Source organism: Thunnus thynnus, chromosome 20 (genome assembly GCF_963924715.1).
Source record: "Thunnus thynnus chromosome 20, fThuThy2.1, whole genome shotgun sequence".
In the NCBI taxonomy this organism is placed as follows: Eukaryota; Metazoa; Chordata; class Actinopteri; order Scombriformes; family Scombridae; genus Thunnus; species Thunnus thynnus.
The window spans coordinates 1548262-1690891 of NC_089536.1; the positions used below are offsets into that span (position 1 = coordinate 1548262).

The following is a 142630-nucleotide window of genomic DNA, read 5'->3' on the forward strand; positions in this document are numbered from 1 at the left end:
ACTGACTGGTGGGGAGTAATCCCTGTAGTTTGTTTACACTTGAAGAGTCATTAAGGTCACATATGGGATGTTAAAGATAAAATATACTAATTCAACATAAAATAGTTTATTTTATTAAAGACGAACTGAACACTAAATTGTTTTTTTTGCCCTGTACACATAATCACTTAGCTTCTTGTTGGCATATGATGTTAATACATGTGATATTTCCAACAATACACGTATTAAGTTTAAAAACAGCTTTTTCTTGCCCAAGATTAATTTATTTGTTTCTGCTTGGATTAGAAAATGCTGGTCCTCCCTAATTGTAATGTTAGAGGTAAGACTCAAAGAAGAACAAGAGAAAGTTGAAAAAAACAGATATAGGACCAGAATATAGTACAAAACACAAAACAATGGTCCAGTTTGCTTTTCTAGCACATGCCATGTTTCTGTTTGATGGGAGCTGTTGTACTCATGATGTCATGTGATCTAATGTGATGACTGAATGTTTCTCATCAGATCCAACAGTTTTTATCATCAGACTGGTCGTCCTGCCGGTGACTCTGCTGTTGTTCATCATTGCCATCTATTTCATCCTGAAGGTACTGAACACATGTTTGTTGTTTAGAGGACTGGTTGAAATGAAGCACTCAGCCTGTTTATATTGAACTGAAGAGAGGACTGATGCAGTAACTTAGATCTGTGTTGTCATGTCTCTCCAGGCCAGCAGGGGGCAGAAGTCAGGCCCACAGGAGAACACTGAGCTGAATTCTTATAACCTCGGTGTTTCCAAAGCTGAAGGAGAGCCGGCTGTAGAGGAAGGAGCTCAGAGAGCAGAGTAGGACCTCCAAGGAGTCACACAAACATCCATCTGCTCAGTGGAGGATTTTATATTTTTTACACAGACGTTCCCTTTAAAGTAGCACTTAAATCACTGCAGAAAAGGTTTCATCTCTCCTTTCAGTCTCATGTGTTAAACCAACCAGCTTTTTGCAGTCCATATCTCAAGGAGTGACGTCATATTGGACAATTCTGCACCTCATGATTTATGAGTTACCAGTGCTTCAGTTGGTCTGGAATGATCAACAGCTTATATTCATGTTTGCAAGCTTTAGATATAGATATAGACATATAACATGTATAACAGACATTGCTAATTCATTTAATTGACTTTATGACTCTTCCCTACATGTGCTACTTTTACACTTGTTTTACAACTGTTAATCAGAAGTTAGTCTCACTTTAAAATACTGAACAAACAGTTTTGCAAATGTTTTACGAGGAAGGAAACGCATTCAACTCATTTGTTAGAATTACAGGATAAACACAATGAGTTTAACGCAGATTGTAAACTTAACTTTTGTTTGTCTACAAAAAGCTCCGATCAGTCGACTCAGGAAAAACAAACCTCACACACATCTGCAAAACTGTCACAAAATACTCGAATATCTGCATATAGTTTTATTTTGTCATTATTAATCTCTCATGTCAACAGCTTTCTTTTTACTTAAAGATTTCCATGAATCCAGTTTTATGGTCTGAGTCAAGAAATCATTTTTATAAAATACATCCAGTTTTTCTTCACTGCCTTTTATATACTTGAGTGTTTGAGCACAAAATTGTTATTCAGCATTTTTATGTTCTTTGAGTTAACAAAATTCAATAAATCAAACATTTATTGAGTCAGATCAAATGTTTCATCCTTGAGCACCACTTTCTGATCAGTCACTGTTTATAAAGGATTTATAAGCATTAATTAATGGTTAATAAGTCACTTACTGATCATTTATATATAAGTTATAAGCAATTTTTAAGAATAACTTCTGGGTTGCAACTTGTAGGCTGACGTGAAAAGTCTCAACATGACGTGAACGCTCAAGCTTTCATCCAGAGTTCACGTCAATGTTTTTCAGACAAACTTGTGGACCAAAAACAGGACGAAATAAAATCTAAAAATAATAAAATAAAACCAAAAAAAGAGAAAAAAAAACAAACTTCAAATTCCACATCTTTATTATAACATCTTGAAATCACATACTAAAAAAAGAAAAAACACAACAAAAATATATATAACGTAAAAAATGAGGTCTCGACACATTTCACATATAATATACAAACTGATTCATCTTCATTGACCTGACAACAATCAATCAATCAATCAATCAATTTTTATTTATATAGCGTCATATCACAACAAAAGTCATCTCAAGGCACTTTTCACATAGAACAGGTGAAGACCATGCTCTTTAATTTACCCAACAATACCCCCATGAGCAGCACTTAGCGACAGCGGTAAGGAAAAACTCCACTTTAACGGGTAGAAACCTCAAGCAGACCCCGGCTCTTGGTGGGCGGCCATCTGCTTTGACCGGTTGGGTTTAGAGAGAGAAAGAGAGAGGGAAAGGGGGAGGGGGGACAGAAGAGCAACAATCACAACAACAACAATAAGTATAAGTATCAACAGACAGGGAAGGATGCCATCAGGACTGTGAAGGACCGCGAAGGCTCAGCCCAGAACCCGGGGTTCCTATGAGATGAGAAAGCACAAAAAACTCCGGGGAAGAAGTAAAGTTATTGACATGCATTGATGTTACATGAATGCATACAGATGTAGAGGAGGAGGAGGAGAGAGGAGCTCAGTGCATCATGGGAAGTCCCCCAGCAGTCTAGGCCTATAGCAGCATAACTAAGGGCTGATCCAAGGCGAGCCTGGTCGGCCCTAACTATAAGCTTTATCAAAAAGGAAAGTTTTAAGCCTACTCTTAAACATAGAGAGGGTGTCTGCACCCCGGACTGAATCTGGTAGATGGTTCCATAGAAGAGTAGCCTGATAGCTGAAGGCTCTGCCTCCCATTCTACTTTTAAAGACTGTAGGAACCACCAGTAAGCCTGCATACTGGGAGCGCAGTGTTCTAGTGGGATAATACGGTATTATGAGCTCTTCAAGATATGATGGTGCCTGACCATTAAGAGCTTTGTAAGTTAGGAGAAGGATTTTAAATTCTATTCTAGATTTTACAGGAAACCAATGTAGCGAAGCTAAAATGGGAGAAATGTGATCTCTTTTTCTAGTTTTAGTCAGAACACGTGCAGCTGCATTCTGGACCAGCTGGAGAGTCTTTAGAGACTTGTTAGAGCAGCCTGATAATAAGGAATTGCAATAATCCAGCCTAGAAGTAACAAATGCGTGAACTAGTTTTTCTGCATCTTTTAGGGACAGGATGTGCCTGATTTTTGCGATATTACTTAAGTGAAAAAAGGCAGTCCTTGAGATTTGATTTATGTGGGAGTTAAAGGACATATCCTGATCAAAGATAACTCCCAGATTCCTTACGGTGGTGCTGGAGGCCAGGGTAATGCCATCCAGAGTAGCTATATCATTAGATAATGTGTTTCTAAGGTGTTTAGGGCCAAGCACAATAACTTCAGTTTTATGTGAATTTAGTAGTAGAAAATTGCAGGTCATCCAGGTCTTTATGTCGTTAAGGCATGCTTGGAGTTTGGGTTCATCTGGATTCATTGATAAATATAATTGGGTGTCATCTGCATAACAATGAAAAATTATGGAGTGTTTCCTAATAATATTACCTAAAGGAAGCATATATAAGGTGAATAGTATTGGTCCAAGTACAGAACCTTGTGGAACTCCATGTCTAACTTTTGCCTTCACGGAGGATTCATCATTAACATGTACAAACTGAAATCGGTCTGATAAATAGGACTTAAACCAGCTTAATGCAGTTCCTTTAATGCCAATTAAATGTTCCAGTCTCTGCAAAAGGATTTGATGGTCGATTGTGTCGAATGCGGCACTAAGGTCTAACAGGACAAGTATAGAGACAAATCCTTTGTCCGATGCAGTTAGGAGGTCATTAGTGACTTTCACCAGTGCTGTCTCTGTGCTATGATGCGCTCTAAATCCTGACTGAAAATCCTCAAATAAACTATTGTTATGTAGAAAGTCACATAACTGATTAGAGACTGCTTTCTCAAGGATCTTAGATAGAAATGGAAGGTTAGATGTAGGTCTATGATTGGCTAAAACACCTGAATCAAGAGTAGGCTTCTTAAGAAGAGGTTTAATTACAGCTACTTTAAAGGACTGAGGTACATAGCCTGTTACTAAAGACAGATTGATCATATCTAGTAAAGAAGTGCTCAGTAAGGGTAAGGCTTCCTTAAGCAGCCTAGTTGGGATGGGATCTAAGAGACAGGTTGATGGTTTAGCTGAACAAATCATTGAAGTTAGTTCAGGAAAGTATACTGGAGAAAAACAGTCCAAATATATGTCAGGATTTACTGCTGTTTCTAAGGTGCCTGTGTTTGGGGTTAGAACGGTGCCTGTTGAGGGCAGGAGGTGGTTAATTTTGTCTCTAATAGTTAGAATTTTATCATTAAAGAAGCTCATAAAGTCGTTACTACTGAGAGCTATAGGAATACATGGATCAATAGAGTTATGACTCTTTGTCAGCCTGGCCAAAGTGCTGAAAAGGAACCTAGGGCAGTTTTTATTCTCTTCTATTAATGCTGAGTCATAGGCGGCTCTGGCATTACAGAGGGCCTTCCTATATGTTTTAAGACTATCTTGCCAGACTAAGCGAGATTCTTCTACTTTGGTGGAACGCCAAATCCTTTCCAATTTTCGCGATGTTTGCTTTAATTTGCGGGTTTGGGAGTTATACAAGAATAAATAAAACTGGAAAAACATCAGTGCAAAGTATTTTCATTTCATTTGAGCAGTAATCTTTGACTTTATGTTTCAAACACTCTGCCTGATGTGTGTAATCAGAACAATTCAAACATTTGTTGTCAAAGGTCCATTATCACCACAGATCACTGAGGTTGTGATCAGAGGTGATTCTGAAAACCCTCCCTGTTGGTGTGTTTAAGGACACTCTGACATCTGCATTGCACTGATGGTCTCTGCTGTTACACAGAATCAAATCCACAAAAACATTAAAAAACGTGTTGCTGTGGACCAGATAATGTGACTTTGATCATTTCTTGCATTAAAAAAGCTCTAATATTAAATGTTACAGTGTTTCTGAGCACAACAGACAGATGTGAAAACATTCTGCTCAAAACTGTTTTACTACACTGCAATAATGCAACTAATAAAAGAAAAATGGGATAAAACATTCAAAAAGACCTTTAACACAGCAAATAGAAAACACTGATATAAAATATTAACTATTGACAAAAAAAACATACATCACAAAGCTTTCAGCGTGTCCTTTTTCCACAGGAAAATGACAACACTTAGACATCAAGAAGTCTATGGTTCCTCAGGCACAGTTAGTAGCAGTTAGCAGGGAGTGACTGCGTGTCTCTGCTGTCTCCACACTGTTTGTGCAGTAAATAATCAACTCTGCGGCGTCCCGTGCACTCTGAAGCGATACATGCAGGTGTACTCTTGGTGGCCCCAGTTGGACAACACCTGCACCTCAATGATCTGAAAGGTTCGGTTATTCTCTTCCTGTCGAAGAAAAAAAAACAATAAGCTGAAATCACAGTAAAGGTGTGGTGTCATTGGCGAATCTGCACACTTAGTGTTAATTTAAAAATAGTGAATAGTGAATATAAAGGCTATTGGATAGTCTAAAGGTTTTAGATTCCAGATTTTTTTATTGAGAAAAAAATTAAGAAGAAATTAATTAATTAATTAATTAAGAAATTAATATTGCCAATAATACTTTGCCTCACACGGGGCACCATTTTGCTGGGCCTTCCGACAAGTTTGGCTACTCAGTAATAATTAATCATTATCAAAGAAAGCCTGGTAGCACCCTGTGGCTCTATATCACAGGCTCTATTTCTTACTCAGGCTGGAATGCATAACAGTAACAGCCAGATACAAACTATCTATGTGTCACAGGACCAGTGGCATGCTGTGTTTTAATTAAAAAGGGGAGCACTTGAGTAAACAGCCAATTCTGACAGCTTGACTAGGTGTCATTGAATATGTGTTATTTGAATGCTGAACCGAAATCCTTATAATTCCTAAAGAGTAGGTATAACTTGAGTGGCTGGCAGCAATGGTAAATTCTTAATATAATACTATGGGAACACTGTAAACAAACAATCATTATCACAGATAATGATTAATTATTAAAATCAATAGCAGAGGAACAGACATGTCCTCATTTCAACACCATCATAAACAAGATGATCTTTTTATGAAATATAACATTAACTGCCAGGTAAAAAGAGCAGAGATGTGACTTCACACAACAAAAGTCATTATATTTAGTGTGTCATCTATTAATTTTATTGATCATGAGGATCTGGTGGTTTTCCACCTTAGTTAAAGAATCCAGATGAATTTTTTACGTTATGGTCAATACTTCATATGTTTAATCAGGTCAGTATCTGAACAGAAACTGGTCTCAAAATCTTTACATTTACCTAAAAACATTTTGAATTTCTGCAGTTATATCCCTGATCGTGTGCAGAAGGCTGTCAAACAGCTCGTAAATCATTTTAATAATCAGACAGGTTCCTTTCTTTGACGTCAGCAGTTTGATCAGAGTCTTCTTTTAACAGGAAATGTGTTGATGTAAAGGTACATGAATCAGGGTGAAAATAATTGTATATTGATCACTTTTATATTTTAAACCCTTTTTTTGTGAAACCTAGTGTGTTTTATCCTTGACAGCAACATGGCTGCAGGGTGCATCTCTCAGTCAGTCCACCTGTAGTTTTGAGTGACATATCTCAACAACTATTAAACAAATTGCCACCAAATGTGGTTCAAACATTCATGTTTTTCCTCAAGATAAATCATAATAAGTTTGTTTCATCTAGTGCCATCATCTGGTCAAAACTCTAATTTGTCCAACACTTTTTTGAAATTTGTGAAAACTGGTATAAAACAAGAACAATGAGCTTGTTAACAATATGGATGGTAGAAAATCTGATTTTTGGGGGGAAAATAACCAGAAGCACATTTTTTAAAGCCTCTGATTGGTTGGTTTCAAATCTTAAGTACCTCATTATATCATTAAATATTCATCCCCACAAGAACACACATGATCATTAAAAAACAGAAATACAGAAATCTCATGTGAATGAACCAAAACTGTTCCATCTGTGTTCATGTAGGAAGCGTTACTCAGAGTAAGACGCTGGAGGTTCTTGTTAAAGTAGCATATACTGTCATACTCTGCAGTGATGACTCACAGTGACTCAGAGTTTAAGTTACATCTCTTTCTGAGTTTCCCTCATCTCAGGGTGAAGAAACTCAGAGTTTGCACTAAACCTGATTTCTGGAAAACACCCCAGAAAAGACACCCAGCTTGGTGTCTGAGGGCCTGATCGCTGTTTAACCCTCCTTCAGATAGAAAGTTGCTCCTCAGACCCAAATGAACAGACACCTCCTGTAGGTTTGGGGCTGTTCTAGAGGGGATCTGACCTGCAACAGGCCAGAAACCTCCTACAGGCCTGGAGGCCTGAAGCAGGAGAGAACAAGGACAGGGGAGGAGGAGAGAAAGGGGAGTATGGACAGACAAACAAACAAACTATAAAATAAATAATAAATAAAAGATTTTTTAAATCTGTCTCGACCCATACTGGTTTCACCCTGTCGCATCTTCATCCCTTCGACCCCTCCCCCCCCGACACACACACACACACGCATCTAGTATTAAGCCAACATTTTGTTTGTATTTATTAATTTTTCTTCTTGTTGTTTTGTTTGTACTGTCCTGTGTCATATGTGTTTTTGTGTTAATCACTTATGTTGCACTCAATAAAAAGAACAGTAAATAAAATTTAAAAAAACAGAAAACACACAAACAACTCTGCAGCAGTCACTGCTGTATGTCGCAATAACTACTGTGATGTTGCCACGGTAACAGTAGCATAATCAACAGCAGTATAATCTCAGCTGCTCATCAGTGAGTTTATCCTCAGACTCGCTGATTGGTCTATCTCACTGTCAATCAATATATTAATAGCTCTGATCCTTACAAGCCAAATGAGCTGTCATGATCGGTTGCGTGTTGTCATGGTGATCCAAACCACGTAAGCATCAAGTTTTAGTTGGTTGGTCCATCTTTTCTAAATGGAAGCCCCCCCCATCCCCAGTGCAAATAACAGGCTGGAGTGTGTATGAATGAGAAGTGCGTTGGATAAACGTCCTTCATTTACTTTAGCTGTCAGTCACATGATGAAGCCGCTCAGAGCCATTTCAGCCAGCAGCTTCCTGTCAGAAAGCACATGAAGCTGATGAAGAGATAAAGGATTCAGGGGAAACACCACATCTGATTAATATAAAAGGACACGATGAGTCCAACAGACGAGCAGAGAGAGACGACACAGAGACAGAGACGGACGTCTACCTGGACATGGATCACCTGCTGATGCTGTTGCTGCTGCTGTGGAGCTCAGGTAAGACTCTGCTGTAATGTAAAAATACTGAGTTCAAGTCAAACAGCAGCTTTGAAAACTGCAGTAAAAGTCAACATGGTCAGTAAAATGTAGTGAAGTGTGTTCAGTAAAAGTTCTGATACTTGCTGTAATGAGTTTTATCTCTTTAACTTCTAATAACAAACCAATAATTCATGTGTTCATCATCTAATAATGAAAATTCAAAGCATATAAATGTAAAATCCTGCTGACGTCTTCAGGCTGTGTTTGTGGGTCACGTGACCGTCACCTTGCAGGGACTGTGGGTATATTAAGAGGAACAGGGAGGGACTTTGAAGGCAGTTTGATTGACAGGCCAGCTCCTCATTTGTGAGGAGGTTCTTTTTTGGACTTTTCTCATTTAATAAGTGACTTTTTATTATTCTACCTCTGTGTTCATTATCAGATGGGTGACTGTGGATTGTTGGAGCTGTTTATTTAGGATGTTTGGATTTTACATTATTTGATGTGTTTTAATCATTTGATGTGTTATTTTGTTGCTGTAATCTGACATAAAAGAGCTTCCATATAACAGTGTAGGCCAGTAAACATTTACATGAAAGCATCAGGAGCTACAGGAGAGTTATATGTGTACTTATACATACATACTGATGCACATATACAAAATACACATCACACAGTTTCTCCTGGAAGACATTCACAGTGTTGCACTCTGATGGTGACATGAAACCTGACAGACGTAGTTGACAAGTGAAGTTCAAGCCACTTTCACACCTGCACACACCTGACCAGTCACTGCCTTAAGTGGGTGAGAATGTCTGTTACAGACAACTCTTTATGAGCCACTCTGTTGTCATTTTTTCACCTTTATTTATTCAGGAGGGTTTCACTGAGAGCAATGCTGTCTGTTTCAGGAACACACTGATCACATTCACACAGTTGCACATTCACACCTGGAAGCTGTCCAGTCCAGCAGAATTTATGTCCCCACAACATGAGGAACACAAGTACACACACACACACACACACACACACACACACACACACACACACATTGTCGCAGGTCACTTTTAGGGACATTACATAGACATTAATTTCCTGGAGACATACCCTAACCCTAACCTTTTTTAAGACTTTTTTTGTTCCTTTTAATCCTGTAAGGTCCACTGTTGCAATATTACAACAATCACTTTTAGCTGTCCTAAAACCCTTTAATTTCTGCATCAGAGGCCTACAACAACATCTGAGAGGTGAAAAAAAAGTTTGCTCATTTTTTTTCTAAATTTAGGCTTTACATGGTTAATAATAAAAACTATTAACATGACATTTAAAAACATGTTTTAATCCTCTAAAATGTTCCTTCAAATCAGCTGCAAACTTCCTCAATGACAGAAAACAGTTTGTTTTAATGGGAACAAAATGAAGTTGAGAGGTTTTTCTGTGACAGGAAAGTGTTTAAGGACAAACTGATTAGCATCTGATGTGAGATTACAGAGTATACTTCTGTTACCATGGCAATGCAAGAGCATTTCTTATCACATATAGGACTGACTGTTGCAAAACACTTTTTAAATTTTTTTCTTATCAAATATACGTGTTTGAGCCGCTTCCTGTAACGCTGTCAAACTTTTTCTCACACTTAACCCCTAAAAGTTTCCACTCGTCATTGCTTAAAGATTGTTAAAACAATCAAAATCCTTTAAACAGAGTCTTCATTTTAAGATTTAATGTTTTTTAAGATGTTATGGGAACTTAAGTTTTTTTCCCTAAAAAGGAGGCGAGTCCCCACAATGTGACTGTGAAGATTTATGTCCCCACAACATCAGGAATATAAGCACACACACACACACACGCATACACACACACACACACACACAGAGTCCTTAAGTAGCACAGTGGTTATGTGATAATTACCCATAAATAATTTATGGGTATTGAAGTCATTTGGAGCTGCTGTGTTGCATTAACTGTATATGAACTGGTCTGTTACACTAAAACATAATTCTAGCTTATTTTCATAGTTTTGTCCATAATTTCTATCAGCATTAACAACATCACTCAACAATTTAAAGGCCCAATTAAATGAAAAATGCATTTTTCCAGTTTCAATCCGGTGTCCCTGTGCCAATTATTCATTTATCTTGTTATATGCCAAATATATGTCCAACAGGACTAGGTCAAAACCTAGTACACATATGGCTGGACCGTGTATGGTCAGTGTGTGAAATTGTGGCTAATGTGTTACAGTGATGGTTGGTGGTACTGGCTATAATGCAACATTACATCTTTCACTATGGTTTCAAATGTTTGTATCTGTGCAATGTGTCACAGACATGAAGTGTCACCACTGCGCGTCAGCCTGTGCGTACACACTGGGGCAGGGAGCCTCTCTGGTGGGGAACTCCAGCCCTTGAACCAGTTGAAAAACGGAGATTCTTTTCTCGACTCCTGTTTGCTTTCTGTGATATTAGTTCAAACCGGGGCTCCTGCCTGTTGTTTCACCTGCTTCCAGACGGAGATTTGGTGTTGTTGTTTTCCTTATTTGTTGCCAGTTTCCCTCCTGACAGTTAGTTTGGAGGTTTGCTTGTTGGAGTGTGTTTGGCTGGTTTGGGGAACTTGTTGTTGTCTGGAGGAATTTTCTTCACTTGGAGCAGTGACAGTGGGGGTTTAACTGGCAGAATGATCAGTATAATCAATAAAAAAACCCTTCCTGTGTGAGGAGTGTATGTGGCTGACACAGAGGTAGCACCAACCAGACCCCACCATGCCTGTCAGAGAAAAAGCTGCTTTCACCTCACATAATTCATTCATTTCTCCCTCATCCTTCTGCTGATCTAACAACAGGTGACACTTTCTGAAACTGCATATCAGGCTAAACTCAAAGCCCCGCCCACTGTTTAGCAGTCCAATCAAATGCAAAGGATTTGATGTAAACCCCTCTTGTAACTGTATACCAGTCAAATTTATATAATAACTTTCATGGGGCCTTTAATATCTGAGATCTGTGAACATGGTGACATCACTAAAAAGACGTCTGATAGGTCAAAAACATGAGCAGTCAGATGATCAGACAGGAAATAAACCAACATGTTAGACAAACACAAGTTTTAATGAACCGTAGTTTTCCTTTAACTCTGTATGAAGCGTCTGTTGAGCTTGTGTTCATGTGTTCATCTCATCTGCTGCTCTTCAAAGAAGCAGAAAGTAGAAGCAATGAGGTCAAGAAAAAAGGTCTTAAAGTTTCAGGCTGACCAGGCAAAGAGAGATGTTTGTTGTTCCATCATTTTTTTTTTTTGTTGTTGTCTTTTTACGAGGATTATTTCACCCAAAAATAATACCTCATACTGCAGTCTACCTTTACACAATCTGCAGGAATGTGAAGGAAACATGTAATATCTATAAAAATGTCATGTTTCATCCAGCTCTCTTTATTCATAGAAAATAAACTTTATTGTATTTATAATTCATATTCATATTATATCATAATAATAAATAAATTAATACAGGTATAATAAATGTACATTTTAATACATTTACACATAGCGCAACAAAAATAAAATCACATGAATTCCACTTGATTTAATAGCTCAGGTGGAAGTTACTGCTACTCTGCTAAACTAAGCTAAGCTAAGCTACCTTTAGCAGTAGTTTGACTGTTTTATTTGTCTCCATCATGTTTGGATTTAGCTGGAATAACAAAGTCGTTTACCAAGATCTTGGTTCAAAGTTTACATATTATGTTACAGTTAACAGCTCATGGGGAAAAAGTAACTTCATTTAGCTTTAGCTAAGACTAGCCATGGCTATATCAGCAGCTAGCTTAACTTGACAATGCTCTACAGTGTATATTGTGTAGTCCTGTGTAGTTCAGTCTAGTTGAAAGAGATTCTGGTTGGTTTTCCTCCTTAGTTCATTTCATTTGGGCAGATCTGAACACAGCAAACGTCCTCAGACCAAAATAACTTCACAGAGATCCTTTAGAGGAAGTGGTCTTAGTGTGTTTGTGGTGGAAACATGATGTGGCCTCCATCTGACCAATTACACGGCTTCAAGTTTGAGCTAAATGGCTCCCGTAGCCAGGACCGCTTTGCATGCTGGGATGTTGATGAGTGAAATCAACAAGGTCCAACCTGCACTTACAACCAAGTACATTGTCTTCTTGGTATTTGGGCAGATCGGAGCTTCTTCAGGACCTTCTTCCTGTGTTTATGTTCTCGCTCCCGCCCCAGACACATCTGACCAATGAGAAGAGAGAACATTCTCACCTGGCTTTTAATGATGATTTTTGGTTCACTTAGATTTCTTTCTGTGTGTAAAGAAACAGAAATAAGTTTATCATGCCATCCATTGATTCAGACCATAACAAACACCTTTTCTTAAGATGTCTAGCTTGCTGTCTGTCTCTTCTAGAGCCTCCAGATGTCCAGAAACAGCTCTGTGTTTGTTCAGTTCACAGCTCTGCTCCAATCTAAATGTGAAATTTCTGATTTTCTCTCCAGGACTCCAGGCTGAAGATAAACACCAATCAACAGGTAAAAAGAGAGAAAGAGAGAATAGGCGCCTCCTTTGGAGGTGTTCAGGCTCATCCAACTGGTAGGAGACCTCAGTGCAGAACACGCTGGAGGGATTATATGTATCTCATCTGGTCTGGGAACACCTCTGGATCCCCCAGGAGGACCAGCACCTAGATAAGCAGCTGAGAATGGATGAAGTTTGGTTCATGTCCAAATAGTCTCAAAACTAATGACACAACTGTACTTTTTGTTTGGTGTTAATTGTCAAATGTTAGTGTTCTGACATACTGAACTAAGATGGTTAACATGGTAAACACTATAACTGCTAAATGTCAGCATGTTAGCATTTAGCTCAAAACACCACTGTGTACAGTCTCACAGTGCTGTTAGCATGACTGTAGACTTTCAGGATGTGTCCGAAATCCCTCCCTGGTTCACTCATTCACTACTCACTAATACACACAGTTTATTCAATAGTGAGCAGAAATTACAGATTTTGGAAATTCACTAATTGTCATTTTTACATCATCACTGTCTGCTGTGGAGTCGCACACCGCTAATTTTGGTGTCTGTAAAATGCAATGCATTGCATTGTGGGATTGTTTGCAGGAAGTAGTGATCACAACATGAACATTACTTTTTTGATCCATTGTGGAACATTTTAGGCTCTACATATTGGATAAATTTGCACTTTGTAGTAAATAGTGAGTGATTTCAGACACAGCCTTAGTCTTGCTTCAACATTTGGTCTCTTGTGTCTCATATCCCACAATCCTCTGTTTTCCTCCAGGTTCTCAGTGTGAAAGCACAGCCAAGGCTGACATCGTGCTGTTGGTCGATGATTCTGGGAGCATCAGCTCTAACGATTATAAAAACATTAAGTCCTTTCTAACTCAAACAGTCAGCAACTTCGACATTGGCCCTGACAAAGTCCAGATCGGTAATATTTTTACTACAACAACTATTCACACTACTGATCCTGGTACTATTACTACTACTGCTTGTGTATAAAGTACTCAAAATACTAAAATCTTTACAGCACATTGTGAAACACACACAGGTCCCGTATTATAAATTAGCAAAAGAGCAGCAAAATGGGACATGATAACAAGAGTAGTCAAGGTTATGGCTGATGTGAGGATAAAAGGACCATACCAGTGGTTTTACATGTTTAAGCTAAATAACTGCTGTCTGCATACAGCCTCCATTACTGCCAGTTATTTCCCAAAACATGCAGACATATTTTAGCTTTTGTATTCATTTGCAGAATTCTCAAAATGTTCAAAATGAAATGTTCAGGTGATACACCTACCTTAAAATTCAGTGCTTCATCTACTGAAACACACATTTATAACTCATAGTAATTATGATTCGGCTTGTAAAACAATCTTTTATCCAGACACTGATTTCCATGGTGGAGATATACTGTACATTCCTTCTGTGTAGGTCCGTGTTGGATCAGTTAGCAGGACAGATGTTCTGACTGAACAGACTCTGTGAAGCACACTGCATTTCTGAACAAAACATTCTAGCTAGGAGGGATGCACAACTTTGTCATGTTGGTTCATCCACAGCATCAACTTTCTACAGTCGTTCTGTAGAAAGAGGAATTGTCTTCTTGTTGGAGCTCAAGGCATTTTCTTGTCTCTTCTTCTCTAACTCATTTTAGTTTATTAACTAGTATGTAAACTAACAAAAGCCCTCACCTTCTCCTTCCTACTCTGCTTTTATATGTCACCAGACTAGATGTCAGCGTTAAAAATGGAGGAATTACCACGTTAAACTGTATTAAAAACTCACTTGACTTCTGTGTGACAACATTTAGCTCGCTTTAAACAGTGCAGGTGGTGACTGACTGACACGTTTTTACTGTAGGTTTATGCGCTCACTGCTGAACGTTCAGTACCATCAACCTTCATACTAGACTCGACTCAACCTGATTGGACTCAGCTGTTGCTGATACTGATATCAGCTCTCATACATAATCGCTGCCCTCAACACTTCCTGTACATGCTGAACTGCTGCCCGTATGCCAAAGAATACCGAAGAGACACTCGGGGGCTTCAGGCTTCACCAGATTGGTTCATGAGTCATATCGTGGAAATTGTCTGAAAAACAAAACACACATATGAAATAATACACAAAATACTGCTGGGTTGAAGATTAAAAAATATTGTACAATAAGAAGACAGAACACACAAAGATTTACATCAGTTCATCTCAGCGAGCAAAAAGCAAACCCCATTCTATTATAGTTGGAGAAGGAACAAAGAAATTATCTTTGATTGGTCAAATCATACAAACTTTAGTTATGTATGTATGTTAACTAAGAGCCACATCACCTAAAGACGCAAATCAGGGAAGATATGTGGCCTTTGACCCCTTAATATGTCCTGTTTACTCCAAGACACAGAGTTTTACCTTCTTGGGGGTGAAACAGGATAGAGAAGGTCTACTGTCTAACCCTTGAGTCTACTGTCTGACTCAGGGGTTATTAACCTGTTAGCCTGTTAGTCCTACTGGAATGGTCCTTTAAGTCCTTTGGTCCCTCTATGCATATGCAAATTAGCACAGGAATGAGTGTGCATGAGACATGTGATGTGATAATAACAATAATAATACTAATAAACCAATGCATCTGATCAAGAACACTCAGTGCAAATTATCATGCTCATACTCATTATTATCATTGTTATTCTCATTATCATTTCAAAACAAAAGCTGAGTCAGTGTGTCAGTTTTACACATTTCTGTGTTTTTTGCAGGTCTGGTTCAGTACAGTAGCAACCCAAAGACGAAGTGGCAGCTGAACACCCACCAGACCAAACAATCCCTGCTGAAGGCCATAGCCAAGCTGCACCAGAGAGGAGGAGGAACCAACACAGGTGATTTAACAGCACACTGTCTGATCCACACCAGCTTTACACTGTGAGCGACTCAGGCAGAGGCTCTGATTACATCTATTAGATATATTTACTTTCTGTATTTAGGTCTGTCAGCAGTGGAAAGAGAAGCTGTTAGTGATCCATGTTTTGTACAAAATTTTAACTTTAAGTATTTATAGTATAGAATATATTGTATGTATGGAGCAATTTGTGAATTAAATTCACTCTCTTGATCAAGAAAACTGTATCTGCTAACAAATAACATTTTCAGAACAGAGACTTCAGATAAAGTTAATAAAAAGTATTTTGACTCATACTGATTCCAGAAACAGTAGAGTTACAGTAGAAATTAGATGATTTGATGCGATGATGGTAATTTGTATTATTGTCACTATGATAATATTAATAATAATTCTAATACTATTATGATCATTATATATATCTATATATATATATATATTTTTTAATTATTACATTACTATACAGTATCATGCTATGATATTATAAATAAAACATTGCTGAATGTGTTATAGTGATAGTGATTATAATAATTATATTGACACAATCACAACATTCAAAATCATAATGATTTGAGCGTCTCACAATAGAATTTGAAGCTCTGTGATTGGATGTTTCCAAGTGAAATGCATTTTGGGAGTCATAGTTAACTTTCTCTCTCAGTTTTTATGTCTACAGGCTTCTAGATTTGACTTTTTTATCAAAGAAACAGATATTTTTAACAAGGTTGTGGAAGTGCTCCAACTGTCAGTCACCTAACAGTCTTTGCAACAGTCAGCTTTTCAACTCTGCACCTTTTAAATCCTCTTTATTACTGTCATACAGGAAAAGCTCTGAAACACATCCTCCATAACAACTTTAAACCCAATGTCGGAATGCGTGCAGACTCCCACAAAATTGCTATCGTCATTACTGATGGAAAGTCCAGCGACGACGTATTCCTCGCCTCGCAGCACCTGAAAGATGCCGGCATTGAGATCTACGCTATTGGTATAGTGGCCGTTTTACTATGTTCCAAGTTTCAGGCCACTTAATCTGTAAAGTATCTGAGTTTTGACTTGTGTTCCACTGAATTAAATCCACTTTTCTTGTGGAAACCAAATGTACTCACAAGTCCACAGGATGCAGGGAAAATACTGAATGAAAATTTATTTGACGTTACATTGAGCCAGGTCCATTACTGACTGATGTTGTATTCCAAACTTTAACACACATTATTACCAGCTATCACATGTATACATGGTATACATGTTATGTATGGTCAAAAACTGGAACATGCGCTTTAAAAACTACCTTACATTTAGCATTTTCCTCCGTCAAAAATAATAAAAACATATTTTCCTGCATTCCAGCACCCAAGACGGTGGTTTGATTTGAACTTATTTGCTGATTCCTCTACAGCACCAGTCAAAGGTTTGGTCACACTTTCTCATTCAAGCAAGTAGGAAGGTGTGTCCAAACGTTTGACTGGTGCTGTACATCTTATCACATGTTTTTATTTTTTTTGGGGGGGAGGGGGGGGATGGAATGTGCTTTAAAAACGACCTTAAATTTTGCATTTTCCACTGTCTAAAATAATAAAATTATGTGTTCCTGCAGTCCAGCACCCAAGAACAGAATAATAGCAGTTTTATACATAAGCTTAGCAAAGTCCACCCATAATAGTCTTCAAAATGTACTTAAACTGTATATAAGCTTTACATCAACAGTAGCATGAATGTAAATACTGTTGGCATGTAATTACAACAGAAATTATTTACAAAATACCAATATGTGCCTCAGTGGTTCTTACAACTGGTGATTGACTTTGTTGGTTTGAATAGCAAGGAAGCAGCACAGCCTCAGAAAGGTTTGTAAAGTGAAGATAAACTTTGAAATAATCTGCAACTATGAAACTACATTACTTTACCACAAAAGTAAAAGTGACATTAATATGAATTTAACATGATATTTCATGTTTGTCACAATGGAAATGTTAGCTAGAAAGACCTTTAAAATATATAATGACTACATTCGTTGTTAATATCAGTTAAGTTATTAAATCAAATTAAGCATGTTTCAAGACATTGAAAGTTACTTTTAATAGTGAGCTACAACAAACTAAAACCAGCGGCAACCCACAAAGTCAAGCTAAAAACACAAAGTATGCTTTGGCAGATGGTCAGCGATGTTGTAAAATATGATTTCTAGTTAATTGGATTTAAAATGCACAACCATCAGCATGCCCTGACAGTTCAGTTTAAAGAGCAGAAAGCAACATGAAACTACTTTTTTTAAAATTCTACCAACCAAATATTTTTCTTTGTTTTGGGTTTCATTTTTTAAGGCCCAGTTTTAACAGTATTTCTTTCTTACAGGTGTAATGAATGCAGAGAAGAATGAGCTAAAGGCCATCGCCTCTTATCCTGTTGAAAACCACGTGTACATGCTCAGTGACTTCTCATCCCTCCTGAACATCATTGACGACTTCACCAGCAACCTCTGTAACAGTATCAATGGCAGCTTAGGTAGGCAAAGAGTCCATCATAATCAAACAGCGATATGTGTTAGCACCACACTGATCTGCTGGTATCAGAATCAATCTTAAGACATCAAGTTTTAAAAGTTGTTAGGCATCACCTAAATATGGATTGTTGTTGTGTGACCACTGAGCCTAGTTTACATTATTAATTTTTAATTGACATTGTGGGTGCTGTTGTGTGTAGCTTTGTATTTTGTATGATGTGTTCTGTTTTTTTTGTTTGTTTGTTTGATTGTTTTTGTTTGTTTGTTTGCTTTGTACTGTTTGTTGTTGTGCTGTTGTATGTTTTGAATGTGGGGGACCACGGATGCAAATTAGCTTCATGCTAACTCCGGTGCAGTGCATCATTTATGTTTAAAACTGCACACTGTCCCAATCAATAAATCAAATCAAATCAAATCAAATCAAATGAAGCAGATATATCTCTGTGACCTTCCTACACCTCTCTGATCAGCTGAGTAACCACTCCTGTATGCTCAATGCAACCTGGGACCTTCAGGACTCCACTTTCTGAACTGAGGTGTTGAAGTAGGAGTTCTTCTGAGTTGTTGAGCAACAATACTTAAAGTTATCAGTATTGTTATAAGTTCACTGCTGAGGTCTGAGATCGCCTTGAGCTGTTAAATGTTGCTTGTGTTCTTCACCTTTGGAACACAAACACACAACACTCTCCACTGCTAGATTACCTTCCCCCTTCTCCAGATCACCTTGAGGATCTTCCACAGGCATTGCAGGAACCTCAGGCACGTCTTGTAGAGCTTGTAAGGCACTCCTCTAGGGCCTGGGGCTGAGCTTGTTCTAGCAGCCCCAGTGACATCCTGGATCTCCCTCAAGATTTGCTCCATAGTTTTAAACTAGATGGTGGATGTCTACCTTTACTTGACAATGCACTTTAACAGTGTTTTCAGACAGCTGTGTAATTCAATCTGGCTGAAAGAGATTCTGGTTGGTTTTCCTCCGTGGTTCAATCTGTTTGAGCAGACCTGAACACAGCAAAAGTCCTCAGACCAAAATAACTGCACAGAGACCCTTTAGAGGAAGTGGTCTTAGTGTGTTTGTGGTGGAAACGTGATGTGGCCTCCATCTGCCAACTACAAGGCTTCAAGTTTGAGCTAAATGGCTCCCGTAGCCAGGAGCGCTTTGCATGCTGGGATGTTGATGAGTGAAATCAACAAGGTCCGACCTGAACTAACAACCAAGTACATTGTCTTCTTGGTATTTGGGCAGATCGGAGCTTCTTCAGGTTCTCGCTCCCGCCCCAGACACATCTGACCAATGAGAAGAGAGAACATTCTCACCTGGCTTTTAATGATGATTTTTGGTTCGCTTAGATTTCTTTCTGTGTGTAAAGAAACAGAAATAAGTTTATCATGACATCCATTGATTCAGACCAGAACAAACACCTTTTCTTAAGATGTCTAGCTTGCTGTCTGTCTCTTCTAGAGCCTCCAGATGTCTAGAAACAGCTCTGTGTTTGTTCAGTTTACAGCTCTGCTCCGATCTAAATGTGAAATTTCTGATTTTCTCTCCAGGACTCCAGGCTGAAGATAAACACCAATCAACAGGTAAAAAGAGAGAAAGAGAGAATAGGCGCCTCCTTTGGAGGTGTTCAAGCACGTTCAAGTGGTAGGAGACCTCAGTGCAGAACACGCTGGAGGGATTATATGTATCTCATCTGGTCTGGGAACACCTCTGGATCCCCCAGGAGGACCAGCACCTAGATAAGCATCTGAGAATGGATGAAGTTTGGTTCATGTCCAAATAGTCTCAAAACTAATGACACAACTGTACTTTTTGTTTGATGTTAATTGTCAAATGTCAGTGTGCTGACATACTGAACTAAGATGGTTAACATGGTAAACATAATACCTGCTAAACGTCAGCATGTTAGCATTTAGCTCAAAACACCACTGTGTACAGTCTCACAGTGCTGTTAGCATGACTGTAGACTTTCAGGATGTGTCCGAAATCCCTCCCTGGTTCACTCATTCACTACTCACTAATACACACTGTCTGCTGTGGAGTCGCACACCGCTAATTTTGCTGTCTGTAAAATGCAATGCATGGCATTGTGGGATTGTTTGCAGGAAGTAGTGTTCACAACATGAACATTACTTTTTTGATCCATTGTGGAACATTTTAGGCTCTACATATTGGATAAATTTGCACTTTGAAGTAAATAGGGAGTGATTTCAGACACAGCCTTAGTCTTGCTTCAACATTTGGTCTCTTGTGTCTTATATCCCACAATCCTCTGTTTTCCTCCAGGTTCTCATTGTGAAAGCACAGCCAAGGCTGACATCGTGCTGTTGGTCGATGATTCTGGGAGCATCAGCCTTGGTGACTATGAAGGCATTAGGTCCTTTCTAATTCAAACAGTCAACAACTTCGACATCGGCCCTGACAAAGTCCAGATTGGTAATATTTTTACCACTACAACTATTCACACTACTGATCCTGGTACTATTACTACTACTGCTTGTGTATAAAGTACTTAAAATACTAAAATCTTTACAGCACATTGTGAAACACACACAGGTCCCGTATTATAAATTAGCAAAAGAGCAGCAAAATGGGACATGATAACAAGAGTAGTCAAGATTATGGCTGATGTGAGGATAAAAGGACCATACCAGTGGTTTTACATGTTTAAGCTAAATAACTGCTGTCTGCATACAGCCTCCATTACTGCCAGTTATTTCCCAAAACATGCAGACATATTTTAGCTTTTGTATTAATTTGCAGAATTCTCAAAATGTTCAAAATGAAATGTTCACGTGATACACCTACCTTAAAATTCAGTGCTTCATCTACTGAAACACACATTTATAACTCATGTTAATTATGATTCAGATTGTAAAACAATCTTTTATCCAGACACTGATTTCCATGGTGGAGATATACTGTACATTCCTTCTGTGTAGGTCCTAGTTGGATCAGTTAGCAGGACAGATGTTCTGACTGAACAGACTCTGTGAAGCACACCGCATTTCTGAAGCTAGGAGGGATGCACAACTTTGTCATGTTGGTTCATCCACAGCATCAACTTTCTACAGTCGTTCTGTAGAAAGAGGAAATTGTCTTCTTGTTGTTATCATTGTTATTCTCATTATCATTTAAAAACAAAAGCTGGATCAATGTGTCAGTTTTACACATTTCTGTGTTTTTTGCAGGTCTGGCTCAGTACAGTGACAACCCAAAGACTGAGTGGCAGCTGAACACCCACCAGACCAAACAACCCCTGCTGAAGGCCATAGCCAAGCTGGAACACAGAGGAGGAGGAACCAACACAGGTGATTTAACAGCACACTGTCTGATCCACACCAGCTTTACAATGTGAGCGACTCAGGCAGAGGCTCTGATTACATCTATTAGATATATTTACTTTCTGTATTTAGGTCTGTCAGCAGTGGAAAGAGAAGCTGTTAGTGATCCATGTTTTGTACAAAATTTTAACTTTAAGTATTTATAGTATAGAATATATTGTATGTATGGAGCAATTTGTGAATGAAATTCACTCTCTTGATCAAGAAAATTGTATCTGCTAACAAATAACATTTTCAGAACAGAGACTTCAGATAAAGTTAATAAAAAGTATTTTGACTCATACTGATTCCAGAAACAGTAGAGTTACAATTTGAATTAGATGATTTGATGCAATGATGGTAATTTGTATTATTGTTACTATGATAATATTAATAATAATTCTAAAACTATTATGATCATTATATATATCTATATATATATATTTTTTTTTTAATTATTACATTACTATACAGTATCATGCTATGATATTATAAATAAAACATTGCTGAATGTGTTATAGTGATAGTGATTATAATAATTATATTAACACAATCACAACATTAAAAATCATAATGATTTGAGCATCTCACAGTAGAATTTGAAGCTCTGTGATTGGATGTTTCCAACTGAAATGCATTTTGGGAGTCATAGTTAACTTTCTCTCTCAGTTTTTATGTCTACAGGCTTCTAGATTTGACTTTTTATCAAAGAAACAGATATTTTTAACAAGGTTGTGGAAGTGCTCCAACTATCAGTCACCTAACAGTCATTGCAACAGTCAGCTTTTCAACTCTGCACCTTTTAAATCCTCTTTATTACTGTCATACAGGAAAAGCTCTGAACCACATCCTCCATAACAACTTTAAACACAATGTGGGAATGCGTGCAGACTCCCACAAAAGTGCTATCCTGATTACTGATGGAGAGTCTCAGGACAACGTATCCCTCGCCTCGCAGCACCTGAGAGACACCGGCATTGAGATCTACGCTGTTGGTATAGTGGCCGTTTTACTATGTTTCAAGTTTCAGGCCACTTAATCTGTAAAGTATCTGAGTTTTGACTTGCGTTCCACTGAATTAAATCCACTTTTCTTGTGGAAACCAAATGTACTCACAAGTCCACAGGATGCAGGGAAAATGCTGAATGAAATGACATTGCATTGAGCCTGGTTCATTAATGACTTGATGTTGTATCCCAAACTTTAACACACGTTATTACCTGCTATCACATGTATACACGTTATATATGTTAAACACGATCAAAATCTTGGTTTGATCTGAACTTACTTGCAGATTCCTCTACAGCACCAGTCAAAGGTTTGGTCACACTTTCTCATTCAAGTGAGTGGGAAGGTGTGTCCAAACATTTGACTGGTATTTTATATCTTAGCACATTATTGGGGGGATATTTGGAACATACACTTTAAAAACTGCCTTATATTTTGCATTTTCCACTGTCTTAAATAATAAAATATATGTGTTCATGCGTTCCAGCACCCAAGAACAGAATCATTTTTTAAGGTACAGTTTTAACAGTATTTCATTCTTTCAGGTGTAAACAATGCAAAAGAGGCTCAGCTGAGGGTCATCGCCTCAGATCCTATTAAAAACCACGTGTACACGCTCAGTGACTTCTCATCCCTCCTGGACATCGTCAACAACCTCACCATCAACCTCTGTAACAGTACCAACAGCAGCTTAGGTAAACAAAGAGTCCATCAAGAGTCCAATTTCCAACAGCACCCTGTCCACAAATTACATCACTTGCTGGCCTGTTTTGTTTGATTCAGTACTCCAAAAATTCAGATATTGCAGCAGCATGAGCAGTTCAACAAAGAGTCCTCTTTGGCTTTCAAAAAATCATTGTCTTCTTGCAGCTGGTGCACTTTGGATTCAAGCTGGGTTACTGTGCTGCTGTGAGATGACACTGTTTCCTCAGTGATGTCAAAGTGAGGGGCAGAGGCTTCAACTTTTTTCTTTGACAGCATTCAAGACCAGGCCGTAGTGTTTCCCTCATTTCTTCAGCCAGTGCTATACAGGATTTTTCCTGCTCAACTCATAGGCAGGATACTGTCAGCATTTCCCCTGTGGTCAACACAGGATGTCCCCCTCTTTGGATGGGTTTACGGCTTGATCTTCAAATTGTTAATCTTGCCCTTGCAGTGTTCTAAAGATGAAAAACGTATGTTATTCATAGCTAAATGTGCACTTTGTGTATAGTAGTTAAGGAGCTACTCCCCTTGTGTCAGCTCAGCTCAAAGCCATAGCGGAAATCCATGTAACCACCAGTTTGTGTCGTATAAAGCCATAGGCTTTGATGAGATCCAGCCATATAGCAGACAGGTCTCTGTGACCTTCGTACACCTCTGTGATCAGCTGAGTAACCACTCCTGCTCAATGCACCCTGGGACCTTCAGGACTTCCCTTTCTGAACTGAGGTGTTGAAGTAGGAGTTTTTCTGAGTTTTGCCATCAGGTGTCGAGCAACAATACTGAAAGTTATCAGTATCATTATAAGTGCACTGCTGAAGTCTGAGATCATCTTGAGCTGTTAAATGTTGTTTGTGTTTTCCACCTTTGGAACTCAAAGACTCTCCGCTGTTAGACTACCTTCCCCCTTCTCCGGATCACCTTGAGGATCCTTCACAATCATTGCAGGAGACTGGGGCATGTCTAGTAGAGCTTGTAAGGCACTCCTCTAGGGCCTGGGGCCGAGCTTGTTTTTGCAGCCCCAGTGACATCCTGGATCTCCCTCAAGATTTGCTCCATAGTTTTAAACTAGATGCTGATTTCTAGTGGAGATATCGAAGCCCTGCCTTCTCCCAGGTGTTGTTCCCTCTCTCCTTCGCTGCAGGTGTTTTTGAGGTACCAATCAGTTCATCTCTTTGAAGCATGCCAGGTGACCGTTTCACTCCTGTGCAAGTAGTTTCTTGGTGGAATTGAAGGGGTCTGCCACAAACGCCCCTGCCAACATTAAAAAGAAAGTTTTAGTCAGAGAAAAGGTATGAGTATCAGATGGGTCAATCAAGCTTGTTAGGAGATAAAGATGTCACATTTCATCAGGTATTGTTAAATACAGGTGTGCTGCTTCTTCCTGAAAGCAATAATCTGACAAAGGAAAACAAAAAATGGGCACGAGGTCAAGCATTGGGGTCTACCAGGGTGTCTTTCCTCATACTACTGCAAGATGTTGCCAGACTAAAAAATATTCTAATCCCACAAATAGCATCTTGCAATTTTTTCTGTACATTTGTGTACTTGTGTCAGGGTATGAAGGTGCTCTCTCTCTATCAATAACTTTTTTGAAGTTGAAATAATCTTTATCAGCATGAATATTGCAGTGAATACTGATGAATTTAATGATCTTTCTCTCTCCAGACTCTGTCAGGCTGGTGAATGGGACTACTATGTGTTCAGGCAGACTGGAGGTTAAGTTTAACCACTTTAACCAGTCGTGGTCTTCACTGTGTGAAGCTGACTTTGACCAGCAGGATGCAGAGGTGGTCTGTAGGGAGCTCGGCTGTGGGGCTCCTTCAGTCCTCCAGGGGGCGCTCTATGGAGAAGTGGAGGCTCCAATGTGGACCAAAGAGTTCCAGTGTGGAGGCAATGAGTCTGCTCTCCTGGACTGTGGAAGATCAGACTCAAATAGAAGCACCTGCTCACCTGGCAAAGCTGTTGGACTCACCTGCTCAGGTAGAAGAGGAGCTGCAGCTTTGATTTGGCTTTATTTCTGTTCTAATGAAACTCACTTTATTCTTTTACTGATGACTCTCTTGTTTCTGTTCAGAGCCTGTCAGGTTGGTGGGAGGAGCCAGTCGCTGTGCAGGTACACTGGAGGTGAAACGAACAAAGTGGAGACCAGTGCAGGACTCTGATTGGACCCTGAAGGAAGCAGCTGCAGCGTGTGGAGATATGGACTGTGGCTCTGCTGTTTCAACAGGAAGGAGAAATAATTCCTTAGAGGAATCTGTATGGTGGATCAGATCTGACTGTGTTCAGTCTGGATATGCCCTGAGGGAATGTGCATCATCAAGTTCCTCTTCCTCCATCGTGGAGCTCATCTGCTCAGGTAAGTCCATCAGTGACATCATCTATGACAGTAATATTTTCCGTCCTCTGTCACAGTGATAGTCAGTGGTTTCCATTGGACTGAACTGTAAACTTATCCAGGATGACTGCATCCTAAAGGGTAGAGAAGTTAGCTTGTTCCTGGAGGCTCATTGCTTCAAACCCCCATAAAATGCTGGTTCAGCCAATCATCTCTCTGTGTTTACAGACCTGCTGGTTCAGCCAATCATCTCTATGTCTTCTACCATGGACGGGGTCTCCGAGGCCCAGCAGCAGGGGTTTCAGGTGCATCGGGGCTCCGACTTCACCATCAGCTGCTCCATCCCACTTCAGTACCCAGGAGGCTCCTTCCACCTCACCTTCACCTCCTCCAACACAACATACAACTACACCCTGCCAGCTGTCAATCACTCTGCTGACTTCCTGTTTCCTGCTGCAGACCCCGCCCACCAAGGGAACTACAGCTGTGTTTATGAAGTCTTTGTTTTTTCACATAACTTCTCCTCTGAGAGCCGTCTGCTGTCTCTCACTGTCACAGGTAAGCTGAAGCAGAGTGTGAAGCTCAGTGGAACTGAGACGTCACACTGACTTTGTTTCCATGTTTGTAAAACATGATAAAAAGTCATCAGGCAGCAGGACCGACCCAGCGACCTACAGAGAGCTGAGGCAGAATCTGATGAAGGAACTGTAAACTGTTTCCTTCCCGGCTTCTTTAATGTTATTGAACCATAACAACTGTGTTGTAGTGAAAAGTAAAAGACAGCAAACGAGTCAGTGAAGCCACAATAATGGTACGAAACAGAGTAGATACAGAAGAGTTAAGTCAAAGGAAACTTCACTTGTTTGAGATTCTTTGAGACATCTCGCCTCTCATCCAAAAGTTTTCTTTGGGTCTGAGTGACTGGTGGGGAGTAATCCCTGTAGTTTGTTTACACTTGAAGAGTCATTAAAGTCACATATGGGATGTTAAAGATAAAATATACTAACTCAACATAAAATAGTTTATTTTTCACCCTGTACACATAATCACAGAGCTTCTCGTTGGCATATGATGTTAATACAGGTGATATTTCCAACAATACACGTATTAAGTTTAAAAACAGCTTTTTCTTGCCCAAGATTAATTTATTTGTTTCTGCTTGGATTAGAAAATGCTGGTCCTCCTTAATTGTAATGTTAGAGGTAAGACTCAAAGAAGAACAAGAAAAAGTTGAAAAAAACAGATATAGGACCAGAATATAGTACAAAACACAAAACAACGGTCCAGTTTGCTTTTCTAGCACATGCCATGTTTCTGTTTGATGGGAGCTGTTGTACTCATGATGTCATTTGATCTAATGTGATGACTGAATGTGTCTCGTCAGATCCAACAGTTTTTATCATCAGACTGGTCGTCCTGCCGGTGACTCTGCTGTTGTTCATCATTGCCATCTATTTCATCCTGAAGGTACTGAACACATGTTTGTTGTTTAGAGGACTGGTTGAAATGAAGCACTCAGCCTGTTTATATTGAACTGAAGAGAGGACTGATGCAGTAACTTAGATCTGTGTTGTCATGTCTCTCCAGGCCAGCAGGGGGCAGAAGTCAGGCCCACAAGAGAACACTGAGCTGGATTCTTATAACCTCGGTGTTTCCAGAGCTGAAGAGGAAGGAGCTCAGGGAGCAGAGTAGGACCTCCAAGGAGTCAAACAAACATCCATCTGCTCAGTGGAGGATTTTATATTTTTTACACAGACATTCCCTTTAAAGTAGCACTTAAATCACTGCAGAAAAGGTTTCATCTGTCCTTTCAGTCTCATGTGATAAACCAACCAGCTTTTTGCAGTCTGTATCTCAAGGAGTGACGTCATATTGGACAATTTTGCACCTCATGATTTATGAGTTACCAGTGCTTCAGTTGGTCTGGAATGACCAACAGCTTATATTCATGTTTGCAAGCTTTAGATATAGATATAGACATATAACATGTATAACAGACATTGCTGATTCATTTAGTTGACTTTATGATTCTTCTCTACATGTGCTACTTTTACACTTGTTTTACAACTGTTAATCAGAAGTTAGTCTCACTTTAAAATACTGAACAAACAGTTTTGCAAATGTTTTACAAGGAAGGAAACACATTCAACTCATTTGTTAGAATTACAGGATAAACACAATGAGTTCAACGCAGATTGTAAACTTAACTTTTGTTTATCTACAAAAAACTCCGATCAGTCGACTCAGGAAAAACAAACCTCACACACATCTGCAAAACTGTCACAAAATACTTGATTATCTGTATATACTTTTATTTTGTCATTATTAACCTCTCATGTAAACAATTATAACTTTTTTACTTTAATGTTTTATGGTCAAGAAATAATTTTTATAAAATACATCCAGTTTTTCTTCACTGCCTTTTATATACTTGAGTGTTTGAGGATAAAAATTGTGTTATTCAGCTGACGTGTAATTTTCTCATTTTTATATTTGTTCTTTGAGTTAACAAAATTCAATAAATCAAACATTTATTGAGTCAAATCAAATGTTTCATCTTTGAGCAGCACTTTCTGATCAGTCACTGTTTATAAAGGATTTATAAACATTAATTAATGGTTAATAAGTCACTTACTGATCATTTAGAGATAAGTTATAAGCCATTATTATGGATAACTTCTGGGTTGCAAGTAGGAAGCTGACGTGAAAATTCTTTCTGACTCCTAATTAAGTCTCAACATGACATGAACGCTCAAGCTTTCATCCAGAGTTTAAGTCAATGTTTTTCAGACAAACTTGTCAACCAAAAACAGGACGAAATAAAATCTAACAATAATAAAATAAAACCAAAAAAAGAGAAAAAAAACAAACTTCAATTTTCACATCTTTATTATGACATCTCAAAATCACATACAAAAAAAGAAAAAACACAACAAAAATATATATTACGTAAAAAATGAGGTCTCGACACATTTCACATATATGATACAAACTGATTCATCTTCATTGACCTGACAACAAGAATAAATAAAACTGGAAAAACATCAGTGCAAAGTATTTTCATTTCATTTGAGCAGTAATCTTTGACTTTATGTTTCAAACACTCTGCCTGATGTGTGTAATCAGAACAGTTCAAACATTTGTTGTCAAAGGTTCATTATCACCACAGAGCACTGAGGTTGTGATCAGAGGTGATTCTGAAAACCCTCCCTGTTGGTGCGTTTAAGGACACTCTGACATCTGCATTGCACTGATGGTCTCTGCTGTTACACAGAATCAAATCCACAAAAACATTAAAAAACGTGTTGCTGTGGACCAGATAATGTGACTTTGATCATTTCTTGCATTAAAAAAGCTCTAATATTAAATGTTACAGTGTTTCTGAGCACAGCAGACAGATGTGAAAACATTCTGCTCAAAACTGTTTTACTGCACTGCAATAATGCAACTAATAAAAGAAAAATGGGATAAAACATTCAAAAAGACCTTTAACACAGCAAATAGAAAACACTGATATAAAATATTAACTATTGACAAAAAAAATCATACATCACAAAGCTTTCAGCGTGTCCTTTTTCCACAGGAAAATGACAACACTTAGACATCAAGAAGTCTATGGTTCCTCAGGCACAGTTAGTAGCAGTTAGCAGGGAGTGACTGCGTGTCTCTGCTGTCTCCACACTGTTTGTGCAGTAAATAATCAACTCTGCGGCGTCCCGTGCACTCTGAAGCGATACATGCAGGTGTACTCTTGGTGGCCCCAGTTGGACAACACCTGCACCTCAATGATCTGAAAGGTTTGGTCATTCTCCTCCTGTCGAAGAAGAAAAAACAATAAGCTGAAATCACAGTAAAGGTGTGGTGTCATTGGCAAATCTGCACACTTAGTGTTAATTTAAAAATAGTGAATAGTGAATATAAAGGCTATTGGATAGTCTAAAGGTTTTAGATTCCAGATTTTTTTATTGGGAAAAAAATAATTTTTGCACAACATTCTTGCACAATTATGAATAACTGCCAACAATACTTTGCCTCACACGGGGCACCATTTTGTTGGACCTTGCTACAAGTTTGGCTATCAGCAATAATAAATCATTATCAAAGAAAGCCTGGTAGCACCCTGTGGCTCTATCTAACAGGCTCTATTTCTTACTCAGGCTGGAATGCATAACAGTAACAGCCAGGTACAAACTATCTATGTGTCACAGGACCAGTGGCATGCTGTGTTTCAATTAAAAAGGGGAGCACTTGAATAAACAGCCAATTCTGACAGCTTGACTAGGTGTCATTGAATATGTGTTATTTGAATGCTGAACCGAAATTCTCATAATTCCTAAAGAGTAGGTATAACTTGAGTGGCTGGTAGCAATGGTAAACTCTTAATATAACACTATGGGAACACTGTAAACAAACAATCATTATCATAGATAATGATTAATTATTAAAATCAATAGCAGAGGAACAGACACGTCCTCATCTCAACACCATCATAAACAAGATGATCTTTTTATGAAATATAACATTAACTGCCAGGTAAAAAGAGCAGAGATGTGACTTCACACAACAAAAGTCATTATATTTAGTGTGTCATCTATTAACTTTATTGATCATGAGATGAGATGAATCAGGATCTGGTGGTTTTCCACCTTAGTTAAAGAATCCAGATTTATTTTTTACATCATGGTCAATACTTCATATGTTTTATCAGGTCAGTATCTCTGCATCCTGAACACAAACTGGACTCAAAATCTTTACATTTACCTATTGGGTCTTTAACATTATTTTTCCCACTGGAGGTTCTTTTAAAAGTAGCATATACTGTCATACTCTGCAGTGATGACTCACAGTGACAGAGTAGGTCTGTAGAGCTTCTCCATCCTCGTCGTAGGTGTACGTGCCCAGCAGCTTCCCCCTCTCCTGACTCTCATCATCCAGACCCTAAAAAAACCCAAACAGAAAACAGGTCAAGTTTTAACAGAAACTTAACATCCAAACTGCATCTCCTGGCAGCATCTCTCTTACGTAGACGTTGAAGTCTCGGGGGGCGCTGTGCAGCGTCCCGCTGGGTGCCAGGCTTTTGGGGATGTGTTCCAGGGAGAAGGCGGTGGGGAGGATCTTCATGGAGAGGCGGATCACCAGGAAGCCTGTGGAGCCTCTGAAAGCCCAGCAGTTTCCTGGATGGACGTCTGGCTGCAGGGAGAGACAAGTGGAGAGTCTGCTGGGCTTCTCTCCTTCTTATATCACTCTTAAATGGTTTAATAACTTTAATGCCTTAAGTTTTCTATAAAGATAAATATTCTGAAACACTATACTGATATTTGTCCAAACTGAGGATGAAATCTACGATTTATTATGAAAACTATGACAAAACATATTCATTTACTTTACACACAACAAAAATGAGAGAAAATAAAAATAAATGACAACTGACAAAATGCCTTACAATTTGTCAATAAATTAAAACTTAATGTTAATGTGAAAAAAAAGCTGGATGATGAATTAATTACTGTTTTAATAAAGTTTAATTAAACACCCTGCAAAGTTTAATTTAGTGAAAACTACAAAAATAACATTAAATTGAATAGAAAACATTAAAAAAAAATTTAAAAAAAAAACACTGACAGAACTCATCTCCAACCAGAGCTCCACTCACTGTCCCTCAGTTTGATGGAAGAAATCGTGTGTGATGGTGAGTTTGATGTCTGACAGCAGGTGTGTTACCTGGATTACAGCTCGAGGAGACTGAGAGAAATACCAGAGAGGAACACCGAACAGACTGAGCAGAGCGGCCTTCGTCTCGTACGTCTCCGAGCAGCGAGTGCTCAGGACGCTGCCCCCTGCAGGTCGACAACAGACAAACACCTGTCAGGTATGAGTCATGGATGCAGGGGGGGATATAATTTCTACTCATTCAGACGTTTTTTTATTTATTCAGAAATAATTCCACTGATTCAAGCTGAGACACATACAGAGTAGGGAAGTCAAAGTATTGAGGAGGAGGAAAAAAAAGAGCCATCATCTGATTCAAAAACACACAAAGCGCAATGGGAGCGCTTGTTTCTGACCTCCAGACTCCAGAGCGTAGTCCGCCATGCCAGTTCGGTCCTGAGAAAACAGTCGCAGAGCGTTCTTCACAATCATATGGACTTCCTGAAGAGACAAGTTTAAGTATTATTCACATCCTGAAGTATCCCAGCTGTAAAATAAACATCAGATTACCAGACCAGTTTCCTCACCTCTTGTGTGACGGCAGCCCCAGCAGCCCCAGCGGCGTGCAGGACGGCCTCACTGACCATCTCCTCGCTGCGATGCTGCTGCTGCAGCTGCAGGCTGATGTTCTGCAGGATGCTGAGCTCCAGGGAGGCCAGCGCCGCCTGCAGGTCGGCCCCGCTGACGTACTGCTGCGACAGCCACTGGAGGAGCGACTCCGGGAGGGCGGCGGTGTCACCAGAGGCCCCGCCCCCCACCGTCAGCTGGTTCCCGTAGATCAGAGCCCGAACCTCCTTGCGGACCCGAGAGGAAACTTGCGCTGAAATCTGACACAGAGGAGGAAGGGAGAGGTTGAGATGAAGCTTAAATTACTGGACAATCTGAATCATAATATTTAATATTTCCAGAAAAATCATCAGAAGAAAATGTGAATGAGTCTTTGTTTCCACCAACTGCTGTGATGTTAATGTTCATTCATCAAGATAAACAGCTGATGGCACCAATTATCATCATCATCATCTTATTATCATCATCATCATCACATTTGATCTATACAGTTCTTTTATAAAAGACACATTACATAAACAACAACAGAGCAGCAGGAAATTTAAAAGTAGAAAATAAATGCAGTATAAGAATAAAAAAATATAATTTAAAAAGTATTGGATTAAAATTGAGTATAAAAGCTGCTTCAAAAATGTCTTTTTAATCACCGACTTTTACACCTCAAAGATTAGAGAAAAAGTCCAAAAACTGAAAACAGATTTGTGTATCAGAACTTTGTTTTTTCTTCTTTCCTCTCCCATTAATCATCTCACCACCCCTCAGATTTATCTGCTGACCCTTTGGAGGGGCCCCGACCCCTAGGTTGGAATATCTGGTGATATTGCGTTGCGTTTCCGCTCAGGTGTCTTTATGTGCAAACTGGAAACACACTTCCTGAGATAAAAGCAAACATCCCTGATTCAACACCTTCAGAAGTAATTTGTACACATTTTCATTTCTTCCTCTAACAGGAGTACTCATCTTAATGAGGGATGCAACTAACAATTTTCATTATTGATTAAATCGGATGACTTTTTTCTTGATGAATTGATTTGTTGTTTGGTCCATAAAATGTCAGAAAATGGTGAAAAAATGTTGATCATTGTAACTCAAAGCCCAAGATGACCCCTTAAATATCTTATTTTAGTCAAAGATATTCAGTTTACTGTCACAGAGGACTGAAGAAACCAGAAAATATGAACCCTGTTAAAAAGGGGGTTTTCAGGGAGTTTTTCATTAATCGAATTGAGGGTCTGAGGACAGAGATGTTGTGTTGCTGTACAGACTGTAAAGCTCTCTAAGGCTAATTTATCATTTGTGATATTGGGTTAGACAAATAAAATCTAGAACCTTTTTTTCTCCTTTAAAAAGAATGACTAAATTATAAAAGCGGTCGTCAATTAATCAATTAATCGTGGCAGCTCTACTAAGAAGACGTCACAAATCCTGAACTCCCTGTTTTCTGTTTGGAGAAAGTGAAATGACTTCACAGATTTTACTCTGAATAGATGCCCTAAAAAAATAATAAAAACAAAAAAAAAGAAAGAAGTAGACGTAAAGAAGTTATAAAAAAACAAAAAAAAACAAAATTACATTAAAAATCTTCAGTGGCAAACCAGCTGTGTGAAATGCAATGAGCTTGTCACCAAATCACTTTGTTTATAGTATTAATTTTTGATAAGCGTTTGTATATTAAACAGGATTTGAAGATATTCTGCACTATTTGAGCAGCTGCACTCAGCTCTGCTCAACATGTTTTCCTAAAGCTGTGAAGTTCAGGGATCAATAAACGGGATTTTAAATCATAAGCCTGTCATAAGAGTCTCTTCTCTCACCGTCTGCTGGATTCTGTCGAGTCCTCGGCAGCCGTCCCGACACCCAGACAGACCCTCAACGTCCCGCCTCACGTCCTCCAGAGCCGCCTCCAAACGGGCAACCTCTGCCAGCAAGGCATCATGGGACTGACGGTCCACACCAACACTGGAGGAAGTTACAAGACAATCACTGACCTCATTTGTTCCATTTCCTGTTTTCTCTCTTAACTTGCTGTAATACATACAAATAAAACTTATTGCTAGAAATGTAGTTATTCTCAAAATGTTTGTGAATACGGCCGTTCAGCAGCATGACCATACAGAATATCCCCATGATGCAATGAGGACAGTAGGTAGATAATAATATAATAACAGTATAATGTGTTTTCTGCTTTAAAAAAGGGAAACAAACTGTTCTGGTACAAGAATCCAAAGTGAAATTTTGTTTTTGAGCAAGATGTTTGACATGAGATTTGTAGGGTAATCTGCTGTCTAACCTAAGCTTCATTGTGTCAATTAGTTCTTCATTTAGAGCACCAGGTGTGAAACATCTTGTGAAATGCACACATTTAGTCTTTTTTTGAGTTAAGAACAAGTTTTAAATCAAACAGAGGTCTGGAGGAGGCCTGGTTGGTCTACAGTAGGCCTGATGGCATAAAGGATGATATCATCTGCATAAAGACAGACATTACAGTGCTCAGTTGTAAATTAAATGTTATTTACGTACAGAGTAAATAACAGGGGAGCTTTGAGGAGGTCATGTGACCTGACTGCAGCACATCCAACACAGATCAGGTTAAAAAGACTTTGGAGGAAAGTTTCTGACGATGCAGTTTATTAACTTATTTACATTCTTCACTAAATCTGCAGATTTTTACTTGTTAGCCTTGAAGCTGATTTATCAACATTCATTTAAACTTTTAACCAAAATATACAATATCTAATATATATTTGATCAGTCATATGAATTAGAATAACCAGTTTGTTCCACAATAATAAATCCAATTCATGTGAAACTCGTCTGTGCAGTGCAACAGTTAAACTAACGAGTCTGTACTTCGCACATACTGAACAGGTTTTCGGTGTGTTGTTAGATGTTAGATTCCCACCTAAAATTTGAGAATCGTGTTAAAATGGTGAGCAAATTAGAGGCTGTTTATCAGTTTATGCTGCAAATAGTTTCATGAACTCAATCTTTTCACATTTATGTTACTGTGTTACGTCTTGGTCAAAACAATCAAGCCTCTTATGATGATTTAAAGTTCTAGACAGGAAGCTGATCAATGAAATGAATCTTAATCTCTTCTATAAAAGCCTGAATAAGCAGCTCCTCAGGTTCCTCTCTGGGTTTCTGGCTCAGTAACACAAGGTGCATCTACTGGAAAATGTAAGGAGCCCTTTAGTAAATTCTCACTGTAGACAGGCGGCTTTTTCCGTTCAGAAGATCAACATGTGGAACAATTTATAAATGGATCCTGACTGGGATCATTTTAAACTCATAATGAAACAGTGTGTAAAGAGGGATCATGTCATGCTCGTCGTTTTATCTTTGTTTTGTGCTTAGCTTTAATGTATGTATATGTGTTATTGAGTCTTGTGCAGTTTCATATGTATTTCATGGTTGAATGATGTATTTTAAACGCCCATATAGGGTCAGGCATTGCAAATTAGTTTAGGCTATAAATGCTGTTGTATGTGGCATTAGCTCATGCTATACATGTACCTTTACAAACAAATAAATAAATTAATAAGCACATGATATGACAGCTTCTGTTCTGATATCACATTGGTAAAAACACATAATCTCAAACACATTGTGAGCAGTCACATGACCATTATAACATGAGCAGCTGAACCAGCTGCTGTGTGAGAGAAACGATCTAAAAAACAACAGCACATGATGCCGTAAACAGGTTGAAGTCTCCATCACATCTGTAGTTCAGTTCACTTAGCATGAACCAAAGAGGAGCAAAAGAAGATTGCAATGTTGCCTTTTAGTTATTGTCGGGTTCATGATGATTAACCAGGAAACTGACTGTAGAGTGAAGAGAGAGGAGGATGAGGAGGAGATGCTGAAGGTTACCTGACAGCGGCTGGAAGTGTTGAAGGTGAAGGTGAGACTGTTGTAGCAGCTTCTTGTCTCTGGTGCACCTGCTGTACAACAACGACAACTGTGCTGAAATCTACAGAACAAACACTGGAGCTTCTGAAACCGTAGAGACAAAACTATCTAGTGGGAAGTCTAACAGCTGTAGCGGCCAGATTCAGACTACACGATATTTACGTCTGATAGATAGAGTCACATTCTTGCTGTGACTTGGCTGAGAGACGTAACAGACTACGTGTTGGCGTCCGACCAATCATAGCTCGCCGTCTTTCACAACCTGCGTGATGTCATCAGAACCGACTTCCAGAAAAACAATGTAAACAAACAACGGCGTCTGGCGGTGTGTATTATACTGGCTGCACCGACGACATCATTCCTCTTTTGCTTCGGCACGTTTACAGATCTGCGCTCCTATTGGTCAGCGCCACACCGAGCTTGTTGTGGAAGATGTCGTGCGAGTTGAGAGAAGGTAAAAAAAAAAAAAATCCTGACACGCTCGTCTTTTCGTCGGGACGTTGAGAGATTGTCGTCTACTATGATAAAAGCATCACTTGTCGAGCCCAGTGCCGTTTTCGGTTCTGTCGCCCTACGTCTGCCGGGTCAGGCTGATATCTTGGAGTCTGAACTTGGCGTTACAGAGCTTTTTTCTGATCGGATGTGTTTACCTCTGTCTTGGCAGCAAGTGTCTGCAGCTGCAGCTCCAGCTGATCCAGACGAGACGTTTGGCTCTGCTGCTGCACCAAATCCTGCTGTCGGATCTACAGACAAACAGAGACTTTACTGACCATCAGTGAACTCCAAACTGATTGTTGTGTTCTGCTCCAGCTCTCCCCCCTCCTGTGTATCCACATCCTGCCCAGTTTCTGACCTGTTCCCTCTGTCGTCTCTCCTCGTCCAGGCGTCTCCTCAGCTGGGACAGCTGCTGGTCCAGGAGGCCGCTCAGCCACGGCTCCGTGCCCTCGCCGACGCCGCTCTGAACAGAGACGAGCTGCTGCTGCTGGAGGTCTGTGTACATCCGCAGCACCTCCCTGTGTCTCTGCTCCGCCCGCTGCCCTCCAGCCTCCACACGCACCCACAGCGCCGTCAGACTCTGCTCCAGAAGGACGAGCCGCACAGAGTCATCATCCGCCGCCGACTCTTCCTGTGAAGCAACAAAACTTAATTTACAAAAAAAAAAAACACACCGGAGCTGGGTCGATCATGTTTTCAGACCCTGAATATCGAGCTGACCTCTCGACCCCTGAGATCCTCTGGAAGGTCATTCCTCTGTCTAAACTAAAGACTCGAGGTGACGGGGCCTTTCTGTTCGAACCCCTCAGGTGTGGAACGTCTTCTTTTCAGTCAACTTTAAAAACTCAGTATTTTAGACTTCGTTTTTATTTACTTTACTGGTTTTATTATCTTTTGTTGTATTTGATCAAATACAATATTAGGAAGGAAACGCCTGCTTCCAGGTAGAGTGTGGGGAATTTTATGTTTGAGTTCTTTGTTTTGTGCATTTAAATGTCAAGTTTGAGTGTTTTTTTTTTGTTGTTTTTATTGCAATGAATGTATTTGTGTTGTGCTTTGGAACTGAATTAATGGGAGACATATAGTATATTGATATATTATAAGTATATAAGTTGTATGATTTGAATCCCCCATAAATGTTACGTTATGAAATGTTGGTACCTCCTCTCCTGTGGGTGTTTCAGCCGGTGGAGTTCGACTGTACAGCGGCCCCACGTGGGTCTGCACCTCCCTCGACTCCTCCACAGCGCCCCCTGCTGATTGGCTCTGTGAGGACATGATGCTGTAGATGGAGGACAGCGCGGGGACGTCAGACACCGCCGTCCTCCAGTCTGTGATGTTGACAGCTGGTAGGACAGACTGTAGACCAGCTGGACCAAACCAACACAGGCCTACAGGAAGGGGGGACATCAGTGTTTTAAATCTGAAACCACAAATTGTCGTCCGATACTGACTTTCCAACATGATATCACATTTAGTCATAGTCTTTTTTTTGGGGGGGGGGGACTGGGGATGTCAGTTTTGGTTCAATTTGCCTTCCATAGACCGGCACCCATTCAACAGTAATTTAGATAGTTAGCTGGGAGTTAGGCAGCGTCACGCACTGCCAAGATGGCGACGGCCGGAGCGGCTCACTTTGAGCTTCAAAACCGCTCTTCAGAAACATCTAAGACCAAATTTCCACCAAAATACAACCGTCTTTGCGCTGCCTCATTTAAATGACACTTGCCCCAGTGTGCACCTCTCCTCCCACTGTTACCAATCAGCGTCCTGTGAAGATTCTCATGTGATCTCGCGAATCCAGCTGCCTCACGAGGTAAAACAGTGATTGACAGATGGTTCATCCAATCACCTGCCAAGTATTTTTTGAATCTGTCCGCCCTTTTCCAAACCAAGGACAACTTTTCACATGGTTCTGTGTAACAAACCATCTGGCCTGTCAGGTTACTCCCACTGTGCACCTTGTGCTAAATTGTCAGGCGGACAAAGAGAATTGAACATTTCATCTGTCTGGTGAACAGTCTGCTGATGGAGACGTTTAAGTTAGAAATAAAGTCATGAAATGTAAACTTAAATAAAGGAATTAAACATTCTGGCCTGACGGGTGATTTCAATCAAAACTCCCGTGAAACAGACCTTATAGACTTTTTGCAGTTAACATTAAAGTAAGTTTAGACACGAAACAACGTGTGCAGGAACTCACTGAACAGGAGCAGCAGAGGAAGGAGAACCAGGAAGAGTCTGAGAGGAAACCTGCAGGAAAAAAAAGCAACAACATGTCCGACTTTAACAGCAACTACTTCATCCAGAGTTTGGAATAACTGAGTGGAAACATGGCTGCAACTTTTTTCTTCTCCAAATTTAAACATTTTCCAGGTTTGTTTGTGTGTCTTGGATTCCCTCGATTAAGCAGGAACAAATAAAAACAAAACAAACTTGCCGAGTCAGGAGGAAGCTGGTGGTCATGTGACGCCATCGTCTGCTGAGCCGCCTGAACACTTCCCCCGCCGTCTTACCTACACACACACACACACACACACACACACACACACACACACACACACACACACACACACACACAAGCAAAGGATCAGCAGCCTGTTAAAGGATCAGATGGTTCATTGAAGCCTTTCAGCAGCAGAGCAGGAGGCTGCAGGACAACAAGCGAAGAGAAGGAAAGATTATTCGTTAGTTCAAGAGAAACGTTACAGAGTTGGACTACAGCTAAGCGGAGCAGCGCGGACGAATCCGACAGACAGAGAATAAAACCACAAAATGCACAATGTCACAATAATTATCATGATATTAACGACCACTAACCCTAACCACAAGGTGTTGGCGTCTCTGCAGTGAGAATAATGCTCCTGTGTTTGTATCGGGACGTTTTAATCACATGATTTAGGAACGTCAAGACGTCTCTGCGTTTTAGAAAGTGGGTTTACGGTAAAGTTTTCCACCTAACATGCTGCTAAATGATGATCACGTTTACAACATTATCTCGGTCTGTCTCAACATGATCTTCGCAGGAGGAACCCCTCATGTTTTTGTCTTTAAGACATCAGTTTACTTTCAAAGGTTGTGTTTTATTTATTCAGAACAAAGCGAAGCCAGGAAACACACAGCGAGAGCAGAAAACGTTTAAATCTGGGCTGCAGTGGCGGAAAAAGTGAAAGTTTTATTTTGTTAAGTATATGAAATGTCTCAATGTGTATGTAGTTTCTTTATGTTTCGTAGTTATAGTCTGTGCTCATTCTGAATATGTTCTGGGCTCTTTTGAAATGGGGTCCGTTTGAACGGAGGACTGAATCATTTCAAACACGAGACCTGAGAATCAGATCAATCAGAGTCCTTTATGTTTACAGCAGCAGAAGATTTGCGACGTTGATTTGAATATGAAAGTGGAGAACATGACTCCTGATCCTCTAGACAGAAGACGTCTCACTCTGTTGGGAGTTCTCTGAACTCCAACAGACTGACTCTGATTGTATGGTGGCGTTACAGAGCGGAGCTTCTTCCCTCAACAAATGATCTTTGGTCGAGTCGCAGACGGACGAGTTTCATTTCGTCACCGAGTTCCTCACAGGATGATGGTTGATTAGTGAAAGCTGATGGGGAGCTGCTGTCCAACATGTTTGTCCTTTTAAACTAAGCTGAAAGTGACGCGTGAAGCTGCTGGATGAATGTTTTCTACTCTGATGCTGCTCTGTAGAACACAGCAGAGGGAGGAAAAGATCCACATTTTATAGGATTTATTGTAGCCGATAGATAAACATGATAGCAGTCCTCAGGATCGGCTCTGGAAATCTTTTGACACACTTTATCATTCAAGCGAATGTCCAAACTTTTGATCGGTACTGTATATGAAATGCTGTGATATAAAGAGACTCTAATCAATAATACTGAATCACTGCCCGGCTCTTGTGCATCTTGTGCTAATTTACATGTTTCAGTGCCGAACGCGAAGAGACAAAGACAAAGACAAGAAGAACAGCAGGTGACGACATCAATACCCCAAATCCAACATGGAGCTCCGACAGACAAACATGCTGCATCTCAGAAGAAGAAGAAGAATCAATCAATCAATCAATCAACAAACACAGTGACACGACGTTAACCTGCAGAGCGTCCGGCGCTCCGAGAAGCAGGAAGTATTTTCCTGGTCAGAGGCCAGACGGCCGAAGCTGCACTGTGAGTCAGCTGGAGGAGACACGACACTGAGGAAGCAAAGACACGTCAGACTGATCTTAAAAGATTCAATTAATACGACTGAAAATAGTTAAACATGAAATTCAATGATAACTGAAGTGTGTTGCTAGTGTGGTAGCTCCGTCTGGTCTGTGGAGGCGGTGACGGGCTTTCTGCCGTGTTTTACGACCAACTTATCAAACTGGTCAAAGAACGATGGGAAACCAGTAGGACAGTAAAAGGTTGATTTATGGCAGGTCGCTCGACACTTTTGATAAGTGTTGTTCAACAGAAAAAGTGTCGCTGGACTCTTTCCTTTCAGGTCACCTGGAAGAATTTTGTTAAGTGATTGGAAACAGTGATTGTGTGAGTGGGTAGCGTTACTAACTAATGGATTAAAGGACTGACTTAAAAAAATGGACTAAAGTGAGTGTTAAAACAACAGTCAGGTGTCCGTATGAACAGTGAGAGAAGTCATATTAGCTTCAGATAAACTTTGAAATGACTGTGTGACAAACCGTCTCCCATCACTTCCATTGTAAGGTCATTATGAACATGGTCAGTATGAACAGGAGGAATGATTACAGCAAGAAAAACAGCTTTAATGTTCACTTGGGCTCCTGACTGTTGGTTTAAAACACACTGGAAAATTGTGAACTCGTCCTTTAATTAATGAGAAATGACTTATTTAAGTCTCTTTCCTCCATCCAGAGACGATAAAACTGCTTCCGAGTCAAACTTCGTATATTTAAAATTGCTGCTAAATCTGCAAAATGTGAACTTTGTTGTTTAACCTGTAAAAACAGTGGCGCTCCACGTCAGCCCCAACAAACAGGAAGCCACTGATGATGATGACCACGAAGACGAAGATGAGGAGACGTTATCCGTCTCTGAGCCTCGTCGTTTCTCTTTACAGTCGTCACCTGTTGGTTTCAGCAGTGCAGGAGTTTGTTTAACTGACGGACACATTAAAAATGAATCCATGAAGACATGAGGAAACACTCTGCAGCGAGTCAACAATGTGTTTGTTTATTTATTTATCATGTGATTGTTTTCATGCCGTTTCCTTCATCTTGAGTTTTCTGAGCGTAACTTTGATGTTTCTCACCTCGGAGTCTTAAAAGTCGTGAGTTTATAAAACATCAGGGTGAACGTGGAGTCAGTTTATACGCAGCAAACATCTGGAACAAACATCTGTCTGCTGCCTTTTATTAAATAACATTTTTAGATGATTACACATGTTCCTGTTTTTCATCTCTTTAATGTGAAGCAGTTTGAGCTGCATTTTGTATGAAAGGTACAAATTATTATTATTATTATTATTATTATTATTATTATATCTCAAACAACAGCTATAATATTTATTCTCCTGTTTAAGCTGTTTTAACATATTCTTCATACGTCTGATGTGTCTTTTATATCTTGTCTCGGTGCCTTTTTGCTCTTTGAGATGCAAAATCTTCACTTTTCCTCTGTGAGTTCCAGCTGTGCAGACTTCAGAAGGACTCTGCTGTTATTCTGTCTCTTAGCTCACTGATTGGTTCCTACTCAAGACGATATATATACAGCTGCTGATTGTAGTTTTTAAACTATTTTCATCATGTTTTTAATAGTTCCTGGACAACGACGGAGGTCTGTGGCTTGTTAGCGGATCGGTTCATTGTTGTTTTATTTTAAAAAACTGCATCATCAAGCAAGTTAATAACTCACACAGAGATCCGTCGGGATGACGCTCCCTCTGCTTCCACTCCTTCGGGTTCATGTCTCCGCAGTGACCGAAACCAGCTGCAACAGAGAGGAGACACAGTGAGGACAAACGCTTCACCACGTCCACGTCCGCGTCCTCTGAGCCGAGGACCAACACAGGGAGAGAGCGAGGGAGAGAGAGAGAGAGAGAGAGAGAGAGAGAGAGAGGGACGGAGGGAGATTTGCATTTTGCCAAGGAAACAGCCAAAGCACATTTGTTTAGGAAGGAAAGGCAGCAGGTGAGGAGTGTGGAGTCATAAATAAATCAACAAAAACAAGATGAAACCTTGTGAAAAGTGACTTAAACTCAGGGTGGAGTTCTTAATTAAGAGTCGATCACATCACATGCGTCACCATCAGATCTACATCTGGAGAGTTTAGTAATTAGATTACTGCAGAGGAAGAAAAGTTCAGGAGATCCTGATGTTTGGAGAAAGACAACTGGAAGAACAAATAAATGATAAATGAGGAAGCTACAGTGATGTGATCATCTGGCTTCAGTGGTAACACACACGTTTTCTTCAGCAGGACTAATAGTGATGAGCTTTGACACCAGTGTCTGTTAGGAGGAAAAGTGAACGGGTTCATTCCTCCACCTGCTATAAAAACACACACAGACTCTTCTACCTGCGTGTCTGTTTTCAGTCTGTGTGTTGACCTCTGTGACCTTCGAGGCGAGCCCCCGACACACCCGCCGGGTGTGTGTCAGCACGGAGGCGCAGTGGGCCGCGGCTCTCCTGACACACATCAGAGAGGAGTCCAACCACAGCTGCAGCACATCTGGAAGAACCGAACCACATCAGTCAAACTGTGAATCAGCATCAAACCCCAGAGACACCTCAGAGTGAGACTTCAGGTCCAGTTTGACTCGCTGAAGAAGAGGAAGGTGATTTAAATACTTGTGAGCAGAGCCACAGAGAGCTTAAAGAGGACACTTATTCTGCACATTTCCAGCTTTATATTTATATTCTGGGGCTCTACTGGAATAAAAACTCCTTATTGATCTTCTACTGGTCCTTTATGCAGCCCCTCAGTTCAGCCTCTGTCTGAAACAGGCCGTTTTAGCTCCTGTCTCTCTAAGGCCCGCCTCCTGATGACCCCACTCTGTTCTGATTGGTCAGCTTTCAGGAAGCTTCCTGCGGCTCCGGAGGCTACGTAAACAAACTATAGTAGCAGGATTTCACTTCTTCTTCTCCTTCTTTACTCCAAATATCAACAAATCCTCAAAATATGAGAGTGAACAACACATGGAAACACCTTAGCAACCACCTTAGCAACCAGGGATAAAGAACAGACGGCTGTTTATGAGGATGCGTGACGAGTTGACGTCAGCTCAGGGCAGGTTGAAGCCCTGACTTTTGACTTGCAGGCAGCATTTCTACACACGTTCACCTGAATTTTTTTTGACCTTTGACCGTGTTTAAAATCCGACATCAGAACAGAAAACCAGAAACGGCAGAATACGTCCCCTTTAAAAAAGGAAGAACCAGAACCTGCATGTGAGACGAGACACAGCTGGGCAGGAAATTCACTTCACGCTGTTTGATATTAAATTTAAGCTACAGTCGTTACTTTGAGACCTGTTTCAATCCAAACGTCATAAAAAAGATGTTTTAATGGAAACACCTTTCCTCTAGACATTCAGACGTTCAGAGCAGAGTTACGCTAGAAATATTATTATACTTTTTCCAAACAGCCACAGTTGAAGGCAGAGTGAAACGACCTTCATCATGGGGGGGGGAGGGGGGTCATCCAGGTCGCAGTAGAGCCGGATTTACCTCTAAATTTGCAGTTGTAGGTTCGTTTATTACTTTAATTAAACAAACACGCTTCTTTTTACACGTCCTTTCATTTTATTCTAATTTCCTGGAAATGTTCTGAATAAATTGCAGGTATACAAGTTAATTTTTAGCAATTTGGTACAAATTATATGACAAAAAAAGAATAAAGAGTTAATTTGGTTTAGTTGGTAAGTTTCCAGTGTTTATATCAGCATATCAGGTTGTTTCTAATAAACTCTATAAAGAACATATTTCCTGAATGCTACCACATTACATAGTTACACAGCAGCTACTGCAAGGAAATGATTGAAAAAACAACTAATTCACTAATATATGGTTTCTATAGTTCACACTGAAAACTAAGTAGTTTTTGTCAAATGTATTAAGAACTGTTTAAAACTGCGTATGAGCCCAAATATAATGAACGGACACTAAACTAAACCAACTTCTGTTTTTTCTCATTAGTAGCAACAAACAAACGTCCCAAAAATTAACCATTAAAAATCTCCAAACCAGGTTAAAACAGTCCAGGACGTCAGTATAGGATAAAGGGACGTGTACAGTAAACCTCTGACGCCTGAGCTGAAGTTTTATTATCGACTTCCTGCCGAGCGGCGGTCGGTCGGGGCTGACGGAGGTGAGAGAGCAGCTCTGCTACCTGTCACATCCTGAGGTTTCTGCAGCAGCAGCTGATGATAAAGCAGAGTTAACAGCCAAACTAAACAAGCCGCCGACCGCCTGCTGACATTCACACCTGCGTCCCGCACGGACACCAGAACACCTGCTGGGAAAAAACAACAACAACAACAACAACAACAACAACAGGTACGTTACAGACAAACACTCGTCTCCTCCGCTGTTTGAACCTGTGAACCAACAGACAGATCCTGACTTTACAATAATCAGCTTCTGTCTGCAGTCCGACAGTGAAGTTCTCCTTTATCTGTCAAATAACAGACTGTAGCACATGTTTAAATGGGGTTTTATGATCATTCTGTCTGCTGAGGCGTCACAGAAGACTGTGAGAGAGTCAACATATGATTTACAATATCTGGGTACAAGCAACAATTTAGCTGCATGTTTTAAATTCATTTTACCAACAACAAAATTCAAGACGATTATTTCTCTCTACTGCTCCACATTTCAGACTCTTCCTGGTCTTTTTCTGCTCCCAAAGTGACTTTTTGTTTGTTTCTGTCAGTGTCTGAGCTCTGACTGTCTGCTACAGGACTCAACACACACACACACACAGTTAGCATCAGCAGCTAGCAGTAAGAACCTGAGAGCAGAAAGTCTGAGACTGACACAAAACGTTAATAAACTTGTCAAAGAAAAGTTTCATATGAAGCGTTTCTGACAAACAGACTCTGATAAGGTCACGAGATGTGCTGATGCAACATTAAACCTGCTGATCTGATGCTTGTTTGTGCTCTTTAATGAGCTTCTAACACGCTTTAAGATCACATCCTGTCATCAGCTGGAACCACAGAACGTTTCACAAACATCAAAATAAAAACACATCCTGGACGCTGATCCTCCCGTCTGTCTCACCTGTCCGGCTCTTGCGGATCCGGTCTCGGCCGTAGACTGTGGAGGTGTCCGGGTCTCGGGGCTCCGGGCGTCCCGGACCCATCGAGGAGGAGGAGGAGGTGGAGGTGTATTTGGAGGAGGAGGAGGTGAACGCGGGCTCCTTCCTGTCTGACTCGCAGTCTCTGCAGTAAACTCTGCTGTGCGTCTGGACCGGCTGTTTGGGACAGCGGCCGTCGCAGCCAATCAGAGTGCTGTTCGCCAGGACGGAGCTCGGCTCGGCGATGACGGTGCTTTCTGTAACGGAGACATGAGAGCGGCGCTGAAACCGTCACTCCACCGACAGGAAATAAGAAGAGAGAGAATTTATACTTGAACATTTCAAAATGATTCTTTAAGTGTTTTTTTTTTATCCTGTGATTTAATGTTTTTTTAAAGGTGCACTACGCAGGATTTGTCGGTTGCTGTTTGTAAACAAAGTCGGCCCCTCCTCCCCGGCTCAACGAGTGAGAGAGAGAGAGAGAGCAGCGGTGGTCGAGTGAGATAGAGAGTGAATGAAGAGAGCGAGCTGCACTGGCGAGAACAAAGTGGATCAGAGGAATAAAACATTATTTTCTGGAGGGAAGATGCTTCATCCCGTCCGCTGTGGCCTCTCTGCTCTGCTCTGCTGTGTGTGTGTGTGTGTGTGTGTGTGTGTGTGTGTGTGTGTGAGACAGTATTATGTGCTGTTATATTTATGTTGATGGTTTGAGTCTGTGTGCTCGTGTTTGTCAGTTTTCCTGGTGAATCATGTGAAGGTCGTTTTATCACTGTGGTGAGAGATGATTTTTAACGGAACGAGTATGAACTGACCTTTGGGATCAACATCCTGGTCCAGACCTGTAACACCAGAGGAGGAAGATCATCATGAAAACTCAACCACATTCTAACCAGAAGAAGAAGAAACATTTCTGTCCTGAAAGCTTGAACAGATTTATAAACGACAGCATCGTCTGATCTCCGACTGGAGAGGTAACAGAGCGGCGTCGTACCCCAGAAGGTGTTGACCAGCGTGGTCTCCTGGATGGAGGACTCGTCCAGCAGGGAGGAGAGCAGCGAGGCGTCCGAGGCCACGCTGTGGAGGCTGCTGTTGAGGAGCGACGGACCGGCGGCTTTACGAGGAGTCTGGCCGAGGAGAGACTCGGAGCAGGAGACCGAGAGCTGCTGAGAACGACGAGACTTCAACGACCTGGAGGAGAGAGAGGAGGAGGAGGAGGAGGAAGAGATGATGATGGAGGGGGGAGGAGGAGGAGGAGATGGAGGGAGGAGGAGGAGGAGGAGATGATGGAGGGAGGAGGAGGAGGAGGAGATGATGATGATGATGGAGGGAGGAGGAGGAGATGATGGAGGGAGGAGGAGGAGGAGGAGGAGATGATGGAGGGAGGAGGAGGAGATGATGGAGGGAGGAGGAGGGAGGAGGAGGAGGAGATGATGGAGGGAGGAGGAGGGAGGAGGAGGAGGAGATGATGGAGGGAGGAGGAGGAGGAGGAGATGATGGAGGGAGGAGGAGGAAGAGGAGATGATGACGGAGGGAGGAGGAGGAGGAGATGATGATGGAGGGAGGAGGAGATGATGATGGAGGGAGGAGGAGGAGGAGATAATGATGGAGGGATGAGGAGGAGGAGATGATGATGGAGGGAGGAGGATGAGGAGATGATGATGATGGGAGGAGGAGGAGGAGATAATGATGGAGGGAGGAGGAGGAGGAGATGATGAAGGGAGGAGGAGAAGTAGGAAAAGATGGAGAAGAAGGGAAACAAGGAGATGAGGGGGTTGACAAGGAGGTGAAGAAGGAGAAGATGGAGGAGAAGAAGACAGACCAGGAGTAAGAAGAAGAAGGAGAAGCAGGAGTTGAGATCAGTTCTCCAGAGTGAACCAGGTGATCAGCTGACTCACCTGCTGCTCCTCCAGCTGCTTCCTCCCACACTGAAGGAGGCGCTGCAGTGCGGCAGACTGCGATCCAGCAGCCCGTCATCCAACCGCAGGCTGCGTCTGGACATGATCCCCGTCTGCTGCTCCTTCTCCCCGTCCGACACCGACGACCAGTAACTGGAGCTGGAGGAGGAAGAGGAGGAGGAATCATTACATAGAACTGTTTATTCTGTTCTGCTGTGAGGAAATATCAAACATCAGCTCAACAAAAATATCATTGATTAAGATCCAGAGACCAGAGCATGAAACGATAAAACATCGTTTATCTTTGATCTCAGGACACGAAGATGTTGATGTTACACTTCAGTAAGACGCGATTTAAAAAAACTCATTCTGAACATTTCCAGTCAGCTCTAGATTTATATTCTGGGGCTCTACTGGAATAAAAACTCCTTATTTATCTTCTACTGGTCCTTTATGCAGCCCCTCAGTTCAGCCTCTGTCTGAAACAGGCCGTTTTAGCTCCTGTCTCTTTAAGGCCCCGCCTCCTGATGAGCCCACTCTGTTCTGATTGGTCAGCTTTCAGGAAGCTTCCTCCGGCTCTGGAGGCTACGTAAACAAACTATAGTAGCAGGATTTCACTTCTTCTTCTCCTTCTTTACTCCAAATGTCAACTGTTCTGAAAGTTGTGAAAAAGAACCAACAAGCGTATCGATAAAGAACCGATAAGGAGTATTGATTAAATCCTAACGATTCCATCCCGTTAAAACTGGAACACAATTAGTTTGTAGATTATAAACTTTATTTTAATGATATTTTATATATTTTCAACATATAACGGCTTCTACAGGATCTTCAGGAGGGTTTTCGTGACAAAATTTCATTATCGATTAATCTGCCAGTTATTTTATTGACTAATCAATAAATCATTTTGACCAAAAGATGTCAGAAAACACAGTAAAACGCCTGTTGTACTATCGTCAAGCTTTTGTTCAAAACCCCAAAACATTGAGTTTAATATCATGTTTGACACAGAAAAGCTTCAAATTCTCACATTTAAGAAGCTGCAACGACTGAATATTTGACATTTAGGTTTAATAAATTACTAACACGATTATCAGAATAGTTGCTGATTAACTTCCTGTCATCCCACTAATCAATTAATCGACTAATGGTTGCAGCTCTGGTTATCAGAGAGCAGCAGGATCAAAACACACAGAACTGAAAGTGAACTGGAACTTGAACTCTCTGCTGCTTTCATCAACGTATTTCTGATTATTTGCTGCTCTGATCAGAAGAAAAATGAATCTGTATTGATGATGATTTGGTGCTGATATATTGATCAGTCAGAGGCTCAGAAACAGCAGCAGATACTCTGCAGCTCAGTCTGATTACAGCTAAACAAAATCCCTGCAACCTTATCAGACAGTGACAACCTGACCTACATACTCACACACACACACACACACACACACACACACACACAAAGAAGAAGAAGAAGAAGAAGAAGTGTAAAGGTGAGGATACACACAGGTCCGTCCAGCCCCAGCTCTGCAGATCCACGTCCTCGTCACAGACGCTCATTCTAGGTAACAGAGCCGCCGTCGCCACGGACACACATCACACACACACACACACACACACACAGACACACACACGAGGACACACAGAGTCGTGTGGCAGCAGCGTGGTTCAAGTTCACCTTAAACCTGCTTAGACTGCTGTGAGCAGCACTTCCTGTTGGAGCTGTAGGTCAATGAGCTGCTTATGCTCCTCCCACTAACACACATACACTAAACACACACACACACACACACACACTAACACACACACACACTAAACACACTAACACACACACACACTAAACACACTAACACACACACACACTAACACACACACACACTAACACACACACACACAAACATACTAACACACACACACACTAAACACACACACACTAAACACACACACACACTAAACACACACACAAACTAAACACACAAACACACACACACACACACACACACACACAAACATACTAACACACACACACACACTAAACACACACACACTAAACACACACACACACTAAACACACACACACACTAAACACACACACACACACAAACTAAACACACAAACACACACACACACACACACAAACATACTAACACACACACACACACACACACACACAAACATACTAACACACACACACAAACATACTAACACACACACAAAACACACACACACACAAACATACTAACACACGCACACACACACAAACATACTAACACACACACACACACACACAAACATACTAACACACACACACACAAACATACTAACACACACAAACACAAACATACTAACACACACAAACACACACACACAAACATACTAACACACACACAAATACACACACAAACATACTAACACACACACACACACACACATTAAACACACACACACACAAATACAACAATATAAAAATACTCCATTACAAATAAAAGTCCTGCATGAAAAATCCTCATACAGTAAAAGTACATAAGTATTATGAGCTTGATGTAGTTAAAGTATTGCAGTAAAAGTACATAAGTATTATGAGCTTGATGTAGTTAAAGTATTGCAGTAAAAGTACATAAGTATTATGAGCTTGATGTAGTTAAAGTATTGCAGTAAAAGTAGTGGTTTGGTCCCTCTGACTGATATATTATTATATATGACATCATTAGATTATTAATAGTGAAGCATCAGTGTTAGAGCAGCATGTTACTGTTGTAGCTGCTGGAGGTGGAGCTAGTTTACACTACTTTATATACAGTTAGCTAGTTTAGTCCAGTGGTTCCCAACCTAGGGGTCGGGCCCCTCCAAAGGGTCACCAGATAAATCTGAGGGGTGGTGAGATGATTAATGGGAGAGGAAAGAAGAAAAAACAAAGTTCTGATACACAAATCTGTTTTCAGTTTTTGGACTTTTTCTCTAATCTTTGATTTTTGCTGAAATATTGGATCATTTGAACATTTATTGAAATGAAAGCATGTGAGAAGTTTAGAGGGAAAAATCACTATTTGGTGGAGCTGTTAACAACTCATAGACATGTGAAATGTGACCCCGACTACACACTGCTTTTTGTAAGACGTCAAAAGACAAAAAGGTTGGAAACCACTGGTTTCATCTTTAACAATGTGTTGTATTTTAAAAGCTTGTTATATTATCCATTGTGTCAAATCTTCATCTGAAAAGTAACTAAAGCTGTCAAATAAATGTAGTGGAGTAGAAAGTACAATATTTCCCTCTGAAATGTAGAAAGTAGCATCACATGGAAATACTCCAGTAAAGTACAAATACCTCAAACCTGTACTTGAGTAAATGTACTCAGTTACTCTCCATCACTGTCTGCAGGTTCAACTAAACACAGAAATCAGACTTCAGTCTGTCACAGAAAACACAAACTTACCAGCAGCTGCAGGTGAGCAGGTTTTACGGATCACTGTGCTGCTGTGGAGGTGAAACTGAACCTCACTCTCCCTCTCAGTCTGAGCAGCCTCAGTAAGCCTCTCTGGATTACCCAGCAGCCTCCACTGTGAGCCAATTATGAGCTTCTGCAGAGCTGCCAGTCAGCGCTGCAGTGCTCCGTGTTCACCTGCTGATGGCGCCATCAGCTCATATTTACTGACTGATGAGGAGGCAAAAAAACCATCAACTGTGTCTCAATTCCATATGACGGCTGCAACTTACTACTATTATCATTATCAATGAATCGTTTAGTCCATGAAATAAGAAAAAAAGTGTAAAAAGGGACATTTACTATTTCTTAGAGGCCTGCTCACAGGAGGAAACATTAATATAAGTTGTGGGTGTCTGCCAAACGGCCCCAGAAATATCTTGTAAAACACAATATAATGCTGAGTCAGTGGTCCTTTAACACAGAATCATAGATGAAGAGAGACGGAGGAAACAAACTGACAGCTGTTGCCATTATCATTGTTATATTATTGTAATATTTTACATATTGTAAACCCAACTATTTACTCCTTTGCGTTTGTGTTGTCTTTCAGTATATTATTGTCTAAAATACATAAATTGCGTTATTATTCGTTTTAAATACATGAAATCAAAACATTATTTTGACCTGCACGGAAAACAAACTCACCCACGTGTCATTTTAATTACACAGTTAAAGGGCCTGTCAGCTTCCAGCCAATCAGCATGGAGCTCTGGGAGATGACGTCTCGAATGACCAATGAAATGTCGCGATGGGCGGGGTCCCGCGAAAAACGAACGGTCGATTTGTTAACGTTAGCTTTAGCTCTCAAACCGCAAACAAGATAAAAAAATATATATCTCAAAAACACAGATTTTAACTACTTACCAACAGCGGAGCTACAACCAGCAGGTGAGTCGTCCACAGCGGAGTTTACAGGTGAAACAACCGCCGGTTAGCTGCTGTTAGCTACACACGTTAGTTCTTAATGCTGAGGAACGGTAACGTTAGTTTCCAGTCTGCTTTTCCAATTTAAAAACACCGGAACGATAAAAACATAAACGTGTTAGTCACAACTGTTCTCAACAAGTACAAACATCTTCTAAATGTCGCCTGACAAACTTAACAACAGTCAGAAAGTAAAGATGCAGCTGCCGGTCGCTCCGGGATTAAATAGATCTGTTCGGGGTTTTATAGCGGCGGAGGGATTTATCGCCCCCCGGTGGCGGGAGGACACACGGCGCCAAAGATACTAAACTCCGTTAAAGATAGTTCACTACGTTTCGGCTGCTTGTACCGACTCAGGAGAAACGTTGGTTATTTCTCCAGAAATTAAACCTTTTTTCCACGTTTTGCAGAATAATGGTTGTTGAGACAGTTTTCATGTCAGTCTGAGACTATATGATGTGATTTACAGACACGCATCTTCTTCACATTTAAACCTCTGGACTCTGTCTATCACTCTGCCTTTATTTATTAGATTTATTTATTAGAATAGATTTATTATTGGTGATGTTTATGCCACACATTATTATGTTTTATATGAGAGGGTTGGGTGGTCACTGGTATCTTTTTATCTATATTTTTATGAGAATTCACCCATAAAAATAGATTTTAAGCCAATGTAAGAATATTTCCTGTCTGACTTCTTTTTACACTGTTTTGTTGCTTTTGTCGTCACTGTTGGGACACAGTTTCTAGACTGAGTTTTTCCTGCTTAAAAAAATAATAAGAAATGAATAAATTTAAAAAAAAGTTTTGTTTAGATGTGTAAAAACAGTGAAAACCACATTATTACACAGTAATACAGAATATGTCACCAATAAAGATCTTGCCAAAACGTTCTAGTGTGAGAACAAATCCAAAATAAATGACAAGAAAATGAACCGTTAGATTTTAACAATTTGGATTTATGGATGTGAAATTAGTAATTAGTCTGTTGTAGCTCATGGTTTCATATCATTGGCTTTAATCGTCATGTGATCAAAGGATAAAATGATGTCATGTAAACGCTCCTTCTGACTGTCTTATGTATTATTGTTTTACTCCTCTCTCAGAGGGAAAATCAGACTGAGAGCCCCCAAAACCAGAACCAAAACCAGGACCAGGACCAGGACCAGGACCACCTGCCACCTCCACGGCGTCTTTCCTCACCAACAAGGACAGTAAAAGACCGTAAACATACCAACTCCGCTTCACCTCCATGTCTCATTCAAACTCATGATGTGTTTACTGTGTCTGTGCGGCGCTGTGTTTGTAGATTTTATTTTTTGTTAACTGTACATATATATCCTGTTAATACAGACACACAGTTTACATTCAGATGTAGATTTATATCTACACTGATCTTCATACTTCTATTTATATTCTGCTTTTTTTGCACACACACAGTTTTTTATGATGTAAATAATAAAAAGGCTGATACTCAGAACACTGTCGGACAATATTTTACTGTATTCATTTTGTCTTATTCTTTGTATAAAACGCCTCTAGTGAGTAAAAGTGAGCGTTAGACGCAGACGGATAAAGGAGGGAGTGAAACATCTCGCTTCAACAGAGATGAAACCAGATGTGACCCGGATGATGAACACGTCACTTCCGCTATCAACAACGTGCACGGGCGCACATGTACCGTGCGGAGCTACAGAAAACAGGTTTGAATTTCTTGTGTTTTTATTCTATGACTTAATTTTTTAACAGTACAATATTCACGTAGATGATAATTTAACAATATATTCGCATGTTGTTGGTTGTGGGAATTTTATTTTCGTGTCATTTTGCTGCGTTAGCGGAAGTAGCTAACTCTCATTATCGATAAATTAGATTAACTAGCTGTCTTATAGTTAAAATGTACATGTTTGACCTGTTAAACACAGTATAATTAGAAGCTTTCTGTGTCGGATGACAATCTAAACACAGTAAAAGCAGATCAGACTGTAATCTGGTCTGGAACTGACGTATCTAGTGGAAAAAACTGCATTTTTCATGTTTCCCTGCTTGTCAGAAAGGAAACGATCTGCACAGAAGTTGTGTTCAGACTGTCTGTAATTAGGAAGGTTCAACCTTTTAACTCGGCAGTAACATAATTCATCAGCAAGTTAATTAACGCGCTTTTTTCCTTCATCTTAAAGGAAATCACACAGTTTGTTGTTAAAGAGCAGATTCAGGGATTTGGCGGCTTCAGACAAACTGTCCTGTTTACTGTCACTGTTTCTCTAACTGGGAATGCTGGTATGTTAGTGGTGAAAGAAAACTATTAACACCGCACTACTGTAAAAGTCCCGCATTCAAACTTTTACTAATAGTGGAGAGTGACAGAGAGGTTTACTAACGTGCTTCAGTTTACTAAACGTCTGCTAGTAATACTTATATAAAGTCACAAACCTGCCGGGAAACACTTTGACACGACACGAGCGTATAAATCAGTGACATCTGTGTTTGTGTCTGCGTCAGAATAAGGAACGATCACCATGACGTCGTTGGCTCACCAGCTGAAGAGGCTCGCGCTGCCTCAGAGCGACGCCAACCTGCTGACGCGCAGAGAGGTCGCCTCGCTGCTCTTCGACCCCAAAGATGCTGCTTCCATGGACAGGAGCACCTTCTACGCCCTCGGTGAGTCTTTGTGCTCCGCTTTTACCTTCTTCTTTTTTTTACAGCCTGTTTTTCTGCCTGGTGATGAAGCTCAGTCCTCTTCCTCCTCTTCCTCCTCTTCCTCCTCCTACCAGGCTGCACGGGGCTGGAGGAGCTGCTGGGTATCGAACCGGTGTTCTCGGAGTTTCAGGACACTCTGTTCAGCCGGGCGTCGCTGACTCTGGAGCGCAGCGTCCAGTCGAAGGAGGTCAACGAGAAGCTGGACGCCGGCATCTCTCTGTTCCTCACCCGCCTCTGCCCGTACTTCCTCCTCAAACCGGCTCACAAGTGCATCGAGTGGCTGGTTCACCGGTACGCCGCCGCCACCGCCGCTGACTGACTCTAACATGATGTCACCAGTCTGTCGCCAACATATCTCCACAACTCAGTCCAGCACATATTTGTCTTATAAAATACAACAACTATATTTTATACAAAGACTCAGAATGAAACAATAAGACGTTTCCTTACGTCGATTTTGAATCTGTTCTGGATTAAAGTGAAATCTGTTCAGCTCATCACAGACATCTTTAAATGTCCAAAAATATTCAGAAGAATCAGAAAATATGAACATTTGAGAAGCTGAAACCAGATTCTTTGTTATTTTTGTGATCAATCAATCATCAAATTAATCATCTGTCGATCAATTAATCAATTAATAAAGTAATTCTTTTAGTTTGTCTTGTTCTGGGACTAAAACATGCAAATGAAGTCTGATCCTTTAACATTAATACTTATTTCGTGTGTGTGTGTGTGTGTGTGTGTGTGTGTGTGCGTGCGTGCGTGCGTGTGTGCGTGCGTGTATGTGTGTGTGTGTGTGTGTGTGTCAGCTTCCACATCCAGCTCTATAACGCTGACAGTCTGCTGGCGTGCGCGCTGCCGTATCACGACACCAACGTGTTCGTCAGAGTCCTGCAGCTCCTCAAGATCAAAGACGCCACAAACCGCTGGAGCTGGTTGCACTGCCTGCAGGTCGGCCGACACATACTGATTATATATATAAATATATATATATACTACAGTATATACTATCAAATACTGCTATATATATACTGATATATAGTATATAACAGTATATATATCAGTATATATATATATAGCAGTATTTGGTAGTATATACTGTAGTATATATATATATATACATATATATATATACTACAGTATATACTACCAAATACTGCTATATATATATATACTGATATATACTGTTATATAGTATATAACAGTATATAGTAGTATATATATCAGTATATATTATATATTGTGATATACTACTGTATTCAGCCACCTACAGAAACACAAACTGAAGATGATGATGATGATGATGATGATATGATGATGATGATGATATGAGGAGTTTCCTGTGTGAACGTTGTGTTGGTGTTTGTGCAGAAACCCGGCGTGCCGCTGGCCAGAGGAACTCTGATCACTCACTGCTACACAGACCTGAGCTTCATGGACTTCATCTGCACCATGGTCACCAGGTCCATCCAGGTAACCTCCCCCGTATCACACCTGCACACCAAATCCTCCAGGATTCACTGGGACCCGTGTTCCAGTTCATGAAACCAGTGAACTCATGAGTCCGGGAGGCGGGACAAACATTTAATGAGGGTTTAAACCAACCTCAAAAACAACCACGAATGTAGACCTGGTTCTGATCCAGAGCTGGATTCTGAAGGGAATCTCTCATTTAAAAAGTCGGCTGCATCCTTTTAAACTGAAATGTTCTCTAATAGTTTTCTTCTTCTTGTTGTTTTCAGGCGTACTCGGGACACTCCGGCACTTCCTCTCAGCTCAGAGTGATCTTCTCCTTCTACGCCTCCACCATCGTTCCCGCTCTGGACGCCGTGGACAAAGTGTCCGACACCATCATATCCAAACTGCTGCCGTACGTCCAGAAGGTAACGACATCCGTCTGCCTCGACACGTAGAGAGTTTGGATTATCTTTTAATCGGAAACTACGGGAATGATGCTACATATGCTAACATGCTAACATGCCTCGCTAATAACGTATTTGAAGAGTCGGAGATAAACTAACGTATCAGAGTGAACTTGAACGCATCTTCTGTCGTCCCTTCAGGGTCTGAAGTCGTCGCTGTCAGACTACAAGGCCGCCACCTACATGATCGTGTGCCAGCTGGCGGTGAAGGTGGTGATGGAGGCGAGTCTGGTCGACACCCTCGCCGTCCACATCAGCAAGTCTCTGCTCAAAGAGCCCGTGCTGGCTAAAGAGGGCGTGGGCTGCCTCATCGTGCTGCTGCAGAACCAGAAGGAGGGCGCCGCCGGGTCCAGGTACGACAGCGCACAGTGTTTTTGTAGACACCCCCCCCCCCCCCCCCCTCCCCTCCCTGCAGGTGTGACCTCCACCTCTCACCTGCGTTTCTGTCCTCAGATTCTGCAGCCGTCTGTGCTCGATGCCGCCGCTGGTTCCCACGCTGCAGGTCATGGCGGCGACTCACGACGTCAGTCCTCTGCTGAGATACCTGCTGCCTCACCTGATCCACGCCGCACTCAGCAGCAGCAGCTCCGGTCAGAACTGCTGCCACGTTATATTGGTTTTTTAAAAAAGTCTGTTGTTGAACGTTTGGAAAGTAGAAGTTTGTGGTTTTGTGCTCCAGGTGAGACGGACGAGCTCGCCGTGTTGGAGTCCGTCCTGCAGTCGGTTCCTCTGACGAAGGGTCTCGACCAGACCGCAGCTCGGTAAACACACGTCATCCTTCATCCTTCTGTGTAGGAACTTAAACACAAAAAAAACCTCTAAGAAGGTTTTTGAAAATTTTAAATTTAATGTCCAAAACTGTTAAAAGCTGCAGACGGATCATCAGCTGTAAGTTTTTCTGTTTGTGTTTGTTTGGAGACGTTTTACATCTTTAAACTACAAGTAACAGTCAGTAACATCAGACCTGCAGTAAACTACTGTTAAACAGTGATGGACAGATTTAGTTACTTTTCAGATGAAGATTTGACACAATGGATAATATAACAAGCTTTTAAAATACAACACATTGTTAAAGATGAAACCAGTGGTTTCCAACCTTTTTGTCTTTTGACGTCTTACAAAAAGCAGTGTGTAGTCGGGGTCACATTTCACATGTCTATGAGTTGTTAACAGCTCCACCAAATAGTGATTTTTCCCTCTAAACTTCTCACATGCTTTCATTTCAATAAATGTTCAAATGATCCAATATTTCAGCAAAAATCAAAGATTAGAGAAAAAGTCCAAAAACTGAAAACAGATTTGTGTATCAGAACTTTGTTTTTCTTCTTTCCTCTCCCATTAATCATCTCACCACCCCTCAGATTTATCTGCTGACCCTTTGGAGGGGCCCGACCCCTAGGTTGGGAACCACTGGACTAAACTAGCTAACTGTATATAAAGTAGTGTAAACTAGCTCCACCTCCAGCAGCTACAACAGTAACATGCTGCTCTAACACTGATGCTTCACTATTAATAATCTAATGATGTCATATATAATAATATATCAGTCAGAGGGACCAAACCACTACTTTTACTGCAATACTTTAACTACATCAAGCTCATAATACTTATGTACTTTTACTGCATTACTTTAACTACATCAAGCTCATAATACTTATGTACTTTTACTGCAATACTTTAACTACATCAAGCTCATAATACTTATGTACTTTTACTGCAATACTTTAACTACATCCAGCTGATAAAAACATGATATAATATAAAGAATTCTTCATTCAGTCTCTTCTGGACGACATGATGCTTAAAAAGTCTTAAATTTAATTTGATGAACCTTCAGAATCTGATTTAAAGGTTTAAAAGAATGAAATTACTTCATTTACAGCTGAAAAATGATTAAATACCTTTAATAGAAGCTGCTGTTTGTCCAACCTGAGATAAAACTGTGACGACACTTTTCCTCAGTTTTACCTCCATTCAGATCCGGTTTGACTGAATGAGTTCTCCAGTCTTTAGTGTGTGTGTGTGTGTGTGTGTGTGTGTGTGTATATATAAAGTGTTGTTGTGTGTCTCCTGCAGGTTGCTGCTGGACGAGTATCTGAGTCAGACTGAACTCTCTGCTGAAAACATCTCGGCTCTCGACCAGCGTCTGCTGCCTCTGGTTCGACTGTTCGAGTCCAAGTGAGTCTGACTGCAGATGATTTAACCTGCAGAGCAGCTGCTGATCCGACCGTCTCCGTGTTCTTCCTGCTGTTTAATGCATCTATTCAACCACATGTTCTCTCTGCCACAGTTTAGATATGAGGCCTTTTTAACATTGATTATTTTCACATCAAGTCCATTTTTATTTGTAGAGCTCAATATCACAAATCCACCGGGCGCCGCGGTGCGTTTCAGAAGCAGCTCTCCGCTCCGCTGCACTAAAGAAAGGCGCCTCGTCTATTTTTTACGGAAGCTGCGTCAAGCAGCACAGAGCAGATCGAGCTGGGCAGGAAGTCAGACACAGAAACAGCATTGAGCATCCGGTCAATTTTCAAAATAAAACACCCCGTGCAGCCTCCTGGTCGTATATCAACAATAAACACAATTAAAACAGACGAATAAAGAAACCATTTAACTACGTAGCCTAATTAACCACAGAAGAAGCACAAAGATTAACAAGCAAGTTAACAAAATTGGGCAGTTTAGTTGCCCTGCTACTGCAGTAATTACGGTAGCATTAAGGGACTTTATCAGCTTTGACTAGGCTGCTGTAATTACTGTAGTAGGAGTGCAACTGGAATCCCGAGATCAGACCCTCCATTAGAATGAGGAAGAACCACCTAGAATCCCTTTTAATGGAGAAAAACCAGTTTGTTTTTGTTCATCGTGTTTAAATACGGAGATAACAGCGAACGTTCAAAGTGGCTGCGGACGTTTCTGAAGCCGTTCTGTGTCCGTCCTCCGTCAGGTACTGCGGAGCTCTGGACGGCGTCCTCTCAGGTCACGTGACCGACGTCAGCGGCGCCGAGCAGAAACATCTCTTCCACCGGTTCCTGTCTCTGTCCATGAGCAGCGGAAAACACCAGGTACACGCCTCCAGTCCTCCAGTAAACCTGATGATGAACATGTGATCAGTCTGGTTTCTGTGTGTCTGACGGTCTTTTGGGGTTTTTTTGTAGATTTTGGGCGACTCGGACACGTCGCTGCTCCTCAGTCTGAAACACCCGCAGCCTTCAGTCCGAGTCTCCGCTGTGGAGCATCTGATGGGCATCATCACCTCCGGACAGGTACGACCGGATGTTTAACTTCCTGTTGGCATCTCGTAGTTTCAGCAGCAACAATAGAAAACCTCGTTAAACGTCTAATTAACAACCTTCATGGATTAAAGCTTCATAATACAAATAGTGATGATTAAACTTATTAGCAGTTGTTAAAGTCCTGTCAAGGTTTACAGGTCTGTGGAGAACTTAGCATGACGGCTGAGCAGCGACGCCGTTGGGAGTTGTAGTTTTTTCTCTTGTGTGACTTTGTTAAATTGATAAAGGTTTTAGCTGCTGCGGTGGAGCCGAGCGCTCTGAGAATACGGGAAAGTAAACTCCGGGGGCGCTTCATGTTTCCACAAAGAAACGCTGAGTGAGAGATTTAAGTCGAGTTACAGGAGCTAAACAGGAAGTGACATCATGACTTCAGCGCTACGTGTTAAACAAACCGCTCGTTTCCTCTCGGCAGCATCAGAGTCTGGACGAAGGCTTCCTGAAAGACGCCATCACGGACCGCTTGAGGGACCACGTGCCGGCTGTCGTATCCGCTGCTCTCAAAGTCCTGGAGGTCAGTGAGGTCATACAGGGTTAACAGTTATTGATTAAGTTATTGATTAACTCATTTGTGTCTCTGGTTGTTGTTGTTGTTGTTTTTAGATGCTGTTCGATGTTTTGGACGCTGAAGACATCGTGTCATGTTTACTGTCACTGCTGCACAGAACTGATCTGTCCGTGGCTGAACACTGGTCAGTGAAGTACACACACACACACACACACACAGCCACACACACACACACACACACACACACACAATATTTCCCTTCATTAGAAGTGAGACTCTGTATCCATGGTAACCGAGGTCGCTGTTGTTTCCGTCAGGCTGCTGGTGCTGACGGAGGTGGTGCGTTTACTGTCTGACCCCCGGCTGGGAAAGGGGGACGCCGAGCTGGTGCAGAGGGCGGGCTGGAGGCTGCTGCCCTTCCTGGTGATCACTGCCGGGCGGCCGGACTCCGCCCAGCTCCGCCTCACTTCCTGCATCGCTCGAAGCGCCATCGTCAGCCAACACCCGCTCACCCTGAACTGGGCTGAAGGTAACAGATGGAAGCGATTCACTGCCTCGAGTTTAAAAACCTTTTTAATGACTGAAAGTCTGCAGGAGAATGTTTTATTATGATTAATGTCAAGTTCACAGTTTTATTATGTTGATCTGCAAAATATTGTGATATAAGAGTCAATAATACTGATTATAATCTGAAGATATGTCTGAAATCAGTTACATTTAATTAACTCTATAAAATAAACATCAAATCCTTCTACTTGTCTACAGTTCAGCTCCTGAACAGCAGGACGTTTAAATTAATAGTTTGACGTTTTGGAAAATACACTAATTCACTGTTTTTAACGAGAGTTAGATGTTGAGATTGCATCTACGTTAAATATGAAGCTACTGCTAGCAGCTGGTTAGCTTAGCTTAGCTTAGCATAAAGACTGGAAACAAAGGGAAACAGCTAGCCTAGCTAGCTAGCTTCACCTGCCAGCTATAAATGTCAAATAGTCACTTTGTGCTTTTATCTAGGGCAATGATAATAATAATAATGATAATGATAATAATGATGATGATGATGATGATAATAATATTATTAATGATAATGATAATAATAACACAGCAACTCAGTAATATAAAAAAATAGAAAATAAAAACAAGCATAAAAAGAAAATAATAAAAATAAATAAATAATAATAATAGATAAATAAAAAACAAACTTTTATATAACAATTTGTTTTAAAAATGACAAACTGAATTAAAACCAATCAGCATCAAGATATAATAAAGGTCAGACGAGACGTCCAATAAAAGAAGATTAAAACACTAACAGATCAAATATATTGAGACTGGAAACATAAACATTTACCAACATCAGTAAAGACATTTAGAGGTGATTGAAAAGATGTTCCAGACTATTTCATGGAGCGGTGACTTCCTGGTGTCTCCTCGTCATCGTGAGGTTGCCAGGCAACCAGCAGACTTTTAATCTAGCTCTTGGGAGGACAGCGACGCTTTCTGATGCTTTGTTAGTGTTTGAAGCTGGAAATGTTTCCTCCTCACAGAGCTGGAGGAAGTGATGAAGAGCAGCTCTGAACCCGACTTCGTAGGTTTGGCCAACCAGCGTCTCGTCTCCACGCTGACCAAGAACCTGGCGAACATGGAGCACTTCTCCAAACGGGACGCGGTGCGTTTTCATTTGATTGTAATATAGAATATGTTCTTTCTCTGTCTGTCAGTCAATAAATGTTCATGTACTTTAACAGTTTCACGTCAAGGACGTGCAAGAGTCCATTATTATAAGGACTTAGTTTACGTCAAAGACAGATGAAGAGTTGTGCGTGTGTGCGTGTGAAATAACTTCCTGTGTGTTGGCTCTCAGCTGGAGAAGTTGGCTCAGTCGGTGGAGCAGCAGCGTGGCTCCGGCCTCAGAGAGAGGACGTCCCTCCTGGTTCTGACCCGGACTCTGCTGCTCAGCCTGGGCGAGCTGAGCGAGACCCAGCACCTGCTCACCGCTCAGAGGGTCTACACGCTGCTGGAGGCCCCCCTGCTGGAGCTCGCCAAGGACGACGACGCACAGGTGAGACGAGTGAACCGTTATCATCTGAAGACACGCCGACATCTCCATCTTTCAACAAAACATAACTCGTGTGTGTGTGTGTGTGTGTGTGTGTGTGTGTGTGTGTGTGTGTGTTAACAGGAAGCTGAGCGTCCCGACGCCGTCCCCGCCTCTTTCTCTGAAGCTCTGACTCTGTACCTGAGCAGGTGTGGGCAGCAGCCGGGCGAGAGGCTGGACCGAGAGTACAGCTTCACTCTGATCTCTCTGCTCAGAGACTTCATCTCCTCCCTCAGGTGTCCTGACGCCTCCTTCAAAGGTAACGACAGTCTCAGTGATGGGAAGTAACTAAAAGTACGTTTACTCAGCTACTGCTGCAGTAAAGGATCTGAATACTTCCTCCAGGTAACATGTCGCGTTTCTTTCCTCCAGGTGAGGTTTGGTGGAACCCGGAGAGGTTGGACACAAACACCTGCTGCTACCTCGGACTCATCTGTCGCCTCTTCAGTCTCGTCATCAGCGGCGCCGGCGACGGGCCGACAGCCGGCAGCTTCAGAGAGTTAATGAAACTACTCGTCCAGGTACGGAAGAGAACGCTGCGTTAGAGTCTTTATGATATACAGTCAGTCAGTGTTTCATCAGATGAGACGGACAACTGGTCGAGAATAAAGACGATTGAAGGAAGATGCAACTTTTTTATTTGTGTAAAATTTTAAATCCAGTTTTTATATTTTAACATTTAAAATGATTCAAATGGAAATTTCAGCTTGTTTCTAATGAAATGAAATGGATGGTCAGTTATATAGAAGAGGCCTGTGGGAATTTAAACTTGAATTTAAAATTTAATTAAATTTGAATTTAAAATTTAATTAAATTTAAATTTACATTAAAATGTAATTTTCATCAGAAAGAAGCAGTTTGTTATTTCATTGTCAGGTTCATTCTGACCACTTAAATAATGTTGAGAAGTTTTACACTCAATTTTATTATTATTATTATTATTGTTATTATTATTATTATTATTATTATAGTTATTATGGCAGGAAAATCATTCATCGATAGATTAATGACTTTACAGGCACACAAATTGAAAACTGACTTATTTTAATATTGGCAGCTGTAGGCTTCCGTACATCTGTGCATGTTACAGTTCCTCTCCAAGCTGGTGACTCTTCAACAGGAAAATGAAACTCTGACGTTTAACCGAGCTGCCAGATGTTCTGTTTAAATATAGAAAAAGAAATAAAAATAAACTAAAATAGAAAATATAACCTTTAATAAACAAAAGAAATGCAACTGTATGTTTTTATAGCACATTTGATGCACCTGCAGCACCGTTCCAGTCTGTAGACGCCCACAAAATAAACATGTCAGCAAGAAGATGTGACTGAAAACATCTCTGCAGAACTTTTAATATTCTAACAAACAGAAATCATTTCTCAGTGAGGCAGCAGGCGGCGTGTTCGTTTACTTTAATACATTTAATAAAAAGAAAACATCACTGTATGTCTTCCAGGTTCACCTGCGGGAGCCGGCGATGCTCTTCAGGTTCCTGTGCATGCTGTGGGGATACGGCAGTAACCATGGAGACCAGCTGGACGTGAAGGTGGGCGCCGTCCTGCAGACTCAGGCTCTCTACATGGGCAGAGCTCTGCTGAGCGCTCAGCCGGCCGCCACGCTGGCCCAGCTGACGGCTGCCGACTCGCCAGGTAAGAAAAAACAAATCAACAGACAACAACAAACATCAACAAACAACAACAAACAACAACAAACATCAACAAACAACAACAAACATCAACAAACATCAACAGACATCAGAGCGTAATTAACATATCAGTTAATTATGAGGAAATCAAGTAACTCTGTGTGTGTGTGTGTGTGTGTGTGTGTGTGTGTGTGTGTCTCTCTGTGTGTGCGTGTGTGTGTGTGTGTGTGTGTCTCTCTGTGTGTGCGTGTGTGTGTGTTTATGTGTGTGTGTGTGTGTGTGTGTGTGTCTCTCTGTGTGTGCGTGTGTGTGTGTGTTTATGTGTGTGTGTGTGTGTGTTTATGTGTGTGTGTGTGTGTGTTTATGTGTGCGTGTGTGTGTGTGTGTGTTTATGTGTGTGTGTGTGTGTGTGTGTGTCTCTCTGTGTGTGCGTGTGTGTGTGTGTTTATGTGTGTGTGTGTGTGTGTGTGTGTTTATGTGTGTGTGTGTGTCTCTCTGTGTGTGCGTGTGTGTGTTTGTTTATGTGTGTGTGTGTGTGTGTGTGTGTTTGTGTGTGTGTGTGTGTGTGTGTGCGTGTGTGTGTGTGCGTGCGTGCGTGTGTCTGTGTGCGTCAGTGGTCCCGTCCTTGCTGTGTTGTCTCAGCTCGCCGGTTCGGGAGGTCCGGAGGGCGGCGCTCGGCGCGCTGCAGAGCCTATCAGGAGCCGACGCCTCCCCCTTCCAGCCAATCACAGAGAAGCTTCTGAAGACCTCGGAGGAGATCATGGCCGACCCGTCGTACCTGAGCACGGTGAGAACGTCTGAAACTCTTCTTCAAATGATCATTTATCAGTTTATCTGGTTTTATATCCATCAATCAGCTTCTTTGATCCACAATTTAAAACATGAATCATTTAATTTATAAAGATGTGAAATATAGAAAAGAAGCAAATCTTCATATTTTTAAAGATATGTCCAAAATTCTTTCCTGATAATTATCTAAATAGAGACAAGTTTTAACACAAGTAAATATTTATTCATTTATGTATTATTTGAATTCTTATTCTTCATGTATGTTAAACTGTATGTTTGATAATTAACATTTAATATTGTCTCTATTTTAGCTTTTATTAGTGTCAAATTTAGTACCAAGAAACTTCCAAAGAAATTATAACAGAATTACAGATCTCTAATCTAATTGTGTCAATAATAGTTTATTTGTGTCTATTGTAAACAGAAACATAGTAATTAGTAATCACACCTCTACTGGACCACACGTCATTACATCAGGAAACATCTGTGATCAGATATTCTGATTTAAATAATTGGGGTTTTTTTTACATTTTTATACTTTATTTCAATCAATGACTTTGTAAAACGACTTCTTGTTTATTTTGGGGATGATAAACACCCTGCAGGCTCTGGGCGTTCTTCATGAGGAGTCTTCGTCGGCTAAAGTGAAGTCGCAGCAGAAGAAGCTGCAGTCGTCGCTGCAGCAGCTGCTGCAGAGCGTTCAGACTCCCTGCTGCCCGTCGTACAGCGCCGCCGGCCTGCTGAGAGCGCTGAGCCACGTCAACGGACAGGTGAGAGCGGAGACGCGCCTAAAACATCTGAACCCGCTGCAGAAAAATAATAAAACCCACTGACCCGAACCGTCTCCTCCTCCCAGTCCGTCCTGTCCGCCCTGCTTCCCGTTCTGGATCGGCTCCTGGAGCAGAGCGGCCCCGACACCCCCACCCTGCTGCGAGCCGAGGCCCAGCTCATGCAGCTCATCCTGGGGAAGTACGACGAGGCGTCGGCCCCCCTGCTGGCCGAGGACCAGAACTGTCTGGATCTGTTCATCAGAGCTCTGAGGACCCCGACCCTGCCGCACCCCGACGTCCCCAGCTGCCAGATCATCGCCCTGGAGCAGGTCAGGATTAGATCAACCAGGGATTAAACCTGGTTTACATCAGGCTTCAATAAAACTGCACCAACATCAGGATTCAAATCAATCTTTAAAACCAGAATAAAAACCAGGTATGAAACTCAAGTTAGAACTGAATTAAAAGGCAAAAAAACAAGTTTAAAGGAATGAACAAGGTGTTAAAACCAGCGTTAACATAAAGCCAGTGTGAAAACAAGGGACGACAACAGGCGTAAAACCAGGAATAAATCCACAACAACCAGGATTAAACTGAAAGATAATGGAATAAAATCAAATCATGGACAGTTAAACCTGTTAAAACCAGGATTAAAAGACATAAAACCAATAAAATCAGGTTTAAAACCAGGAGTTTATTCAACACTTGATGTTTAAAAACACTAATATCTACAGTTGGTGATTAAAATCCAGCCTCCAAATTAAAAGAGAAGAAATTTAACTTCTGAGTCAAATGAATGAAATGTTTCTCTTTCATCAACCATGTGATGACATCATGTCCTGCAGGATGTTTTTATATTTAATAAGCAGGCAGAAGTTTGTTGTGTTCAGATAGAAACTTACTGACTCACTTTATTGTCCCAACGTGGAAATTTGACTCTACGAAGCGAAACCAGTCAACATATATATCCACCAGTATAACACCAGTTAAACAACCCATCAGTCATGTTGTTGGTGTTTTCAGGTGTAAAATCTTCTTCTTCTTTCTTCTCCGCAGATCTCGAAGTCGTTCTTCTCGGCGCTCGGAGACGAGAAGGTTCAGCAGAAGCTTCTGTCGGTGATGTTCGACCTGCTGGTGGAGAGCAGGAGTCCTCCGGTGGCCAACGCCATCAGCAGCGCCTTTAAAGGGGTGAGCAGCCACCACAGGTACCGGACCTGGTCCTGGTCCTGGTCCTGGTCCTGGTCCTGGTCTGACTGGTTTTCAGGCTCGGTGTTCCAAGTGAATCTGTTTCTACATGTTGGTTCCTCATAACTGCTGCACTGTGAATGAAACTGTGTGTATTTCATGTCATATTGATGTTTTGACAAGAGTTAGTTAACGTTTGAGCTTTTACACTGCAGTCATCATAAATCTGATCAACTGTGAGAAACATTTTCAACATTTGTTCTCTTTAAAATGATGAAGGCATCACTAAGCTAACGTTACTGTTCAACGGCCTTAAATCGAGGCATCGCTAAGCTAACGTTACTGTTCAACGGCCTTAAATCGAGGCATCGCTAAGCTAACGTTACTGTTCAACGGCCTTAAATCGAGGCATCGCTAAGCTAACGTTACTGTTCAACAGCCTTAAATCGAGGCATCGTTAAGCTAACGTTACTGTTCAACGGCCTTAAAGCGAGGCATCGCTAAGCTAACGTTACTGTTCAACAGCCTTAAATCGAGGCATCGCTAAGCTAACGTTACTGTTCAACAGCCTTAAACATCAAGATGAGCTCTGAACATACAACAGTTACCAGCAGGTCCTCTGACACCTGCAGGTCTTCTAATCATGGTTCAGATCTGCTGTGAACGTTTCCCTCGTTAGCAGTGATGTCGAGACACAGAAATACACAGTTAAACAAAGCAGAGGACGATAATCAGTGAAGACGATTGGTTCTCCAAGTTCAGAATCAACCTGCAGGACTTGAAGCATCAGCCAGTTAGTAGAGTGAGTCTGGTCCTGTGGTCCAGTCCAGTATAGATGTTATACTGGACTGGTAAATGTCCAGTCAGGGATTTATGGATGAAAAGATAAAAGCGTTTATCACATTTAATGAGTGGAAAACAACAGTTACTAAGACTTACAGACTGTAACTCACAGATCAACTCTCCTCAACAAACAAGTTTTATTGGGTGAAATTTCAAAATAAGAGTCATCAGACAGTTAGTAGAGTCCTGTGGTCCAGCCCAGTATAGATGTTACACTGGACTGGTAAATGTCCAGTCAGGGATTTATGGATGAAAAGATAAAAGCGTTTAATGAGTGGAAAACAACAAACTTACAGACTGTAACTCACAGATCAACTCTCCTCAACAAACACGCTTTATTGGGTGAAATTTCAAAATAAGAGTTGATCAATGATCAAAGTCATCAATCAGTCATTTCCACCTTCAGGTGGCGCATTGAGCCTGATCGTTACTCTTTAAAAGTCTGATCCTGATTATGAAACGCTGCTCTTTCTTTAACTGAAGATCATTTCTTCTCTTTGACAGATCGCCGTCGACGGTCAGCTGGTAGCCAATGAGCTCGCTCCGCCTGAGAAACCCAAAGTCAGTGTGACGGTGCAGCAAACCCGCAGGAGCAAAATGCTGCAGAGGTGAAGCTCGTCTCACTGTTTTCACAACATCTCAAGTCACATGAATCTGCAGTCTGATCTGTGTCAGTAAAGGAACAGGAAGTCCTGAATAATCAGTGTTTTATTTTGTAAATGTGGATTCTTTATGTTGCAGCAGAAGTTACATTCAGATCAAAATAATCAGAAATTCTTCTTTCATTTAAATGTTTCTTAGAGAAATTCTACCAAAGTAAAATGATCTTTAGCAGCAGAAGACAGATGTGATGATGTGATGTTTTCTCTGGACAGGAAACCGGAGGAGGGGGGTGATGTGGGACCACAGGGGGGCGCCGTGTCCTGGCAGAGAGTCACTCTGATCCTGGAGCTGCTGCAGCACAAGAAGAAGCTGAAGAGAGCCCAGACGCTGGTGCCGGTTCTGTTCTCTCTGCTCTCCAGGTGACCAGCAGTTTAAACGCTCTGATGAAGATGATGAAGGAGAAACATCTCGTCTTCATATTTGACCTTAAATCACTCAGATGACTGCATGAAAAACAGTTTCCAGATTTTTAACAGAGGAATGATGTCATCTGAAAATTATATCATTTAAATATTTACTGGACCCATAAAACAGATTATATGGAAGTTTATGGCCGACAGTTTAAAATGAAACCATTACGGAGCCGTAAAGGCCTAAAAGTTTATCTGTCGCATCTATGGACACAACATATATACATATAAATATATATATATGTATATATATTTATTTATTTCTGTTGTCAGATGTAATTATTTGTTGCCTAATGTAGTTTTGAGGCTCTTGAGTATTTAATGTCATCTTAAACTCATTACTCCCACTTTATATACAACATCATTATTATTATTATTATTATTATTATTATTATTATTGTTATTTTTGTATGAAGTGTTTTACCAAAAAAAAGTCAATAAAAATATATTGAATTAGAAAAAAATCATTTAATAAAATAAAAATATTTTTTCAATTTTGAATAATTAATTTTAATTAGTAATAACGAATTAATTTTGGGTTAAAATACGGATGTGATTCTATTTTTATTTTCTTGTTTGAAAATGTAAATTTACTTCAAATTAAAATGAGTTTAGAAAAATATGATTTTATGGAGGAAAAGAAAGGCCAAAAAGATTTAAACCTTACAAGCAACTAAATATCTGATTAACTAATTAAATGTTTAGCACAAATATTTAACTAAACTAAATAAATAATCTAAACATTTTTATCATTCATTATTCTCTGATTATTTCACTATTTACCGTCTACATTTGTTCTGTCTGATTATTGGCTTGTTAGTCATCAGTGAAGCTCTTTGAATCGCTCTGACCTGTATGAAAGGTGCTGTATAAATATTTGGCATTTTTGTTTTAAAAAAAATGACTAAAACGATTATTCGATTATCAGAACAGTTAATTATCATCGTTGCAGCTCTAGTGTGTCAGTTTAGAGTAAAAACTGTAAACCAGATAAACAGATTTCCTGTTTTCTCTTCAAATGTTTGTTGTTTCTCTTTTTTGTTCTCAGGAGTCTTGAAGCGTCTTCAGGTGACGACACCAACAGGGAGTACACCAAGCAGCTGCTGCTCAGCTGTCTGCTCAACGTCTGCAACAAACTGTCTCCTGATGGAGCTCCTGTAGGGACAGGTAGAGTACTCCGACCCTGGACTGCAGTCAGAGTACCAGTACTGCACTGTTCAAATACTGCATGTAAAATAGTACATAAAGTACATTTCCATCTGGTCCCTCAGAGAGGAAACAGATCCACTCTCAGGCCTTTCTTGCAGGAAGTGAATGTAACATCTGTGTTGTTTGTTGTGTTCAGACGTTCTGGATGAAGATAAGTTCAGTGTTGAGTTGGTGGTTCAGTGTATCAGAGCGTCCGACATGCCGCAGACTCACCATCACGCTCTGCTGCTGCTGGGCACCGTCGCCTCCATCTTCCCCGTGAGTCCTTCGTCCCAGACCAACAAACACATCATTCTGTCACCACGACAAGAGAAACAGTGAAGTTTGCTGAGTCTAAAGTATTTAAATCTCACTGTGGCTGTTTCTTTTATTCCTCCGAGCTTCATTTCAAACTGATCCACTCAACAAATCGCTCCATATATCTCCAGATCAGCTGCAGTTTGTTATGATTCTGCACATTTATTTCACTTTTCTTACCTGATTAGTCTGTTTGTGTCCCGTTGTAACGTTAATTTTAAAAACAGCCACATAAACAGATCTTTACTTGCTGACCTCCGTCTCGTCCTCATCCTCCAGGAGAAAGTCCTGCACAACATCATGCCCATCTTCACCTTCATGGGAGCCAACATCATGCGTCTGGACGACGCCTACAGCTTCCGAGTCATCGACAAGACGGTGCAGATGGTCATACCTGCTCTGATCCAGGTGAGAGGACACATCTCCAGTCAGCTCTATATTTATATTCTGAGGCTCTACTGGAATATCTTTATGCAGCCCCTCAGTTCAGCCTCTGTCTGAAACAGGCCGTTTTAGCTCCTGTCTCTTTAAGGCCCCGCCTCCTGATGAGCCCTCTCTGTTCTGATTGGTCAGCTTCAGGAAGCTTCCTCCGGCTCCGGAGGCTACGTAAACAAACTATAGTAGCAGGATTTCACTTCTTTTTCTCCTTCTTTACTCCAAATGTCAACTTGAGAGTGGACAACACATGGAAACACCTTAGCAACCACCTTAGCAACCACCTTAGCAACCAAGGCTACAGAATGGATGTCCATTCATGGACATTTTTAAGTTTAGATTAGTCTGGAGGTCCTTATCACTGCTTCCTGACATCTGATATCCTAAATGATATCCTCTCTCCTCCTCCTCTTCCTCCTCTTCCTCTTCCTCTCTCCTCCTCCTCTTCCTCCTCTTCCTCTCTCCTCCTCTTCAGGCCCAGCAGCTCTCCGACGGCCGGTCTTCGGCTCACGTGGACGCCGTGGTGACGAGGATCGCGCACGTGTTCGCCGACGCACTGCCTCACGTCCCCGAGCACCGGCGTCTGCCCATCCTCACTCAGCTGGTGACCACGCTGGGTCCCGCCCGCTTCCTCTGGGTCCTAATGCTCCTGCTGTTCAAGCTGCACGCCACGCAGACCGCCAGCTCCGTGAGCGAGAAGGCAAGGAGCGTTTTTATTTATCAAACAGAATCTGAAGGTTTTTATTCCCACTTACAGATGCAGCAGTACACAAAGACTTTTAGTTTGTTTTAACAAGAAAACTGGAGGAAAGTTGTCGGTAGTGATAGTGCATTTGTTGGGGACTATTTTCAGCAGCGGATGAATCCACGTCTGGTGCTAAAAATTCTACGAGCTGTCAAAGGAACGCCATGTCGATATTTATAGTATTATGATATTAAAACGTGATGTCACAAGTTAAACTAAGCTTTCTGTTATTGTGTGTGTGTGTGTGTGTGTGTGTGTGTGTGTGTGTAGGATGCAGCTCTGGAGAGAGACGTGGACTTCTGGATTTCTCTGTGTTGTCAGTTCGAGGTGACGGAGCAGCTCACCTCCATCATCAACATCCTGCACTTCCTGCTGCAGCTGCCCGACGACAAAGACGACGGTGAGACGCCTGAAAGTCTTCTGACTTTAATCTGCTCCGTCTGCTTTTACCTCAAGATAGATAAATATATATATATATAGAGTGAATAGACAGAGTGAAGTCAGCGAGCAGCAGCTCAGTCTGTATGAACCGATGTTTTTCGTCCTCTGCAGCTCCAGCGAAGCGTCCCGTCGGCCGGCGAGGAGCCAAGAAGAAGGAGGAAGAGGAGGAGAAGGTGGAGGAGCTGATCTTCAGCCTGGAGGCTCACAGCAGCAAAGAGCTGCGACACTTCAAGTTCCTCTCCGTCTCCTTCATGGCTCAGCTGCTCGGCTCGGCCAGCTTCATCGGGAAGGTGGGTTTAATAAAACATGTGAAGACGTCACTTTGGCTTTAAGAAGTTAAAGTTAAATTTCTGTTCAAACTGTCCAACTTGAAGGAGGATGAAGTTCATGCTGCAGTTTAACCTGCATGTACCTCATAAACTGAATGTATATTATAATATTAGAGACTTTTAACCTGCTGATTGTGTTTTTTACTTTTAAGAAAGTATTGACACTTTGTTGGACTGGATTTGTTGAAAACATCAGAAAAATATGGAACTTTCTCAACTTTCTGTTATATTTTTGATATTATTATTATTAGTATTTATATAATTTTTTAAACAGATATATACACAGAAGATACAGCAGTAATAATACTCATTATAATATTTGGTGTTAAAGTGGCTTCAGCAGTAATGTCTTCACACAGTAAACATTTGATGTCGTGTGTTTCAGGTGTCAGACGACGGCGACGTCGTTGACGAGTCTCTTCAGCAGCTGCAGCAGCGGTGAGTCGACGCGTCTCCACTTCCAAAACAATAGAATCTCTTATCTTTCCGGGAGTAGAGTCAGTCAGGCGGCAGGATGACGGACCGCTGGACACGCCCCCCTCAGCCGTCCCGCCACCTGACGGAGGTTTGAGGGCGGCTGTCAATCATAACGCCACGCCCCCTTTTTATATCGTCAAATAACTTATTAAAAACAAAGTTATAGGAAAAAATAGAACTTGGACGAACATCAGCGAGATAAGAACGACCTAAAATGATTTTTTTAGTTCGTCCCATCTGCTAACATGGAGGGGGCGGGGCTTATGACCAGCCACCAGGGGGCGATCCAGATGCTTTGGCTTCATTTTTGTGGCGCTGTATTAACGTCCATCTTTAGACGAGTAAAGACATAAAATCAGACAAACGTTATGACAGCGTTGAGATGAACACGTCCTCTTTGTTCAGGCTGCTGGAGGAGATCCTGCGTTACATCCACAGCGTCGCTCGCTGCGTGGAGGAGAACGCCGACAAGCCCACCGCCAAGTTCTGGAGAGTTCTGCTGAATAAAGCCTACGATGTTCTGGATAAGGTTCGTTGATTTTTACCTTTTGACAGTATGTGGTAGAAAAAAACACTCCAAACACGTTCTTCCTCTTTATCTTCTGTTAAGGTGAATGCCTTGTTGCCCACGGATACCTTCATCACAGTGATGAGAGGGCTGATGGGAAATCAGCTGCCGTCCGTCAGGAGGAAGGCCATGGAGCTGCTGAACAACAAACTGCAGCACAGGACGCAGTGGGAGGAACAACAGGTGCACAAATACAAATACACCTGATACTCCTTTATTCATTTAGAGGCTCAAACATCTGTCACATAAAACTTAACATCATGTAAGTTAAATACTTTCATGACATAACTTTAAAGAAATGGCATAAAGACATTACTAATAAAATAACACAAGATTAACAACATAAAGTGTAACATAGAATAATGTAACAAGATAAAACAAGGTAACATAAGACAACATAAGATAACTTGTGTAAAATAACATAAATTAACAAATTTACATAATGTAAGAAAACTTAAATTATTTCATATATATGTTATTTAAAATAATGTAACTTCAAGCTTCCACGTTCTCGAGAGTATTAATGTTTGTTAAAAATTACACGCTGCACTATTTCCTGTTTGTTTCACGCATCACACGACTAGTAACTCAGTTCTTGATTGGCCAACGGCGTGGGTAGGGGGCATGCCCGAATACAAATACGTTATTCAGCAAAGCACAAATAGTGCGGGGGTTTTTTTTACACAAATATTTGTTTCATACAAATATTTTTAAAATTATTTGTTTTCAGTAAGAAAAAGTGCAGGTCGGTGACATCACTATCTCAGTGTCTCTCCTCTGCTCCGCTGTGACGTCTATCAGCAGGTCTCAGTGAGGGGAGTCACATCCACCTGCTGCATGACGCACATTTCCTTGTTTGGACATCAGTCCTGGAGTCGGGGGCTGAACTACTGATACAAGCTACATGAACACTTATTGTAACACTTTAATTTTCTAAAATTAAAAGCCTAATAAAAACAAAAGCAGGATTTTAAACCTCTTTCCACTTTTATTCAAATACAAATAATTTCGCTGCCTCAACAAATACAAATACAAATACTGGGCTCTCTGCACATCCCTAGATGTGGACCAGTATTCTGCGATGTGTACGAGGGGAGGCGGCCGTGCTGTGGGCCAGAGAACGAGAACATAATTCATAATACGAGGATGATCGAAAAAAATAACTGAAACATTTTTTATTTTATTTGTTTATTTATTTTTTACTTTTTTTTACCACTTGCCCAATAAAGAAAGTGAGTTACTGGATTTACCAGCCTGACGTGATATTTTACTTATTGTATTTATTGTTGAACCATGACTGCATAACTTTATCAATATCAATAATCATATTCTGTTTTATTAGCTTTATTTAATTGTTTTTATTGTTTTCTTTCATTTTTGATTGAATTCATAACCGACTATTATAAAAATATAAAAACATTTAGCATCATTGGTTGACTGAGTTACTTTCCTTCCCTCCGTCGCAGGTCACCGCGCTCTTACAGCTGACTGGCGACCTGCTGAGCATTGTGGGTAAAAGTCACGCTAAGGTGATGGATGAGGAGGAGGCGGAGCAGGCCATCAACCGGCAGACGGCGCTCTACAGCCTCAAGCTGCTCTGCCGCAGTTTCGGCTCCGACCACCAGGAGGCGTTCGTCCCCGTCCTGCTGAAGACGGTGGACATCGTCACGTCACCCGAAGAAGAGAAGAACGTGACGGGCAGCGCTCTGCTCTGCATCGCGGAGGTGGTCAGCACGCTCAAAGCCCTCGCCATCCCGCAGCTGCCGAGGTCCGTAGGAACGATTCAGAGATGTGTTTTTTTAAAGACGTCCTGCTGAGAGAGAACGTCTGGTTTACAGTCTGTTGTGTCCTGCAGGTTGATGCCGGCGGTGCTGCTCACGCTGACAGACAGGAAGGAGCTGCTGACCAATGAGATCTACCTGCTGAGCGCCGTCACCGCCCTCCAGCGCGTCACGGAGACGCTGCCGCACTTCATCAGCCCCTACCTGCAGGACACCACCTTACAGGTAAACACCTGCAACTGACGACTCTCTGCATCGACCAATCATCTGTCCGTCATTCTCTTAATTAATTAATTAGTTAACGGTCCATAGAAAGTCGATCGATCACTGATGCTTATTATTAAACATGTTACCATGCCAACACTTCCTGTTCCTGCAGGTGTGTCGGCTGACTCGGCTGGTCGAGGCCTCCTCCTCCTCCTCCTCCTCTTCTTCCTCCTCCGTCACCGCTCAGCTGTCGGTGCGTCTCGCCTCGCTGAGGAGCACCCTGGCCACCAAGCTGCCCCCCAGGGTCCTACTGCCCACCGTCACCAAGTGCTACAGCGTCATGGTCGTGGACAGGAAGGGCCAGCTGGGGGCGCTGATGAGCATTCTGAAGGAACACATCGCTCACATGGAGAAAGATCAGCTCAACTTCCACCAATCAGAGCTCACCACCTTCTTCCTCGCCGCCCTGGACTTCAGAGCCGAGCACTGCCAGGTCCGTCCGTCCGTCCGTCAGTAACCGTTCTGTCGTTTGCCGTCTCGTTCTCAGATCAACATTGTGACGTTTTTTCTTCCCCTGCAGGGTGATCTGGAGAAGACGGCGCAGATCGAGGGCTCCGTGATCGACTGTCTGCTCGTCATGGTGATGAAGCTGTCCGAGGTCACGTTCAGGCCGCTCTTCTTCAAGGTAACGTCACCAAACTAACGATCACGACTTAGGAGACGATCCAGACGTTTTTAATCGTTTCCAGCGGCTGATAGTTGAAGCTCTGACGCAGCTTGTTGTTTCTCTTCTTGCAGCTGTTCGACTGGAGTAAATCTGAAGCAGGAAGTAAAGAGCGTCTGCTGACCTTCTACCGACTGTCTGACTGCATCGCCGAGCGGCTCAAAGGCCTGTTTGTCCTGTTCGCAGGAAACCTGGTGAAAGCGTTCGCAGACCTCCTCCGACAGACCAACGTCTCCAAGACAGGTGAGCCGGACTCTGCTCTATTATTATTAGTTTTAATTCTGTACTTTCATTATTTTTATTTAATTTTATATGTTTTAAGTGTTTACCAGCAGCGTTATATAAATGTCTCTCCTCTCTGCTCCGCTCTGTGTTCGTCAGACGAGTCGTTGTTTGACTCGGAGCGCGGCGTCGAGAAGAGCGCTCTGCTGCTCCGGTACGTCCTCGACTGCCTCCACAAGATCTTCCTGTACGACACGCAGCGCTTCCTCAGCAAGGAGCGAGCCGACGCCCTGCTGGGCCCGCTGGTCGACCAGGTGAGAGCTCACACACACACACACACACACACACACACACACACACACACACACGCTGGAACGCTATTAAACCACCTCCATCACAGCGAACTATGAACAAGGACTTGAAGGTGACAGGAAGAGCACCGTTCACTCGCCTGCATGACCAGCGATGTTGTATCAGACTCTGTTCCTAATAAAGTGCTCAGTGTTTATCAGGAATGTTTGACGTGTGTTAAGTTTCCTGCAGCAGGACGAAGACACCAGTTTGTTTTTACTGGTTTCCATCAAAGTAAATCAGATTATTTTTAAAGTTTGTTGAAGCAGATCATGTTCGCTCAATGATTCATTTTGTTTCCTGTGTGTGTGCAGGTGGAGAACACTCTGGGTGGAGACCAGGTCTACCAGCAGAGGGTGACCAGACACCTGGTTCCCTGTGTGGGTCAGTTCTCTGTGGCGCTGGCTGACGACACTCAGTGGAAGACCCTCAACTACCAGATCCTCCTGAAGACCAGACACACCAACGCCAAGGTGAGCACACCTGTACACACCTACACACACCTACACACACCTACACACATCTACACACATCTACACACACCTACACACACCTACACACACACCTACACACATCTACACACACCTACACACACCTACACACACCTACACACACCTACACACATCTACACACATCTACACACACCTACACACACCTACACACACCTACACACACACACCTACACACACCTACACACACACATCTACACACACCTACACACACCTACACACACACACCTACACACACCTACACACACACATCTACACACACCTACACACACCTGAATGACTGCATGTTTTATTCTACTTTAATCTGTTTATTTGTCTTTTATTTGACTTTAAATCGATGTTATTAGTTTGATCATGTGTTATTTAGTTTCTCAGTAGTCTGAGATTGTTTTACTGTTTACATTTCTTCTGTCTTATTATCAGCTTGTCTGTGAAATATGTTGAATTGTTCTAACATGTCAGAAAAAAGAGCCATAAATCATGTTGGACTTAGAGACTTGTGTGTTTCTGCCCTGACTCTCGCCTCTCAGGTTACACACTCTACCTCCGCTCTGATTTTTGGAGGTTGTGCCGCCTGAGAGGAGCTACTCAGGGCTGAAAAATACTACATATATATTTCATATATATGTTGATTTACAGCTCATATTGTGTGATATTGTACTAAAAAGACGCTAGAATTTAACTTCAAAGTTAAGGCAAATAAAATACAGCATTATGTACCCATGTAGCTGGATCATAAAGTATTTGTAATTGTTCTGATGGAAAGCATGATGAGCTGTTTCACATCATCATGTGTAATTTGATAAAAGTATATAAAAGCTCACTGCGTCCCTCCTCCTCGTCTGTCAGGTGCGTTTCTCCTCCCTGTTGGTGCTGATGGAGCTGGCAGCCAAGCTGAAGGAGAACTACATGGTGCTGCTGCCAGAGACCATCCCCTTCCTGGCCGAACTGATGGAGGGTGAGTACACACACACACACACACACACACACACACACACACACACACATTCAGCTCATCACTGTAACCGACACTCTGCTCTTTGTCTTTCAGATGAGTGTGAGGAGGTGGAGCAGCAGGTTCAGAAGGTCGTTCAGGAGATGGAGAACATCCTGGGAGAGCCGCTGCAGAGCTACTTCTAACACACATATACAGTATATACACACACACACACACACACTCATATATATATATATATATATATGAGTGTGTGTGTGTGTGTGTGTACAGCCGGAGAGGATCTGCTCCGTGAAGTCACACCAGAAATAAAAGTTATTACATAAAGAGTTTTAAACATGAAGTCATTTATCAGCCTGATCTTGTGTGAAATTTGTACTTTTTCCTTTGATTTGTACAATAAATAAATATCGGATGATCTGCTCCACCAGAGTGTGTGTTGTGTTACTCACCAGGTTTGACGGCCGCCGTCGACATAAAACAAAACAAGAAAACAAAACTTAGATTTTGAGAATTAATTCACAGCATTTCAAGAAAAAGGTCTGAATATTTCAACAGCAAAAAAAGTCGTAGTTTTCTGAGAAAAAAGTTTAAAAAAAAGACTGTTTAGAGATAAAATTATAAAAGTTGGAATATTTAGAGACAAATAGTCATAATTCATAGATATATATGAGAAAAAGTAATATTTGGAGAAAGAGAGTAAAATGTCATGTGATGCTTGCAGGTTTATTGGATTACATGTGTATGTTTTATTACCTGATGGTTTAGAAGCTTGAAAGGCTACACGTGCTTCCTGTAATATTCCATCTTTTTACGGGTATCAGTTTCATTTGAAACGACCACTGAAGGCACAAACCCCATCTCCTAGAAATTACATTTCTATATGACTATTTAGTATTTCAGTTTGGATGGATGCCTCAAAACTGTACTAGTTCTTACACATCTCAGTTTGCTTTTTAATGTAAATATGTGCACAGAGGGAATCAAAGTATTGGCTGAATCAACAGGATTGAACAGCATTAAAGGGCCTTCTCTAAACTTTCATTTTGTGCTGCAGGAGTGTGGGGGGGGGGACTTTTGAGGATTGTATATAAATTACATCAGCATAGTCCAAACCGGATAATAAGGTTGACTATTGACTATTATCTATAATATATAAACCATATTTCTGTAAAAGAAGGCCAGTTTTGCCTTTACAGACTTAGTTCATTAATATGTTTTTTGAAGTACAGCTTGTCATCAAGCTTTTTGTGCAACACCAATTGTTTTGGGTGATGAAGCCTGGCTGTTATTCTGGAGGACTGCAGGCGGCCTCTGCTGGGGGGTATTGCATAATACCAGCAAGAAAGCATCTTGTCTCAAACTGTTATCAGAGCGTTCTGTGTGCTCGTGACATTGAGAGTTCATTCTTCCAAAAACGATCAGCAAGAACGTTCTCCCCGACATCACGAGTCTGTTCTTTGCATTCTTGGGTTTGAGAAACACTCGTTATTAGCAGACAGAGACAGAGACGGACGGTCTACCTGGTCATGGATCACCTGCTGATGGTGTTGGTGTTGCTGTGGAGCTCAGGTAGGACTCTGCTTTAATGATGGATGTGTGAAAGATTCAAAACTCCTTTGTAAAAATACTGAATTTAAGTCAAAATCCTGCATCCAACTACTTCACTGAACATAAACTTTATCAGTAAAAAGTAGTGAAGTATCAGTTCAGTCCTGATAGTTTCACATCACTTCTTTTCACAGAGTTTAATGACTGATGTGTTTACATGTAAGCTGTAATAAGTTGAACTGTGATGACAAAAATGCATCCAGTCATCCAATTAAAACTAGTTTGTTTGACCATAAGGGAGTTACAGTAAGAAAGAGGAAGAATGAGTCTTGGCAGTCAGTGTAGTTATGTAATTCATGTCAGTGGGACAGATTTGTGTCGAGCCTTGAATGTGCAGAGACACATATACTCTAAGATACACACTTAACAACACACACACACACTTGTCTGAATGCATGCACATTCATCAGATTCACACAACAAGCACACAACAGATGCACACTGAAGCGAAGGCAGATGTATGGTGGATGTTGAATGGGGGTGAATCTCCAGTGTGATAGCTGTTGTGTAATCGCTCTGTAAATTTCCTGTTTGGGGTGTGTGTGTGTGTGTGTGTGTGTGTGTGTGTGTGTGTGTGTGTGTGTGGTGGTCATTGTTGCAGGGCTGAGAGGAGAGCGCTGAGGGAGACGCAACGCAGCGAGAGAGGAGAAGAAGAAGGGTTGGGACAAGAGAGGGAGGGAGGGAGGTCAAAACCAGAGATGTGGGAGCGGGAAGAGGAGGAGGAGAGGAGGTGAAGACAACTGATTTCAATGCAGAAGATGAAGGCAGCAGACAAGGAGCAAAGTCGGAGTGTTAAAAAGAGGATGAGAAATCTATAAATAAGTGAAGGTAAATGTTTTTAATGAGAGGTCAAGAGTGAAAAGAGAAAACTTCATGCTGATTTGGCTGATTAGCAGCGTGTCTGATAAACTCAAATGAACTTCGTGAGATTGACTCTTCAAAGGCTGAGGGAGTGAGTCAGATTACCCAGCGTGCATTGGGGGTTCTCATCATTTCCGCTATGACAGTATTTAAAACAGATGTTTTCTGCCCTTAAACTGTTATATTTTGGAAATAATTTAGAAAGAACATCCAGATAATCAGTCATCATGTCAAAATTCAATTTTTGCCTTGCTGTGGAGTTTACTTTATGCAATTACTTCACTAGAATGTTACAATTCCCATAATTTGCATTTAGAGCTACGCATGTTACTGAATGATGCTGTTTTACACAACATTTTCACATTATAGTGATGTTAGGCCATGCAATAGTGATTGATAATGTTAATGTGGGTCAGTAGAAGAGATGGAGCTCCTCATTAGGTTGAGACTACTGACTGCCAGGACATGTGCGTTCCACTTACACCCCCCCCGCTCCTCCCCGCCCACTTTCCCTCTGCTCTCCCAGTGGCCTCTGTATGATGTACGCTGTTACATCAGACCGAGGGCTGAGGGGCAGTGAACGAGGGGAAGTGAGACTACTAATGAAACACAGCTACAGACAGACGGTCTACCTGGTCATGGATCACCTGCTGACGGTGTTGGTGTTGCTGTGGAGCTCAGGTAGGACTCTGCTTTAATGATGGATGTGTGAAAGATTCAAAACTCCTCTGTAAAAAATACTGAATTTAAGTCAAAATCCTGCATTCAAAACTTCACTGAACATAAACTTTATCAGTAAAAAGTAGTGAAGTATCTTCAGTTCAGTCCTGATAGTTTCACATCACTTCTTTTCACTGAGTTTAATGACTGATGTGTTTACATGTAAGCTGTAATAAGTTGAACTGTGATGACAAAAATGCATCCAGTCATCCAATTAAAACAAGTTTGTTTCACTGAGTTTCTGGAAAAGCTGAGATCTAGAGATACAAGGTTTTCGCCTGACAACAGTGTTGAGTTTTGAATGTAAAATCTGTAAAGTAAGAGGTAACTGCAGCCGTCGGATACTGTGATGACGTAATGATTTATATTATGGGGACTTTAGGTATGTCCCCAAAAGGGAGAAATACAAGTACTCACACAGACACACACACACACAAACATTCCTATGTCACCAACAGGGGACTACTGGTCATTTTGTAGAAATAAATAGAAACGGAGACTTTAAATAGCACAGTGGTTATGTGATGTCATCACAGAGGATTTCTGGTTATTGAAGTCATTCTTAGCTGCTGTGTTGTATTAACTCTATATGAAACAGACTGTTGCACTAAAACAATTCTGGCTTATTTTCATAGTTTTGCTCATTATTTCTATCAGTAGTAACAACATTGTACTCAACAAGTTAATATCTGAAATCTGTGAACATGGTGACATCACTAAAAAGACGTCTGAAAGGTCAGAAACACGAGCGGTCAGACGATCAGACAGGAAACAAACCAACATGTTAGTTTTCCTTTAACTCTGTATGAAGCGTCTGTTGAGCTTGTGTTCATGTAGGCTGCATTAGAATAAGAGTTACAGCTGTGTGATTATGTTCTCTCATTCTTGTCTGCAGTCTTGTAAGTATGACTGAAACTTTAAATGTTTCAGCATTTAAACAAACAGTCTGACTCTATTCGAATAATAACACAGAGTTACAGAGAGAGGCTTTGATACTACTGGTAACTAAAAACACTGGTATTAGTATCATTTTCAAAATGCTGGTATTGATTTGAGATCTATGGGATCTTGTTACATTTTATCCACTTTTTAATGTGATTATCAAGTTGTTTAGAAGAATGGTTCTTAACTGGGATCTGAAGACCACCAGGGGTCCTTGAGAGGGCTGCAGGCCTCCCAGCAAAAGCACAAATAGATTAATATTATTTTTACAACACTAACTTCCGGGGAATGCATCTTCTTAGAGGATTCTTAGGGACAAAATCCTCTCAAACACATGTCTGTGGTCTATTGTGCATCTATGTTAGGTTGCCTGGTTTCTCAAAATCCCAACATTGCTGGATTTTTCTAGCTTTCATTTATGTCCATTGCTCACTTTTTGCTCCTGAATGTCTTACAAATTTCTGCTTCTTTTATAAATTGAACAAATAAATAAATAAGTAGTAAATAGTTATAATAAAATGCACAGTTATAATATTTTTTCATGATTAAACGAAGGTCATTTCAGTAGAGGCACTGGACATATGACAGTAGAATAGAAAGAATTTTGTTTTTGTAGGCAGAACATTTTACTGGCGTCATTAAGTTCTTTGAATATACAGTAGAGGCAAAACTCTGCTGCTGCACGACTGATGTTGCAATTGAACAACAAATTAGTTTTCACTAAAGGTCTTTGCTGGCGATAGCATCACTGCGCCGGTTACCTGTCAAATACAGCAGTGAATCAAGGGTCTTTTATTTGTTTTTAGAGAGAGTCTCCAGGTTTCCAAGCCACAGAGCAAACACCTTAGTCTGATGTGTTTTTAGCTCTGTTTTAATTGTCTGTAGCAAATTTGGTAAAACAAATGTAAAAGTCCGATTCTGGTCCACATATGTTGTAGTTCAATAATCTGTGTGTTTTCAGTGAGATGAACTCTGTGCTGCTGCAAAGCCTCACAATCTTTGTTCAGTTCACAGCTCTGCAAAAATATAAATATTAATTTTCTGATTTTCTCTGCAGGACTCCAGGCTGAAGATAAACACCAACCAACAGGTAAAAAGAGAGAATATATCTCATCTGGTCTGGGAACGCCTCTGATCCCCCAGGAGGAGCTGGAGGACGTTGCCCGCACCTCCATCAGTGATGGACAATGAATCCACTTTGGTTTATGAACAAATACCCTCAAAACTAATAACTAATAAAATATGCAAATGTTAGCATTAAAAAGTGAAAATAACATCATCACTGTCTGCTGTCATCATGTATTGTTAAATACAGGTGTGTTCAGGACTATCAGTGGTTGAAATATGGTGGTAATTTTCTATTTCATGTGCATTACTTGTTCTCTCTCTCTTCATCAGACTACATGAATGACCATGTCTAATGAAATGTTTATTACCGTCACACAGACACAAAGCATTAGCAGGATGGCTCAGGTATTCACACTACAAGAGAAAGCAGGAGTAGTAGTAGTTTTGAGATATAAAGTAACGTATGTATATGATATTTAATCATTCACATTAACACAGTGTAAACAGACCAGTTTGCTACTCTGTCGGCTCAGTATCAACATAATGATCAGATGTACTGACTTCAGAATAGTGATCAGTTCCATTTTTAATGAAACTCACTTTATTCTTTTACTGATGACTCTCTTCTTTCTGTTCAGAGCATGTCAGGTTGGTGGGAGGAGCCAGTCGCTGTGCAGGTACACTGGAGGTGAAACAGGGAGAGTGGAGACCAGTGACTGACGCTGACTGGACCCTGAAGGAAGCAGCTGCAGTTTGCAGAGATCTGGACTGTGGCTCTGCTGTTTCAACAGGAAGCATGAATGAGACCTCAGAGAGATCTGTTTGGTGGATCAATCCTGACTGTGTTCAGTCTGGATTTGCACTGAGTGACTGTGTATCATCAAATTTCTCTTCCTACATTGTGGAGCTCACCTGCTCAGGTAAGTCTATCAGTGAAATCATCTATGACTAATATTTTTCCTTCCTCTGTCACAGTGATAGTCGTGGTTTCCATCAGAATTAACTGTAAACTTATCCAGGATGACGGCATCCTAAAGGGTAGAGAAGTTAGTTTGTTCTTGGAGGCTCATTGCTTCAAACTAAGTCACATCCACCTTACAAGCAACAGTTACATACATACAGTTCACTGTAGTCTGAGCTGACGTCTGATAGCATGAGCTGCTACTACTGAAAGCAATAATCTGACAGAGGAAAACAGGAGGAGTCTAATTCAGATTAGCTGTAGCTTCATCCATTATTCTACTGTGAACAGAGTTATGAGGGGGCGTGACTACCTTATAACAGAGAGACGCCTCCTTTTACAGTTGTACATATTTATTTCTGGTATCATGCATTGCCGTCCACCACAGTGTCATTCTTCATGTTACCACTAGATGGAGCCTGAGCAAGACATTTTCAAATCCTACAAATAGCTTGAAATATTTTCTGTACATAAAGACTTGAGTCAGGGTATGGATGCGCTCTCTCTTTTTTTTACCAATTGTTACTTTCAAATTCAGAAAATCATTCATTGGTATGAATGATATAGTTAAATATCCCCAAAACTAATGATGGTTCTCTCTCTCCAGACTCTGTCAGGCTGGTGAATGGGACTAGTCTGTGTTCAGGCAGACTGGAGGTGAAGTCTGAGCAGTCGTGGTCCTCAGTGTGTGAAGCTGACTTCAACCTGCAGGATGCAGAGGTGGTCTGTAGGGAGCTCGGCTGTGGGGCTCCTTTAGTCCTCCAGGGGGCGCTCTATGGAGAAGTGGAGGCTCCAATGTGGACCAAAGAGTTCCAGTGTGGAGGCCATGAGTCTGCTCTCCTGGACTGTGGAAGATCAGACTCAGCTAGAAGCACCTGCTCACTTTGCAAAGCTGTTGGACTCACCTGCTCAGGTAGAAGAGGAGCTGCAGCTTTGATTTGGCTTCATTTCTGTTCTAATGAAACTCACTTTATTCTTTTACTGATGACTCTCTTGTTTCTGTTCAGAGCATGTCAGGTTGGTGGGAGGAGCCAGTCGCTGTGCAGGTACACTGGAGGTGAAACAGGGAGAGTGGAGACCAGTGAGTGACGCTGACTGGACCCTGAAGGAAGCAGCTGCAGTTTGCAGAGATCTGGACTGTGGCTCTGCTGTTTCAACAGGAAGCATGAATGAGACCTCAGAGAGATCTGTTTGGTGGATCAATCCTGACTGTGTTCAGTCTGGATTTGCACTGAGTGACTGTGTATCATCAAATTTCTCTTCCTACATTGTGGAGCTCACCTGCTCAGGTAAGTCTATCAGTGAAATCATCTATGACTAATATTTTTCCTTCCTCTGTCACAGTGATAGTCGTGGTTTCCATCAGAATTAACTGTAAACTTATCCAGGATGACGGCATCCTAAAGGGTAGAGAAGTTAGTTTGTTCCTGGAGGCTCATTGCTTCAAACTAAGTCACATCCACCTTACAAGCAACAGTTACATACATACAGTTCGCTGTAGTCTGAGCTGAGGTCTGATAGCATGAGCTGCTACTACTGAAAGCAATAATCCGACAGAGGAAAACAGGAGGAGTCTAATTCAGATAAGCTGTAGCTTCATCCATTATTCTACTGTGAACAGAGTTATGAGGGGGCGTGACTACCTTATAACAGAGAGACGCCTCCTTTTACAGTTGTACATATTTATTTCTGGTATCATGCATTGCCGTCCACCACAGTGTCATTCTTCATGTTACCACTAGATGGAGCCTGAGCAAGACATTTTCAAATCCTACAAATAGCTTGAAATATTTTCTGTACATAAAGATTTGATTCAGGGTATGGATGCGCTCTCTCTCTTTTTTTACCAATTGTTACTTTCAAATTCAGAAAATCATTCATTGGTATGAATGATATAGTTAAATATCCCCAAAACTAATGATGGTTCTCTCTCTCCAGACTCTGTCAGGCTGGTGAATGGGACTAGTCTGTGTTCAGGCAGACTGGAGGTGAAGTCTGAGCAGTCGTGGTCCTCAGTGTGTGAAGCTGACTTTGACCAGCAGGATGCAGAGGTGGTCTGTAGGGAGCTCGGCTGTGGGGATCCTTTAGTCCTCCAGGGGGCGCTCTATGGAGAAGTGGAGGCTCCGATGTGGACCAAAGAGTTCCAGTGTGGAGGCCATGAGTCTGCTCTCCTGGACTGTGGAAGATCAGACTCAGCTAGAAGCACCTGCTCACCTGGCAAAGCTGTTGGACTCACCTGCTCAGGTAGAAGAGGAGCTGCAGCTTTGATTTGGCTTCATTTCTGTTCTAATGAAACTCACTTTATTCTTTTACTCATGACTCTCTTATTTCTGTTCAGAGCCTGTCAGGTTGGTGGGAGGAGCCAGTCGCTGTGCAGGTATACTGGAGGTGAAAAAGGGAGAGTGGAGACCAGTGAGTTACCATGACTGGACCCTGAAGGCAGCAGCTGCAGTTTGCAGAGATCTGGACTGTGGCTCTGCTGTTTCAACAAGCATAAATGAGACCTCACAGAGACCTATTTGGTGGATCAGCTCTGACTGTTTTCATTCTGGATCTTCTGCACTGAGTGACTGTGCATTATCAGATTTCTCCTCTGACATTTTGGAGCTTACCTGCTCAGGTAAGTCTATCAGTGACATCATCTATGACTAATATTTTTCTTTCCTCTGTCACAGTGATAATCGTGGTTTCCTTTGGACTGAACTGTTAACGTATCCAGGATGATGGCATCCTAAATGGTAAAGAAGTTAGCTTGTTTCTGGAGGCTCATTGCTTCAGACTGAGACAACCTGCACTTTTAAACAACCTGCTGTGGTTCACCGACACAACCTGCAGCTCTCCTGAGCAGCTCAGTCACATCCACCTTACAAGCAACAACTACATTACAAATGAAAACTTGTGTGGATGTCAGAGAGGCTGCTGTTTGTTGTCCGCCTGTTCTACAGAGGTGGAATCATCCACATCTCCATCTTCCTCATGGTTAACTTGCCATCAAACAGCTGAAATCCCAGACTGTACAACTCCTTGAAGCAGACTTCATTCTTCTGGCCAGCAACAGGATGTAATTCAAGTACAACAGGAGAAAAAGCTGCTTTATGAACTTCCTTTTGGTGCAAAGGCGCAAACAACAGCAAGAGCTGTTCTTCCTGTGACACATAGTCACAATGAGGTGACCCTCTTGCTCTGTGGGGAGAACTCCAACACAGCAGCACTCAGCAGGGGGCTCATGAGTATCCCCACTGTTGTATTTGAGGATGATTGGTAGAGTGAGTGGGAAGGATGAACTAGCAAGCAGGCATCAAATTTTCATAATAAAAAAAACATATTCAGACTGGCCACAAAAAGGAGAAACAATTTTAATTTGGTTCATCACCTGCAGATATTTAGTGGAAAAAACCTTCACAGTCCACAAAATACTGTCCCTTCTCCATTTTCCTGGATAGGGAAAAACAGACCAACTCGTTTGCTGTCTTCCAAAACCTTTTAAACCCTTTCACTTGGCGTATGTGGCCAATCGGGGAGGGTCTCTGGAATTAGTGTCACTTTGACCTAGGTGGTATTAATCTCCCCTCATATGGAGCTAAACGGTATTCAATTGTATTTTGACAAAAATATTAATCAAGTTTACCGTCTGAAGAGGCATAATCAAAAATACATATTGTTTATGACTGGTTAACGTTACAGCAGGACAAAATACCCACAAAGACATTTTAAAGGGGAAGTGCAATCCTTCTTAAAGGGTCAAGCAGGTCAGGGAAATCCCCCTACAGAAAGTCTGTGTGAGCAAAAAGACTAAACACAAGTGAACAAGCATCCCTCAAACATCACAAGTTCATGGCTCATATAAATATTGATCAGATGAGTGAGAAGACTGTGCACCTTCCTCTCAGCATACATAAGAACACTGGCTCAATTACATATTTGTAATGGAGAAAGTAGGCGCCATGACATTTCTCACCCTCTTTCCATTTGGCTGACACATCTCAGGTAACCTTGACAAATAGTCTGCATAAGGTTTTTCTTGCCTGAACAATGCTCAGTGTTGTACTGGTATAGCTGGAAGGCTAGACACCACCACAGGATCCAGGCATTCTGATGTTGCATTGAGTGCATTCATTTCAGGGCTCGGTGGTGAGTCTGCAGCTGGAATTCCCTTCCCAGGAGGTAGTAGTGCAAGGACTCAATTGCCCGCTTAATAGCCAGACTCTCTTTTTCGGTGGTAGAATACTTCTTCTCCTGGTCAAACAGCTCTCTACTCGGGTACAAGATGGGCTTCTCCTGGCCTGGTTCTCCTTGTGCCAGGGCAGCCACCAGTCCAACACCTAATGCATCCACTCACCTTAAAAGTCTGATCACAATCCCCTGACCTTTGCAGTCTGGATGTACTGGAGTTTTTTGTGAGGTCAGTTAATGGAGCTGCTAATGTAGCACAATGAGGGATGAACCTTCTTTACCGCCTAATTCTCCCAGGAATGACCTTAGTTGCTTCTTGATTTCAGGTTTCTGGATCATCTCCATGGTCTTCACCTTCTCCACCTGTACAACTGGGCTCTCAAGGTTGCTGAGGATAGGGCTTTGACATCTAACACACTCTCTGTTTTTGTCGTGCCGATGCTGTCATCTACTCTACCTTGGTTCCTCCCTGGACTAATTCATCATCAAGATTGGGTAAAGGTTCCAGACCTCTAATCATAAATCTGGTGACTACCATACATGTACAGTCCTCTGATGTTTGTTGAACGACATTGTCTAGAATAAGCAAGTCATCTCCTAGGATAACATCATAAGCAAGACTATCCAACATGCCCACAGTTGGCATAAAAGCTTGGCCCTCAATCTCAAGCATCGCATTAGCAGTGGGGTAGTCCTGGCTGCCACCATACATACAAGTAATACTCACAACCTTTTCACAATTAGCCACAGTATTGCTGACCAAATTTGTTTTTACCAGTGTTTAGGTACTACCAGTGTCTGCTTTTAACACTTTACTATTAATGGTTATATTGGTTATATGTTTATGTCTGAATGGAGGTTCACCATGTACCATTTCCTGCTCTGATCTGGGTACTGAACACATTTCAACAGCTTTGGTGGTTCGTAAAGCACACATTGAAGCCTTGTGGCCAGGTTGCTGACAATAGAAACAAATTAATTCACTTTTTGGCTATGACTATGTGGACCTTTTTCCAACCCCGCTGTCTGTATTACCAAAGTCTGTTGTATTTGGTGGTCTATACTCCTCATACCTAGGTTTCATTGTAGACACCTTTTTCTTGATGAGATCCCAGTGTGCTGCCATGTACTGCTCTGCCAACCCAGTCTTTGGACTATGCTCCCTCACCCAGGTACGGACATCTGGCTGAAGTACTCGCTGATACTGCTCCAAAATGATTATCTTGCCAATCTGGTGATTAATACAGCTGTCTGGACGTTGCTTGTACAGTCCCTTCAGTCAGTTGTAGTTATCTCGTACTGTCTCCCGTGTTGGAACAATGGTGCTGAAGAACATTTGTCGATAAGCTTCCTCTGTGACATTGTATTTGGTTAGCACTGCTGCTTTAGTGGCTTCATAGGACTCTGCCTGCTCTTCATTCATACCAGCATATGCTTCAAGGGCCCTTCTAGCCAATAAGGTGTCTACCTGGGCAGCCCATTCTTCCTGCCTCCACCTCAGGTCCTGGCTATCCTCTCAAATTGCACAAAGAAGCTCTCTGCATCTTCACCTTTTCTGAAGTCAGGGATTTTCAGCTCTGAAACCTGGGAGGGTTGAGCTCAGTTGGGTGGTTTATCAGGTAGTTGATTCTGTATGAGGGGCTGTAATGGTAGAGCAGGATGTTGATAAGGTTAGGTTGATAAGGTGTTGAGTCTTTTGTCTTAGCTGGAAGGCTGCAGGCCTGAGTGTGGAAGTGTTAGTTGTTCAGACTTGGGAACAGCAGGTGTTGGAAGAGGATAGTGTAGACTAGGCTGTTCTTCTGACATCCAGTCTTGTACAGTCTTGACTGCATCTAGTCTTTCAGCTGTCTCATCTGTTCAAACAACATCTCTTCAGTACATTTAGAGTGGCACATGAAGTCCCTCATCTCTTCCATGAAGCTAGCATCTTGGGGTACTCACTGTAACCACTTTTGGTTGAACTACTGGTACTTCATGGACTGGTTCAGTGGCTCCTGGAGAACAACTGTCGCGTGAGTCTTGAAAGGAAGCAATGGCCCCCTTTAGCAGAGGCTCAAACTCCATGCTCCTCTCAGCCCTGTCATTTTCTTGGCTCCCCTGTTGAACTGGGTTATGCCTGGTGAACCAGACTCATCCACACTCTTCATCTGGTCTGTTTCCTTCACTGGTTTCCACTTCACAAAGGCGTACCATCCCACCACTGCCACCAAATGTTGTACTTGTGGATGGTTGATAGTGTGAGTGGGAAGTACAGACCAGCAAGCAGGCGTTGATTTTTCAGAATAGTAAAGATTATTCAGACCAACCACAAAAAGGAGAAACAAATAAAGGCCCTCCTCCATTTTCCCAGAGAGGGAAAACAGACTAATAGATTTACTGTCTTCCAAAACCTTTTATATCCTGTCACCTGCTATTTATGGCCAGTCAGGGAGGGTCTCTGGAATTAGTGCCACTTTGACCCAGGTGGCATTAATCTCCCCTAATTTGGAGCTAAATGGTATTCAATTGTATTTGATTGAGAAAAAAAGACACAAGTGAGCAAGCATTTCTCAAACATTGCAAGTTCATGGCTCATATAAATATTGATCAGATGAGCGATAAGTGACAGGAATGCATACCTTCCTCTCAGCATACATACCAACACTGACTAAACAAGAACTTGGGATGGGATTACATATTGGAAATGGAGAAAGTAGGCTCCATGGCACCCACACTCACCCCACACCTCTCATACTGAGCAACTCCAGAAAAGCAACTCCGTTCCTCCTCCCGCACCAGCTCCAGCTCCTTCCACACCAGAGAAGTGATGTTACACAACCCTAGAACCAGTTTACGGTGCTGTGGTTGTGGAAATGCTGACTTTGAATATGAGACAAAGTGCTATTTGAATAGAAGACTTAACACAACAAATTAAAACAAGCTTCAGTGTAAATGGCCTGCTTACTGTCAAGATATCAATTTTTATTAAACATCTAGATGAGTCTGAATAGATGTAGGTCAAACCCAGCAAACTGGAGTGACACAGAGAATTTGCAGGTAAAATAGTGACATTAATTGCAATTAAAATTGCATGTCGAAGTGCAGCAGCAACAGTAACAATAGCTACGAGATTTGATTCAGCCCATCTAAGATAAAGCAGAGACAAAACATCAGTTGTCACATGATTGGCTAAACAGCCTAGCCAATTAGATCTGCTGTAGTGGCTCCAAGGAAGCTGATTAGTCAGGATTTGAATTTCACACTCTTTCTTCCTCACAAAACTCAGTGTACAAAGCCATTTTACCAAACATTACCATGCAATAAACCTGTCAAAACTCTTACACCTCAGAGCATGTAAAATTTAGCTTGCAAGCCTGCAACTGGATGCTCAGACTTGAAACGAAAAGTTTGCAGGCAGAAACCTGAAAGTTTACAAAACTTAGATTACAAGAACACAACACTGTTCTCAAACACACCTTTTTACATGATATAATATTCCATAATCCCTGTGGTTGGTGGGTCCACAGAGCAGCTCCATGTTGCTTTGTCAGGCTGTGCCTGACCAGGTCTAGCCACCAGAGACTCCCCATTGGGCTCCAAGAGGGGACCTCATGAGATTTGTTATATTTTGTTTGCAAAGTGATGTGTTACATTTGTTATAGTATATAAGGTGATGAATAAAATCAGTATTAAACTATACATGTTCTCTCTCCAGACTCTGTCAGGCTGGTGAATGGGACTAGTCTGTGTTCAGGCAGACTGGAGGTGAAGTCTGAGCAGTCGTGGTCCTCAGTGTGTGAAGCTGACTTTGACCAGCAGGATGCAGAGGTGGTCTGTAGGGAGCTCGGCTGTGGGGAACCTTCAGTCCTCCAGGGGGCGCTCTATGGAGAAGTGGAGGCTCCGATGTGGACCAAAGAGTTCCAGTGTGGAGGCCATGAGTCTGCTCTCCTGGACTGTGGAAGATCAGACTCAGCTAGAAGCACCTGCTCACCTGGCAAAGCTGTTGGACTCACCTGCTCAGGTAGAAGAGGAGCTGCAGCTTTGATTTGGCTTCATTTCTGTTCTAATGAAACTCACTTTATTCTTTTACTGATGACTCTCTTGTTTCTCTTCAGAGCCTTTCAAGTTGGTGGGAGGAGCCAGTCGGTGTGAAGGTATACTGGAGGTGAAAATGGAAGAGTGGAGACCAGTGAGATCCACTGACTGGACCCTGAAGGCAGCAGCTACAATTTGTCAAGAGCTGGACTGTGGCTTTGCTGTTTCAGTGGATGTGATAAATGATCCCTCTTACAATTCTTTTTGGTCGTTTGATCTTGACTGTGTTGATTCTGGATCTGCACTGAGGGACTGTTTATCACCATATTCCTATTCTTACCACGTCACGGTGCTCAACTGCTCAGGTAAGTCTATCAGTGACATCATCTATGACAGTAATATTTTCCTTCCTCTGTCACAGTACTGTAAACTTATCCAGGATGACAGCATCCTAAAGGTTAGAGAAGTTAGCTTGTCCCTGGAGGCTCATTTGTTTATTTGATAGGGACAGAGCGCATTAATGAACATCAGTATACAATACAAGATGTAAACATGCGTGAGATAGCAAAAAATGCCAATTTACATCTGTAGTCCCTAGGCAGGTAACAAAAACAGAAACAGTTTAAATAACAACACGTAAATACAAATATACAAATACACAGCATAAAAAGACAAAAAACATTGTAGCTCTAGTTTGCCTTGAGCCATTGTTTTCTGATGGAATATGTGGGGCACCCCCTTATTGCAAGTGGTAGGCCATTCCAATATTTACTTCCCTTTAATAATAGTGCAGTTTGTCCAAATGTGGTGTGTCTAAATAGCATCACAGAGTCCCCTCTAGTGGTGGCCCTGGTCCTATTGCCACTGTCAGCCGTCTGTTTAATGAATTCATTTAAGGGAGGTGGGGCAAGCCCATGCAAAGCCTTATACATAAAACAAGCATATTTTAAGTTTTTAAAGTTCTCAAAACTTTGTGAAAAAAATCATTGTGTGTAAAAACATCCTGGCAGCATTACTGTCAAAAATGGACTGATTTGCTTACATTTTTGTAAATTAAATTTTACTGCATTTGACAACTTTTTCATCTGACTTTTAAAGGTTCATGTTGAGCCTGATTTGACCCCAAGATACTTGAACTTATTTACACTGTCAAGCTCCTCCCTTTTCAAGAGCACAGTAGAATGTGTCACCTTTACTGGTTGCTTTGTAAACATCATGCACACTGTTTTTTAGTGTTCAAATACAGGCATGATTAAGTAATCAAGTCCTGGACATGAGTCGTTGCAGATGTAAGAATTAAGGAGGCTTCTTGGATACCTTTTGCACATGTAAAAAGTGATATGTAAGTAGGTTATGCTACATTAAGGGAGCCACAAATTAAGTTGAGGTAGCTTACGGCACAATAGTGAGCTAAAGCTAATGCCATGTTAACATTTTTGAGTTGCCAATATGATCTTAATTCTGTCCACCTTTGATGTCATCTGTTCTGGGGTTCATACAGATTCATAGATTAGATGTTGAAGAGGTTATTCGGTGCTGTGAAGCCATAGGTGTGAAGTCTGTAGTCAGTCTAGATCTCCTAGCTAGCAACTTTATAGCTGTCAACAGTCACACTACTGACTGACCAACCTAGTCAATTAGATTTGCTATAGCGACTCCAAGGAAACTGATTGGTCAGAATTTAAATTTCTTGCTCTTTCCTTCTTACAAACCTCGGTGTACATAATCATTTTACCAAACATTACCATGCAGTAAACATGTCAAAACTCTCTTGCCTCACAGTGTGTGAAAGTGAGCTTGCAAGCCTGCAACTGGATGCTCAGACTTGAAAATTTGTAGGTGGAAACTTAAAAGTTTATAATACTAAAATTACAGATACAAAACCCTGTACTCAAGCACACCTTTTTAAATGATATAACATTCCATAATCACCGTGGGTGGTGGGTCCACAGAGCAGCTCCATGTTGCTTCTTTGGGCTGTGCCTGACCAGGGCCATGGGCCAAGGCCCAGCTACTAGACTCCCCAGGAGGGGACCTCCTGAGACGTATTATATTTGTTATAGTATATAAGATGGTAAACAAAGATCAGTTTTAAATTGTAAATCCTCTCTCTCTCCAGACTCTGTCAGGCTGGTGAATGGGACTAGTCTGTGTTCAGGCAGACTGGAGGTGAAGTCTGAGCAGTCGTGGTCCTCAGTGTGTGAAGCTGACTTTGACCAGCAGGATGCAGAGGTGGTCTGTAGGGAGCTCGGCTGTGGGGAACCTTCAGTCCTCCAGGGGGCGCTCTATGGAGAAGTGGAGGCTCCAATGTGGACCAAAGAGTTCCAGTGTGGAGGCAATGAGTCTGCTCTCCTGGACTGTGGAAGATCAGACTCAGCTAGAAGCACCTGCTCACCTGGCAAAGCTGTTGGACTCACCTGCTCAGGTAGAAGAGGAGCTGCAGCTTTGATTTGGCTTCATTTCTGTTCTAATGAAACTCACTTTATTCTTATACTGATGACTCTCTTGTTTCTGTTCAGAGCCTGTCAGGTTGGTGGGAGGAGCCAGTCGCTGTGCAGGTAGACTGGAGGTATACCTGCACAGCAACTGGCTGCACAGCAAGAGTGGAGACCTGGGAGAGTGGAGAGCAGTGGATGACACTTACTGGATCCCAGAGGAAGCACCTGTTGTGTGTAGAGATCTGGACTGTGGCTCTGCTGTTTCTACAGAATGGAGAAATTACCCCAGATACTTATCTTCATGGAAGATCAATCCTGACTGTGTTCAGTCTGGATCTGCACTGAGGGAATGTGCAGTATCAGATTACTCTTCCTCCATCGTGGAGCTCATTTGCTCAGGTAAGCCCATCAGTGACATCATCTATGACAGTAATATTTTCCTTCCTCTGTCACAGTGATAGTCGCTGGTTTCCATTGGACTGAACTGTAAACTTATCCAGGATGACAGCATCCTAAAGGGTAGAGAAGTTAGCTTGTCATTGCTTCAAACTGAGACAATCTGCACCTTTAATCAACCTGCTGTGGTTCACTCACACACCCTGCAGTTCTCCTGAGCAGCTCAGTCACATCCACCTTATAAGCAACAACTACATTACAAATTAATACAGTTGTTGCTTTCTGCATAAACAAATAAGGAACTCTTTACTAACAAGTTCAATATATCAACTTAAAAGCTGATGATATGTCAGTGTTGTGTTCACTACTTGTTTCTGTTGTGCGTGCAGTGTTGTATGAATGTCTTATTAACATGTTGATCAGCTGTTTTCTGTCTGATCTGAAGGCAGCTGAGGATGTTAATCTGTTTCCTCCTCTGCTCTCTGACTCCTCTGTATTACACATGAATGTAGGAGTTCTCTGTGTTGTGTGATCACCTCTCACTGATCAACGTTCATTTATTTGAATAAACAAATGAGGAGAAAACAACATTCAGCTTCTCACAGAGGAACTAGGATTCATCATCTCTCTGTGTTTACAGACCTGCTGGTTCAGCCAATCATCTCTGTGTCTTCTACCATGGACGGGGTCTCCGAGGCCCAGCAGCAGGGGTTTCAGGTGCGCCGGGGCACCAACTTCACCATCAGCTGCTCCATCCAGCCTCAGTACCCAGGAGGCTCCTTCCAGCTCACCTTCACCTCCTCCAACAAGGCACACAACTACACCCAGCCAGCTGTCAATCACTCTGCTGACTTCCTGTTTCCTGCTGCAGACCCCGCCCACCAAGGAAGCTACAGCTGTGTTTATGGCGTCTATGTTTTTTCTCATAACTTCTCCTCTGAGAGCCATCTGCTGTCTCTCACTGTCACAGGTAAGCTGAAGCAGAGTGTGAAGCTCAGTGGAACTGAGACGTCACACTGAATTTGTTTCCATGTTTGTAAAACATGATAAAAAGTCATCAGGCAGCAGGACCGACCCAGCGACCTACAGAGAGCTGAGGCAGAATCTGATGAAGGAACTGTAAACTGTTTCCTTCCCGGCTTCTTTAATGTTATTGAACCATAACAACTGTGTTGTAGTGAAAAGTAAAAGACAGCAAACGAGTCAGTGAAGCCAGATAAGCACTATAATGATAATAAACAGGACTTTACATGATGAGCTGAATGTCATCAGGAGAACTCAGAGCTTCACCAGGATCACATTTGATTTAACTGCATGTAAAGATGTTGATTGTTAACAATCAATTGAATCATTTCAACCAGACAGGAGCTTTAAGGAGACAATCAGCAGATTTTCAATTATCAACTGAACTGACGTTAAAAATACCTCAGGTTTAATATTTTAGTACCAGTTTCAATTCAGAACCAGGTTTCAGGGGGCATCTCTACCTCAGACCAGCATTAACAATTACAGTTCGCTGTAGTCTGAGCTGAGGTCTGATAGCATGAGATGCTACTACTGAAAGCAATAATCCGACAGAGGAAAACAGGAGGAGTCTAATTCAGATTAGCTGTAGCTTCATCCATTATTCTACTGTGAACAGAGTTATGAGGGGGCGTGACTACCTTATAACAGAGAGACGCCTCCTTTTAAAGTTGTACATATTTATTTCTGGTATCATGCATTGCCGTCCACCACAGTGTCATTCTTCATGTTACCACTAGATGGAGCTTGAACAAGACATTTTCAAATCCTACAAATAGCTTGAAATATTTTCTGTACATAAAGACTTGAGTCAGGGTATGGATGCGCTCTCTCTCTTTTTTTACCAATTGTTACTTTCAAATTCAGAAAATCATTCATTGGTATGAATGATATAGTTAAATATCCCCAAAACTAATGATGGTTCTCTCTCTCCAGACTCTGTCAGGCTGGTGAATGGGACTAGTCTGTGTTCAGGCAGACTGGAGGTGAAGTCTGAGCAGTCGTGGTCCTCAGTGTGTGAAGCTGACTTCAACCTGCAGGATGCAGAGGTGGTCTGTAGGGAGCTCGGCTGTGGGGCTCCTTCAGTCCTCCAGGGGGCGCTCTATGGAGAAGTAGAGGCTCCGATGTGGACCAAGGAGTTCCAGTGTGGAGGCCATGAGTCTGCTCTCCTGGACTGTGGAAGATCAGACTCAGCTAGAAGCACCTGCTCACCTGGCAAAGCTGTTGGACTCACCTGCTCAGGTAGAAGAGGAGCTGCAGCTTTGATTTGGCTTCATTTCTGTTCTAATGAAACTCACTTTATTCTTTTACTGATGACTCTCTTGTTTCTGATCTATTGAATCTCACTTTATCCTTTTATTGATGTAGTCCACCTACTCAGTTCTAATTTTACGGTATATTATGGCATACGTCTTGACATCTGATAACATCTGTGCATGGGAGGTGAATTGTTGAGGATCTACTACAATGTACAACTAGGATATGTCTATAGTAGCTAACGACTTCGAGCATGTGACTCTGATTAGGGTGCAAAGAGGCCTATAGTTAGCTTATTTTATAGCTATACACTTATTGTGAGCTTAAAACTAACATGTGTATACTTATTTTTTACCTCATGAATCACATTTCTATCAAACATGAACAAATACCAAACCACAAAGATTTGAATGTAATAAATGAAAAAAATATTCATTACAGGACACAAAGAAAATAAGTGAAATGATACCTGTGGTTTTGTAAATCAGTTTGTAAATCAGTTTATGGTACCGTGTTGTCGGCGCGGTTGTCCCCTCTCTCATCAGACTCTGTCAGGCTGGTGAATGGGAATAGTCTGTGTTCAGGCAGACTGGAGGTGAAGTCTGAGCAGTCGTGGTCCTCAGTGTGTGAAGCTGACTTTGACCAGCAGGATGCAGAGGTGGTCTGTAGGGAGCTCGGCTGTGGGGCTCCTTCAGTCCTCCAGGGGGCGCTCTATGGAGAAGTGGAGGCTCCAATGTGGACCAAAGAGTTCCAGTGTGGAGGCCATGAGTCTGCTCTCCTGGACTGTGGAAGATCAGACTCAGTTAGAAGCACCTGCTCACCTGACAAAGCTGTTGGACTCACCTGCTCAGGTAGAAGAGGAGCTGCAGCTTTGATTTGGCTTAATTTCTGTTCTAATGAAACTCACTTTATTCTTTTACTGATGACTCTCTTGTTTCTGTTCAGAGCCTGTCAGGTTGGTGGCAGAAGCCAGTCGCTGTGCAGGTACACTGGAGGTGAAACAGGGAGAGTGGAGACCAGTGAGTTACTATGACTGGACCCTGAAGGAAGCAGCTGCCGCCTGCAGAGATCTCGACTGTGGCTCTGTTGTTTCAACAGGAAGCAGATATGAGCCCTCAGACGTATCCATATGGTGGATCAAACCTGACTGTCTTCATTCTGGATTTACACTGAGGGACTGTGCATTATCAAGTTCCTCTAAATCCATCGTGGAGCTCACCTGCTCAGGTAAGTCCATGAGTGACATCATCTGGATTTTCAGAGTTGAAAGATAAAGTTTGCAGACAGAAACCCAAAAGTTTCTAATACTACGATAACATATACAAAACCTTGTTCTTAATCACACCTTTTTACATGATATAATATTCCATAATCCCTGTGGGTGGTGGGTCCACAAAGCTGATCCATGTTGCCTCTTCAGGCTGTGTCTGACCTGGCCCCGTGGGCCAAGCCCCGACCACAGGGGACTCCCCAGCCAGGCTCCAGGAGGGAACCTACTGAGATGTATTATATTTGTTATAGTATATAAGATGTTAAACAAAGATCAGTATTAAATATTAAATCTTCTCTCTCTCCAGACTCTGTCAGGCTGGTGAATGGGACTAGTCTGTGTTCAGGCAGACTGGAGGTGAAGTCTGAGCAGTCGTGGTCCTCAGTGTGTGAAGCTGACTTTGACCAGCAGGATGCAGAGGTGGTCTGTAGGGAGCTTGGCTGTGGGGCTCCTTCAGTCCTTCAGGGGGCGCTCTATGGAGAAGTGGAGGCTCCAATGTGGACCAAAGAGTTCCAGTGTGGAGGCCATGAGTCTGCTCTCCTGGACTGTGGAAGATCAGACTCAGCTAGAAGCACCTGCTCACCTGTTGGACTCACCTGCTCAGGTAGAAGAGGAGCTGCAGCTTTGATTTGGCTTCATTTCTGTTCTAATGAAACTCACTTTATTCTTTTACTGATGACTCTCTTGTTTCTGTTCAGAGCCTGTCAGGTTGGTGGGAGGAGCCAGTCGCTGTGCAGGTACACTGGAGGTGAAACAAGGAGAATGGAGACCAGTGAAGTACTCTGACTGGACCCTGAAGGAAGCAGCTGCAGCTTGCAGACACCTGGACTGTGGATTTGCTGTTTCAATGGAAAGGAGAAATGAGCCCTCACACAGATCTGTATGGTGGATCAGTCATGACTGTGTTCATTCTGGATCTGCGGTGAGGGACTGTTTATCATCAGATTCTTCTTCCTCTACCGTGGAGCTCACCTGCTCAGGTAAATTCATCAGTGACATCATCTATGACAGTAATATTTTCCTTCCTCTGTCACAGTGATAATCGGTGGTTTTCCTCTGCACTCAACTGTAAACTTATCCAGGATGACGGCATCCTAATGGGTAGAGAAGTTAGTGTGTTTCTGTTCCTTGTTCAAATCAAATATGAAGTGTTTGGACCACAACTTCACAAAACTATCTTTGTTAAAGTGAACACGTCTGTAGATTACACTACATTAAAGGAGCTATAAATTGAGGTAAATTAGCTTACAGCACAATAGTGAGCTAAAGCTAATAGCATGTTAACATTTTTGAGTTGCCAGTATAGTCTTAATTCTGTCCACCTTTGATGTCATCTGTTCTTGGGTTCCGCAACCGGATGTTCAGGCTTAAAATGCAAAAGGCAGAAACCTGTCAGTTTACAAAACTTATATTACAGGTACAAACCCTGTTCCCAAGCACACCTTTTTACATGATATAATATTCCATAATCCCTGTGGGTGGTGGGTCCACAGAGCAGCTCCATGTTGCTTCTTCGGGCTGTGCCTGACCAGGCCCCATGGGCCAAGGCCCGGCCACCAGTGACTCCCTGACCAGGCTTCAGGAGGGGACCTACTGAGATGTATTATATTTGATATATTATATTTGTTACAGTATATAAGATTGTAAATAAAGGTCAGTATTAAATTGTGAATCCTCTCTCCAGATTCTGTAAGATTGGTGAATGGGACTAGTCTGTGTTCAGGCAGACTGGAGGTGAAGTCTGAGCAGTCGTGGTCCTCAGTGTGTGAAGCTGACTTTGACCAGCAGGATGCAGAGGTGGTCTGTAGGGAGCTCGGCTGTGGGGCTCATTTAGTCCTCCAGGGGGCACTCTATGGAGAAGTGGAGGCTCCAATGTGGACCAAAGAGTTCCAGTGTGGAGGCAATGAGTCTGCTCTCCTGGACTGTGGAAGATCAGACTCAGCTAGAAGCACCTGCTCACCTGACAAAGCTGTTGGACTCACCTGCTCAGGTAGAAGAGGAGCTGCAGCTTTGATTTGGCTTCATTTCTGTTCTAATGAAACTCACTTTATTCTTTTACTGATGACTCTGTTGTTTCTGTTCAGAGAATGTCAGGTTGGTGGGAGGAGCCAGTCGCTGTGCAGGTACACTGGAGGTGAAACATGGGGAGTGGAGACCAGTGCATTACGCCGTCTGGACCCTAAAGGAAGCAGCTGTATTTTGTAGTGCTCTGCACTGTGGCTCTGCTATTTCAACGGAAAGGAGAAATGAGCCCTCACGCAGATATGTATGGTGGATTGATCATGACTGTGTTCATTCTGGATCTGCACTGAGGGACTGTTTATCATCAGAATCTTCTTCCTCCATTGTGGAGCTCACCTGCTCAGGTAATCAGTGACATCATCTATGACAGTAATATTTTCCTTCCTCTCTCACAGTGATAGTCGGTGGTTGCCATTCGACTGAACTTTAAACTTATCCAGGACGACGGCATCCTAAAGGGTAGAGAAGTTAGCTTGTTCCTGGAGGCTCATTGCTTCAAACTGAGACAATCTGCACCTTTCAGCAACCTGCTGTAGTTCACTCACACACCCTGCAGCTCTCCTGAGAGTTTGGAAGAGGCCAGGTTTCCTCTGATGAGGCACCACGCAGCAAGAATGATGAGCCTGTTTGGTTCCACAAACGTATGTGAGCAAACCTTTTCATTGATGACTCTCAACAAAAGCCAACTGAGAACCAAGTTGACAGATAACCAGGCTTGGAATTAAGTCATTTTTAGGGCAAGGCCACTTTGGCCTTTGATAAATACAAATTTATTGGGGCATCACAGCCAAAATGTAGGACACCAAGGTCAAAACCAATGGTGCAATAACAATAAGTAATAATTACATTGTATGAAGACAAAACAGTATACAATCAACAATTAGGAGTCAGCGTATTGAAAAACAGTACTGAGTTCATGAAAACTGTACAGTGCATGTTTGACTTTGCCACAAAATGCGGTCTGACTTTTAAAAAATGTAAATAATTAATTATATTAATTGTTATTGTTATATTTTAATGATAAAATAAAGTCTATAAATAGGCAAGGGTGATCAAAATTAATCTGAACATGTTTTGAGACCCATGCAACTATTAGCATTTGAGTCTGAGATCATAGGAGCAACTGAAAAAGTAGCGACCCATCAGATCTCACATCAAGTTATAAACTCTATGTACGTTCTCAGTTAGCTAACACTATGCAGCAACGGTTAACTGCTGAGAACATTTTTGACCGGTTATGCATGTCAGTCTATAGGCTAATTTGCATACAACTCCGCTAACGGCTTGTTCACAACATAAGATCTTTTTCAATGGCTAAAATACCGGTGTAAAACCGTGTGTTGCATTATGGTTTATGGTTGTAGCATTAATGTTGCTAGGCTAGTTTGTAGTGAGTGTGTTAGAGTCAGTCAACCCTAAAGTGTTTCATTAGTCTAGTTTAACCTTCAAGAGTTTCTGAAGGATCGCGTTACCTGTTTTTCTGCCACAGTGGAAACAAATTCATGACGAGTGAAAACGAGTCCAAAGCAAAGCAAAGCAACACACATTAATACTTACACTGTACAGTGTTTAGCTGCCTGTGCTTATAACATAATGTTAACTGTTAGCTAATATTAGCGAGTGGGTTAGCTGTTTATGTTTACTTGAAGTTAAACGTATATTTGTGGGAGTGGGAGAAATCTTGCGCTGCTGTTGATGTCCAGCGTGATGATGGAGACACTGGGAAACGTTTATTTGCTGCGTCACATGTAGTTTTAAATGAGGAAAGCTGCAACTTTCTTTTAAGGGCACTAGGGCCAGTTCAAAACAGGGCATGCCAAACTGGCCATGTGGGTATTACGGCCACCATTACGGTCACACTCCGGGCACATCCACGGCACTGGCCGTTTGGCCATGGTATAATTCCTGCCCTGAACTCTGTGATGTTCTTCGCATCTCAACAAGACTTGTTCCTGACCTGCCAGCTATTTTTCATACCAATGCGCAACATCACTTCTCCCTTTGAGTGAACTACTGTTCCCATCATTGGTGAGTTAGAACTGTATGACACATTATCATAGTATCAAAAGTGTCAAAAGTCTGTGTGAGAGTTTTCTTGCCTCGCAATGTGTGAAAGTGAGCTTGCAAACCTGCAACTGGATGCTCAGACTGAATTATGCGGGCAGAAACCTAAAAATTCATAATACTAAGATTACAGGTACAAAACCTTGTTCTCAAACACACCTTTTTACATGATATAATATTCCATAATCCCTGTGGGTGGTGGGTCCACAGAGCAGCTCCATGTTGCTTCTTTGGTCTGTGCCTGACCAGGCCCCATGGGCCAAGGCCCAGCTACAAGACTCCCCAGGAGGGGACCTCCTGAGATGTATTATATTTGTTATAGTATATAAGGTGGTAAATAAAGACCAGTATTAAATATTAAATCCTCTCTCTCTCCAGACGCTGTCAGGCTGGTGAATGGGACTAGTCTGTGTTCAGGCAGACTGGAGGTGAAGTCTGAGCAGTCGTGGTCCTCAGTGTGTGAAGCTGACTTTGACCAGCAGGATGCAGAGGTGGTCTGTAGGGAGCTCGGCTGTGGGGCTCCTTCAGTCCTCCAGGGGGCGCTCTATGGAGAAGTGGAGGCTCCAATGTGGACCAAAGAGTTCCAGTGTGGAGGCCATGAGTCTGCTCTCCTGGACTGTGGAAGATCAGACTCAGTTAGAAGCACCTGCTCACCTGACAAAGCTGTTGGACTCACCTGCTCAGGTAGAAGAGGAGCTGCAGCTTTGATTTGGCTTAATTTCTGTTCTAATGAAACTCACTTTATTCTTTTACTGATGACTCTCTTGTTTCTGTTCAGAGCCTGTCAGGTTGGTGGCAGAAGCCAGTCGCTGTGCAGGTACACTGGAGGTGAAACAGGGAGAGTGGAGACCAGTGAGTTACTATGACTGGACCCTGAAGGAAGCAGCTGCCGCCTGCAGAGATCTCGACTGTGGCTCTGTTGTTTCAACAGGAAGCAGATATGAGCCCTCAGACGTATCCATATGGTGGATCAAACCTGACTGTCTTCATTCTGGATTTACACTGAGGGACTGTGCATTATCAAGTTCCTCTAAATCCATCGTGGAGCTCACCTGCTCAGGTAAGTCCATGAGTGACATCATCTGGATTTTCAGAGTTGAAAGATAAAGTTTGCAGACAGACACCTAAAAGTTTCTAATACTACGATTACATATACAAAACCTTGTTCTTAATCACACCTTTTTACATGATATAATATTCCATAATCCCTGTGGGTGGTGGGTCCACAAAGCTGATCCATGTTGCCTCTTCAGGCTGTGTCTGACCTGGCCCCGTGGGCCAAGGCCCGGCCACAGGGGACTCCCCAGCCAGGCTCCAGGAGGGAACCTACTGAGATGTATTGTATTTGTTATAGTATATAAGATGGTAAACAAAGATCAGTATTAAATATTAAATCTTCTCTCTCTCCAGACTCTGTCAGGCTGGTGAATGGGACTAGTCTGTGTTCACTACTTGTTTCTGTTGTGCATGCAGTGTTGTATGAATGTCTTATTAACATGCAGCTGTTTTCTGTCTGATCTGAAGGCAGCTGAGGATGTTAATCTGTTTCCTCCTCTGCTCTCTGACTCCTCTGTATTACACATGAATGTAGGAGTTCTCTGTGTTGTGTGATCACCTCACTGATCACCATCATTTATTTGAATAAACAAATGAGGAGAAAAAACAACATTCAGCTTCTCACAGAGGAAGAAGGATTCATCATCTCTCTGTGTTTACAGTCCTGCTGGTTCAGCCAATCATCTCTGTGTCTTCTACCATGGACGGGGTCTCCGAGGTCCAGCAGCAGGGGTTTCAGGTGCATCGGGGCACCAACTTCACCATCAGCTGCTCCATCCAGCCTCAGTACCCAGGAGGCTCCTTCCACCTCATCTTCACCTCCTCCACGGCATACATCTACACCCAGCCAGCTGTCAATCACTCTGCTGACTTCCTGTTTCCTGCTGCAGACCCCGCCCACCAAGGAAACTACAGCTGTATTTATGAAGTCGATGTTTTTGATCATAACTTCTCCTCTAAGAGCCATCTGCTGTCTCTCACTGTCACAGGTAAGCTGAAGCAGAGTGTGAAGCTCAGTGGAACTGAGACGTCACACTGACTTTGTTTCCATGTTTGTAAAACATGATAAAAAGTCATCAGGCAGCAGGACCGACCCAGCGACCTACAGAGAGCTGAGGCAGAATCTGATGAAGGAACTGTAAACTGTTTCCTTCCCGGCTTCTTTAATGTTATTGAACCATAACAACTGTGTTGTAGTGAAAAGTAAAAGACAGCAAACGAGTCAGTGAAGCCAGATAAGCACTATAATGATAATAAACAGGACTTTACATGATGAGCTGAATGTCATCAGGAGAACTCAGAGCTTCACCAGGATCACATTTGATTTAACTGCATGTAAAGATGTTGATTGGTAACAATCAGTTGAATCATTTCAACCAGACAGGAGCTTTAAGGAGACAATCAGCAGACTTTCATTCATTCTTTCAAACCGGCTGTAAACACATGAGTTGTTTTTGTCCAACATCATCAGCATACAGAGGAGATCAGATGAACTTATAATCAACAAGCTGCTTCACACTTCAGTGATTTTAGGAGATTTAACGTCACTAAAGTTTCTGTTTGATGGGAGCTGTTGTTCTCATGATGTCATGTGATCTAATGTGATGACTGAATGTGTCTCGTCAGATCCAACAGTTCATATCATCAGAGATCCAGATGAGACACATTCCAGAAAAGTTTTTATCATCACGCTGGTCGTCCTGCTGGTGACTCCGCTGTTGTTCATCACTGCCATCTATTTCATCCGGAAGGTACTGAACACATGTTTGTTGTTTAGAGGACTGGTTGAAATGAAGCACTCAGCCTGTTTATATTGAACTGAAGAGAGGACTGATGCAGTAACTTAGATCTGTGTTGTCATGTCTCTCCAGGCCAGCAGGGGGCAGAAGTCAGGCCCACAGGAGAACATTGAGCTGGATTCTTATAACCTCGGTGTTTCCAGAGCTGAAGGAGAGCCGGCTGAAGAGGAAGGAGCTCAGGGAGCAGAGTAGGACCTCCAAGGAGTCACAAACCCACTGAAGAAGAAAATCATCTTTGGTTTCATCTCTCCTCTCAGTCTCAGCCAGGTTTTTGCAGCCCAGTACGGCACCAGCACCAACGCTCAGTGCCACAACAGGAAGTAGTGAGACCTTTATTAAGACCAGTAGAAGAAGAGCAGAGAGGAGATCTGATTGGACCATTTGTACCATAATTATCTGTATATAGTTATATTTTATCATTATTAACTTCTCTCTTTTTTTACTTAAAGTACTTAAAAATATTAATGAATCCAGAGTTTTATGGTCTCATCTGGATAAATGTTGAGTCAACAAATCATTTAAAAATCCATCCAGATGTTTGATAGTTTATATATTTTTTCTTCACTGTCTTTTATATACTATATACTACTTATTCAGCTGAAATGTGTTATTGCTTTTTATTTAAATATTTGCTTTTTGAGTTAATGAAACTGAATAAAAGAAAAAGTTATTGAGTGAAATCAAATGTTTTATCTTTGTTTTGCTGTTTTCAAGAAAAAATTCTGATGTTCGACAGAATTTAAAGCACATGTGTTTCTGCTGAATGTTCACTCATTTATTGTATGTGACAGTTTCATGCTAATAAATCTGTTTCTAATATATAAATAACACTTTTACACTTGGTTTCATTTTGAAAGTAAGACCCCCAAAAGGAATTAAGATTTTCATGATATTCTGGTCAGTTTAGTGCACCTCTCCCTCTCTACACTGAAAATCAAATTATGCAATTATTTATTTGTGACAATAAATGAAAGACAAGAGTAACAAAAGTCATTGTGCCATTTCTGGTGTAAACACCAACCTTGTTGGGACCCGGCAGGGCTGGAGCACAGCAGAGGGGGTGGAGGACGGATCAGGGCAGTTGTACTCATTCAAGTTTTCAAACTAAGACCACTCTCTTCTAAATCCTACCAACTGCAGCTTTAATAGAGCTCATGGTCATAACCTTGGGAAAAACCAAGAGTTGTAGTTTTTATTTATCATTTCCTTTTATCAACAATATATCTCTCTGGCAGACTTCTCATTTTTACGTTGGTTCTTTGCATTATCAGAACAAAATACAGCATGCTCACCTGTAAGGCTTTTATTTTGAAAATTATAACCAGTGTCATATATCTAATTGTTGCTGGCTTGACACTGGTCAAACTCACGAGTCACTGAATCACTATTTTCATTTGTTTCAGCGCACACAAAAACAAACTGGGTCACATGGACTTCTCACTGGTTTTACTGGTATCAGGTATCGTCTCCACAGCCCACGCAGGTAAAGTTTTATTATTTTATTGTTAGTTTTTGTGTAAAAGCTTTGTGTTTCCAGTCTGCTACTCCAAAAACAGAAGAATTACAAACTTAACTCTGTTTCATGACTTCATTTAGTTTTTCCACTTCCACTTTTTTTTTCTATGTCTTGCAAAACATTTCAGTAAATGGTGATGATTCATTTTTCAATAAGGAACTCCATTCGTGTTTGTGGTCATTTAAGGAGTTTGTATTGTACAGTAGATCAGAGGTGCAGAGCTGCTACCAGACGACATGATTCAAAGAAATAAAAATAATCATGATAATATAACTTCATAGTTTATTACAGGTTATTTATGTTGCAATAACCTTGAACTGGTGGTGCATTATTTCCTGTCACTTCCACAACACATCACATCTGTGTGACAACACTACCTGACAGCTGCAGAGTCCGTATGTTTTGATTAAGTAACCACAAGGAAATACAGAGCAAATAAAGTTTAGGTTTCGTTTTTAAGCTCCCCTACTAGCATGAGTGGATTATGAGACAGTAATAACAAGACATCCAGACTGAAAGAGACACAAATCAACCAGAAATGACTCCAGGTGAACCAGAACTCTCAGGTGCTGCTGTTGTTGACTCTCCTCAGCTCAGATATTACACTAAATACTGCAGCACACTGTGCATAACAAGCTTCTCTGCTGTCAAACCGATTTAAATTGAAATGTACAGATTTTTCTGCATTTTAATGTAATGTTACTGTATCCTCGGTGAGCTGCGCAGCTGCAATATGAAGGAAAAGAAAGAAACATATATTATTATATTAATATATTACTATATATTAATTTAGGCATCTCTGCTTTTAACTGAACGGAGCTCAGACTTTTTAACAAGAAATGTTAACAGTCACTTCAAACTGAGGCCGCAGGGCCCCCATGACCCCCTGGTTCTGTGCCTCATAGGCTCAGTAATCCCTCCATGGTTACAATCAGACAGAAATGACATTTCATTATTATCATATTATTATTATTATAGTATTAGTTGCTGACTTTTATTTTCATTCGAGTGTGTTTACGAATAGTTACCCTGTTTAGAAATAGTTTTAGGAGACCAAAAGTAATCTGACAAATTATGGTGAACTTTAATCCTGATATTTGATATTCAGCATTAAATCCTTGACTGGGTGACGTCAGTGACTCATAGACATCAGCTGACACTTGCTAGGTAGCTACAGGCTGGTCTGATAAATAGTAAAGAGTTCTGTAAGGAGCCTCATATCACATCTACGAGATGAAACTTGCTTTTTTCTTCTTTTTTTTTTTGCTTCAGCTCGTTATGAAGGGACAATGTTCTACGGCTGCTTCGAGTCATGTGACTGCAAGGTTCAGTTGCACTGGGATGGAGACCAGGTGATGTACGCTGACTTCAAGAGTGGAGAAACAGTGTGGACGGCGCCGCTGCTGTCAGAGGTGGAAAACACAACGTCAGCTGGATTTTACATACAGTCTCAAGTTAGCAAGGAGAGACTGTGTAAACACTATCTCCCTAAAGCTACGCAGATCGACAAGAATCCCACTGAGGAAAAAGGTAAAGAGATGACATATTTTTACTCCATATTACATGCAAAGAGCCTCTTCTGGATGACCTATTTATTATATATTTATTATGTCACCCTGCCAATAAACCAATTCAACAAAGCAGCTATAACAATAAACTCTTCCTCTGGAGGTTCAGCTCTGATGTTGATTGAAAACGTGACATTACACTTTGTTCTTAAGAGGAGTTCAGAGCTGCTACGACACTAATCATGTTTTTACTTTCATTGAAGTGACCTGATACTTTATGATAAGAGCTCTGCCCCTTTCTGCCTTATCTTTGATTGATCAATTTTAGTGTGATTTTAGGAGAATATTAACAACAATTAATAAGATAGATTTAATTATTTTATTTTACCAGAAAAAAAAAAAGAACCTCTGCAGCTTATAAACCTTTTTTTTTTGTGACCGACTTTATTTCATTGAGCAAATCAGCAGCTTCTACGTGTCAGCAGCTCTCTGTCCAGCATCATGATGAAAACATTCTTGTATGAGGTTCATTGTGTGATAAACACGGTGAGTCCTAACATGTCACTCTCTCTTTAAAAGCCCCCAGAATGCTCGTCTATCCCAGCGAGGAGGCAGAGCTGGGGAAGGAGATCACCCTCTACTGTTACATCAGTCACTTCTACCCCCCACTAATCAACGTCACATGGACCAGGAATGGTTTTAAGGTGACAGAAGGTGTGGCTCTCAGCAACCCCCAGCCTGAGACTGACGGGACCTTCAGCCAGCTGGCCAGCCTCTCTTTTCATCCAAAGACAGACGACGTGCTGGGCTGCACCGTGCAGCATCAAGCCCTGAGCCGCCCTGTCAACACAGCATGGGGTGAGACGAATAGTAGGGGTTACCTGGAATATAATGTAGGTGGAGGGATGAATTACAAAGCTGTCTCTTCTCCTAATATGTCCTATATTTCTTTCATTAACAATCACTTCATCAGTATGTCAGAGAGGACATTCAGCACAGGCATAAGCACAAGAATCGGGTTGTTTTCGCAATACAGCTGCCTAAAATATTACCCAACATATGAAAATTAAAGTTACATAAGAGAGTTAAAGGGGGAAAAAAAGCATAGGAATTAAATATTTAACCCACATTTATTGATTTATTTATCGATTACTTGCCTTTGCTTCTTATTATATGCTTGTTTGCATCAAATACATGAAATATTTTCCGCAAAACAGCATAAAAGCACACAATATATAATATAATATCTCAACAACTATTGGTCTCTATATGGTCTGATTTCTGATTTGTTCTCCACCAGTGCTGCCTGTGAACCCGGATGCTTCTGGAGCAGTGGCATGTCTCTCTTTGGGAGTCATCTGTCTGACTGTTGGAGTCATCATCTTCATCATAAGTGCCAGCGACACCCTCCGACAGCAGCTGTTTGGCAACTGCCAGACTTCATTTCACAGGGCTGCTGGGTAAAATCCCCCAGACCACATATATGAAAAACACCTTCAAGTACAGAAAGTATCATACTGAGATATAATTTTGAGGTGTTTCACTTTGTAGGTTCAGATTTTACATGCAAATCATATGATGTGTATGTATGATAAAGACAGCATTTTATATCAGTAATATATAGCATAATATGACATCTAATGACTCTACAATAAGCCTTTAAATAAAAGGAGTGAAGACTGAGGGCAGATAGCTGATGATGTCACTGATGATGTCACTTGAGTCAGCATGCTGAAGACTATAAATCTTCAAAGTAAAAAAATCTGGGGGGGGGGGGGGGGGGGTGTGGAGTTAGAAAAAAGTGAGACTAGCAGACCTCTGTAGCTCCTCGTCTCTGCTGGAGGCTAGCAGCTCCAGGCTACATTAGCTGCTACTAGCATAACACACCACAACCTCCAGAGGGGTGTACTACGAAGCGAGATTAGTGAGTTAGCGAGGTGTGTTGAGCCTGCAGGGTTTTCAATGTCACGAAGGTGTCTCTCTTTTAACCTGGCTACATCACCATGGTAACTTATACTGCAAACTTAACCTGGTCGGGAGCAGGTTATGGTCCGAGTTTCGGCTTAAATTGGCAATAAAAAGCGCTGCCCTTTCACTAACTACCTGATTTGCTGCCAAGTCCGTTTAACACCGCTGCTACTGCAGCTATTAGCACACCGATTAGAAAACTGATTAGTCTTTTATCAGACTTACCATTGATTTGATAAGTCATATTGTAAATTTGTAATTTGAGGTTATGGTTACTTGTGAGATGGGATTTTGTTACAATATATCAAACTGTATCAAATTAATAAAAAACTAAAAACTAATGAAAAAAATACTTTGAACAAAAAAATGAATAAATAAATAAAATCGATTCGTCTGGCGGTATTCACTTTGATTTGGCCAGAATCTAAAGTGATTTCCACTGATCCTTCATTATGGGACAGAGTCAGACCTGAATGCACTTCTTGAGTATAATGTTTAAATCTGCAGCATCAAGTTTAAAGTTTAAGAGCTTTGGATGTGGGAGGCATGAAGAGAGCATTGAGGGGTAAAATAACTATATTAACTAACTACAAATTAGTTTTCTAATTAACAAATTTACACAATCAGCAATTTTCTGCCAGCATCCCTCTCTCGCCTTATTTGCAGCAACAGTGTTGCTTTTTGCTGTGATAATGTATTTATATTCATCATAGCTCTCCATTATAATGATCTGTTCCTCCTGACTGAAGCAGGTGCCACGCGATCGGTCCATTTTGTGCAGAAGAAGAGTCAAATGACGCGCCAAACTCCCCTTTTATGGGGACATGCACAGAGCCTGAAGCAGAAAGCCTGAGTTAACAAAGAACGTTCATAAGCACCGTTGTGATATCACTTATCTCTGATCGCGAGTTTAGGGTTTGTCGAGCCAGCTCACACAAAGAAAGCCTGGATATATTGAACTTCCTTCGTAGCACACCTCTCAGGTGCATTGTGGGTAATGTAGGTGGTATGTTTTGGTACGAAAGAAGAATGTGTGGAATAAAAAAAGAAAATATCTCTGGTTCTGCTGTATAAATTTTTTGCACTTTTTAAAAAGAAAATCTCTCCATCATGAGTCTGAGGATGTTACAGGAGTGAAATGCGGACTATTTCTGCCTGGAAACTGTGTTTTTTCTTTGCACTTGTGAAAGATGAATAAAGCTCATAACAGGGTCTGTCAGGGTGATGTCATCATTTATTCCCTCTGTCTGTTTCCATTTTCGTTTTATCCGCACACTAACTTTTACACCTCAGGAATCACTTTTTAAAAGATATTTTGACTTAATTTTTTTTTCAGTGGTGTTTCCACTCAGGTATGTATAGATTGAAAATGTGCATTAAAAAAAGGTAGATGGAAACTTAGTGTACCCTCGCAGCAGCTTCACTTACTATGTAGCCATGTGTGGCGGTGTCTAATGTGATGCACACTGTAAAAAAAAAAAAAAATCGTAAAAAAATGGTAAAAACACTGGCAGCAAAAGTCGCCAAACACCTTCAAATAACAGTAAAAAACTTTTTGTTATTCTACAGAGATTTATTTTAAAAATACGAATAATTACTTTGGACATTGTCTGCATTTTTACAGTCCAACCATGTATATGTAATAAATGTATAAATCTGCATAAAAAATGAAAAAGATTGCAGAAATACCTTAAAATGACCTAATTTAAATGAAGACTCCTGTTTTCATACAGTAATCTTTGGTAAATTCATAGGATTATCCAATCCATCCACAAGAACTCCCCATCAAAGTACAGATTTCTGGATGTAAAACACAGAAAAATTATGTAAAATTACATTCAAATTACCCTCCTTTAACACCCATTAACGGTATCTTGAGAGCTTTAAGCTTTTATTTTATGTGATTATCCAATCTATTTACAGTAGATCCCTGGTAAATGTTGGTTTTATACTGTATAAAAAATAAGATCATGTGATAATAGTTTACAACAACATAATTTTAATAATCATTACTTTATATAAACATTATTTGACAGTAATTACAAGCAACTCTCCAGTATATTTACAGGCTTTTCCCATAAATGTATGGGGTTTACTTTATATAAACATTATTTGATAGTATTTAAAAGCAGCTATCCAATATATCTACGTACATTTCCCCATTAACTACTCTGTCTGTTTTCATTTTCTTTTTATCTGCACACCAACTTTTACACCTCAGGAATCACTTTTTAAAAGATATTTTGACCTAATTTTTTAAAATGGTGTTTCCACTCAGGTACAATGTCAAAAAAAGTAATTGCACAGAAATTTACTGTATTATTTTACAGTTTAGTGTTCACCTTTAGTTATTATACAAAGATTTTTTTTTTAAATAAAGATAATTACTGTAGACATTATCTGCATTTTTACAGTCCAACTGTTGTAAAATAAAAACAATAAAATAAAATAAAATATTGCTAGAATGCTAAATAAATGTATAAATATGCACAAAAAAATTAAAAACATTGCAGAAACACCTTAAAATTACCTAATTTAAATAATGGCTTGTTTTATACAGTATTCTTTTGTAAATTCATAGAATTATTCAATTTATCCTTAAGACTGCCCCATCAAAGCATAAATTTATGGGTGCAAAACACAAAAATTATGTAAAATTGTATTCAAATTATCCTCCTTTAACACCCATTAATGGTATCTTGAGAGCTTTAGGCTTTAATTGTATTTAATTATCTCATCTATTTACAGTAATTTCCTGGTAAAAATATTGGTTTGATACTGTACAAAAAAATAGGATCATGCGAAAATGCCTTACAAAAACATAATTTTAATAATCATTACCTTAAATAAACATTATCTGAAAGTAATTACAAGCATCTATCCAATACATCTACAGACTTTTCCAATTAATGTATGAGGTTTACTGTATATGAATAGTATTTGACAGTAATTACAAGCAACTATCCAATATATCCATCTGACACTCTTCTTCAGAGGGATATTTTTTGTAGCTCCCTCAGTTTGTTTTGTGCATTGCATTGTGGGAGAATATTATCCATCAATAGCACACACAAAAATAAATCAAAAGTCAATTTTGTCACTTTTCCATCATGAACACACTAAACATTTAAACCTGCTGTATACTGAATGAGTGATCCAACTGTGGCGAATGACGAATGAGCAGAATACGCTGAATGAAACTTAATGACTCTTTTGTCCACTCTACTGCTGTGTTTTTTAGATATATATTGTATAGTCTGAATATACGTTCATATTTCTATCTCCGGTGGACTGGAAATGTGTTTTACTACTTTAGGGGAGATGTCAATCAAAGACAGTCTATACAGGCCCACACACTGCTAAGTAGAGGGGCCTCTAGGGGCCTTTAAACTGGGAGAAGCAGAAGAATTAAAAAATATATTGTTATGACCCGGCCTAAGAGAAACCCTAGCGCAACATGAAAATGACACTCCCTCTCCCCAGCTGCCAAAAAAAAAGCAGCAACAAGGGATTTTACAGCCTTTCAATGTTTATTTCATAGTTGTGGTTTCAGTGTGAGTTAACAGCAAGACAACAAATAAAAGAGAACTAAAGCTAATCAACCTAAAATTACCTATTTAAACATAAAGAAACAAAAATACAAATCACTGACATAACTCCTAACTTAACAGAAACAGAAGGAAAGATAAAAAAGTGCCATCCACCCCTACAGAAACTGCTGTTAAATATATTTACAAAGTTATTTACAATACTGTACACAGTGGGTCAGAGAAGCAGAACAACAACAGCAACAACAATAACAATAGATACATGACTAGCAACAGCAGGAACAGCAGGAGAAGGACCTCCCCACATCAGTGCGGTCAATGGTGTTTCCTGCAGATGAGAAAGCACAAAGAACTCCGGGGAAGAAGTCAAGTTAGTAACATGCATTAATGCTAAATGAATACATACAGATGGAGAGGAGGAGAGAGGAGCTCAGTGCATCAATGGAAGTCCCCCAGCAGTCTAGGCCTATAGGAGCATAACCAAGGGCTGGTCCAAGGTGAGCTTGGTTGGCCCTAACTATAAGCTTTATCAAAAAGGAAAGTTTTAAGGGTGTCTGCCCCCCCGTACCGAATCTGGAAGATGGTTCCACAAGAGAGGAGCCTGATAGTTGAAGGCTCTGCCTCCCATTCTACTTTTGGAGACTGTAGGAACCACCAGTAAGCCTGCATTCTGGGAGCGCGGTTTTCTAGTGGGGTAATAGGGTACTATGAGCTCTCAATAATTACAGAGATCAGTGGCATAGATCCAACAGCAAGCATGCCAAAAGTACCAGCAGGTGTCGCACTGAGTGAACCTCCTCATCAATAGGTTTGTACACTCAATGTCTCAAAAAATAAATAGAAATGTGGATATGTTGACAGCTAGTCAAAAAACAGGCACCCATAGATAGGCATTTATGCTGTGACTAATCTACACAGACAGTAAACATCATATGAAGCATCAACTATTGTGCAGTAAATCAGTTTGGGACATCTCATCCAGGTAGCATCAGTTAGAATCAACAACAACAACAACAACCCGCAGGGTCCCGAGCCGTGGCCCCTTCAAGCCTTTCGCTATAAAATATTGCTAAAATGTTAAAGAAATGTATAAATCTGCACGAAGAAATTAAAAACATTGAAGAAATACTTTAAAATTACCTAATTTAATTCTGCAGCTGCTTTGAGGGTCGGAGGCAAAGTTGCCATTGTGTGTACATTGAAAAAAATACAGGCAACAACGTTGACACCTGTTGGTGTGCAGGTACTTTTAAGAGCATGATACATATTTTCTGCTTGTGCATTCTCAGGACAAGACGTGCTGAGGCTCATTGCAGAGGATCATAGCCATCGTTGGAGTTCTGAAAGGAAGTGGGTGGCTTTCAATCTGTCCTATGAACTTGAGGCTTTTTTTAGCATGCAGATTCACCTATTTCCATGGCCAAGGAAAGTTCAGTAAATATTTGTCAGAGGTTGGGGACTCAAGTCGCATGACTTGACGCGAATCGCAATTTTGAGGACTCGCGACTTGGTTGACTAACACTTATAAGACTCGACTTGACTTTGACTTGAGGCAGATGACTCAAAAAGACTTGACAGTTTTTATTTAGCTGAATCGCCTGTTTGCATTGTTATAGATATTGAGCATGAACAGTTAATGTTTTGAGAAATGAAAAGATGGCTTCTAGTGAAGTGTGTGCAACCCAGGCTTTGAAGACAGTGTCTTGCAAGACCTAGAAAACAATGCAAGACAGGATTGAGATCAAAGCTTGTTGAAAGCATTTTCCCATACCTGCGCTGATTTTCTCTCAAGCTTAATATTACCAGACCGTTTCTGATTCAGACAAGACAGCTTATGAATTGACAGCTTTTCATGAAAGAGCTTCACTGTTCTGTTTGCAGTCCCTCACTAGTTCAAAGTCAATGTAACTCAACCACAGCAGAATGGTCTCTTTCTCTTTAATCAACCGTGTGACAAATGCAATCCTTCAAGATCAGGCAAACAAGATGGTATTTTTCCTTGATGATGCTTGATGTTTGAACAATTTCAGTGTTCTAAATGAATGGATGTATTAGTCTACACAATCCACAGCAGAAAAAGTAATCATCAGATAGAATACTATGTTTCGTTGTGCAAGCGCCAAATGCAGGTAGATTTTCCATTTGGGGAGTAAATATACCAAAGTAGTCATGTGTTGCAGACAGACACTCAGGCTGTAGTATAACTTGCAGTTTCTTTTATCTGCACACTTTACAACCACAACAAAGCAGTATTTGTAGCTTACAGTCCATCAGCATATTTTTGCTGCTGTTAAAACCCACTAGCTTTGTGCTAACTACTGCAACTGGAGGAAGTTCCTCTTCTTCTACTATTTCTTCTTCAAAACTCTCACCTTATTCAAAGGCACAACCTGGTGGCAGAATGGCAGAAGTCATACAACATATCCACACACATTAATACTGCATAAAATACAAAATTATGAACCCTAGATCCTGGAAAACATGTTAGATCAGATTATTTATTTTTGTTCAAATAGTTAATTAATGTGAAGTTAATTTATAAAGTTAATCAACCTGCATGATGTTCTTTAGTTTTATGTTGACATTCCAAATTAGTAGTTGATTTAATCCCGCCTCCACCCCCCCAAAAAAATACAACAAAAACATAAACAAGGCATGAACTGAACCATAAATAGTTGTATTTATGAATCCTAACCATAGCCATCCCTAGTTGTAGAGACTAACTAACATGTGCAGTTCTCTCATGACATGGCTTGCCATTGTAACCTTTTCGTGTTTTAAGTGCTTCTTTCATGGTGACTGACTTGAGACTTAATTGACGTTTAGCATTGACTTGACTTGGCTTACTTGAGTCTAAGTCTCAGTGAGAGTCACAGTGATTTAAGACTTGCTTGAGCCTTTAAGGTTAAGACTTGAGACTTGCTTGTGACTTGCACATGTGTAACTTACTCCCACTTCTGATATTTGTGAACATGAACTACTTTCTCCCAAAGCCACAAACCAGAGATGTAAGACTCAAATTTGTGATGCCATCCGGAATAAAGCCTGGAGCTGCTTCATATACAATGAATGTGAAACTAATTTTGTGGTAATTTCTTTATACCCAAATAAGCTTTACTCTATAGTAAACTTTCATATCTGAAACATAAAATGCACCTGTATACTAGGCTTGGGCAATGTCTACAGAATTACTTTGCAAAGCATGCAGTAAAAGGTAATTTTATGATATATTCTGGTTATTAAACATCTTGAAATTTCATACATCTCAAATGGGGATCTGTGTTGAATGGATTGCACAATATTGTAAAATGTCAGTTGAATAATGTATATATTTATTCAGTGTCAAAGTCGATATGAAGGAGATATTGGAGAGCTGCTTGTAATTACTGTTAAATAATGTTTATATAAAGTTAACCTCATACATTAGTGGGGAAATGTATGTAGATACATTTGATAGTTGCTTTTAAATACTATCAAATAATGTTTATATAAAATAAACTCCATATATTTATGGGAAAAGCCTGTAAATGTATTGGAGAGTTGCTTGTAATTACTGTCAAGTAATGTTTATATAAAGTAATGATTTTTAATATTATGTTTTTGTAAACTATTATCACATGAGCTTATTTTTTTGTACAGTATAAAACCAACATTTACCAGGGATCTACTGTATACGGATTGGATAATCACATAAAATAAAAGCTTAAAGCTCTTAACATACCATTAATGGGTGTTAAAGGAGGGTAATTTGAATGTAATTTTACATAATTTCTCTGTGTTTTACATCCAGAAATCTGTACTTTGATGGGGAGTTCTTGTGGATGGATTTGATAATCCTAATGAAGATTACTGTATGAAAACAAGAGTCTTCATTTAAATTAGGTAATTTTAAGGTAGTTCTGCAATCTTTTTCATTTTTTGTGCAGATTTATGCATTTGTTTAACATTCTAGCAATGTTTTATGATGAGATTTTCTTTTTATTTTATATTGGTTGGACTGTAAAAATGTAGACAAAGTAAATATCCATACTTTTAAAATAAATCTCTGTAGAATAACTAAAGGTTTTTTACTGTTACTTGACAGTGAGTGTTTGGCAACTTTTGCTGCCAGACTTTTAACTGTTTTTGTACAATTTTTGTTTTTTCAGTGCAGATTGTGAAGGATGGGGATATGGTACCCTTTAACGAGTTGAAAAATCTGTTCAGTCCACCAGCAGACAGCAGCGTCACTCCTGAATCCTACAGGTTGTTGTTACTCAATGTCCAGCTTTCTCAGACTAGAGGACTGGGAGCTGAGAACTGAGGACAGAACTGTACAACTTCTCTCTGAGAGATTACACAAACTCAGCTTGAAGACACAATAATGAACAAGCACACAAATAACCTTTTTTTTTAGGGCAAGTCTAAATTTTGATGATATGCAATCTTATCCAAGCACTGGTTTCAACAACAACAACAAGAGATACAACGGCTGGAGAAGGAGATCCCCATGACTAACGGCCACACCTTGGTCTCTGGGGTTTCCTGCGGATGAGAAAGCACAAAGAACTCCAGGGAAGAAACCAAGTTAGTAACATACAGTAATGGTATATGAATACATACAGATGGAGAGGAGGAGAGAGGAGCTCAGTGCATCATGGGAAGTTTCCCGGCAGTCTAGGCCTGTAGCAGCATAACTAAGGGCTGGTCCAAGGCGAGTTTGGTTGGCCCTATACTAATACTATAAGCTTTATCAAAAAGGAAAGTTTTAAGACTACTCTTCAATGAAGAGAGAGTGTAGATAGAAACTTAGCGTACCCTTGCCACAGCTTCACTTACTATGTAGCCATGTGTGGTGGTGTCTAATGTGATGCACACTGTAAAAAAATAATAATCGTAAAAACATGGTAAAAAGTCTGGCAGCAAAAGTTGCCAAACACTTACCGTCAAATAACAGTAAAAAACTTTTTGTTATTCTACAGAGATTTATTTTAAAAATACGGATATTTACTTTGGACATTATCTGCATTTTTACAGTCCAACCATTGTAAAATAAAAATAAAATCTCATTTTAAAACATCGTTAGAATGTTAAACAAGTGTATAAATCTGCATAAAAAATGAAAAAGATTGCAGAAATACCTTAAAATGACCTAATTTAAATGAAGACTCCTGTTTTCATACAGTAATCTTTGGTAAATTCATAGGATGATCCAATCCATCCACAAGAACTCCCCATCAAAGTACAGATTTCTGGATGTAAAACACAGAAAAAATATGTAAAATTACATTCAAATTACCCTCCTTTAACACCCATTAATGGTATCTTGAGAGCTTTAAGCTTTCATTTTATGTGATTATCCAATCTATTTACAGTATATCCCTGGTAAATGTTGGTTTTATACTGTACAAAAAAATAAGATCATGTGATAATAGTTTACAAAAACATAATTTTAATAATCATTTCTTCATATAAACATTATTTGACAGTAATTACAAGCAACTCTCCAATATATTTATAGGCTTTTCCCATAAATGTATGGGGTATACATTACATAAACACTTTTTGACAGTAAATAAAATCAACTCTCCAATATATTTACAGGCTTTTCCCATTAATGTATTAGGTTTAATTTATATAAACGTTATTTGATAGTATTTAAAAGCAACAATCCAATATATCTACATACATTTCCCCATTAACTACTCTGCCTGTTTCCATTTTCTTTTTATCTGTCCACCAACTTTTACACCTCGGGAATCACTTTTAAAAGGATACTTTGACTTAATTTTTTTTAATGGTGACAGTGTAAGGACACTTTTGAAGAGGAGGAACAGAGATAGAAGTGAGAGTGAACTGCAGCGTTAACAACACTAAAACAACAGTTGCAGGGCCAAATACAAAGACAAGATCTTCCTAACAACAAGTGATTCTTCTCCAAGCTGTGTCCTGATTGGTTGGTGTGACATTTCCTTATTCTGTCAACCTAAACATGGACAAACACAGACTGCACTCTCTGCTTCTGCTCTTACTTCTTCGACACACAGGTAATACAATCTACTGATCACAGTAGTGTTATAATATGTTGACACAGATTATTAATCTTTTTATTTGTTTCCTTTATTAATCTGTTCATTTACTTTAATAATTTATTATCATGGATTATTAACCCATTAATCTGTTCACTCTGTTTATAAATCTGTTTGTGTGCTTTATCACTGTCTGTTTATTCACTTTATTTATCTCTTAGATTGTTTGACATATTGACATTATCAGTTCAATTTTCTATGTGAAGAAATTAATAATAGAACTTTGAAGTCGTGCATTTTTCGTTTGTCGGATCAATGTATAATTAAGATTTTGGGGTCGTTTTTTCTAATTTTCTATTTTTGGAATGTTTGATTGAAAAATGGAAAAACAGCTGCTCACAGATGAAACTGTTGAGTCTCTCAGGTTTTCCCACTAAATACAGTTTGGCAGAGACGTCAACTCAGAAGGAATTTACAGTATATAGCTTCAGAGCCATATATTGTGATTTATACTATATATTTTGATATTTTCCACATGAATGGTGCATTACTCAAGTCAGTAGAACAAGTATTACAGTTAAGAGGTATTGCCTCACATTCACTCCAGTTTATTTTGTATCCGGAAAAGGTACTGAATGTATTGATAAGCCGTAGCACTGATGGAATAGACTGCATAGGTTTACTTTATGTTAATAAAATGTCATCAGTGTATAAACTAGATTTAAAATCATAACCTCCTATTTCAATGCCCTGTTCATACGGCACATGCCAGAGGTTCCAAAGCTAAGACTTGACAAAATACCATTAGTTTTCACAGACGACTTGGCGCCATTATATAGTGATTTGATCCATTTAAAAATATTTGGACCTGTCGTGTCTAATCTTTGGGTCTCAGTTGGAAAAAGTTTCAAATTAACTCAAGGGCAAAACTCTCTTTTTTTTATCATTAACATTTTATTGAAATTTCAGATGGTGCACAATACAAGCATATATGTCGATAAGGATGGTTAGACATCCAGCAGCATCAATGTTTATACTAGTATGGAAAGTGTGAGGATATCCGCAGTACATATTGTCCACTATCAAAGAGAGACAAAGACAGACCAAGGAGGCAAAGAGGCAAACCGCCAAACCAACAGAAACAGAACTGAGAAAACAAACAACAAAAAAACCCCCAAAAAACACCACATGAAACAAAACTATATCATAACACGTTGCATACTCAGCGATACTGGGCACAGCGTTGATAATGAAGGGGCACTAATATGAACCCCTACCATAAATGAACAAAACTTCTCTTTGATGTTCAAAAAAGGAAGAATCATCAGGAGACAGAGTTCTGAGCAGCAAAATGTACTTTAATGCCGGCAATAAAGTAGAGCAATACAGTGTACACAAAGTTCACCAGGATGCTCTGAGTTTCTAGACTCAGGGCGTTGTCTTTTATACCCTTGGGTCTGCATAGGTCACACCTTTTGTCCGACCTCTTTGTACTGGCCAAGTACACCATTATAATTTCCTTACATCACCTGTTGTTGGCCCAAAATCTCTAAAATAGGTTTTGGCCAGGCATAACCAGTTCTATCCAGTTATGCTCTTTTATTTTTTGTAACTGTTAAGGGTCACTTTACACCATTATTGGCTCTATTTTTTTTTTTTACAACTTATTCTTGCCATATTACACCCTTATTTCTTGATCCTTTCTAGAGGTTATTTTTTAAAAAAGGTGAAGTTTAACACAAACACACCCACAAGGTTATCCAGTGCACTAAGTGAGATTCTTTTTTAACTTATTTCTGTTGATTCTTCTAAAGATAATTCAACACACTATTACTTATTGCTTATGATACTTGTAATAATCATTCTGCGCCATTTAGTTTAGTTTCCTTCTAGCACATCATGAGTTTTTATGGAATTACACCACAGACCAAAGCCAAATATATATATCTCATATTACTGGATTATAAACGTTTCTGAACAAATCCAGACTGGTCTAGATGGATCAGAGAAGGAACGAACTTGGATAACCTTAAAGCCAATTATTTTTATGTAAATCTTATAATCATTATTGAGGATGCTAATAGGATGCCAACTACTAATTTCCAAGAGAATATTACCAAAATGCATGGATACAGGAATTTTTCTGGTGTTCTACTATGTCATGATATACTTTACAGAGACTCACCAGAGGGTTTTCCTGGGGGAAAAGCAGTGAATTTGCTATTTTTTCTGTTTTCTCATATAGAATAAGGCTTTCTCAAATCTGACACAGTGTTTTTAAGAGTCCATGGATATCTATCTTTGATAAGCAGGTTGTTGTTTGATGTGTGTAAACATGGCGGTTTTTAAGATAGACATGATCTAATGTTTAAATCTTTTTTGGATAAATAAAATTAATATTTCACAAACTGGTAAGTGTGTTTTAAACAGAATTAAGGCTTTTACTATGATGTTTAGCACCTATAACTTTTTACTTAAGTTTATTTTAAGTTCACATCACCCAAAGAGTATGTGCACACTTTACAAGTTAATAAAAAACCCCAAAACAAACAAAAAAAAAATAAAAAACATGACTTCAGATGTAAATGTACACACATACATTCTTATTTTTAGGTGATTAGACACTAATGAAAACATTCTCATGAATGTTATATTCTATTACTGCCAATAGATCCTAAATCCTGCACAGTGGTCCTTTAAGTTTCTCTTAACTTTCTCCTTAATCTCTGAATTGGAAGTTAATTTTAGTGTCGTACATATTGTGTATTGCTGAACTTTAGGAACTTGAAACCTTTCTTAAATATTTGTTTCTATATACTCCCATTTATCAACTACAGAGGTGACTGCAGATGGAAAATACTTCCACATTCTGAAGACGTGTCAGTTCATCGAGGAGGGCTCGCAGTTTGATGTGCAGTATCAGATTCGGTACCAGTACAATGGCCGCCTGCAGGCGCTGTACAACAGCTCTACAGAGAAGGTGGTTGGATTCACAGAGTACGGAAACGTGTTTGCAGATGAAGTTAATAAAGATCCTCAATACCTGAAGGTCAGGAGAAATGACCTGAACTACTACTGCAAAATCTATGCTGCTCTGATATACAAAGACATACAAGGGAAAGCAGGTAATCAAGTAAATAACATCATATATAAACTCAAAGAAATGCTGTGACCTCTCACATCCTGGCTGCAGTGATGCATGACGTACCATTTTTCTCTCTACTATCACAAACAAGAACTTTTCAAATCACACATTTTATTTGCAGGTGATGCTGCAATAAATCATCATATCATATTTATTTTAACAATTTTATTAAATCAATCAATAACTTTATTTATATAACGCCTTTCATGCAAAACTGTAATACAAGGTGTTTAACAATACAATGAAAATACAACAATACAGTGACAATAAACGGTGATATAAAGAAATGATAATATAGGAAATAAGAGACATGGTAGAACAGAGAGACCAGCGTAGCACAGTAGAAGAGGGTTGATTAAAATAAAATGGATTAAGAGACAAACGGTTGCACTTTAGCAATATTTCTAAGGTAATAAAAGGCAGTTTTAGTGAGATTACTGATGTGAGACTCAAAATTCAAATCAGAGTCTAGAAGCACACCAAGATTTTTTGCGAGGGGCTTGGCGTTCTGTGCCAGGGACTTTAAGTTAGTGCACAGTATCTCTCTATGAACCTTTGCTCTGTTAATTAAAACCTCTGTCTTTGTTCAATTGCAAGAAATTATGTGACATCCACAAGTTGATATGATCAATGCACTGAACCAGTTTATCAACAGGGCTGATGTCATTGGGTGATATAGAAATGTACAGCTGTGTATCATCAGCATAGCTGAAAATTGATCCCAAGTTCTCTGATGATATTTCCCAGTGGCACCATATAGAGACTGAACAACACAGGCCCCAGAATGGAGCCTTGAGGAACCCCACATGTTATGCTAGTGTTAGCTGAAGAGTGGTCACTGAACGAGACAAAACAGTCTCTGCCGGACAGATGAGCCTAAAAACAAACTAAAACTGAGCCAGAGAGTCCAACACACTTCTGTAGTCTGTTAATAAGGATGTCATGATTGACTGTATCAAAAGCAGCGCTTCAGTCTAAAAGCACTATTACTGAAAGGTTCTTGTTATCCATGTTCATTCTCAGGTAATTTACAACTTTAACTAGCACTGTCTAAGTGCTGTGGAGAGGATGAAAGCCAGACTGAAATTTCTCAGATATACAGCTGAAATTTGAGTAATCATTTAGCAGTTAAAATAGTAATTAATTAAATAGTAAAAGGATCCAGGTTATTTGGGAGAAAAGTTTTGCTTCCACAATAGCAATTTTCAATGCCAGGGGGAAAATACCAGGAGTGATTTACAATCGCTAGCCCTCCATCCTCTTGACAATTAAACACAGTCTTAAAAAAGCTGGAGGTGATAGGGTCAAGTGAGCAGGTGGAGGGTCTTGGTTGCATTATTTTGTTCCTGAGCATTTCTTTATCAACATCACTTAGTTGTCTGTCTTTCTGTATGTATGTCCTTCACATATCTTGAGAATCGGTCATCCGATCTACTTCACACTTGGTGGGTGCATTGCGACATGTTCAATGTTAATAAACTTGGAATAAACAAGCGATCAACGAGCCGCTCAGCTCTGCAGCAGTGGGGCTTCTGGGCTCTGTGACTGATCAGACCTGTACAACCCTGCCATGAGCGATACAAGGGGACGACATCTCTTTTCATTTGATAATGTTAAAAGTTAGACTTTGTTGTGGGTTTCCTGATTCATTTTATAAAAGACAAGAGAAAGAGAGAGAGAGAGGGGGCGAGTGACAGAGAGACAGTGCTGGAAAGCTTTCTCTGAGAGAGAGAAATCCCGTTAATGACAGAAATAATAAAAAAAAAAAAATTCAGATTGTTTCACAGCGGTTACGTTCTAAAGCATAAACAACATTCAAGAGGTGATTTATTGGGGAGACAGATGCTCTTTTGGTTCAATTTGGACAGGAGACATGTTTAATATTAATAAACTTTGAATAAACAAGCAAACAGCGAGCCGCTCAGCTCCGTGTCTGAGTGCAGCGGGGCCTGTTTGATATAAACACCATCACATGACAGTAGGGTGGAGTTTCTGGGCTCTGACTTGCTGAGTTCAGTTAAACTGCCTGAGAGGGAAGAGTGAGCATACACAGGAGTTTTAGTAAAACAACTGCTTTACGTGTGTATCATCTGTCAGTCATGTAGCTGATAATAGTATTTTCATCTCCTGAAGTGCCTCCTGTCACCAGGCTGAAGTCAGTGAAGTCCGGTAGCAGCGGAGACTCTGAGGTTTTGGTCTGCAGTGCCTACAACTTCTACCCACAGCAGATCAAACTGTCCTGGCTGAGAGATGGTGTCGTCATACCAGACACCCCAAGCATGGTGACCACAGAGATGCCTGGCGGTGCCTGGCGCTACCAGGTCCACTCCCATCTGGAACGCTCCCTGGACACGGGGCAAGACATCCGCTGCATGGTGGAGCATGTCGGGCTGCAGGAGCCTCAGCTGCTGCAACTGGGTAGGTGTGGCTGTCAAGGGAAAAAAGGGGACACTTGTAGGGTTTTCTATTAGGGGTGTGCCCAAATACAAATACCTTATTCGGCAAAGCACAAATAGTGGGGTTTTTTACGAATATTTGTTTCATACAAATATTTTAAAAATTATTTGTTTTCGGGAAAAAGAAACAAAAAAACATGTCAAATACCAACGCTCAGGTCGGTTACATCACTATCTCAGTGTCTCTCCTCTGCTCCGCTGGTACGTCTGTCAGCAGGTCTCAACGAGGGGAGTCACATCCACCTGCTACATGACGCACATTTCCTTATTTGGACATCACTCCCGGAGTCGGGGGTGTTCCCCAGAGATAAAGCTGAGCCTTCAGATACACTCTTCATGAACAAGCTTCATGAACACATTTATGCATGTTGAACAGGTGGTTTGATAAAGTTCTTATTGGCTTTTTACTCATGAAGCTTTTATTTCACTTTCATGTAACAAGTGTAGTTGTCGTCAACTCGAGTAAAACGTTGTCTTCACTTCACCTGGTTCACTGTGTGTGTGTGTGTGTGTGGAGGAGCTGAGTTTCGCCCTCAGTCAAACCGATACAGAGAGCAGAGGAGAGGACAGACAGGAGAGGCTGCAACACGACCAGAGATTGGACCAAAACATATCAAAGTACTGATAAAAGAATTGACCCTAAAAATACCCAGGGTTCTTAGAGCCTGTTCTAATTCAGACCTGGGTTTTGGGGACATACCTAGAAAATAGCTCCATCTCAGCAGCATTAATATCAAAAAGCTGCTGCCAACAAAATCTGACGCAACTTTGCTTCCTCACTCTTATCTCTCTGTGTGTTACAGACCAGTCTGAGCTGGAGTCCCAGGTGTCCTGGCCACTGGGAGGATCCTTTCTGGGGGTCGGAGTGACTGTTCTGCTCTGTGCGACAGGATTCTGCTGGTGGAAGACACACTGAACTGAGAGCACCAGACAGAATATACTGGTCCTGGAAACAGATATTTCTCTAGAAACTGCTGTAGATGTTTCACATTTAATACTAAAGCAACAGACTAGTTTATATGTTCATTAGCCAGACGTATCTCCACAGCGCTGTGCCAGTGCTGGAGAAAGGTCTGGCTGCACCCACTTTCAATTCTGCTATAGGGGAATAAACACTCTGGCTTGTTTGTATTTCTTTAAGCCAATCACAACCGTCCTGGGTGGCACTAAGCTCAGGATGCAGTGATGGTGGTGCCCTCGCAAAATAGTGTTGGGGGGAACTTATTTGAGCCCTGGCATTAAAATGGCTAAATCCCTGCAAATGAAAAGGCCACATAAAACAGTAAAAGATATATGTCGACTATGTTATAAGACTTTTACTGATAAAAAAAGACAACCATAACTCTCTATTTTCAGTGTGTAGGTTGTTGTTGTTGTCGTCGTTGTTTCATGTAACGTTGGACATTTTGAAAACAGTAACACACAGATATCAGAAGGGGAGAATGCCGCCTGAAATAGATCGTCAATGGCAGGCTTATACCCGCAGTCTACATCCAGACAGTCAGGCTACATGTTCATTAGACTTTTACAAGAATAAACTGTTTATGTGTTCAGTAAACTCACTCCTTTATGTCTGAAGTGTCTGAATTGAACAAACAGTCAAATGTTCAGTGATCTAGTCTGTAACTTCACAGATACTTCAAATAAATATTTCCAGCATCAATAAAAGTCAGGTGTAGAGTGTGTTTGTGAGCAGCTGCTGGGTGTAAAGTCTTGTGTCAAACAGCTGTTGGTGTAGAGAAATGATTGGACAGGTGGGGAACTTAGTGGAGGATCCAGAGGAACAAATACAGAGCAGCTTCCATCAGGAACATCACATGACATCACTGAAGTGATGAAGAACCAAATGACAGATGGAGTTGACTTGTATTGGAGCTAAAAGCAGCTTGAACTCTGCTGAAATGAACACGTTCCACCACTAGATGTCTCTGTTGTCTGTATTAGTTCCATCTAGTTGTATCCACAGACTGACTGTATATCTGAGCTTTCAGCAGGACACAAACTACACATGAACCCTCACACTGTCACACAGTGGTGGAAAATAACTGACTACATTTACTCAAGTACTGTACTTAAGAACAATTTTTAACTACTTGTACTTTACTTGAGTATTTCCATGTGATGCTACTTTCTACATTTCAGAGGGAAATATTGTACTTTCTACTCCACTACATTTATTTGACAGCTTTAGTTACTTTTCAGATGAAGATTTGACACAATGGATAATATAACAAGCTTTTAAAATACAACACATTGTTAAAGATGAAACCAGTGGTTTCCAACCTTTTTGTCTTTTGACGTCTTACAAAAAGCAGTGTGTAGTCGGGGTCACATTTCACATGTCTATGAGTTGTTAACAGCTCCACCAAATAGTGATTTTTCCTTCTAAACTTCTCACATGCTTTCATTTCAATAAATGTTCAAATGATCCAATATTTCAGCAAAAATCAAAGATTAGAGAAAAAGTCCAAAAACTGAAAACAGATTTGTGTATCAGAACTTTGTTTTTTCTTCTTTCCTCTCCCATTAATCATCTCACGACCCCTCAGATTTATCTGCTGACCCTTTGGAGGGGCCCGACCCCTAGGTTGGGAACCACTGGACTAAACTAGCTAACTGTATATAAAGTAGTGTAAACTAGCTCCACCTCCAGCAGCTACAACAGTAACATGCTGCTCTAACACTGATGCTTCACTATTAATAATCTAATGATGTCATATATAATAATATATCAGTCAGAGGGACCAAACCACTACTTTTACTGCAATACTTTAACTACATCAAGCTCATAATACTTATGTACTTTTACTGCAATACTTAAACTACATCAAGCTCATAATAGAAAACCACTCAAGACAAGTGGTTGTTTTCAGCCAGTTTTATTGTTGTTTTTTATTATTTACCCAAACTAATTAATTTCTTTTAATTAGTATAACAATAACTCATAACCAGACCGGCATCAATACACTTAAGGTAGGTTAGGCAGGGACTGTCACAGAAGGCAAATGTAAACAGTATCTTAGAAATGGAAAGAATAAGCTATACAATCAGACGTCAAGAACAGGAACATTTGAAACGGTGGCATAAATGGAATAAATATGTGGACAACAATTAAACAATATTGATGGATTCAGCCCTGAAGAGTTAGAAGAGTTAATGTCCTTCCTTTTTTTATTTGTATATGTATGTATTATTGAGTTATTTATTTTATTTCCCCCTTTTTTTCTTTATTATTAATATTTCACACTATAAAATATATAAACGTTGTAGGAATTATGTAGGTATGAACAATTTCATATGTATAACTCTTGCACTCCTGCATTAAACTGTAAAAAAAAGGAAACACTTTCTGTGAATGTCCTTTTTTAATGGACTCTGCTACTGAGACTTTTAACCATTTTAGTTTGTTTTTAAGCATTTTTAATTTATTGGTAATGTACTGTAGTTAATCGTGTTGTTTTAGTATTCCTAGTTTAAGTTTTGTTCTATTTTGGGACACATTTTTAAGATTTTAACATCCTTTTAACAATTCTTGGGTTTTGGTGATCCTTTGGTACCATGTGCTGCTTTTTTAATGTCAGAAACATTGTTCAGTGCAGACTAAATACTGAATCACCATCACTTGAGTTCCTGTAGGTTAAGTACCAGAGTAATATTAACATCAAGCTGTTTTCACATTTAATGGCTAGACTGGATATTAATTGCAGATATCCATAATTCAATTCTTCAGATATCCACGATGACATTCTTCCTATTCACAATTGTCATTTCAGATATCTATGATGTCATTCTTCCTAGGACGAATGACGTCACTTTTGTCTTCATGTGTTTTGGGTTTTCAATTTCAGATATCCACAATTCCATTTTGGATATCCAGAATGAACATTCTGGATATCTACAATCCAATTCTTACTAGTCATAACTCTAATTTCAGATATCCAAAATGAAAAAAACATTCCAGATATCCAGAATGTAATTTTGAATATCCAAAAATACATTTTGACTAGTAAAAATGTCATTATGGATATCCACAATTTCAATTTTACTAGGAAAAGTACAATTGTGGACATGTGTATAAATATCCATAAGTGCAATTCTTCCAATCCAGAATGCAGTTGAGATATCTGAAACTGTAACTGACGTACATCCATGTGGTGAGTTACATACTGCGAGTTGGGCAGTGCTTGGTTTTTGCTTGCAAACAATCTCACTTTACAGCTAAACAGTTCACTAAAATATGTTTCTGAAAACATTTCAGGGGAGAAATAGGCAATGCAGTAACAGAATCTTGAATCATATTTGATCAGCACTGCCTAGTTTGACTCAGTAACAATCATCTCTGAGTTTAGGACATGCGTAGTGCGACATCTAGTGACCACTTTTGGTGGGATTTTTCTTTTTTTAACTGAAAGCAAATGCTGACTTTAGTTATGACTAGTAAGAATTGGATTGTAGATATCTGAAATGAGAGTTTCTCCCAGTAAGAGTGTATTCTTACTAGGAAAATAACATTCTTACTTTCTAAAAGTAACAATGTTATTGTGAATATCTTTAATTACCATTCTGACTAGTGAGAATACAATTTTGACCAGGAGAAATTCTGTTATGGATATTTAAGATGTAATTACAGATAGGAGTGTGGTTCCATTACATGTTAAAACTATAGGGGAATTATTATTAAAGTTGTAATCCTTCAGATTTCAGTCCGGGTTGATATGGCAACACCTGTGGTTACCGTGGTAACATCAGGTGTGTTTTAACAGGACATCAAACACTGTTGGAGCAGCTGGTGTTGGTGTTTACAGATGTTTTAATAAAGAAGTTGGTTTTGTTGCTGATGAGGTGGAGACGTATATCTAACAGCTCACTGTAGCTTCTTCTTCCATCACTCTGATATATTTACAGCTCATCCACTGACACAACATCAACTAAACGACACATTAATGCTTAATGAAGATTTAACGTCTGTGACAAACACAATGTGTCCCCTGTTTTTAAAGTGAAGCAGCAGGAGGAAATGTTAGCATTAGCAGGAAGCTAATCCAGCTGTGATGCAGCTGTAGGAGAGTGAACAATAACCAATGAGATAACCAATCCATCGCTCTAGCTGCTAGCTTGGTTAGCATGGTGCATTTACAATCTATTGTTAACAGTGACAATGCTAATACTAATGCTAATTTCTGCTAGCGCTAGCTAGCTTAGAGGATTTCTTATCACAACCGAATGCTGGATGAGTCTTTTTTAAGTGACCAAAATGTAACAATTAACTTTCATGAACTGAAAACACATTGTGAAACAGCAGCAGCTACGCCTATACTCTGTGAATCTGTGTTACGCCATGGTTATGTTACATAATCAACGTTGTTGCCGTGGTACCGACTTGTCAATCACAACGTAGCCATGCCCTAAAGCATACACTGATTTATCATCTATTTCACTCTAAATGGGGCCATAATGAACATCATGATGCATTGAAGAAGACTTGATACTAGTGATTGAAACCATAAACTCATTAGGAAATAGTTTACTGAGGTAATAAACCAAGTGAGAGGGGCAAGGGGCAAGGGTTAGGGCAAGAGACACAGAGAAGCAAAATAACAACAATAATAACAATAACAATAATAGTAATGGAGATGTGACCAGCAGCAACAAACAGCAGCAATGGCCGGAGAAGGACATCAACAGGACCGCAAAGGCTCAGCCTGATTTTTGCAATATTACGTAAGTGAAAAAAGGCAGTCCTTGAGATTTGTTTTATGTGGGAGTTAAGGGACATATCCTGATCAAAGATAACTCCCAGATTCCTTACAGTGGTGCTGGAGGCCAGGGTAATGCCATCCAGAGTAGCTTTATCATTACATAAAGAGTTTCTAAGGTGTTTAGGGCCAATCGCAATAGGTTTTGTCTGAGTTTAATCATAGAAAATTGCAGGTCATCCATTGTCATCTGTCTTCATTGATAAATATAATTGCATGTCATCTACATAGCAGTGAAAATGTATGGAGTGTTACCTAATAATATTACGTAAAGGAAGCATATATAAGGTGAATAGTATTAGTCCAAGCACAGAACCTTGTGGAACTCCGTGTCTAACTTTTGCGTGCATGGAGGATTCATCATAAACATGTACAATATGAAATCAATCTAATAAGTAGAATTTAAACCAGCTTAATGCAGTTCCTCTAATACCAATTTAATGTTCCAGTCTCTGTAATAGGATGTGATGGTCAATGGAGTCAAATGCAGCACTAAGATCTAAGACAAGTACAGAGAGAAATCCTTTCCTTCATCTGATGCATTTAGGAGATCATTGTGACTTTCACCAGTGCTGTCTCTGTGCTATGATGCGCTCTAAATCCTGACTGAAAATCCTCAAACAAACTATTGTTATGTAGAAAGTCACACAACTGATTAGAGACTGCTTTCTCAAGGATCTTAGAGAGAAAGCGAAGGTTAGAAGACGCGTAGGTCACCTGCGTCTTCGAAGCGCTCAGAGCCCAATACACAAATTTGTATGTGCGTGCATAAAACAGAGGAAAATAGACTTGACAGTGCTGTGAAAAAACATAGGAAAACCCTGAAGTCTAATGATGAAATTGTGAAAATGTGCATTTGAATGTAGGACTAAACTGGCATTAAAAACAGACACACACAAACACCCCCCAAGAACACCTCAATGTCCGCCTTTCAAAAATATTGCTTCCAGTACCCACCCACGTTCTCTGAATGCCCCCGGTGCTCACATTGAGAAACGTTTCCCTAGTGGCTTGAATAAAGTATTAGACATAACCAGTTTTCTGTGACTCCATCTTATTGTCTTTCTGTGCCGGTGGGTCCCAGTGTAAAACCTGACATTTGTATGTATATAAATCAGTATGTGTATGAGAATGTGTTGATGCTATTATCTAATTTGTTTGTAATGACCTGATCTGCTGGCAATCGGCTTCATGTGTGTTCAATCAGCCCTTGAACATTGATTGATGCACCTGTAGAGTAACCCACATACAGGCTGACTCATCATGCATGCCTTGTTTTGCACTGAGGAAAGTCCATCATGGACTAACATGTTTGTACTGTATGCCCTTTTGCACATTTCTTCACTGTCTGTACCCTGTATTGTAAATAATAGAAATATTTAAAATCCAGACCCCAGTCTGAATTCTTTTTTTGTTCTGTATGTGCAAGTTCTTCTTTGCTGCTCTGAGACTTCTAACTGACCACATTCATTCACGAGCCCTCTCTTCGCGAACAAAGATTAGGAAGGCTGTTGACTTGTGGCTGACTAAGACTATCTGAGATAGGCAGGGCCTCCTACAGCAGGCACAGTTGAACATCAGGCCTGTGGGGGATGCTGATGGGCCTACGGGTAGCTCCAAAGCTGGTAGAGTCTTGGAGGGTTTACTGACACCACTTAGCCTGATCTGTAGCAATGGACCAATATTGCAATTGGTGAAGGACCTTTTGAGAGTATCTTTATAGCATTTGCATGGATCCCCCTCTGTCACTGTGGCCACTAGACAGTTCACTGTATAGGACGAGGACCTTTGGGAGGCAGTGACCATCCTAAAGATGTGGCCCACACAGCCTCAATGCTGGTGAGCCCTGCTGTTTGCAGCACCTCAACATCAGTGATGTAATCACTTCAACGAATGTTGAGGATGGAGCGGAGGCACTGCTGATGGAAATGTTCAAGTACAGGACCCACGACTCAGCACCATACAGGAGGGTGGTCAGCACGATGGCATGGTATACGTTGACTTTAGGTGGCTTGTCTGCTGTCCATCTCTTTGTCAATTTTGGTGTCAGAGGAGATGATGCTGCCCAGGTAGCTGAACTGGTGGACTAGTAGTGCCTAATGTTAAGCTTAAACCTAAAATCAAATCTTAACCACAAAGTAAACAGTTAAAGTTGTGAGAACGGCCTCTTTGGTCCCAGTAATGGAGTCCCCACAATGTGGGTGGATGTCCGGTTTGGATCCAAACAAAGTCGTGTAAACAGAGACACACACACTCAAGGACATTATGTTTCCACTCGTTCAGCAAATAGTTTTATTTGTATGAGGTAGCAACTGTTCAGTCATTCATTAATCTTTGGGATATAAATATAGCTCAGACACATCAGAGCATCCTGACTGACTGACATCAAGATTTTCATCATATCACCTCAGTAGAACTCTGATGATGAAGGTAAGTTTGTGACTTTATACACCTGACTGAATTAATATTGAGTAGTAGTACTTTCAGTCAGATTCTCTGAAATAGTCTGTGGTGACAAGAGTTTCTTACAATTAACTTTTCTCTATTTTATCTGTATTTTGCACTTTTAAAGCTTCACTCTGTGATTCTGTTTAAGAACCCACAAAATGCCAAAATACAGTCACTTGTTTTAACTAAATTGGAGAGTGAATCTTCCACTGAGTTTAGTTTTAGTTAATTTTGTGTCTGCTGCTGTGTTTCTGTTGCAGCTGGTTTCAGTGGTTCTCCTCCTGCTGGCTCCAGCGTTGACCTCCTGCTTACCTCTCGTCCTCCCGCTGGACTGCAGTGACATCTATAACCATGACAGCACCCGACCCAGCGGAGTGTACATCATCTATCCCATCGAAGCCACGTCTGCTGTCCAGGTACACTTCATCCTCTCTGGGACTCAGTTAGAAGATGTTGGTTCAAAGATGAGTCACCATGTGAAGACAGTTCAGGTTGATTCTACTAAACCAGCAGATATAAGTGGAGGTAGTCGTGTTACTGGTTGGATACACAGACTGTATATAAAGATGGATGTAGCAAGGTGTGACGTCACCCATTAGTTTGCCTTGAAACCAGTTTGAAGCCCAGAGTTGCAGCTTGTGTACATATGGGCTAACGTTAGCTACTTTAGCTAAATTGTGCTAAGGTTTCATAATAAAGTAACAGTATTTGTGGTCAACTGACTCACTCAACCTCTCTTTGACTCCCCTAGACTAGATTAGTTAGATTGAGGGTGCTATGAAAACTAAGACTGCATCATGAACAGTATATAATTGATTGGATCAGGAGAGGAAATGATTATTGGAATAATGTTTTTATGTTTATATTTTCCAGAGAGAAGTTGAGCCTTTTTGAATGGGAGTCAGTTGGAGCAGCTAGCAGCCGTCGGCGGCACTTTAAGATACTTCAGATTCAAGACATGGCAGCTGCTGATTGATTGAATGTAGTTTTAACTAAAGCATCATATTTACTAATGAGAGTGTTTGTGTGTAGGTGTACTGTGACATGGACTCAGACGGAGGACGTTGGATGGTGAGTTTTTGAACTGAAGTCATCAAGTCACAGCTGAGTGTTTTTCAGTATGAACACTTCCTGTTGGACCTTCACAATAAATCATGAGCTGTCAGTGATCCTGTGTTTATCGAGTTAACCCCCCCCTCAGGTGTTCCAGAGGAGGATGGACGGCTCGCTGAACTTCTACAGGCCCTGGGATCACTACAAGAAGGGCTTTGGTAGCGCTGCTGGAGAGTACTGGCTCGGTGAGAAATGAAACCAAACTAACAGTCATGTGACTTCATGAAACTGTTCATAAAAACAAACATTAAACTCTGATGTGACTTCATGTTTGTGTGTTTTCAGGTCTTGAGAGTCTCTTCCATCTGACTCTGAGGAAAAAATACGAGCTGCTGGTCGACATGGAGGACTTCAGTGGAAACAAAGTGTTTGCTCGTTACTCCTCGTTCTCCATCGATCCAGAGTCCGATGGATACAAACTGCATGTGTCTGGATTCACTGATGGAGGAGCAGGTCAGTTACTGTTAGCAGGTAGTAGTTTTGTTTTTATGATGTTTAGTTTCCACATGGAGACACTGAAGATTTCTGTCCTTATATTGGATTATTTGTTTGATTCCTTCAGCTAAAGACAGATTCACAAAGATTTTCAAGTCAGTAACAACAAATCTGTGGTCTGCTCATGTTTTATTAATTACATGGAAGCTTTGGTTTTTATAAACACATTTAAAGGGAAACAATGTAAATGAGGCCCAGCAGGTTTCAGGTGTTTATATCCATTCAACCTTTTGCAGTTCTTGTCTACATGACATACTGTATGTTGTTATGTTACAGTAGCAGCAGCAGATGCAGTACTAGTAGTACTAGAAGTATTTGTACAAGTGGTAGCCATAGCAGTAGTACTGTATTAGTAGTGACAGTTGTAGTGTTAATAGTTATATAACATTATATAGTATGGTGTCATTAGCAGTAGTGTTGTGATCAGACACTTGTTGTTTTCTTGTGTTTCTGTAGGAGACTCCCTGAGTCATCACAACGGACAGAAGTTCTCCACCTTGGACAAAGACCAGGACCCCCACAGCGATAACTGTGCCAGAAGATACCTGGGGGCGTTCTGGTACGGCAGCGGCTGTCACACTACAAACCCCAACGGGGTTTATCGCTGGGGGGCTGATAACACTATCATTGCTGTAGGAGTGGAGTGGTCCCAGTGGAAGGGCTTTAACTACTCCCTGAAGACCATCAGCATGAAGATTCGTCCTGTGCAGTAATTCTCCAGAACGAACAAACAGCAGAATATCTGTTGATCTCTTTCTTTCTTTCTCTCTGATCTAGTCTGTAACTTCACATATACTTCAAATAAATATTTCCAGCATCAATTAAAGTCAGGTGTAGAGTGTGTTTGTGAGCAGCTGCTGGGTGTAAAGTCTTGTGTCAAACAGCTGTTGGTGTAGAGAAATGATTGGACAGGTGGGGAACTTAGTGGAGGATCCAGAGGAACAAATACAGAGCAGCTTCCATCAGGAACATCACATGACATCACTGAAGTGATGACGAACCAAATGACAGATGGAGTTGACTTGTATTGGAGCTAAAAGCAGCTTGAACTCTGCTGAAATGAACACGTTCCACCACTAGATGTCTCTGTTGTCTGTATTAGTTCCATCTAGTCGTATCCACAGACTGACTGTATATCTGAGCTTTCAGCAGGACACAAACTACACATGAACCCTCACACTGTCACACAGTGGTGGAAAATAACTGACTACATTTACTCAAGTACTGTACTTAAGTATGATTTTGAAGTACTTGTACTTTATTAAGTATTTCCATGTGATGCTACTTTCTACATCTCAGAGGGAAATATTGTACTTTCTACTCCACTACATTTATCTGACAGCTTTAGTTACTTTTCAGATGAAGATTTGACACAATGGATAATATAACAAGCTTTTAAAATACAACACATTGTTAAAGATGAAACCAGTGGTTTCCAACCTTTTTGTCCTTTGACGTCTTACAAAAAGCAGTGTGTAGTCGGGGTCACATTTCACATGTCTATGACTTGTTAACAGCTCCACCAAATAGTGATTTTTCCCTCTAAACTTCTCACATGCTTTCATTTCAATAAATGTTCAAATGATCCAATATTTCAGCAAAAATCAAAGATTAAACAGTAAACAGGCCACACTGTCATTACAGTACACACACACATTAAACAGTCTGTTTCCAGACATCTTAGTGATGACGAGATAAAACGCTTAAATATTTAAATTAGAAAAAAGGATGATCATTAGACTGACAGGTTCTCTTTCAGACTCGCTCGGTTCGACTCCTGGCAGCAGTAATGTGTGTTCAGGGTGGGAAGACAGTGAGGGATCACAGCCAGCAGTGAACCTTCCAGATGTTCCTCCTCCAGGTGAAGCTGACAGGCAAACAAATCTTCATCTGAAAAGTAACTAAAGCTGTCAAATAAATGTAGTGGAGTAGAAAGTACAATATTTCCCTCTGAAATGTAGTGGAGTGAAATTACACAGTAGCATCACATGGAAATACAAATGAAATATAAGTACCTCAGTTGTACTTAAGTACAGTACTTGAGTAAATGTACACATAGTGCAGCTACTGATTGTGTCAACACAACAACATACAGCTGATTTACAACATTTATCTAAAGATCAAAGTTAAGCTTCATGTCACACAGCAGATATTAATATTTTTGTTTTATTAGTGTTATATATTTGCTGTGGTTTGAATATTTTAAATGTTTCTGTATTTAATTGCTTTCCTTTTTTGCAGTAACTGGGTTTTTATTGCTTGCTGTAATTGCAGTTTATATAAATTATTTGCATGCGGCTTTAATTGGACATCAGACACTTGATGAACTAATCAGTGCACCTCGATGGGCCAATGCTGTGGCTGTGAGGGAGGATCCAGTGTCCAGACAGCAGAAGATATACAGAGATATAAGCTGCATCAAACATCCTTTAAACAATTCTTGGGTTTTGGTGATCCTTTGGTACCAAGTGCTGCTTTTTAATGTCAGAAATATTGTTCAATGCAGACTAAATACTGAATCACCATCACTGGAGTTCCTGTAGGCTAAGTACCAGAGTAATATTAACATCTTTGTTATTATCATTGTGGATATTAAGATTTATAATTAAGTTAAAAAATATATACAGTTACATCACAATTAATAACTTTAGACTTTAGTTAGCAAGAACATTCAAAGTTGTGTAGTTTTAAATGTAAATTATATTCATTTGATGTACATTACAGAATTAATGCAAAACTGTCAAAATGTTTGGGAATTAGATCAGATTTCAGTCTGGGTTGTGTTGGCAACACCTGTGGTTACCGTGGTAACGGCAGGTGTGTTTTAATAGGACATCAAACACTGCTGGAGCAGCTGATGTTTGTGTTTACAGATGTTTTAATAAAGAAGTTGGTTGTGTTGCTGAGGAGGTGTGAGAGTCACAGTGAGAGTCACAGTGATTTAAGACTTGCTTGAGCCTTTAAGGTTAAGACTTGAGACTTGCTTGTGACTTGCACATGTGTAACTTACTCCCACTTCTGATATTTGTGAACATGAACTACTTTCTCCCAAAGCCATTGGGGAGTTGCTTGTAATTACTGTCACACATCTCTGTACTTTGATGGGGAGTTCTTGTGGATGGATTGGATAATCCTATGAATTTACCAAAGATTACTGTATGAAAACAAGAGTCTTCATTTAAATTAGGTAATTTTAAGGTATTTCTGCAATCTTTTTCATTTTTTATGCAGATTTATACATTTGTTTAACATTCTAGCGATGTTTTAAAATGAGATTTTATTTTTATTTTATAATGGTTGGACTATAAAAATGTAGACAATGTCCAAAGTAAATATCCGTATTTTTAAAATAAATCTCTGTAGAATAACTAAAGGTTTTTTACTGTCATTTGACGGTAAGTGTTTGGCAACTTTTGCTGCCAGACTTTTTACCATTTTTTTACGATTTTTTTTTTTTTTTACATGGTAGTCAGAGACTGTTTTTCTGATTCTGATTAATTTGGAAACTGAAGGAACTGAACATTTTGGAAAAAGTGCATATCAGCCTGATAGAGAGCTTCCTTGTGTTTAATAACTGTGTCTGGCATGGGCACTTGACTTTAGTAAATAGAAACAAGCTGACCAGGATCATTAAGACAGCAGGGAAAATAGTTGGCCGTCAACAAAAGCCATTAGACGACCCTTAAATTACATCTGTACACAATAAAGCGCTGTCAATCATCAATGACAAAACACATCCCCTCTAAATGCAATTAATGTGGTCAACAAACTACGGTAAACTTAAATATAGGAGTGTAAGTTGTACACCATGGGTATGAATTAACTGATGTTGTACAATTTAGAGATTTGTTTCTGATAATGTGATGTTTTTATTGTGTAGACAAGTTTATTCTATTCTAGACTCAACTACTGAGGGTCGTCTGATTCCGGCGGCTCACATTCAACAGTAAGTAGTTAGAAAATTAATGTTGAATTTTAGGTGGTTTTAGAATATTAAAAACATTACCTGGAATTAATTTAAGCTCATTACAGAGATTTTTACAGAGATTTTAATGTAAATACAGCTCTGGTTCATGAGTTCATCCATAAATATTTCAGTTTTCAGTCAAAACTTTTCTGTGATCTTGTAATGACATAAACCCCTGTGTGGAGACTTTAACCAGGATAATACATTTTTAGCTATAAAAAGCAAAATCATAAATAAATAACCCAAATTATTGTCTGATATTTTCTCATGTAGGATACTAAGAATAAAAAAGTTCTGGATTCAGAGTCAGATTAATCCCCCTAAAACAAGTCAGAGAGTAACTGTCAGTCTGAGATCCGCATATATTTTGTTAAATTTAGTCAGTAATGTCTGCTAGCTGTTATATGAAAAGTTATTCTCTCAGTTTGCTCAACACAATTATCAAACACAAATATGCAACAGACAGAAGCTTCACGCCACCTAAAGCGAAAACAAGTATGATACAGAAAACGGTCGTACAGAGCCGAGGTCAGGTGGAATTAATTGCTAGTGCATATTGTTCCAGAGAAAACTAAAGATCGGTTCAATATGTTGTTAAAGCAGTATCTCCAAATATTCAAGGAACCATTATTGAATTGTGTGTGTGAGTAAACTTGGGGAAATTGGTATAAGAAATAAAATATAAACCTGGTTGAAAGTAGAAATCCTCCCTTGGCAGAAAATGAGAAATGTATTTTAATACCTTATTTTCCTGGAATTAAATGTGTGTGAAAGTGCAGGATATATAATTTAAGACGGTTATTCAGTCAAGAATTTATGTTTGTTAAGAATTAATATTTATTTGTATGAGGAAGAAAAAAACAATCAAGTTTGCTATGAATCTTGGGGAATTATGATTTTCTGTTTGTCTTCATGTCTGTTGAAACAATGATAGTTCTGCTTTTCTTCTGTATGAACTTAACTGTTAATTCAATGAGATGAGCTGTTTGTTTGTTTGTTGTGTTTATGTCGTTATAGTGTGTGTGTGTGTGTGTGTGTGTGTGTGTGTGTGTGTGACTGTATGTGTGGTCAGGAAGAATAGCCAGTGTTTATGCTGGTGCTAAAGGGGATCCTAATAAAGAAAGAAAGAACTTGAACATGTTTAAGGTTATTTTTTTAAATAAAGATTATTGAGAAAATGTGCTGATGGACACAAAGATACTCTGTCAGGCTTTCATTTTGTCCCAGCTCTTGCAGGAAGTTGTGTGTGTTTTAAGATTTTATCAGAAAACTAATTTACATTTCATCACAACTCAATTTTTAAACTGTGAATTGAAACTATAATCAAATATTATTAAAGGAAATACAAAATAGAAGAGAATAAAATAAAAATACATTAAGATAAAATTGTTGTAAATGTTTTCTAAAATGTATATATTTAACTGTGCATATACTCTTTTGAAGACATTTTAGAGTTTATAAAATATATAAAATCATGAAGGAAATATTATTTAGAAAAAAACAGCGTCTTTACATTCAGAATAAATTTGAGTATCTTTAAAAGGCGGTTTAAATTGTGTCTTTAATGTTGAAAATACACCGGAAGTCTTATGTCATCTAGTGCCGTGCATCTTTACGTCACGCCGGGAACGCAACGCCCTCTATCGCGTCATGACGGACGTCTCCGGCGTCAAATCCGAGCTCGAGGTTGCCCTAGCAACTCCGTGGATGGACCAATCAGAGGGAGGCTGGACCCCACCTCTCCTCCCCTCCTCCCCTCCATCAACCAGCCGACACCACCTCCACTGGAGCAGGGAGGCGGAGGGAGGGAGGCCAGAGATCCGTCAGCTCTTCCTCCTCAGTCCGAACTCCAGGAGCCGAGCTGAACCGCCTGCGGAGGATTTTTATCTTGGTGCGTAAAAGCGCGGCGCGTCCTGTGCGCGCGGATGGCACAGACGGAACAGTAGATGCGTCCACTGATAGCTGTCGGTGTCGGTGGTTCAAGCTGGACACTTGTAGCTCCCTGGACACAATCTGAGCCGGGTGACCAAACTGTTTGTTGCATGTAAACACGCGCAGAGTCTCGCGCAGAGATCGTGGATTTATTTTTGTTGGACTTTACGCGTCTCTTTGCATTCTTCTCGTTGTGGACCGGGGTGTTTACAGGAGGAAGAGCTGGAGGAGGAGGGTTACATGCTGCCGAGTCTCGTCTCATGATGGGACGCGGCAGCTGTCATCTGCCGCGAGGATGAGCCACAGAAGCAGCCCGGCCAGGGCGTACGACTTTCTGCTCAAATTCCTGCTGGTGGGAGACAGCGATGTCGGGAAGGGAGAGATCCTGGCGAGCCTGCAGGACGGAGCCACCGAGTCTCCGTACGGATACAACATGGGTGAGTGAGGGTGTGTGTGGAGAGGAGGTCATTTATTGGACCCAAACCCACCTGCCAGGTTATTTTGGAGGTTTACGCGCACGGATTTCCTGTTTTTACGCACGGTTTACGCAACGCGAGCAGCGTGACTCCAAATCAGATAACCACTGAGCATGGAGCAAACAAAGTGACAGTTCAAATACAGAAGAGGCTCTCATCATAACACACACACACACACACACACACACACACACACACACACACACACACAGCATGAAAACAACTCTCTTAACTGGAAAACCTTCTTTATGAAAGGGAATTAGATCGTCATACTGGGGAGACTGGGGGGTTCAGTGTGTCTGCCAGTGTAATGTACTCAAGTACAGTAGTTAAGTATTTTACCTGGGTACCATATTTCCATTTTATGTTACTTTACACTTCTAATCCTCTACATTTCAGAGAGAGCAAACAAAACATTTGATGAACAAATAAAACACGATGCATTATTTTAGATTAAAACACCCAACACTTTGTAAACCAGTTAAAATTTGCTTCAAAATTTGCTCTGTTGAAAAGTCTTCTTACAGGTTGATGCATAAATGATAATAATCTAATAACATCAAATCATTAACACTCTAAAATGATGCCTACTTTCACTTTTCATACTTACAGGTCCCCTTCAGACATGT

At 40.7% G+C, this 142630-nt stretch overlaps 9 protein-coding genes across 17 annotated transcripts in view; 8 read left to right on the forward strand and 1 right to left on the reverse strand.

The window, feature by feature from the left end:
• Positions 1 to 12412: 12412 nt before the first annotated feature.
• On the forward strand, positions 12413 to 20023 carry LOC137172574 (collagen alpha-1(XII) chain-like). The gene is made up of 7 exons (XM_067577085.1): positions 12413 to 12511; positions 12849 to 12942; positions 13573 to 13803; positions 15629 to 15748; positions 16592 to 16756; positions 18124 to 18273; positions 19820 to 20023. Exons 1-7 carry the CDS (start codon positions 12413 to 12415, stop codon positions 19915 to 19917), a joined length of 957 nt encoding a protein of 318 aa, XP_067433186.1. The 3' UTR covers positions 19918 to 20023.
• Positions 20024 to 20140: 117 nt separating this feature from the next.
• Positions 20141 to 27968, forward strand: LOC137172575 (uncharacterized). The gene is made up of 10 exons (XM_067577086.1): positions 20141 to 20165; positions 20556 to 20705; positions 21461 to 21580; positions 22423 to 22587; positions 23146 to 23295; positions 24971 to 25285; positions 25380 to 25661; positions 25869 to 26198; positions 27025 to 27107; positions 27228 to 27968. The coding sequence occupies exons 1-10, from the start codon at positions 20141 to 20143 to the stop codon at positions 27330 to 27332; spliced, it is 1725 nt and encodes a 574-aa protein (XP_067433187.1). The 3' UTR covers positions 27333 to 27968.
• Positions 27969 to 28511: 543 nt separating this feature from the next.
• On the reverse strand, positions 28512 to 52157 carry LOC137172148 (SUN domain-containing protein 1-like). Of its 7 annotated transcripts, XM_067576432.1 has the most exons (23): positions 51852 to 52157; positions 50937 to 51155; positions 47501 to 47659; positions 46597 to 46793; positions 46418 to 46444; positions 45590 to 45862; positions 44697 to 44822; positions 42885 to 43037; positions 42222 to 42296; positions 41306 to 41434; positions 38767 to 38842; positions 38530 to 38579; positions 37488 to 37717; positions 36685 to 36957; positions 36482 to 36574; positions 35793 to 35863; positions 33731 to 33875; positions 31877 to 32176; positions 31706 to 31790; positions 31362 to 31477; positions 30663 to 30830; positions 30486 to 30578; positions 28512 to 29454 (listed from the first exon to the last, which is right to left on the reverse strand). In XM_067576432.1, exons 3-23 carry the CDS (start codon positions 47602 to 47604, stop codon positions 29341 to 29343), a joined length of 2898 nt encoding a protein of 965 aa, XP_067432533.1. In that variant the 5' UTR covers positions 47605 to 47659; positions 50937 to 51155; positions 51852 to 52157; the 3' UTR covers positions 28512 to 29340. The 7 variants fall into 7 exon arrangements, with proteins under 7 accessions (XP_067432533.1, XP_067432532.1, XP_067432531.1 ...); XM_067576431.1 differs by lacking the exon at positions 50937 to 51155; XM_067576430.1 differs by lacking the exons at positions 50937 to 51155; positions 51852 to 52157 and adding an exon at positions 49008 to 49211 and having other exon boundaries at positions 35793 to 35860.
• An 881-nt stretch (positions 52158 to 53038) lies between these two features.
• heatr1 (HEAT repeat containing 1) lies at positions 53039 to 78417 on the forward strand. The gene is made up of 44 exons (XM_067576425.1): positions 53039 to 53617; positions 54417 to 54575; positions 54689 to 54905; positions 55424 to 55565; positions 55986 to 56087; positions 56357 to 56497; positions 56678 to 56889; positions 56990 to 57126; positions 57216 to 57297; positions 58613 to 58714; positions 59484 to 59601; positions 59695 to 59802; positions 60245 to 60343; positions 60433 to 60521; positions 60655 to 60866; positions 61885 to 62006; positions 62202 to 62399; positions 62520 to 62694; positions 62808 to 62956; positions 63892 to 64084; positions 64695 to 64867; positions 65475 to 65639; positions 65726 to 65968; positions 66696 to 66827; positions 68172 to 68275; positions 68543 to 68689; positions 69789 to 69907; positions 70086 to 70207; positions 70526 to 70654; positions 71157 to 71381; positions 71697 to 71826; positions 71979 to 72157; positions 72582 to 72634; positions 73079 to 73202; positions 73284 to 73424; positions 74708 to 75009; positions 75097 to 75247; positions 75402 to 75722; positions 75810 to 75914; positions 76028 to 76196; positions 76335 to 76489; positions 76841 to 76999; positions 77885 to 77993; positions 78087 to 78417. The coding sequence occupies exons 2-44, from the start codon at positions 54434 to 54436 to the stop codon at positions 78173 to 78175; spliced, it is 6486 nt and encodes a 2161-aa protein (XP_067432526.1). The 5' UTR covers positions 53039 to 53617; positions 54417 to 54433; the 3' UTR covers positions 78176 to 78417.
• An 889-nt stretch (positions 78418 to 79306) lies between these two features.
• On the forward strand, positions 79307 to 106575 carry LOC137172147 (scavenger receptor cysteine-rich type 1 protein M130-like). 3 transcript variants are annotated; one of them, XM_067576426.1, is made up of 17 exons: positions 79314 to 79562; positions 80203 to 80429; positions 80989 to 81143; positions 83182 to 84112; positions 84761 to 85066; positions 85161 to 85442; positions 98000 to 98305; positions 98400 to 98681; positions 99032 to 99328; positions 99423 to 99704; positions 100409 to 100714; positions 100809 to 101090; positions 103189 to 103494; positions 103589 to 103870; positions 104529 to 104855; positions 105493 to 105617; positions 105738 to 106575. In XM_067576426.1, exons 4-17 carry the CDS (start codon positions 83989 to 83991, stop codon positions 105855 to 105857), a joined length of 3627 nt encoding a protein of 1208 aa, XP_067432527.1. In that variant the 5' UTR covers positions 79314 to 79562; positions 80203 to 80429; positions 80989 to 81143; positions 83182 to 83988; the 3' UTR covers positions 105858 to 106575. The 3 variants fall into 3 exon arrangements, with proteins under 3 accessions (XP_067432529.1, XP_067432530.1, XP_067432527.1); XM_067576428.1 differs by lacking the exons at positions 104529 to 104855; positions 105493 to 105617; positions 105738 to 106575 and adding an exon at positions 104221 to 104503 and having other exon boundaries at positions 79307 to 79562; XM_067576429.1 differs by lacking the exons at positions 98000 to 98305; positions 98400 to 98681; positions 99032 to 99328; ... (4 more) ...; positions 103589 to 103870; positions 104529 to 104855 and adding exons at positions 86092 to 86397; positions 86492 to 86773; positions 92021 to 92326; ... (2 more) ...; positions 94860 to 95177; positions 95815 to 96144 and having other exon boundaries at positions 79310 to 79562.
• A 462-nt stretch (positions 106576 to 107037) lies between these two features.
• Positions 107038 to 111871, forward strand: LOC137172337 (RLA class II histocompatibility antigen, DP alpha-1 chain-like). The gene is made up of 4 exons (XM_067576721.1): positions 107038 to 107148; positions 108454 to 108711; positions 109269 to 109547; positions 109990 to 111871. Exons 1-4 carry the CDS (start codon positions 107094 to 107096, stop codon positions 110151 to 110153), a joined length of 756 nt encoding a protein of 251 aa, XP_067432822.1. The 5' UTR covers positions 107038 to 107093; the 3' UTR covers positions 110154 to 111871.
• Positions 111872 to 120124: 8253 nt separating this feature from the next.
• LOC137172229 (class II histocompatibility antigen, M beta 1 chain-like) lies at positions 120125 to 128120 on the forward strand. Its single transcript, XM_067576530.1, has 4 exons — positions 120125 to 120231; positions 123051 to 123338; positions 125492 to 125776; positions 126618 to 128120. The coding sequence occupies exons 1-4, from the start codon at positions 120177 to 120179 to the stop codon at positions 126728 to 126730; spliced, it is 741 nt and encodes a 246-aa protein (XP_067432631.1). The 5' UTR covers positions 120125 to 120176; the 3' UTR covers positions 126731 to 128120.
• A 5360-nt stretch (positions 128121 to 133480) lies between these two features.
• LOC137171774 (microfibril-associated glycoprotein 4-like) lies at positions 133481 to 136588 on the forward strand. The gene is made up of 6 exons (XM_067575892.1): positions 133481 to 134000; positions 134279 to 134434; positions 135051 to 135089; positions 135220 to 135316; positions 135417 to 135584; positions 136083 to 136588. The coding sequence occupies exons 1-6, from the start codon at positions 133992 to 133994 to the stop codon at positions 136337 to 136339; spliced, it is 726 nt and encodes a 241-aa protein (XP_067431993.1). The 5' UTR covers positions 133481 to 133991; the 3' UTR covers positions 136340 to 136588.
• A 4779-nt stretch (positions 136589 to 141367) lies between these two features.
• The window catches only part of LOC137171870 (ras-related protein Rab-40B-like), a 27629-nt gene continuing 26366 nt past the window's right edge, over positions 141368 to 142630 (forward strand). Inside the window, exon 1 of the mRNA XM_067576056.1 lies at positions 141368 to 141962. Within this exon, the coding sequence (XP_067432157.1) occupies positions 141821 to 141962 (142 nt within the window). The 5' untranslated portion in view covers positions 141368 to 141820. The remainder of the gene's footprint in view (positions 141963 to 142630) is intronic.

Coding starts and splice junctions, on each gene's coding strand:
- LOC137171774 (XM_067575892.1), top strand. Junction 135,090..135,219: donor CAGACGGAGGACGTTGGATG/GTGAGTTTTTGA, acceptor CCCCCCCCTCAG/GTGTTCCAGAGGAGGATGGA. Junction 135,317..135,416: donor TGCTGGAGAGTACTGGCTCG/GTGAGAAATGAA, acceptor GTGTGTTTTCAG/GTCTTGAGAGTCTCTTCCAT.
- LOC137172148 (XM_067576430.1), bottom strand. CDS start 49,060: ATGAGCGTCTGTGACGAGGACGTGGATCTGCAGAGCTGGGGCTGGACG. Junction 44,823..45,589: donor GATCCGCAAGAGCCGGACAG/GTGAGACAGACG, acceptor GTTTTTTCCCAG/CAGGTGTTCTGGTGTCCGTG. Junction 30,831..31,361: donor CTCCTCGAGCTGTAATCCAG/GTAACACACCTG, acceptor CTCTCCCTGCAG/CCAGACGTCCATCCAGGAAA.
- LOC137172337 (XM_067576721.1), top strand. CDS start 107,094: ATGGACTTCTCACTGGTTTTACTGGTATCAGGTATCGTCTCCACAGCC. Junction 107,149..108,453: donor CGTCTCCACAGCCCACGCAG/GTAAAGTTTTAT, acceptor TTTTTGCTTCAG/CTCGTTATGAAGGGACAATG. Junction 108,712..109,268: donor GAATCCCACTGAGGAAAAAG/GTAAAGAGATGA, acceptor TCTCTTTAAAAG/CCCCCAGAATGCTCGTCTAT.
- heatr1 (XM_067576425.1), top strand. CDS start 54,434: ATGACGTCGTTGGCTCACCAGCTGAAGAGGCTCGCGCTGCCTCAGAGC. Junction 64,085..64,694: donor GACGGCTGCCGACTCGCCAG/GTAAGAAAAAAC, acceptor TGTGTGCGTCAG/TGGTCCCGTCCTTGCTGTGT. Junction 69,908..70,085: donor TGGAGCTCCTGTAGGGACAG/GTAGAGTACTCC, acceptor TGTTGTGTTCAG/ACGTTCTGGATGAAGATAAG.
- LOC137172574 (XM_067577085.1), top strand. CDS start 12,413: ATGGCTCCCGTAGCCAGGACCGCTTTGCATGCTGGGATGTTGATGAGT. Junction 12,512..12,848: donor CCAAGTACATTGTCTTCTTG/GTATTTGGGCAG, acceptor TTTTCTCTCCAG/GACTCCAGGCTGAAGATAAA. Junction 12,943..13,572: donor TGTTCAGGCTCATCCAACTG/GTAGGAGACCTC, acceptor GTAAATAGTGAG/TGATTTCAGACACAGCCTTA.
- LOC137172147 (XM_067576426.1), top strand. CDS start 83,989: ATGAATGAGACCTCAGAGAGATCTGTTTGGTGGATCAATCCTGACTGT. Junction 84,113..84,760: donor TGTGGAGCTCACCTGCTCAG/GTAAGTCTATCA, acceptor CTCTCTCTCCAG/ACTCTGTCAGGCTGGTGAAT. Junction 100,715..100,808: donor TGTTGGACTCACCTGCTCAG/GTAGAAGAGGAG, acceptor GTTTCTGTTCAG/AGAATGTCAGGTTGGTGGGA.
- LOC137172575 (XM_067577086.1), top strand. CDS start 20,141: ATGGTAAACATAATACCTGCTAAAC. Junction 20,166..20,555: donor AAACATAATACCTGCTAAAC/GTCAGCATGTTA, acceptor GTTTTCCTCCAG/GTTCTCATTGTGAAAGCACA. Junction 26,199..27,024: donor GCTGTCTCTCACTGTCACAG/GTAAGCTGAAGC, acceptor GTGTCTCGTCAG/ATCCAACAGTTTTTATCATC.
- LOC137172229 (XM_067576530.1), top strand. CDS start 120,177: ATGGACAAACACAGACTGCACTCTCTGCTTCTGCTCTTACTTCTTCGA. Junction 120,232..123,050: donor CTTACTTCTTCGACACACAG/GTAATACAATCT, acceptor TATCAACTACAG/AGGTGACTGCAGATGGAAAA. Junction 125,777..126,617: donor GCCTCAGCTGCTGCAACTGG/GTAGGTGTGGCT, acceptor TGTGTGTTACAG/ACCAGTCTGAGCTGGAGTCC.